The sequence below is a fragment of the Larimichthys crocea genome, chromosome XVIII, assembly GCF_000972845.2.
Source record: "Larimichthys crocea isolate SSNF chromosome XVIII, L_crocea_2.0, whole genome shotgun sequence".
NCBI classification, from domain to species: Eukaryota; Metazoa; Chordata; class Actinopteri; family Sciaenidae; genus Larimichthys; species Larimichthys crocea.
In genome coordinates this window covers 1980255-2110900 of record NC_040028.1, presented here as the reverse complement: position 1 = coordinate 2110900, position 130646 = coordinate 1980255, and the positions used below count along the sequence as shown (strand labels likewise).

At 42.5% G+C, this 130646-nt stretch overlaps 6 protein-coding genes and 2 long non-coding RNA genes across 17 annotated transcripts; 4 read left to right on the top strand and 4 right to left on the bottom strand.

Moving 5' to 3' along the window:
* Positions 1-16519: 16519 nt before the first annotated feature.
* LOC113748182 (uncharacterized) lies at positions 16520-17707 on the bottom strand. Its single transcript, XR_003464181.1, has 2 exons — positions 17621-17707; positions 16520-17132 (listed from the first exon to the last, which is right to left on the bottom strand). It is a non-coding gene; the product is annotated as an uncharacterized LOC113748182 (long non-coding RNA).
* Positions 17708-17710: 3 nt separating this feature from the next.
* On the bottom strand, positions 17711-18687 carry LOC113748181 (uncharacterized). Its single transcript, XR_003464180.1, has 3 exons — positions 18544-18687; positions 17881-18018; positions 17711-17789 (listed from the first exon to the last, which is right to left on the bottom strand). It is a non-coding gene; the product is annotated as an uncharacterized LOC113748181 (long non-coding RNA).
* A 29229-nt stretch (positions 18688-47916) lies between these two features.
* dnd1 (DND microRNA-mediated repression inhibitor 1) lies at positions 47917-56496 on the top strand. Its single transcript, XM_019254521.2, has 5 exons — positions 47917-48068; positions 50095-50200; positions 52715-53040; positions 55152-55284; positions 55695-56496. Exons 1-5 carry the CDS (start codon positions 48045-48047, stop codon positions 56276-56278), a joined length of 1173 nt encoding a protein of 390 aa, XP_019110066.1. The 5' UTR covers positions 47917-48044; the 3' UTR covers positions 56279-56496.
* Positions 56497-57561: 1065 nt separating this feature from the next.
* hars (histidyl-tRNA synthetase) lies at positions 57562-65193 on the bottom strand. Of its 2 annotated transcripts, XM_010751564.3 has the most exons (14): positions 64948-65190; positions 63330-63726; positions 63118-63207; positions 62177-62296; positions 61959-62054; positions 60846-60971; positions 60632-60739; positions 60442-60540; positions 60064-60157; positions 59536-59663; positions 59154-59426; positions 58947-59063; positions 58550-58696; positions 57562-58099 (listed from the first exon to the last, which is right to left on the bottom strand). In XM_010751564.3, the coding sequence occupies exons 2-14, from the start codon at positions 63432-63434 to the stop codon at positions 58040-58042; spliced, it is 1563 nt and encodes a 520-aa protein (XP_010749866.2). In that variant the 5' UTR covers positions 63435-63726; positions 64948-65190; the 3' UTR covers positions 57562-58039. The 2 variants fall into 2 exon arrangements, with proteins under 2 accessions (XP_010749866.2, XP_010749864.2); XM_010751562.3 differs by lacking the exon at positions 63330-63726 and having other exon boundaries at positions 64948-65193.
* Positions 65194-69027: 3834 nt separating this feature from the next.
* ugl (ureidoglycolate lyase) lies at positions 69028-77913 on the top strand. 2 transcript variants are annotated; one of them, XM_010751565.3, is made up of 15 exons: positions 69028-69132; positions 70954-71082; positions 71160-71378; positions 71465-71555; positions 71704-71780; positions 73741-73851; positions 73954-74013; positions 74224-74380; positions 74486-74684; positions 75384-75462; positions 75581-75673; positions 75879-75951; positions 76019-76086; positions 76370-76494; positions 76640-77913. In XM_010751565.3, the coding sequence occupies exons 1-15, from the start codon at positions 69127-69129 to the stop codon at positions 76803-76805; spliced, it is 1653 nt and encodes a 550-aa protein (XP_010749867.1). In that variant the 5' UTR covers positions 69028-69126; the 3' UTR covers positions 76806-77913. The 2 variants fall into 2 exon arrangements, with proteins under 2 accessions (XP_010749867.1, XP_027146775.1); XM_027290974.1 differs by lacking the exon at positions 69028-69132 and adding an exon at positions 70291-70338.
* A 981-nt stretch (positions 77914-78894) lies between these two features.
* On the bottom strand, positions 78895-92279 carry naa15a (N-alpha-acetyltransferase 15, NatA auxiliary subunit a). Of its 2 annotated transcripts, XM_010751567.3 has the most exons (20): positions 91976-92271; positions 90838-90922; positions 89089-89193; positions 88454-88611; positions 88050-88184; positions 86824-86977; positions 85808-85927; positions 85448-85543; positions 85126-85232; positions 84917-84989; positions 84654-84823; positions 84409-84561; positions 84190-84318; positions 83797-84010; positions 82324-82517; positions 82126-82234; positions 81942-82040; positions 81671-81814; positions 79741-79838; positions 78895-79601 (listed from the first exon to the last, which is right to left on the bottom strand). In XM_010751567.3, exons 1-20 carry the CDS (start codon positions 92027-92029, stop codon positions 79392-79394), a joined length of 2607 nt encoding a protein of 868 aa, XP_010749869.3. In that variant the 5' UTR covers positions 92030-92271; the 3' UTR covers positions 78895-79391. The 2 variants fall into 2 exon arrangements, 1 of the variants encoding a protein (XP_010749869.3); XR_002041591.2 differs by lacking the exons at positions 78895-79601; positions 79741-79838; positions 81671-81814; ... (5 more) ...; positions 84409-84561; positions 84654-84823 and having other exon boundaries at positions 85126-85249; positions 91976-92279.
* ndufc1 (NADH:ubiquinone oxidoreductase subunit C1) lies at positions 91469-95478 on the top strand. 2 transcript variants are annotated; one of them, XM_027290975.1, is made up of 5 exons: positions 91469-91508; positions 92713-92808; positions 94383-94486; positions 95140-95211; positions 95364-95478. In XM_027290975.1, the coding sequence occupies exons 1-4, from the start codon at positions 91484-91486 to the stop codon at positions 95197-95199; spliced, it is 285 nt and encodes a 94-aa protein (XP_027146776.1). In that variant the 5' UTR covers positions 91469-91483; the 3' UTR covers positions 95200-95211; positions 95364-95478. The 2 variants fall into 2 exon arrangements, with proteins under 2 accessions (XP_027146776.1, XP_010749870.2); XM_010751568.3 differs by lacking the exon at positions 91469-91508 and adding an exon at positions 92420-92456.
* Positions 95479-99465: 3987 nt separating this feature from the next.
* On the top strand, positions 99466-113499 carry mgarpa (mitochondria localized glutamic acid rich protein a). 6 transcript variants are annotated; one of them, XM_027290889.1, is made up of 9 exons: positions 99472-99790; positions 102247-102347; positions 102490-102595; positions 104713-104730; positions 107980-108282; positions 110517-110824; positions 110891-111385; positions 111609-111655; positions 111852-113499. In XM_027290889.1, exons 1-8 carry the CDS (start codon positions 99715-99717, stop codon positions 111642-111644), a joined length of 1443 nt encoding a protein of 480 aa, XP_027146690.1. In that variant the 5' UTR covers positions 99472-99714; the 3' UTR covers positions 111645-111655; positions 111852-113499. The 6 variants fall into 6 exon arrangements, with proteins under 6 accessions (XP_027146689.1, XP_019110069.2, XP_027146690.1 ...); XM_027290890.1 differs by having other exon boundaries at positions 99473-99790; positions 110930-111385; XM_019254524.2 differs by having other exon boundaries at positions 99471-99790; positions 110517-111385.
* The last annotated feature ends 17147 nt before the right edge of the window (positions 113500-130646 follow it).

Genomic DNA, 130646 nt, shown 5'->3' with positions numbered 1-130646 from the left:
TATAGTGGATAGTTTTGCAACTGTTGGCTGTGGTGTGGTTCATGTTCCCGACTGAAGAGAGAGATAAAGAAGAAGAGACAGAAAAGGAAATGACAGGCGAGGAGAGAAGGAAGAGACAGAAGGAGAAAAGATGTAGTGAAGAAGTGAACAGGGAGGGAAAATGTCAAATTCTCATAACGGTGGCCTTTATAACTGATTTTGATTTTGATTTTAAAGATGCAACATTCATAAGATCAGGAGGAGGGAGAGCAGATGAGACAGGAATTCATCTGGATGAACAGGCGAAGTCATGGAGCCACATCACCGTTAAGGCCAGCTTCAGACTGGTTGAGGAGGATGTCCCCGACTTTCATCATCTATGAGGGGGGGGTCTCCATGCCCTCTATGGGAAGTCATTGGCAGGAGTTGACAGTAACAATGCTTTGTAATAAAGATGGTGATTCTTCACCAGAGCACACTCAAGCATATCTGAAATCCATGTTTGAGATTTTTGAAATAAAAAAAAAAAGATGCATGTCATTTTACATGTTTGTTCTGTTTACTGCACACAAATTCATCACCGCCTAACGTGATGTCCAACCTGAGGAAGCATGATGAGGGATGTGAACATTTGTTTCCAGATGAATATCTTGTTGTCATTGTCAGTCATTTATTATCACGCTGCAGCCTCTCTCTGCTCTTTGTCTCAGGGCTGAGCTTCACCACATCACGCCACACACACTGTCAGAGCGCTGCCAGGGTGGGCCGTGTCAAATGAGACAATGGAGTGTATTCTACAACTTTCAGGATCTGCAAATTCTATGAGCGTAAAATCTGACCAAGAGTATTTATACTTTGACTCAAGTAATGGAGTTGTGTGCCTCGTCCAGGTCTGGGTATCAGTAGTGCACATGTGAGTTTATCATGCAGGAGTGCTTCTGCTCACCTGTCCCACATGGATCCTGGAACCAGAGCTGGTCAGCCTGCCACCACACACATCTCCCATCCTGCAGCCTCTAATGTTCACTACTTTTACATTTTTACATTTTTTTAGATGACTTTTGTTGCCCTGGTGTTTTCATGTTTACAGTAATGTTTTATTTAGTTTTTGTCTCACTAATCTTAGCCATGTTGTCACTGAATAAATCATATTTCATTATTTGGGATGATCATTTGTAATTGATAAAATATGATCACTGATGTTTATAGTCAGAATACAGATATCGCTCTGCTCTGTGCATATTGTGCATTATAGACATTAGGGTGCTGACTCAGGACAAGCCTAAAGTGCTGCTGAATAACCGTGATATGACCCTTTGGCTGACTCCAGTGCAGTCTAAATAAAATGATTTAAATCATTCATTAAATCCATTAAAAATATAAGATCATTTATATTTAAGTACATTTTAAACGAATGTTATGAAAAAGTGTTCACTAGAGTAAACTCCACATGTTAAGTTAAGAGTAAAATGTCTCAATTTTGAACTATTTGATGGACTTCCATAACATTTGCAGTCAAAGTGTGTAATAGACTTGTGACACTCATTCATTCATTTCAGTTCTACATGTTATAGAAAAGGCTTCATGTCAAAGCAAATAATATTTTAATATAAATAGTTAATGTGTTAGATCCAATGACAAAGGGTTATTTTGAAGCTGAAAATATGCGACACTGGCCACCGCCATGTCGGGTGTACTGCCTCTTCCGCCTCTGGAGGTTGCCGCTTGGTTACATCTAATGAATCTATAACTCTTAGACTCTTCTCTCTGGCTGATCACATGCATCATGGTTATTTATGTTGTGATGGAGCTAATATTTTTAATACATGTCTAACATCTTTCTAATGCCCTGTGTTGTTCTTCCACATAACTAAACTATAAAAGTGTATTTTTGTCTTGTGAGGGTGCCTTGGCTCTGCACTGGAGGATTTTGTGTCAGTGTCGCACAACAGATCAATGTGGTTGATGCATATTTAGTATAGCTAAGCTGAAAAAACTAAATGATGAAATGTTTTGTCCGCAGTGATGATCATACCTCAGTTTTTGTTTTTCCACATCATTTTAAATTTGCAAAATGTCCACATTCATATTTTTCTTGTTACAACTACTCCACAGGTTCACCCCTGTGACTGATCTGTATTACCTGCTGTCGTGTGATAGCAGGTTCATCTGCACAGTCTGCATTGTTTTCCAGTTATCTGATAGAACAGGTATTTTAAAGCATTCAGCTGCTGTGTGACGGCTCACACATGACTTACTTCCGCTATACGCACATAAATGCAACAACAAGTTTATTTCTACCGTCTACATTCTGTTATGTGCACACAACTACAGTGATTGTATTTGATCTATACTCAAGGACTGAAGCTGCTGTTTTGCTAACTGAAACGGTGTTACAGAACTTGGTGGGGTTCTTCATCTTTAATGTAGTTCATAGCTGCTTTGCTCTGTGTCCACAGGGGAGCTTGTGGGTGCCATCACAGGTGGCTTGTTTTGGCAGCCAGCTGACGATTAACCAGGAGGAGGCAGATGCAGGACTGCCAAGATGGCAGTCGCAATCTTTCTACTTACGTAACATTGCTAAAATCAGACGCATTGTCTCTCAAGTGGATGCAGAAAAACTAGTCCACACATTTGTTACTTCTAGGCTGGACTACTGTAACTCTTTGTTATCAGGCTGCTCTAATAAGTCTCTTAGGACTTTGCAGTTAATTCAGAATGCTGCTGCACGTGTTCTGACAGGAACCAAGATCAGAGATCACATCTCTCCCATTTTGGCTTCCTTGCATTGGCTACCTATTAAATCTAGAATAGAATTTAAAATTCTTCTCCTTACTTACAAAGCTCTTCATGGTCAGGCACCCATCATATCTAAAAGAGCTCATAGTACCTTACTACCCCTCTAGAACACTGCACTCTCAGGATGCTGGGTTCCTTGTGGTTCCTATAGTTTCCAAAAGTAGATTGGGAGCCAGAGCTTTCAGCTATCAGGCTCCTCTTCTGTGGAACAAACTACCATTCTGGGTTCAGGAGGCAGACACGGTCAACACGTGTAAATGTAAATGGACTTGTACTTGCAAATGTACTTTGTGACTTTGGGCTATACAAATAAAATTGATTTGATTTGATTTGACAGTATGTGAATCACCAGCAGATAATTAGCAGTTAGCTATTTAGCAAGTGGTTAGGTTAAAGCTGTCCATCAGGAAAACGGAAACTGTATATATATATTATATATATATATATATATATTATATATATATATATATTATTATATATATATATATTTTATACACAATATATATTGTGTATAAAATCTGATCCAGTTTCTTTAAAATCACTGAATAAAGTTGTAAAGTTGTGCTTTTGTACAGATCAGTGAGGCCCAGACATAGATGACTGTAGCAGCCCTACAGTCACTCATAGACGGATAAACAGGAAGCACTCTGCTAAGGCGGTGTAGAAGAGAGGAAGCGTTTTAATGGATGTAAAGTTTTGTTTCGTTTGAATGAGTCATCAGTTTGACTTCCTGGAGACTTAGAGTACATAAGAACATAGCTGTATTTTTCTCTGTTCCCTTGGCGTACATTTGTATTGAATGAGACAAGTGTAGGTGGTAACTCTGTCATTATCTAAAGCAGTCCAAAAACAAAACAGCGTGCTAAAAGTAGCCTAACACACATGGAGATATATAGAATTGTCAGTGGATTTGGTGCTGCTGTTGACTTTCTAGTTATGATTTAATATTCTTTGTAACAAAACATCACATTATGAAGCTGTGATAATGCTTTATTTTTCAGACCCAGACTGCTGTTGGGGACTCCTGGACTGTACGTGGCCTTGCTTACATGTCTCTGGCTGCTGCTGCTTTTTGCTTCTTGGAAGGTGTTTGTTCACCGTGGAAACTCCGTTGACCCTTTCAGATTTGGCTTCAATGCCCCGACTGCATCCTATCACTGCTGCTCGACTGAAAGAGGAGAAATAATCAGAGGAGGTCAGAGGAGGGGGTGAAGACACGCGAGCATGAAATAACCAGATATTGTTACCAAATCTCACAAACAATTTCACATGAAATTTCTCCCACTCAACCTCTTCCTATCTCTCATACTACACCTCTCATTTTCTCTCTTAGCCTTTGTCTCCAGCCATCCATCTCTTGTTTCTCTCCTCACCTCTTCCCTCCTTGCTCTCTCACTCTCTCCTTCCTCCCACCTCCTCTAAATGTCTGTCTCTCTCTCCCTTCTCCAGGTTGCGCCCTCCGCCCCTCCTCCCGTCTTCCTCTCGTTACCATTTTATAGGCTTGTTAGTTCCACTTGAAATGCCAATGACAAACAATCTAAACCCAGTGAGCCGCTACCTTGCTGCCCTCGTAGAGCCGCGCCAGTCTAAACAAACAGGTATGAGCTGAAACACTCACACAGCCGCCCCCACCCGCCCACCATAAATCTCATATAGGATTTAGACACTTAAACACACACTGGGCTGTGTAACGACAAACACAAAGTCATTTTCAACCTTTGAATTTGCAGAAGAGGCTACTGTTGTTTCGGGTGTTCTGACCTCGTCTTCAATTTTGATTGATTCTTGAAATTATTCTTGAAATATCATTTGAGTATATGTTTCTATTATATGCTGGGATTCAGTGTCGTAGTCTCTTTATGGTCAGAGGAAGTGTCCTGTGAAATTGTCTTGTAAACAAAGAAGAGTCATGTTTCAGTATTTCCCATCACTGAGCTCTAACAGATGTGTTGGATGGTAAATGGACTGTACTTACATAGCGCCTTTCCGACCACTCAACGCTTTACAGGACGTATCTCATTCACCCATTCACACACATTCATACATGACGGCACAGCCTTCAGGAGCATTTGGGGTTCAGTATCTTACCCAAGGACACTTTGACATGCGACTGGAGGCGATCGAACCGGGGATCGTACCGCCAATCTTCTGATTAGTGGACGACCCGGTCGACCCGCTCTACCTCCAAACCACAGCCCCATGCGGATGTATTTCCTTCCTCATGAATCATTTACAAAACTGACTTAGAAGTTGCATACTCTGAAATACTCTTTATCAGATTTAGTTTTTTCTTTATATATGTAAGAACTTTTCAGAATTCATGAGGATTTTTTCTTTTGTTTGAGAAAGATTCAGCAGTGGACTCCTTGAATATCAATATCAACCTTCAGTAAATTGAATTTACAATTAATTATGCCGGCACTCCGCTGAGGGTTGATGGTAAGTGGTATTAACATCAGATGGGACTGTGGGATTAACATGATTCTTCTCAATTTTTCCTCTGAGAGATCGTTACATTAAATTTCCTGCATCATAATGTAATTAATAATGCTGTTCAACTTGAAATGTATTGTTTTCATGCTGCCATGGACCATCTGGCTTACACATTAATGGAAAGGGAGATTTTCCGTGTGCATCCGAGACACAGTGCTCACTTTTGTGCACAAATGTAGGCACTAAAATAGCAAAAGAAAAAGGCTGGCAGCTACTTGGCTGGAGAGCAGGCGGTTCCCCCCCCCCCCCCCCCCCCCCCCCCCTCTCGCAAATGCTGGCTCAAGAAGCCATGCCACGCCCCCCCTGTGTTGCCTTTTGTTTCTTGCACCTATTTCGCCCGGCCCAGCTGGACTAAAACTATTTTTTTTTTTTTTTTTTTTTTTTTTTTTTTTTTTTTTTGTTTTTTTTTTTTTTTTTTTTTTTTTTTTTCTTGGTGCACATACAACAGAAAATCATTCAATTCCAAGACAAGCAGGTCTTGTTATCCAAGAGTCCTCCCCTATTTGACATTGCACTCCTATAACTTGTCCACGCTCCCCACCAGATATTTCTTTGCAAACTGTAGTCTTCCTTTCCAACCGACGATGCTCCAGTGACAACTTTATGGATTTTGTATACCTCCCCACAGAGCCCACAAAAAAACTTCCAACCTTTTTTCACTTTCCGCAGTACTCCTCACACTCATAAGGACTTTGCTGTGTAAAATCTGCAATTCAGTTCCAAAAACCATTCAATAATTGTTAGTTGTGATAAATTGTTAGAATTTACAGGGTGCCCATTAAACCCTGATTTGGTCAAACATGCGGTCAAAAGTACGCTCAACTAACAATGTTAAAAGACGGCAAAAAGGTTACACGTTGAAAAGAGGCAGGTGGAGGTTGTGTTGTGTTTTATATGTCAATGTTTATATTAGTGCTGGTGGGAAGATCTTTAGGATTCACCACATGAGCCTACATTTAGGCCTCTGCCAACTTCACTGTAGAAATAACGTAGCCTGCGAATGACCTTGTGTGCAGGCACTCACATAAAAAGGCAACATAATAGGCTATCTGCCTAAAGGTACCTACCTTGTACAATTCAAAGTGGCCACACTGTAATTATGCATCACTTTAAGCCCTTAATATAATTTGAATGGTGAGTTTAAACAATTGAGCTCACTACAGTTGTCATGATCATGAGCGCCCAAAAGCTTTTTTTGCTACCATGCTACTTTATGCTGTGACGTTGGGCAGTTTAATATGGGCACTTATGGAGCGTTGAAAATTTTCTGTAGCCAGCCTCAAGGGATACAGTTTTTCTAACTTCCACATTGATTCATTTCCAGAATACAGAGGTTGTCGCTTGGTGACACCACTCACCTGTCCAGCCAGCATTTCGTAAGAGCAGGCACCCCATATGACCCACCAGTCTACAGAGCGTCCATATGCTGCTATGCAATGATCTGTGGCGGCCGGAAGAGAAAGGTCAGAGTTTCAATTCAAAACAACTCAAAACATTTCAAAAGATAGAGATAAAATGTTGGAGAAAAACTAGAGGAATACTGGGCCCAACTGATTTTCTTTGATTTAACATTCTGATAACCAGATTTGGAAAACCTGACTGTACATTTGGTGGCCAAAAATTGGAGCAGGGATATGGAGAGTCAGTCTGATCTCAGGTCATATCAAATATGTTTGAATCTGTGACACGCAGTGCTATCTGTATCTACAATTACGTAATCTGCTTCACAAGTGAGAGAGTAGAAAGCTACTCTGTTAGAATGATGCCAATGCATTACTTCAAAATGACAGTATTCCTGCCATTTTACAGTTTTTTTTCTTTTAGGGACCCAAAATAAGCCTTATTCGCTAATGGCATTTACATTCGGATCTGCCTGGTTGACACTGGGTTTATGACAATGATTAAAGGATACTTTCTGAAAACTGAGCCCAAAAAGACAATGAATTTACCAACCCACTGATGTAGACCACAACATACATGTGATTGCTGTGACCTGTAGATCAAATATGCAGCTACAGTACACACATATCTATAAATATTGCAAGTACATTCGCATGTTCCATCATTTATCCCCCTATTCTGTTATGTTTGCCATGCACAGTAGTGCGAATATTAGCACTGACCTATCACTACATTCCAAAGATATAGCACACCATTCCCCATCACCAAGTATACCATCCTTTGTGTAATGTAATTTAGTCAGTTCAAGGAGCACACAAAAAACTCTTCTTGTATCTTCTAACCTATTGCTGTTAGCTCACATAATTTGAACATGACACAGTCTCCCCACAAAAGTCTGGTTCATACTGTAGAGGCATACACATTCATCATCTTTAATCTGATATTCACACAAACAATATCAGAAAGCCTCTTCAGTATACTCTATGGTTCTTCCCAAAATGGTTGCATATTCTTTCATGCACGCTTGCCATTGACAGATCTAATTTTTATGTGATTTTGAAAACAATTCAGTAGCTCTGATGACAAATTACTCATTGCAACATTCAAAACGTTGCTTCACATATTGTGCCTCTCCTAACTGTCCTTGTTAGTGAGAAATGTTGAAGCCTAACATGCAACTCTCGAGCCACCTGCATATGAAGTTTAACAGCAGCCTCTGGAGATCCTGTTTCCTGCATTAAAAACATACTTGCTTGCTCATTCGTTGACTTAGACAAAGCATACATCTAAATTACGGTCTGAAACCACAGCTGTGGTGAGGCAGAAATGTTGGATGACCCTCTAATTACATTCATTTTAAATCACCTGCCCCAAAAAACAACTTCTTGCTATGGTTCAGCAAAACAAAAGGGAGGGAGCTCGTTTCTAATTCCTTGACAGGAAACAAGCATTTGGGTGCGTAGACGGGAGCAGATAACAAAACACAGAAAGACTCCTGCTACATCCTTTTACAAGACACAAGCACAATTCTCATTGGAAGATGTTTCTGTGGCCGAAGCCTGAAAAACAGTTCACACTTTTCCAACACAAAAAACAAGTGAGGAGTAACAATGAAGCCCCCTCCCTATGGAATAACACTCTTCCTGGCCAAAGTGTTTGCACATTTTCTATTTCCTGCCGAGAAGGAGATGTCGGAGAGAGCAAAAAACATCCCAAAATGACGTTTTTTTAAACTTCACAGAAGCACGGGGATGAGCCTGAGTGCTGAGATCCAAAGGGGAGAGAACAGGTGCGCTACCAGTGAACATCAAAGACATAAAAAAAAAAATTCTCCTGGTGTGTGCGAGAGAGTGGTGGAGCTAACATGTGTGGGGCATGTGTGGTGTTGAGAGTGTGGGCACTGCTTTTGTATGAATGCACAGGCCATTCAGTGTTTTCATTTGTTAATTAGCATAACACACCACCACACACGCCTACACACAGCTCGTATTTACCCTACCGCTTGTTGCACTACCTACACCCATACACCACAGAGTTATTATGTGTTGCTATTACACACTGCGATTGCTTGCTTTGAGATTTGCAGCATTTCCCTCCATCAAAGATAATAAGTCAGCCTTCATGTTCGGGGATCGCTCTCTTCCTATGGATCAAAAACCAGGGACGCGTTCCTTCCGCTCTGTGCTTTATGATTGGAATCGCCTATGACCAATCAAATCACATCATACCACTGTGTTTGTGTGTAGTGTGCTTATTCAATGTTAAAGCTCTGTTAATCAATATTTTAATAATACACAGTGAGTCAGATAAGAGATGGTAAGGGATTGCTCAAAATAAAAAAACACAACCAAACAGAGAGTTCCGCCGCCACAGCTCCACATTAATATTTAGCCATCTTTCCGTCATTCATGCTTCACGCAGGCAAGTTGTTGTCAGCAAAACAAACTCTGATTAAACACCTCCTGCCTGTTCATTCACTTCATTGGCAGGGCAACATTAGCAATAAGCTAATTAAGACAAATGAACATCCCGATCCGTACAGATTTGTTTTTCTCAAGTTTTGGTTAGAGACCTAACAACTTTCATCAGGTAGACATAAACACTTCTTGAGACTAATATTACCCTCGCCCGCCCCCCCTTTATAGCAAACAAGCTATTCTTGTGGTTTTGAAGGTGCGTTTAGATGCCCAAACTACAGTTCCTTTAAATCAACTGCAACTGTTTTTTGCGGCTCCCAAAATGTTCCAACTATAGAGATGTTCGCTGTAAGCATGCACCAGATGTGTGGGGCAGTCTCTCTTTTTTCCTTACGATCACACCACGTTCTCAAAGCAGATTCCAAAGTTCCATGATTAAGCAAACGTCTTGGGCTTAATTTGAGCCATTTTCATCTCATGGCATGCAAGTGTAACAGTACTTGCACCAGGACTGATCCTGTCAAATCACTTGACAACTTTATGAAAAACTATTTGTGTGTGCAACTGAAGTGAAAGAAAAATGAACGACAGAAAACACAATGCTAAAACACTGTTAAAAAACAAACATAATAATGTCACTTCAAGTGTGAGGTGCTTGTGGGTGGTTTAAAACATTCCACGGCTCGTTTAAATCCAATATATCCCACCACAGCGCAATACTGTGTATAAAAATAATAATAAGACGACAGGCGGTTGCCAGCATTGAGAGGATTAAAGCGGAAAAGAGGTTGTTAAACAATGAGATCATTGATATTCAGATTTATAATTAAAAGTGACCTATGCAGTCCACAAAAGAGGCCTGCAAACGACCTGTAGAGAGGACAGGAAGACATTTTCAAAACTGCTGCTCACTCTACATACTGAACGGTCGTTTTTCATTGTTTGATGCTTTATCTCTGCGCAGGCATTCATCACCCTGCCCTGTTGTAATGTATGAACTGTTTGTTCTGATGGGCTAATTATAGAACTCTTGCACAGTTCAATGGCTCGGGTGCTAAAGGTTATTCACATCTAGAGCTATTAGAAACAAACTCGGAACTATACTGATTCAGTGTTGCTCAAGCATTCCATATTAATTTTTCAGTGTTGTCTGAACAATGAGGTACTTACTTCTTTCTAGAACTTTTTTTTAGTGCTTCATGTAGCTCATTGTATCTCAGTCTCACGCGCTCACCCCCCTCCCCTCCTCTCGCCTATGCCTGCGCAATGTAACTGAAAGTAATCCGAGCATGATGCGCGAGGTACTATCTTTTCTTGTTCCTTCCAGTGAACAGCCAGACCTGGGACTGAACACAATCTCTAAAACCAGCAGTGGTCAGTTTTCTTGCCGGGTTAGGCTCCTGGCATCCCAGGGCTCCCAGAGTTAGTTTGGCTAGCTACACAGCTGACAGAGCTAATGACAGTTAGTGGTTTACTTCTTAGCAATCTTTCTGTCAGGAAAATCTGTAAATCACCTCTGTATTGTAACATTATTGCCCGTACTGATACCCTTTCTGTTCTGGCTGCTGAGCCCAGTTCTGTTGCTAATGGCAGATTCAGTTAGCAGCAATTAATTAGCAGTTACCTACTTTAGCATGCAATTAGGTGAAAGCTATCTGTTCAACAGGAAACTTGAGTTGAAGCTGATCAGCTTCAGCAGCTGGAGGACATCACCAAAAATATTGTGTATAAAATCTGATCCAGTTTCTTTAAAATCACTGAATAAAGTTGTAAAGTTGTGCTTTTGTACAGTAATCAGTGAGGCCCAGACATAGATGACTGTAGCAGCCCTCACAGTCACTCATAGACTGGATCAAACAGGAAGCACTCTGCTAAGGCGGTGTCAGAAGAGAGGAAGCGTTTTAATGGATGTAAAGTTTTGTTTCGTTTGAATGAGTCATCAGTTTGACTTCATGGAGACTTAGAGTACATAAGAACATAGCTGTATTTTTCTCTGTTCCCTCTTGGCGTGACATTTGTATTGAATGAGACAGAGTGTAGGTGGTAACTCTGTCATTCATCTAAAGCAGTCCAAAAACAAAACAGCGTGCTAAAAGTAGCCTAACACACATGGAGATATATAAGAATTGTCAGTGGATTTGGTGCTGCTGTTGACTTTCTAGTTTATGATTTAATATTCTTTGTAACAAAACATCACTTATTGAAGCTGTGATAATGCTTTATTTTTCAGACTCAGACTGCTGTTGGGGGACTCCTGGACTGTACGTGGCCTTGCTTACATGTCTCTGGCTGCTGCTGCTTTTTGCTTCTTGGAAGGTGTTTGTTCACCGTGAAACTCCGTTGACCCTTTCAGATTTGGCTTCAATGCCCCGACTGCATCCTATCACTGCTGCTCGACTGAAAAGAGGAGAAATAATCAGAGAGGAGTCAGAGGAGGGGGTGAAGATCCACGCGAGCATGAAATAACCAGATATTGTTACCAAATCTCACAAACAATTTCACATGAAATTTCTCCCACTCAACCTCTTCCTATCTCTCATACCTACACCTCTCATTTTCTCTCTTAGCCTTTGTCTCCAGCCATCCATCTCTTGTTTCTCTCCTCACCTCTTCCCTCCTTGCTCTCTCACTCTCTCCTTCCTCCCACCTCCTCTAAATGTCTGTCTCTCTCTCCCTTCTCCAGGTTGCCCCTCCGCCCCCTCCTCCCGTCTTCCTCTCGTTACCATTTTATAGGCTTGTTAGTTCCACTTGAAATGCCAAATGACAAACAATCTAAACCCAGTGAGCCGCTACCTTGCTGCCCTCGTAGAGCCGCGCAGTCTAAACAAACAGGATATGAGCTGAAACACTCACACAGCCCGCCCCCACCCGCCCACCATAAATCCTCATATAGGATTTAGACACTTAAACACACACATGGGCTGTGTAACGACAAACACAAAGTCATTTTCAACCTTTGAATTTGCAGAAGAGGCTACTGTTGTTTCGGCGTGTTCTGACTCTCGTCTTCAATTTTGATTGATTCTTGAAATTATTCTTGAAATATCATTTGAGTATATGTTTCTATTAATATGCTGGGATTCAGTGTCGTAGTCTCTTTATGGTCAGAGGAAGTGTCCTGTGAAATTGTCTTGTAAACAAAGAAGAGTCATGTTTACAGTATTTCCCATCACTGAGCTCTAACAGATGTGTTGGATGGTAAATGGACTGTACTTACATAGCGCCTTTCCGACCACTCAAAGCGCTTTACAGGACGTATCTCATTCACCCATTCACACACATTCATACACTGACGGCACAGCCTTCAGGAGCAATTTGGGGTTCAGTATCTTACCCAAGGACACTTTGACATGCAGACTGGAGGCGATCGAACCGGGGATCGTACCGCCAATCTTCTGATTAGTGGACGACCCGGTCGACCCGCTCTACCTCCAAACCACAGCCCCATGCGGATGTATTTCCTTCCTCATGAATCATTTACAAAACTGACTTTAGAAGTTGCATACTCTGAAATACTCTTTATCAGATTTAGTTTTTACTTTATATATGTAAGAACTTTTCAGAATTCATGAGGATTTTTTCTTTTGTTTGAGAAAGATTCAGCAGTGGACTCCTTGAATATCAATATCAAACCTTCAGTAAATTGAATTTACAATTAATTATGCCGGCACTCCGCTGAGGGTTGATGGTAAGTGGTATTAACATCAGATGGGACTGTGGGATTAACATGATTCTTCTCAATTTTTCCTCTGAGAGATCGTTACATTAAATTTCCTGCATCATAATGTAATTAATAATGCTGTTCAACTTGAAATGTATTGTTTTCATGCTGCCATGAGAGACAACCCATCTATATACACGGATACAGTAAGGCTGTTTCTCTGCGTTACATTTAAGGACCAGTGTGTTGCATTTAGTAAAGCTGTAGATTCCCTTCACCTCACCCTCTCCTTCCCAGCATGAAGGAGGATCTATGGTCCTATGACTCAAAGGCCCTATCAAGAGCCAGTTTTTGGTTTGTCCATTCTGGACTGTATAAAACCTGGATGTCACCCACAGGTATCTGAAGAATTGTGTGAACCTTAGTGTGGTGGCTCTGGTCATCATCATCACTGCCTCCCAACTAATCCAAAAAATGGAAAAGAGTTGAAGTTTGGGTGGAGCTGAGGTGGCCTGAATGAAGCCTGGTTGCTCAAACAAGCCACTTGTGACAACGCTCAATCAAAGTAGTATTCTGCTAATTTTAAGTTATGTAAAAACTCACCCTCAGTACAGTTGTCATGAACAGGGAAATTAGCTACAGTATAGGGACCAAAACTGTTTTTTGTACCAGGCTGTAAACATGTTTATTTCTGCTGTGAAGTTGGACATTTGAACATGGGGACTTATGGAGACTGACTCACTTCTGGAGCCAGACTCAAGTGGACAAGAAGAGGAACTGCAGTTTTTGGTATTTGCACATTGGCTTTACTTCCCACCTCAGATATACTGCATTCATGGAATGTAGGCAGAATGGGAAAATTTATTTCCTCGTCATTCCAGCATGATTTCCGTTAGATTAAATTCCACACATTTTGCTGAAGTTTTTGTTAAAATGTCTGTCACTGTCAAACATCCTTATATATTGGATGTGGAATGACAACAAGGCTCCTAACATCAAGTGTTTTCCCCCCCTGAGCTGCTCATAATTTAACAGGGATGTTGGTTATCATGAGCTTTTTTATATTTCATATTTATACACTAATGGAAACATAGTTATGAATATTCTATCCCATTTCTGTCATATTCTGTAAATAGAGCCCATTGAATCTGACACACTGGAGCTTTATGGGATGCAAAACAAGAAACAACTATTTATTATTATTTCAGATAATTCAAACAGTTTCTGTGAGGATACGTGTGTATGCTGATGATTTGTTGGTTTGATGCATCGTGTCCAGCTCTCAGTCAATTATGAAATGTTAAACCATGTGACCCCCGGCTCCAACACTCCTTTATCAAACATCTGCTGTTACTGTGTTTTTTTTTTTTTTCTTGCTGTTGGCTCTGGGCCTGTTGACTGTTGAGTGACTGTTCCATACTATTATGTGCCCGTGTGTGAGTGTGTGTTGAAAGTGTGTGTTTGTTTTCTGTTGTGGAAGGGAGCGGGGGGGGGGGGGGGGGGGGTGAACAAACATGTCCTTTTGAGTCAGTGGATGCAGAGCTAATATTGACCAGAGCGCTCAGCGACATGCAGCAGGTCAAATTAAGCACAGTAGCGACGGTCGCGGGGGCACAAAGAGCCAATGACACGCCTTATCACCTGGATGAATTAGTCTCCGTCTGTCAGACTGATCACCAACATGCCGCACGGCGACAGAGAGAGGGAGACAGCAGCTGGGCAGCTGTGCTTGCATGTACATCTGGATCTGTAGCAGTATTTTTCTTTTCCACCACTTTATGTACAGATAAGAAGACCTGGAAAAGGGGATTAGCGTGTCATGTGGCAGCTAACCAAAGACATGCTACTGGGATCTTTTTCATTTCTTTCTTTTTCTGTGTCACTCACACATGAAATAAGAATAAATTCATCTTTAATTTGTCCCTAAAAACACATCAAACACCTTGGCTGTTGATTTACACACTGATTGGAAATATTTGAAACCTCTGTTAATTATAAATAAAGTGCTGATTGAGATGAATTAATTAGGTCTATTTAAAGGGGTTTGGATTTTCCCTTTTAAAGTCGAACTGAAACTAAAATGAGCATCTTTAAAGTTTCTTCGGAGTTGTTAGTTGGGCAAAATGCTGCAGTATTGACGATTTTAGCATTCCTCAGTGACAGTCCACATCTTGTACTCAGACAGCTGACACTGGCTGGATGAATAGCGAGTGTGGAGGGACAGCACATGATTTCCTGAATGATTAGAGATTCAAATATTTTTTGTCACTTTGTTTAGCAGTGAAATGTCAAACCCTTCCTCCTACATGTAGGTCCTCTGTATGAATAATCAAACAAACAAGAAAACAAAGGATGCTACTCCTCAGCAGACAGACTCCCTCCGGTTTGGAAGTGGTCCAAGGCAGGACAAGCACATGACCTGCATTGAGCCAACACCCTCCTCTGGGCCTGGATGTAGCTCAGAGGGAGATCTCCATATAAAAAAACAAAGCGAACAAACAATAAAACACATATGTGTGCCTGTGAGGGGGGCACCCACAGTACTCGAGTTGAGGGGGAATGGGGGGGGATGGCATCCCTCCTGTGGGGATAAATGGTCAAAATCATCCCTCTTCTAAAATGGTCATCCCTTCTTATGTCAGCGGTTTTCAAAGTGTGAGGCGCGCCTCCCTTGGGGGGCGCCAGAGGACTTCAGGGGAGGCGCGGCACGGGAAAAAATTAAAATATATCTTACAAAGATATGTGTCTCATCACTGTGCGATGAAAACTCGGAGAGCTAGCCCCCAAGGAGTAGCAAAAAAAATCCACAAAACGACACAGTATGTCCAGCGCGAAGAAACGCTGCTAATGTCTCCTGCTCTGTCTCTGCTTTAGTTTGAATCAGTCCCGAAGCTCCTGCCCACTGCGCAATGAGACGTTGAAATGACGTATATTTAACGTAATTTCTCGACGTCGAAATCAGGTCGCCTGAAGGTGCAGAATGAAAGTTTTTTTTACGTCTTTTTCGGACGTCATATGGACGTCCGATTCTGACGTCCTGCCGACCTCCATTGCGGACGTTCACCTGACGTACATATTCAGTCTGAATTGGACGTCGAAATCAGGTCGGATAGAGGTGCAGAATGAAAGTTTTTTTTACGTCTTTTTCGGACGTCCTGCCGACCTCCAGTTTGGACGTTCACCTGACGTACATATTCAGTCTGAATTGGACGTCGAAATCAGGTCGGATGGAGGTGCAGAATGAAAGGTTTTTTTACGTCTTTTTCGGATGTCATGTGGACGTCCGATTTTGACGTCCTGCCGACCTCCAGTTTGGACGTTTACCTGACGCACAAATTCAGTCTAAACTGCACGTCGAAATCAGGTCGCCTGAAGGTGCAGAATGAAAGGTTTTTTTACGTCTTTTTCGGACGTCATATGGAGGTCTGATTCTGACGTCCTGCCGACCTCCAGTTTGGACGTTCACCTGACGTACATATTCAGTCGAAATTGCACGTCCATAATGTTCTGTAAAACTACAGGTGTTTACCCCTCGAAAAAAAACTTGTCTTGCTTAAAAAATAACATTAAAACATTAAAGAAAATTACAGTTTGTGCCATGAAATACAAAAGGATTAACTGTAAATTTAAGTGTGCAAATTTACTTGGTAAAATTGTCAATCGATTAGAGCAGAAAAACAATAAGTTACCATTTTTGTCTAATGGTGAAAACATGGGAAACTATAAGCACACTGTACATAAAACATCCAAAAACCAAACTTTTTCATTGTAATTTTTCATTTAATGAACACTTGTGAGGCTGTACAAACTTATCACAACACTGTGTACACACCGAATACACAGAACTACATGAAATTGACATAAATGCACAGTAATAAGAACTTTCTAACAGATGTGGGCAGCACTGTATCTTTTCTGAAATAGCAAGTAAAAGCTAAAATGCTACTGACTGTTCTTGCTGTTCAGATCTTTTAACTTGTAACAGTAAAATCACCACAGGTTCATTAAGCTGTGACAGTGGTGCAGCATAAAACCAGAACCCTGCTTTTTGTTTGTGTTATCAGTGTTATCTGCTATTTATATATACACACATATAAAAAAAAGTCTCTAATATAAACAACCACCTCACCTCATTTGCAAGGCTGTACATGAAGATGGAAAAAGTGTTCACATCTTACACTGTGTACACTCATACATACTGCAACATTACAACAACATTACACCTCACATCACATGACTCACGAAGTATGGTCCACTCAAGTCCACTCATGGTCTGCAAGGTCAGCGATGAGTGTGAGGACTCCTGGGTTCACAGCAAAGACATCCTCCTTTTGCTGTGCTCAACTTTCGTTCCTCTCTCCGGATTTATTGAAAAGAAACACCTTGAAGGAAAGAAGAAAGGATAAATATTACAGGGTCTAATATGTTTTTAAATATCTTAACAGAAAGATACCACAAGATCCAGCTTCGTGGTGGACACAGAGCTGGACTCTGTGGCAGACAGGGTGACACTTTACACAGAACGTTCACCAGACAGAGGAGTGTGTTCAGTGACAGGCTTTTGTTCCTATCCTGCTGCACAAACAGACTGAAGAACTCTTCTGTCCCCGTGACCATAAAAAATATACACTATAACACTGCTCAGCGACAGCATAGAAACAATAACACAAAACATTTGCAGTTTGTATTGGCACTGTTTCAATTATGTACATTTATATTTGGCACAATTTTTATTTCAATTTCAAATGTCTTTTGTATTTATTCTATTTCTGTATCTAATAACATTAGAATCTATATGGTGAATATTTTCTTTATCTTGCTGGTCAATATAGTATGTATGTGTGTATGTATGTATGTATCTATGAATTACCTCCGGAGGAACTCCAGTGTTGATCGCAGTCCCACTGGGCAGTGTATATTGAAGCAATAGTAACTGCCAAACATGAGGCAGATGGCACAAGGGAAGGCAGTGATGTGGTCGTTGACAATCTTCTGATCAATGCTCAACATGAAGCAGTCAGCAGTGAAGCAAGAGGACCCTGAGAATAAACAACATTAACAAATATATATTACAGATCTGTGCATCTGTGTCAACCATTTAACTACATTGTAAACTTGGTTCAGACATACCACACACAATAAGGCAGGTTGTTGCTGGCACAGCCTCCATCTCAACCTCTTTTGGTCCACCTGTGACTGTGTCTTCTGCATCTGGCACACTGGATTCTTGTGTGGTAGCACTTGCAGCACTCTGAGCATCTTCATTACCTGTTTCACAAACAATTTTTATGTTTTCTCGACATGTGAGAGGTAAAGGAAGATTTTACACTCAACACACGGGTGCACCCTCTCACAGGGCAAGTTACTTGGCGCCCCTCTACTATATGCTCCTTCAAGTGAACACCCAAAGCTTTTATCCCCTCACACTGCTGTTCACAAAGTGAAACTGTGCATTTTAATCTGTCCAGAGTAACTGTTGGCATGCTATGATGATGACAATAGAAGTGCGCTTTTAATGCTGCATAACCAGTACACACCTGCTTGCAACTAGCTGCAACACACTTGAACATACACCTCAGTTCATTGCTATGCAGTTTGCAATGGAGAACAAATGCTTTAACAGATTTAACTGTTTCTGCACATACGTTACATGAATACATCTTAAACGCCACGGTTTGCATACAGCAAAAACAACGTTTTTTTCTCTCTTTTTTTCACCTTAAATCTCCTTTCAATTAACTGAGTGCAATTTAAACTATTCGCTTTCTGAAATGTTCTGCAATATTTCCATACCTGAGAAAGAGAGCAGCTCTGATGGACAAGGGTGGATGAGAAGTCTCTCTGTACAAAATCAGAGTCCGACTGGTCCTCAGATGCAGTGTGCTGATTGGCCCGTTCAAATCCGCCGCCTCCAAAGTACCGGCAGATTTCCACTGCGCATGTGCACGCACTTCTCAACTCTGTCAGGTGTACTTACAGGCAGAACACCTGAATGTGAATGACGTGACGTTTATTAAACCAAATAAATTATTATTATTAGTAGTAGTATTTTACTGTTAAAAGTAGTACACAATTTTTATTACAGCAGGGCAATGTATATTTTCTGGAGAAAACCAGTAAAAATTAATTTTTTCCTAATTAACTATTATAAAATATAATATACTCCCAAGGCATCACCTTTTGTGTCCACGTTTATTTATATCATGTGTCTTTCATCTCCTTTTTTGAAATCCATACAAAATCAAATACAAACTTTTACAAAATCAAATATGGTGATCATTAAACATATTTTAGTTAATACTAGCCCGTACACATGTTGATTAGATACACATGTGCGTTTCAGGTGTCAAAATTACATTCTATTAACAGACGTCCAGATGAGGTTCAAATGTGGACGTCATATTTAGGTCTAAAACAAGTCCAATAATGACGTCTAAATCTTGGATCTATTTTGCATGTTCTGATGACGTCTAGATGTAGTCCTTAACAGACGTCCAGATGAGGTTCAAATGTGGACGTCATATTAACGTCTAAAACAGGTCCAATAATGACGTCTAAATCTTGGATCTATTTTGTACGTCAAATTAACGTCTAGATGTAGTCTTTAACAGACGTCCAGATGAGGTTCAAATGTGGACGTCATATTTAGGTCTAAAACAGGTCCAATAATGACGTCTAAATCTTGGATCTATTTTGCATGTTCTGATGACGTCTAGATGTAGTCCTTAACAGACGTCCAGATGAGGTTCAAATGTGGACGTCATATTTACGTCTAAAACAGGTCCAATAATGACGTCTAAATCTTGGATCTATTTTGTACGTCAAATTAACGTCTAGATGTGGTCTTCAGATGACGTCCAAATTCGTAACGTCGCTACGACGTCTAAAAAAGGTCCAATATAGACGTCAAATATCTGACCTATTTTGCACGTCGTACCGACGTTTAGGTGTGGTCTCCGACGGACCGACCCAAAACTGACATGATCTGCACGTCTCTCCGACGTCCGATGTTTGGTGGGTGGTTGTTACATAAAGACAAAGAGGCTTTGACAGTGAAGTGAGACCTCTTGCTGCGATATACTACCTTTGGGTTTACTTCATTCTGGATCGTCATTGGTGGGTCAAAGGTGAATGTGGGCGGTACTAATAGATTCTCCTGCCTCTGATTGGTCGACAGGTGACAGGTGTCAATCATCCACACTCTCTAGCTGCTACCTGCTGCTTCATATTCTTTAATACGCTTGTTTCAAACATCGCGTCGTCTTAAAACTCGAAGTCTTCTTTCCTCCTCCTTAAATTGTGTTTTTTTTAAGTGAAGATGTTTTTTTTTAACAAAAATGTGTTTAAATGTATTTAAATATGTTTGAAAACACACAAAGATGTTAAAAACATACACAAAGTTGTGTTTAAAAAAATATTTGAGCACATTCACAAATAAAGATATTTAAAATGTTTTTACAAATATGTTTAAAAAAGATGTGAATGACATGATGTCCATAGTTAAGTGGTTATGGTTTCTTTCCGATAAATAGTATTGTCTTGTGCAGGCCATGCAACTGAGAATGCAAGCTATGAATCAGATGGGATTTAGGATTTGCCATGTCTAGCAGGTCACCCTAAAATTGACTAGAATGCAGGAAATTGCATCTAAGAAATACAAAATTTTCTGGGGGAGGACACCCAGACCCCCCTGCTGGAAAATAAGTTACATAAATGAAAAATTTCACCATCCCCCCTAGTTTCATTTTACAACTCGACTACTGGGCACCCATCACTGGGGCCGGGAGGGGGGGCATGTTGGGGTGGCCTGGTGTTCACCTCTGTGGTGGCCTGGTCTGGCCTCACTCCTCACTGCTATACTATGTCATTCTGATTGCTGCAATAGTTCTTATTATATTGTATTTGTATATATTTTAATGTACTGTAATGACTATTACTGTATATGATACCCATGTTATTTTATTACTTTACCATACTAACGTTAATGTCATTACATCACATGTCAAGTACCACTATATTCTATTCTCTCTCTACAAGCAATGCTTTTTACCACACACCCCAACCATCTACACACACAATGCAGACATCCCAAGTTCCAAAAAGTCATTTCCGGGAGACGGGGGGAGTCCCTCCCACAACGAAAGCTTATTGGTGTATTTTGCTGACCAAACCAATCGGCGCGCTCTCTCTCGCAACCAGTCGCCCTGAACACGAGAACACGCTGAACAGAGTTTTCGCTTGAATGCATGCACGGGTGCTTCATGTAGCTCATTGTGTCTCAGTCTCACGCGCTCACCCCCCTCCCCTCCTCTCGCCTATGCCTGCGCAATGTAACTGAAAGTAATCCAAGCATGATGCGCGAGGTACTATCTTTTCTTTATGCTCGCACTCGCATTTTTTTTAATCTCTCTCGCGTAATCCAAAATCCGGGATGTTTTACCTAGCTCGCGGGCATCAGGGAGCCACTGTTAATATCAGGGAGACTCCCGGAACTTCCGGGAGACTTGGGATGTCTGCACAATGTAATCTAATCTCTACCCACAGATTCTGTTTTCTTACATACATCAGTCTGTTTTATGTAACAGCCTCCCAGCCTGCACAGTGAAACCTCTTGAGATGATCCAGAATGTGGCGACGCGCCTGGTCTACAACCAACCCAAAAGGTCACATGTTACCCCACTGCTCATTGAGCTCCACTGGCTACCTGTTAAATTCAAAGCACTAATGCTGACTACAAAGTAGTAACTTATTTGAATGTGCTCATACAGACATATGTTACCTCCTCCAATGAACGACGCCCGGCTCTACCACCTGTTTGCTCAATGCAATCCAGATTTTCAAGTAAAGAGTGTATCAAGACCGACACAAGACCAAAACTGAGGGGTTGAGACCAAGCATATAGTGTACTTCCTTAGCTAACATGTGGTAATATTCGCCAAATGTCTTTGGGCGCCTCATAGCCTTCTCTGTGAGCACACTGCAGGAACTCTGCAGCTGTTGGCTTGTGGTCTTTGTGGTTAAACCTCGACCTGACCTCTGCCCCCTCTTTGGTTTTCTACCACACAGGTGTTGTAGTTGTTAAAGTGTAAAAGTATTTTCAGTTAATTATGAAACTGTGCTGGGACAAAGTAGACATTAATAATAATAATAATAATATGGAAACACTGGTGATATCCTCACAGCTGTGGTCTTGAAATAAAGTTAAATAAAGAGTCCTCTTTGTCCAAGACCAAGACAAGACAAAATGCAGCTGATTCCGAAACAAAACCGAGACCTTCAAAAATGAGATTTGGCGTTCATTAGCCACATGTTAGCTACCCAAGTACACTATATCCTGTCTAGTCTTAGTCTCATTTCTCAAAGTGCCAATCTCAAGTACTACAACACAGTGGTGTACAGTATGTGACAGTCATGTTGTTCATTCTTAATGTCTACATTCTTATTAAAACATAACTGGATGAAATTCCACCACAATGTAGTTTAATTCTGTCAATAAGTTCATATAAATGTCGGCGGTTTCACAGGAGAAACGGCTGTTTGGGCCGCTGTCGTGCAGTAACCTCAAAATAACCACACACACAGACACGCAGACAGACAGAGGGAGAGAGATTTGATTTTCCAGTCAATCAGCAGCAGTGTACACGCCACACGCACACTGCGAAACAAAAAGGCTCACAGGTGAAAGAATGCGAGAAAATGCTGGGCAATAAATGTCAAAAGCGTGAGTCAGTCTCATCATTTTTTTTTTTTACACTTTCCTCAAGGTAATATCTTGTTTCCAATATTCTGTAACTGCTGCTGACAGACAGTGAGTCTATGCTTATCACTGTAAGGGTGCAACTGATACCAGACAGCTGAGTTTCTGCAACTGATAAAAAAATTAGACGAAAGATTCTAGATGATTTTTTTTTTTTTTCAAAGTTTGAAATGTATGAAGATGGTTCATGTTTAACACAGAGAAAGAAATAGATTAAAACTTGAGACATAAACACAACAGACTGTTCAGGTCATGGTCTAAGCGTGCACAGATCACATCACAACTGTTTTACATTTCAGGAGCTCTTTCTGTTAGCCTGTTAGCCTGCTAGCTCAGTGAGGACATGCTAATATTTAGCCCACCTGCCTCTGATCAAAGTGGGAGGCTGGTGTTAACAATACATCTAGTGCCAAGGCCTGTATTTGTATCTGAATGTCACAACACACTAAAGTAATACTGATAAATATCAAGTATATTCACATTTGAGGGTCTAATGTGTAAATGGTGAATTATTCATGAGGGACAGCACTGAGTGTTTGCTAATAAAATGACATACTACAAGAGCTCTTCACTGAAATCACACAATAAATCACAGACAGACAGTTTTCTCTTTTTTGTTGCAGGAAGAGTCTGTTTGACATTTACTGAGCTGATGTTTCATTCAACGTAACTCACGATGAGTTCATTCAACCATGTGGATGCAACCCACAAACTGCAAGATTCATGCAAGTGCATAAACGTCATGCTACACTGCTTCATTTAGTAACAATACTGTAAGAGACAGAGGACGTGTTTTGAGTCATTTCGTCAGCCCTCATTGTGGATCCAGGAAAGCAAAATTGAGATTTTGTGGGGCAGTCGCTGGGCTCTCTTCTCTTAGTGGAGAGTGGACAGGCTGGGGTGTAAGACCATGCCCTGGACAGGCCTGAGCTGTTAACAGCACTGTAGGAAAGAACCAAAGACTTGACCTTTAACCAGCGAGGATGCTGCACATGCAGCAACCACTGACAATATAAAAAATGGACAGTGTATGTGTGACGTCACCCACAGGTTTCTGAAGAGCTGTTTTGAAGCTCAGTGTGGTGGTGCTGGCTGCCACCATGTCGGGAGTCCTGCCTCTTCTGTGTTCCGGCTAATCTGAAATGAAAAAAATCAACATCAGCGGACCTGAGGTTGGCCGAATGAAGCCTGGTTGCACAAACAAGCACCCGTCTGTCAATCAAAGTGGCCATGCTCTCAATTCTGCATAACTTTATTATAATTTGCTGTGAAGTTGGACATTTTAACATGGGGGCTTATGGACATTGGCTCATTTGACATTCTGTATTCAGCCTTAAGTGGACATTTAAGGGACTACAGCTTTTGGCATTTTCACATCGGTTTCACTTCGCAACCATGGAGGTTGCTGCTTGGCAGCAACACCAGCCAGGAGCGTGGTACAATATGGTCTTGAAGTCCAGAACCTGGGTGAAAAACAGACATTATTATATCCTACTGATGTGTCCACAGTCATAGGTGTGCTGAGTTGTGACTCTGCAGCTGCTGATTGGAGAAATGTGTCTGAGTGTGTCAAGCAGCAAATGGAGCAGCGCTGACAATAAGTGGAATCAGTATTGTGTTAAGACATATAGTATATGATAACATGACACTTAAATAGAACAAGTAAGCCTAATGCAGTGCATCCCGGCGGACCACAGAGAGACCATAGCAGCTGATACCTGCAGCAGTTTGTCATACTGTGAAAAGTTGTTGCTCCTGTGTTGTGATTTTCAACTTTCCGCGGTGTCTTATAACAACATTAAAATAAAAACTCAGTCGACATCAAAATGCACACTGTGCTGTGGGCTTAGTATGCAAACGCACAGCAAGTCCCTTGAGTGGATTTATTGAGCTTATTATGGCTGCTAATTGAACAGAGCAGTATCAGCCAGAGTGTCTTGATACAGAGAGACAAACAAATAAGTGGGGCAGGTGGTTAAATGAGGGTAAAAGATCTCTGAATTCAAAGGAGCAAAGGGAAGAGCTGCAGAAACACATGTGGTGCTGTGGGAACTGTGAGGTCTAACATGTCGTGAGCACAGAGAGAAAGGAAAGGGAAGGAGCCTAAAATGTCTCCAAATATCAGATACCATCACCCAAAAATCCTCTCAATGTGCCCATATTGATGAGTAAGATACAGTAAAACAGAGAGAATATTCACAGGACAGTGTAAGCAAAAAAAAACACAGCAGACTTTGATTTATGAATTGGCCACTTTATTCTGACATCAGTAATAAAGGGGAGAGTAAAACACTCAGGATGTGTGTTAGTGTGCACACCCGTACAACTGCTGCCGCTGTAGGCTAATTGTATTTTAAAAGATTTCACTAATTACATTACAAAGGAAACAAAAGCCAATTTACCTTTTCCTGAAACTAACTTGAGGCTCCTTAATTAGATCAGTGAAAACCAGGATTTCATTGGAATGCCTCTGTTTCATGTATTTAAAACTGAGGGTAATTATATGCAACACTTTACAGACAAGCTGTGTTTCTAAACCAGCTGGAAGAAGAAGTGTTCTCACAGGAGGTGTTAAACACAGCTGCATATTTTTGCACATTTCTTTCAAACTGCATATTTGAAAGATCTTGTGGGCAGCATCTGTAACCTCTGCTCTGTGAGCTGAATGAGCCGCTCTTCTTAGTTACCTGGTAACCTAAGTCATTTTTACATTCCACTGTGATTTTTACATTCAGGAACTGACTGTCAGGCATTTGAAATCATTTCCTCTCTATGATTACTTTCAACATGCCAAAGCAATAAAAACATCATATATAAGTGCATACATAATATTAATGTGCCTGCTTGTACCAACGATTCATTTCAACTTCCTGTACAGTGAGAAGAATCTTCCTGTCTGTCTGATCATCAATCACAGGCTTGTTATTAAAGATCTCAAAGATCAGATTTTTTTTTCTCTCTTTCTCAAAAAACGATCTGTATACTGGCGTGACCTCTGAAAAAAAGGTCCCACAAAGGTGAAACAGGACCTGTTCACATTGTACAGAATAGAAAAGGACTTTTTTAGAGCTTTTTTTAGGAGATTTTAAAGCTTCACTCATCAATATTTTATACAAACAATGGGTCAAATTATAAATGTAATGTGAAATGTGTTGCCTGTAATGTCAAACCCACTAATAATTATAACCAAGTCTGCAGTCATCCACATCTCTGTGGAGCTTCTTAGCTTCTTTCAGCTCACTGTTTTGGTTCATTGTCACCGTGTTTTCCAACAGCAGCAGGCAGCTGTTTCCAATGCAGTATTTCTGATAAACCCACTGTGATACGCAGCAAACAGACACACATAATTAGAAGCTAACTGATGAACGTAGTGGACATTAAACAGCTAAAGAGACAGATATTTGTCTCAGGAGTTGGTGGAGACCAAAAACAGAGCTAAACAGAGAGAATAGTGGACATACATTTATCAGATGACACAAACATGACTCCAAATTAATGACACTGTTGCTCCGAGCCTGCTGGATGTGTAAATAGCCCTCTGTTTGCTAACACGTTTGTCATATCAGTTTTAAAAGGTCATCAGTGTAGCCAAGTGGTAAAAAACAAAATCAATGCAGCACTAAAGATGGAGTCAAATCAAATGTACCCTTTGTCCCTGTATAAACCTCTCGGTTCAATATGACTTTGGGTGGTTCTTAAAAGCATTTTTGAGTATTTATAGCTCAAAATCTCTCTTTCCCCCTGACAGCATAAGTGCATGAGCAGCTCTGTTTCCACAGCAGAAATCATTTACTCCAACTCGGAGAATTCACCATTTAAATAGCAATGCACCAAGTTCAAGCACACTTTTTCAACAAAATGGGAGAGATCAGCGATTTATTTAATTCATGTCACAGCCAGACAACACCTATGATTAATTACTAGACTAAATCTAACCTTGCACCTTACTCTGTATCCAGATTATATGATGTTTAACTGGCAAGACAGTTGGACACGTCCTAAATGCATCTTTACTTTTCACTGTAGATTGTTAAAAAAGGGAACACAGTGGATCTTTGAGGAGTTAATCTGCAAACAGGTAGACCATTTCTAAAATAAAGTAATTAAACAGAAATCAGAAAATATGTATATGTATAACCAACAGTAATGAGGACACATGACAGTATCAATTTTCAAATACATAAATACAAAAATAAAGTTGAATAAAATCAAATAAGATGTGAGCATGGCTAGATTTTTATGAAATTCAAAATAGGATTTGGTTGTGTTACATCTATTTGTGCAGCATGCACTGTGTATGAGTGTAACGTTAATGTCATGTAGTGGTGGAGGTGAACTGGCCACTTTAAGGTACCATAAGTGAGAAAATGAGAAAACATGATAAGCTTGGCTAAATTACTGTTTTCAAGCTGCTCAGCCACATCCAGAAACACGTCCACCGGGGCACTCCCACCCAAGACCATTGTGTGTTGCCTGTGGTACTTTACCTGTGGAAATCCATTGTGTGGGAGCGGGGCGCCCCACAGTGTCAAGGAGATACCACATTATAGGGGGAATGTGTTGATCATTTAGTTTTGTTTCGCTCATATTTTGTGGTAGAGAATGGTGAGTTTGGTGACGCATTCATGTACCCTGGGAAATTGTTTTGTGTTCCAGCCTGTAGTGAAGATGGTCTAGTCCAGGTGCAGCATACAGAGGCATATAGTCAGTCAGCTGTCTGGGGAAAGCCAGGAGAAAAATTTAATTCTGATACGAGTTGATTTTTCCTCAGTTCTTATGTAGATTTTTTTTTGCTTTTCACATTTCCCCGGAAGCACTATTAATAAATGTCTACCCATAGGGACCTAAACACAACCTCTTGAGTCTGCCTCCTACTTCACAACCAGCCCTCTGGTAACGACTATCTCACACTGAACTATTATATTTTTATTGTTGTGCAAATGCTTCTTCTTCTTTGCAGCATCCAGTTTTAATGTAAAAAAAAAGAGTTTTACATGAAAAAAAGGGAAATGATAACAAAAATAACAAAAAATCAAGAAAGAAGGTGAAAAACATGCAGGGCCGGGCCTCTCAACATCAAGGTCCCTTCATTACCAAACAGCTGTAGAACTGCAGTCAGATGACTCAAGTTGATTTCAAAGTCTTTAAAGAGTTGTCGCAGCCGGGCTCTGGCTTGTGTGTATCGGAGGGGAATGAGGATTGAAAAGTGATGGAGAGTGACAGCCGACAGATTGCGGGCGCTTGCAGCTCACCCTCAGGTGAGACTGGGGAAGACAGATCACCCCTGCTGATGTTTAAGCGAGGGAGGCGGAGAGCACAGCTGTGTATGTGAAGAGGGGGGTGTGGTGGTGCGATGTGTGGCGGGGTGCAGAGAGAGAGTATGAGAGAATGAGCGTACAGTATAAGCATGTACACACACACACACATGCATACACATACACACATGCACACACACACACACAATCTTAAGTGCCTACATGGCAGATCGTGTGTGTTTCTGACAGTTTTGGCCTGTGTGCGTGTGTGTTTGCATAAGGGTGTGTGTGTGTGTGTGTGTGTGTGTGTGTGTGTGTGTGTGTGTGTATGTGTGTGTGTGTGTGTGTGTGTGTCAGACAAGGCCCCGCGGCTCAGGATCTGCTGTCGCTAAGCAGCTGACACTTCTTAGCGACAGACTGACAGATTTTCACAAACTAATTTGACTCTGAGGAAGACGACACGAGACGCTCATGAAACTTTTCACATCCTGCCAGTAGAAAATATACTGCAATGCTGACGACGATGATGGTGATGAAGATGATCATCATCACCATGATGATGATGATGATGAGCTAATCCCAAAAACGTGGCACACACACAAAGAAAGAAAGGGAGTGTGTATGAGTTGCAGAAAAATGCAGGCTAGAGAACCTTGTTGACAGAGGAGGTAACAGGGTGAGCGGCTTCGATCAGCTCTGTCTCGCCTGATCAGGACCTTCCAAAGTTTAGCAGGCTCATTTGAGCTCCATAGTGACTAACAGTACAAGCATGCGTTCACACCTAATGCAACCAGTTCAGTTCAAATGAACACCAGTCCATTTGCCTGTTTAGTTTGGTTCCTTTAGGAACTGTTTCATCTTGCATTGTGGTCTGAATAACGCTATAAACAGATATCTGACCACAGATTTTGGCATTCTGGCTTCCATTTGTAGTTTGAGTATCGACTTGTCATGTCGAACGAGCTTTGCTTGTGTTATGGCCGCTGTCCACACTTCTGAGCTAGGTGTGTGGTTCCCTGTTACCAATCGTCATTGTACGCCTCTTCATCTTCTAGCTTCCTGAAGAGCTAGAGAATTCTGATTGGACCACCACCTGGTCCAGGTCTCCAAACAGTAGGATGGAATTTGAGGGACTAAAGCCTTATTTCCACCGGGGACGTAAGTGCGGTGGAACGACTGCGCTGCGGTCACCGGAGCTAATCGCTGCCAGTCTAATCAATCAAACCATTCTCACCGGGTGTGCCGCAAAATGTCTCAGCAGTGTCCCAGCAGCGTCTCTCTGCGCTGCAGCGCTATCATTCCATAACACTTCTATTTTTGACGGAGCTGTTGCTAAACCTCGTAAATCTCAACAGAGCAGATTGCACCAGACAGGAAATCCGACACAGAATCAACGTAATACACTTCTGCCCCCTTTCAAAATAAAACACAATATGCAGTTCATGTAGCTTATCACAACTTCACATCAACGTTACATCATGACAGGTGGCACCAGGTGATCAAAGATCGATCAAAGGGTCTCAACATGAACGATGAGAGACTAATTGTTGAAGTGGAACAACACACAATAATTTATGACACAACAGATGCTTTTTATAATCTCTTCCACGTCGGAGAAGCAAAGTCAGCTATTTGTTGTTTTTTCCTTTATACACACAGTTTATTGAGGGATCTCCCGGTCTCACGTACGTTCAGGATTATCGCATGATCTCATGTGAATACAGCTGGCTCGCAAGGCAGCACCTACGCTTGGTGATAAATTGTGAATACTAATTAATGAATTAACTTGTTAAATGACTACCTGTAAACGTAGTCAGGTAGTTAAAATACTGATTACACATACACAGAATTTCTTTATTTTAAATCACTTTTCTTTTTTTAAGTTAGGAATTCCTAGCTATTTTCTTTATTTTTTTGGTTTGAGCAGCATCCACTCACACCCCCTACCTCTTTTTTTGTAGTAGTAGTAGTATTAATTTGAACTCCTTCCAATAAATAACATTATTTCACCAAATACATTTAGTTTTTATGTTGCTTCGTCTTCCCTAAGCAAGCTGGGTTTTAACAGGTTGAAAAGGGGCAAAATGCATTGGCTGAAATGCAACATAGGAGCCCAACGACCATCGCCTGACTACGATTTAGCTTTTTCTGAAATTTACCTGCATTCATGTGAAGATATCTGTTTATCAGCAGAAATGTATCTTTGTCGTCATTCTTGTGTATCGTGTTGCTAATTGAACTGCAGAAGAAGTCTTGTCTGGGTATCTGTTATCCATTTTCTGGATATCTGCTGGATGCACTGAAAGCCCAGAGGCAAGGTCTGTTGCTCCAGAGGCTAAATCTTCATCATACGAGAGCTGACGGCTTCTGAGATTGTGGTGTGAAAGCAACACGTAGCAGCAATGTGATTTTAGCATAGTATGAATTCAAATGATAAACTACTGTTAAATGTATGTGCTTATTATGGGAGGAAGGCAGTCGAAGGAGGGAAGGAAGTCGTCCTGCGTACACAGGAAGTGGGAGTTTGACATCAGCTGCTTGTGACCACCTTTCCCCTTCATTTGATGGAACATGTGATCAGTTGTAACACACAGCATGAAGGACTGACACAGCTGAAAGAAAATGAAAGGCGGTCTGACAAACACCCATCGCTGTTTATGTCGCATCACTAATTACATCAGTTCTCTAGCACTGCACCAGGATCAGTCAGTCATGTTATTGTTATGATGGTCATCTTGATTTATAACTGTTCTTTATAAACCAACCAAAGTCACCAAATATTTTGCTAGAATATAAATCTATTTAAACCTATGCACAGCTTACATTTGTATATTGTGGTATTTAGCCACTGAGACGCTCTATGTCCTGTCTCTACCTGTTGGTCATTATTCATGAGGTCCACTGCAGTCTGCACTAATAACGCTCAGGATTAATTATGTCTGTAGAATCTCATTAGGGAAGATAAAATGCACATACAGTAAGGCATGAAGTTCAACAGCATCGCTGTCAGACACTGAAATTTAATTTCCCTCCATTGGTTCCATGTAGTAGTGATGATGCAGGATGACATCACAACATGTCCGTCCTTATGACTTCATACTGACTCTGAATATATGAAGCAGACGTGAAATAAATATTATTTTTCTTCTTTGGTCCAAGCCAGGAAGAGCTGCTGTTAAAACACATAATGTGATGTGGATAAACAAACCAAAGGTGTGAAAGTGACTGGAGGAACTGGCTGCATCCCTTTTTCACTTCTTCATTCATTTCTTTGTCTTCTGTAACGTGTTAACAAATAGCTACCTGCTTACACATCCAGCAGTTACTGTGATGCTGTGGGCAGATCTGGACCCAGAAGAATGACGCAGAAGCTGTGCTCAGATGCAAGACAACTCAGTTTACTTGAACTCTTTCAGTCCAATAGGCGAACAAATAAGACAAGGAGCAGAGAGGGGAATCAGAAGTGTGGGGATGTAGGCAAAGGTTCAAACAGGCATGAAAAACAGAATGCAGAATGCTGGAAGCTAGGAAAACACGAGACAGATCAGGTGAGGAGAGAATCAACCTCGACTGGTAGCATGTCTATATACTGTATATATATTTGATTCATTTAAAATACCTGTGTATGTGTGGACAATACCTCAGCTGTGTTTATGTCCAATACTCATTTCTCCTTTTACCTCCAGTTTTGGTCTCTCCACCAACTCCTGAGACAAATATCTTTTGTCTCTTTGGCTGCTAAATGCTCCATGATGTCCACCAGCTGGTAAATAACTGTGTGCAGTGTACGGTGGGCTTATCAGAGCTCTGTCACTGCAAACAGCTGCAGCTGGAAACCACAGTGATGAGAGCTGTGAGACTCAAACAAACACAAAATGTGCCCTGAAGCCAAATCCTCAAACTAAAGGGCCAAAGGTCTTGTAATAATTCTCTGTGGGTTCATCAATACAATTCACTTATTATATTACAAACTGAGAAAATGTATATGTGTAAAAGTCAGTCTTCCCTGCAGACTCTTAGGTGAACTGTCCCCCAGAAAACAGCTTCCATCCTGGGCAGTGGGTCAGGATTTCCTTCACAAGACAATCATACAAATTCCATAAGGTTAAAGATAAACCGGTGGAGACATTTTTAGATTTACAGCGAAATCTGGGTGGATGCTTTCCTCATAGAGCAGGTCTAAAGCTCTTGTGCTCTTTGTATTGTCCAACACAGCGGCTGTTTCTATTCAATCACCAGTCCATTCTCCTTCTTCTTCACTCTGCCTTCTTCTCCTTGACATCGGGTTGCTGAAACAGGAAGCTGACCTGACTCTGTCCCCAGGGATCATGGAGACGGACGGCAGCATAAGGTTCTGCATCAACTTCAGAGTCCTGGAGGGGAGAGCGTGTGAAGGCGGTAATATCCCAATTCACACTGCCACCTCATTAGTCTACTGCCTACACACATTTCAGCACTATTATATTAATCCTTTTTTTTTCTCGAGCGACTTAGCCTGGCATATACAACAATAACAGAGCACTGTGGAATTCAATGTGGTGATTAAAGTGTTGAGAAATGACACACAACATCAACACACACATTTCTGTTTGGATAAGCCACAGGACTCACTGACCAGTGTTCATTTTAGCAGCACAGATGAATATATTTATTAAATCCTGCAGCACTGAGGTGGGGATGGAATATCTCAAACCCTGTGTAAAGAAAAGCAGAACTCTCTGCATGAGAAGTGATTTCTTGATTTTCTTTTTTGTATGTAATCATGGTGAACATTGCCTTTCAAAGATCTGTACCACTTAGAATAAACACCAACAACAAAAGAGCGCCCCGCACTAAAGATGGAGACACACTTTAAAAGAAAGATCGCTCCTTTAACAACAAGTCATAAGTAAACCGCCGTCACAGTCAAAGTCATTTATATGTCTTTGTAGAGCGGCTATAAGTTTCAGCCCTCATTGCTTTGTGAAGCGCCAAGGACGCTAAAAAGAGTCTAATCCAAAGACACACATTGGCCAGGCCGTCCGCACAACGATGCTACTCATCAACTACCCAACACTCACCCAGCTCTTGTGGGAAATTACAAGGCCAACACACAATGGGCTCATGTTTGTGTGTGTGTATGTGTGTGTTTGTGCCAATAAAAAAGTGTTGATGTGAACCTGTGACAGAGTAGCTTAGCAACGACCTGAAAAGAGCAGGAATTAAATGCCCCGCACACACACAGGGCCACGTAAATCCAACCTCTATATTAACTCCATGGGGACCCTCAGATGGTCAATAAAAATGCCCGGAGACCTTGATGCAGATCTGATTGTCCTGAAAGCGGCCCGGGCTGCTTATCTACTGCGTGGAGATAGGCTACAGTAATTCACTTAGATCCCAGATACTTCAGATAAACTCCTCTGCTGGGAACACAACAACAACAAGACAGACATGGCAGGAGGAAACACCGTATTCCCAACTCAATATCCTCCCCCACACACCTCCGCCTCTTCCTCCCTCCTTCCCTTCTTCTTCTCGTCTATCTTTCCATCTAAGTTCCTCTCCGTCGCCTTTCTAAAATACTGTCCCCTGTCTCATGGATGAACTCCCTCACTCTCTCTTCTTCCCCCTCCTCCTCGTCTTCTTTCTCATCTGCAACTTTCCAGTTCTCTTTTTTTTTCTTTTTTCTTTTTGGCACGATGAACCAAGCGGACCACATCCTGCAGCAAAGGCATTATCTAAAAAAAAATCCATAAAAGTCATCAGTGTTTTTGTTGTTTTTCATTTCTGAACCCGCTGCTTCAGCGAGCTGTACCCCCCCGATGCAGTCGAAGAGAGAGAGAAAGGGGGTCAGTTGATCAGTAAACCTTCAGAGCAATGCCAATCCACCATCCTCTCACACACACACACACACACACACACACACACACACACACACACCCTGACGCCTGGCAGTCAGCTCTTGGATCTGAGTACAGTCAGTGGCTCAGGTCTCTCACAGCTTGTTTTTCATTCTGTCCTCCAAAAAAAGAAAAAGAAACTCTAATTAACATCAGTTTGAGTATGCTGCTCAGCACACAGTTCATCCGCTGCATTTGTGAGGACTTCAGTGGTGAAGTATTCAGAGGCTTTATTAGAGAGCCTTTAATTTCATCTAATGGTTATTCAAAATTTAGTAAGTAAAAGTACAGTACAGTTCAGCTAAATTTATTTAAAGTCAAAATATTGTTGTGCATAAAATGTTTTGTGTGATTATATATAACATTATTAGAGCTTTACAGCAACATTGTGAATTCTGGGTCGGGTCTGGGTGGGGAGAAGTACGTAACGCATGTCTACAGTGACTCAACAATTCCCTCTGTGATCAAGCACTTTGTGACTGTTGCAAGGAAAAACTTTGTTGATGAGGTAGAAAACCTGAGCAGAACTCGACGAATCGCTGACAGCCATTTGCCACCACTGGTTGAGTTTATGGAGAAAATGTTTTCTGGTTTCTGTTAGCTCATTTTAGCTCTGTTTGTTAGCCATGCTAAAAGTAAAAAAGTATGTGTCATCGCCCTTTATCCAACTAAACCGCAGACACTTGAGTAAAAAGAGCACAAACAAAAACAAGTTCAGAAACCATGTGAAGACATATTTGTGGGTCTGATCCGAGCCTTTAACTTCTTCATGGATCTGAGCTCAACCTGAAACCGGCTCTAAGCCCTTGACTCTGCGTTGTGTTGTGTTGTGTTGGGTGGAGGAACGATGGATGAAATGGTTGTGTCTATGTCTGAGTTGTTGTTTATTATCTGTATCTCTCATGAAACGGCCACAGTATATTAAAAAAGTTACCTGCTGATTGCTGCTAAGCAGGTAGTTCACACTGAAAAAGATTCAGTCATTTGATACATACTGCTTTAAAGGAGCAGTGATTATGATTTAGTGACATCTAGTGGTGCAATTGCAGATTGCAACCAACTGAATAAGCGTCATCTCCCCTTCCAGCTGTGAAGGAGAAACTATAGCAGCTGCGAAACACAGGAAAAATCTATCTGTCTGTTCTGGGCTACTGTAGAAGTTGACCCGTGGTGTCTGTAGTTCAAAAAGCTTCATTGTAAAGTAGCAAAAACATAACTTTTATCACATTTATTTTCAGCTTCAGATTATACACTAATGAAAACATACTCACTCATACTTTTCACCACTGGACCACTCTGTACAGTTATTAATTAACCTCTAACCTTACAGAGCAAACATCTTTTGAGTAGATGTTGATAAAATACACTCCTCTCCTACTTTTACAGAAAAACAAACAGTCACACTTATTTGCATACAGACACAATGCTAACAATATGTACTTAGTCTCAGCTATCTGGTGGTGTGGTGATGTATTAAATACAATGTAAAAATCACAATATGCAACATTTTTGTTAGTTGTAATGTGGCCCAGGACAAGAGAAGTTATTTCCAACCCAGGTTTGTTAAGTTGTTAGAAAACAGCAGGCCGTGTGTCGTACAGCTCGCAGTGAGGCTCCAGCATGTCCAAAAGGTTGCAGACAGGCGACATGGAGGCCATGGCGACCACAGAAAGGAGGACACATGCATCCTGATTCTTTCCACAGGACTGCAGCACACTGCCTGAACATTCCACTCTTTGTGGACTCCTCTCTTGAAAATTCAGTGCAGCTCTATCAAACCAAAGAACAGACAAACAACATCTGCTCATTGTAGTTTCAAGATGGTCAACACTGACATCAGCAGCTGAAATGTGGCATGCTTATTTTAAAATGCTGGTCAATCATGTACTTTAATTACAATGTCTGCTCCTGTTGTCTGCTGCTGATGAAGTTGTTGCTGATCCTGGATCCAGCTGTCAGAAAGGTATGACAGCCACAGTAAACACACACACATTCACACACATCACACTGAACGAAGCACATACCTTGATTGTGTTGAAATACTAGCCTGTGTTTTTTTGAGGTCATGATTTTCGACTCACAGACACCCAATCAATCCACCCAAAACTCTGATAGAACATGTAAGAGAGAGAGACATTTCCATCAAATGATATCTGGAATATTTCATACAGTCATTCATACCTCCTCTATATACACACAACACGTCAGACAGAGAAGCAGTCTGGGAGAAGATGCTCCATATGGTTACATTACTTTTCAGTAAAGAAAAGGTTCTCAGGTTTGTATCTCTTGCTTATATTTCTTTGGACAGAAGAATAGAGTTCAGAGTGAGGACACTTGGAAAATGAACACCAGGTTAATGCTTTTCTGTCGTTTTTGTACAATTCTATTTGTTCTATTCTAAATGTAACCTTCTTATCGCTATCAAAGATCAAAGTAAAACAGCAAATAAAACATAGGCAGGAGGGCAGAGAGGATAATAAAGTATACAGCAGAGTCAGAGGTCAGACCTCAATAGTAAAATGTTCATTTTCCTCCCTCAGCATCTCATTCTCCTTTTCCTGCACAAAACCAAGACGAGCAAGAGTGAGAAATCAGCAGCAGTTCAGGTGGAGGCTTTTTTTTAGATGAAGATAAATTCTAAGAACTAGACTGCTAATGTTGTATACTACAGCCACAATGCAGAGTTTAGAAAGTCTGCTGATTACTGCACACATGCTCTATGTTTGGGATGGAGATGAATCCTACAATTGTAACTGTTCTTGGTACAAGCTTCCCTTAACCACCATCAGTGATCTAAATAAGCATTGTCCCAGAATGTAAACATTTTACAGTGATGTTAAATAACTTATATAGACAGATTGATATACTCTTGTGTTCTATATCGTCACCTTTAATTTTCCTGATTAATCTGATCTCATCCTTACATTAATGACTCTAACAGAAATGATATGAAATGAACAGAAGAAGTGAACTACTCACTGTGTTCCTCGTGTAAATGCTTCAAATCATTTTTATATTTGCCACACGCTAGAACCTGAATCAAAAATGAGGTACTGATGTTCTCCTTTATTCTCCTCTTGCTGTAACAACATAAACAAACAATGGTGATACAAATATCTTAGATTCTTAATTTTGTTTTAAGAATGGATATTTACTCAGCTGTTTTACATACATACATACATGTAGTCATTTAGCTGGCACTTTTATCCAAAGCGACTTACAGAGAAGGGAACAATCAAGGTACAGTGTGATACAGTAAGAAGCGTTAGTGCAACAATAAGTGCTGTGACAGTTCTTAAAGGGATAGATTTATCATGTCCAGTTGTTGGTAGTGTTGGAGAGGAGGTCCTCTCTGAAGAGCTGGAGGTCTTCAGGAGGTTTTTAAAGGTAGAGAGGGATGCCCCTGATCTGGTAGGAACTGGTAGGACGTTCCACCAACGGGGAACAACAGATGAGAAAAGTCTGGATTGCCTTAAGAGAACAGGTGGCAGAGCCATTTGCAATTTGATCTCAAACCCTGTTTGGCTCAGCAGAGCATGGATTCACTTTTTCGTCCACTGGCCAAATGGCTGCTGACTGTTCACATTTTACTAGCCACTCAATAGTTTACTATAGTGTTTTTCCTTTGGCTGGTCAGTGAAGTTTATCTATCGGTCACTTGCATATTTTACCAGCGTATGGCTGCTGGTTCGTGCTAACAGTGTGCCCTGCTATCAGAATCTGTCCTGTGTGTGCTTATAACAAGAGAAAACATGCCTAACCTTTCACTAAAAAGACTGTTGAGTAAACAGTTTCTCATTTGAATGCTGTCAACTGACCTGTCCTGAGTGTCTGGCTGTCTAGACTGCAATGCACGCTTGGTACAGAAACACAGAAAGTGGCTGAATGGACAGTACTGTCTCCCTGAAATGTTAGACAGTCTTCAATCAAACAGAGTACAGTTCAGGATTTTAGCACCTTTAGGAGTGAACTCTCTTTCTCCTTATAGCCCATGTAATCATTCAGCCTCTGAGCATCTATCTGCACCACAGTGGTGTTCAGGATGGCCAAAGCCTGAGCGATGCCCACCCTGCATTGACTGAGGCCACCTGACCGTCATTTTAAGCCACCCAGAAACACAAGTCCATCCCTTTCAGGTAGGTCTAACTGAGGGAGTTGTTGATGTATCTGTTGGATGTGTAGATGACAAACTGCCAGGCTGCCAAGAGGAGAAAAGCAGCCAGGACTGGTAACAGGAAGGACTTGGAACTGATCATGTGAGTGCAGAACATGCACATGAACAGAGTTTGGGTATTTCAGGAGGTACTTGAAGGACAAAAGCACGCGCTGCCTCAACCCCATGGTAAAGATCTCTTTCACTGCCTCATCGTCTTCATCCTGATACTTCTGGAGCTGAATATTGTACATGGCTCAGCCATGTGACAAAATACTAATAATTTGTCTTTTCAGCATCACAGTGAAGCCCTAAACACTGACACTGTAGTACATAATGTATACAATCATTGGGATGACTTTTGAATGTATGACATTCGAAGACATCACTTTGAGCTCTGGTAGCTTGTAATGTATGCATCGGAGGTGGCAAGTATACAGTGCTGATGTACATACTGTACCCAAGTACAGCCCAAGTAACTCATGTTATGCTGGGAACAGGTGTGCTGATTTAAGCTTATTGCAGAGATATATCAGTACTGCTGAGTATGACAATATATTATATTTGTAAAATATTTCAGAACTGTAAAAATATATTGTCTGTGCATATATTGGTCACAGTTTCTTAATAAGCCAATTGGAGGTGCAGGAAGTAAAGCACAGAATATAGATAATAAATAATTATTTTCTTTTTCATACTGTATATGACTTCATGAATGTAGGGTTTAACATACAACCATTAAGCATAAAACAAAACAAATGTTCAAAGCATAAACTACATATAAGATAAGAAAGACAGACTTTATTGATCCCTCACTGGGAAAATTCACTTGTCACAGTGGCTCACAATATGCAAGTTGAATAATAAAATAATAAACAATAAATATGTCCTTAAAACAGAGGTGTTGGCTTTCTGACTATACGTGAGCTCAATGAGGATGATTGGATGCAGTCAAACTTCTTGTTGTGCTGATCTATGGATGTACTCCTCCACAGTTTGTCTGGTAAGAAGAGGTATGATGGTGATAGGCTAATGAATCCAGCTCATTAAACACACTCTCACACTCATTTATTGACAGGGTGTCTACATAGTGGTGTGTATGTGTGTGGTTGTGTGGTTACTGTAGAGAGAATAAACATAAAATATGTTCTGGAGCCAGCCTCAAGTGGACGTTTGAGAAACTGCAGTTTTTTCCACATTGGCTTCACTTCACAGACACAGAGGTTGCCGCTTGTTATTTTCCCACCTCGGATATGCTGCATTCATGTTATGAAGGCAGAATGGGAAAATTCATTTCCTCGTCATTCCAGCATGTGATTTCCATTCCACACATTTTGCAGTAGCAACTTCTGTCAAACATCCCCCATATATTGGAGACGGAATAAAAGTAGTGGAACACACACGCGTGCGGACACACACACAGGCACACAGAAACCATATCACTATATTTACATGGCCATTTGTGATTTCAGCACCAGAGTATCTAATCACTCGTATCACTGACACCGATCAGAGCGGAGCTCCAAGCTGAACACAGGCGTGTCCCGTGGGGCTGTTTTGTCACAGTGCTTTCACTCTGCGGCCTCTTCAAGGCCACACCAATGTGTTCATGCTGCTCATAAAAGCATAAACTTTTACCCCCTTCTCTGTGCAGAGAAATATCTGCTGTGACTGCTAATGAAAAAAAAAAGGCCTAACTGTGAAAAATGCCGAACTATGCCGAGAGGCAACTATCGGGGTGTGAAAGCACTATTTAAAACCTGTATCTATATCTGCTTCACTTAATATAAACAGTGTTTTTATAAATGTCTCCTCAGTTTTAGAAGCTTAATGGGTCTCGATTCAAAATTATATGGATGTAAGAAAGTAAGTGACACTCACACTGCAGTTTATTTCTTATGCAGACATATAAAACAGTGCAGGAGCTCTATCAAGTCTGACAAAATGACCCAGATGACGTCATGGCGATGTCATCTGCTTGGGTTTGGACATGTCGCTTGCATTACACTATGGGGGAGCGGTTGATAGACATGGGCGGTTACCATAAAAGAGTGGAGCCCTACAAGTGAGACCCCAGACTAACCTGATGCCTGCATTACTGACCATGACTAAGGCTGAAAGTATCTGACAATGCACTTTCACATCCTCGCACTCAGAGAAGGGTGTTATGGGTAACTATAGGTCACAGGAGCAACAACGCATCATGCACACCTGTGTTAGGGATTGATCAACCTTCCTGTCATGGTTTTGGGTTTCTGTTTTAGTATTTCCTGTTTGATGTTTAAAGAGTCTTTCCTCAATTGTCTTGTGTTACTTTACTTGCTGTCTTCATCTTTTTCCCGCCTGTTTTCTGTGTCACCAACTATTGAATTAGTTCTCTTGTATTCAGTCCAGATGTTTCCCCTCTTTAACTTTTCAGGTCGTCTGCATCTGTTCTCCTGTCCTGTGTTCTTCTGTCTTAGTGCTTCTCCCCATGAGATCTTAGATCTCTGTATTTTACATTGTTGGACTGTTGATGGATTTTTCTTGGATGGTAGGATTAAGTTTGTTTTTACTTTGACTCCTGAGCTGCTTTTTGTTATTTTGTGTTAGCTGTGTCTGCCCTGTAAGTCATTAGAGTTTACTTTTGTTCCTCCTACCTTTCTCTCTGTGTTTTTGAACTCAACCATGACACTTTGTTCTGACAAGTTGGTTTGTAACAGTGAAGAAAAAACACTTAAAGGTCAACATTTGTACAAGTATGACAGAAACAGCAGAGCAAATGTTTGGAACAACTCCTGTGACACTGAACAAATCTGGAGAAGCATGTTGAGGACTTAATGCGACACTCTGGCATCCTGCCCACCATCTAAGCACATACATATACACAGATGAATGTGACAGAGAGACATTTCTGAATGAATTCCATTTTAAAAAATAAACAATCCAGACCACAATCAAAATCTGATGTTTCAGGTAGTACAATTCTACTAAAGTCCAGATATCTCAGGCCCTGCTGCTTGATCCCTTTTTTCGATTTCATTCATCCATTTTCAATAACAGTTTATTGTTATCAGGGTTGCAGGGTGCTGGTGATGTTCTCAGCTGACACTGGGAGAGGGGTGGGGTACACCCTGAAAGAGTCACCAGTTTATCACAGGACTGGCACACAGAGACAAACAACCACTCACACCTATGAGCAATGTAGAGTCACTAATTAACCTCTTTGGACTGTGGGAGGAAGCTGAACCAACACAGACATGGGCGGAACATGCAAACCCCACACAGAGGGCCGGCCGGCTGGCAGGCCTGAGGCAGAACTACCTTGCTGAGGCGACAGAGCTAGCCACTATACCACTGTGCCACCAGTTTTTTTACAACTCAATGTCCACCTACTATTGTTTCTAAAGAATTTGTACAGTCTTCATCATTAGATAGTTAGTTCAGTTGTCATCTGTTACAGTGAGTATGGAGGTTTGGTCACATGAGGGGGAACACGTTGGCCTAAATCTTGGAGCCCATCATATATTGTCTGACACAAATATAGCTTATTATTAGCTTTTTTTAGTTATCTGCATTCATATGCTAATCTCTATATGTTTATAGAGTCTTGGCCCGGATATCCATAATCGGTTTGGTCAATGGATATCCACCGGCTACACTGGGAGAAACTTTAGCCGCTGCCCCCAGAGGCTAAATCATTGTTGAGCGATAGCCGACGGCTTCCGAGATTGTAAACTCTGTGACGACAACTTGTGATCTCAGCTGTGACATCTCTATGACAACTGTGCAGACTAATGACGAGATGTGTTTGCTAAAATCTATTAACCCAAATGATCATAGTGATGAGTCATAGTGATGTCATCGGGTTTGTTGTGGGCTGCATTAGAAATTGGATCCAGTCTTTTTGGAGCTTATTTCATATGACTACAGATTTTGTTCATCTGTGTCTCTCAAATTGATGATGTACAATATTAAATTGCTGGAGATCTATATTCTAAGGCTTTTATCTGCTCAGTGGACAGTTTTTTATTGTTATTATCATTATTGTTGTAACAAATGTTCCATTTCATTTTTCAGAGATTATGAGACAAAATCAGGTTGGATTTGGCCTCCTGGAGTTCTGGCACCACAAGGCAGTGGCTGGTAATCCATCCTTGGTGTTCACAGAACTAAAGTTAGCCCATTTTGTTCTGTTCTGGCTGACCACAGTCTGCAGTAGTGTTGAAAGACCACAAAAGTGTTTTTCCATATTTTTTGCCCATAAACTATAAATGGCCTATTTACTGCCAACCATTTTCCAAACCATACCATATGTTTGTAGATTGATTTCCTACCTTCCAGGCAGCCAGTGAACTGTGCTGCATTTCAGAACATCAACAGTGAGCTAGGAGGAAATTTGGGGATCTGGAGGCTCTACCGCACGCTAAAACAGAACCATTATTCTTGATTGTTTTTGAAACTCCTCTCATATTGAGGAGGATCGTGCATAGCCCCCCACGGCTCACTTATTCCTTTGCACATATCCATCGTTTTTTTATTGTGTGCTTTTTGCTGTGATGTTTTACTTGTGCAACAATCAGACATGTGTGTCAGACCAGGACGGGAATGAGGACTCAGATGCAGAGGATATAGCAAAAAGCCACACTTTATTGAGGTCTGAATCTTCTTAGAAGAGTGATGAAAGAAATAGGCTATGAAACTCTGACTATTCCTAAGAGACCTGGCTAGTATGACGGGGCATAGCACACCTCACAAGAGGGAAAACACATAAAGGGGAGGGAACAAGATTATCTACAAACAAGGAAAACACAAGACTAATCTAGAAATGAAAACTCTCTCAAGGAGGAAAATAAAACACTATATAATAAACACAAAACGCTCCCGAAGGAGGAAAACCAAATCTAAACAAAAGGGATCAAACAAAAGGGCTCACCTAAACAGGGACTCTACTGATATCTAAAGGTCTAACAAAAAATCACTCCATAAGCGGGAGGACAAAAACTGTAACAACAGAAAACAAAAATAGAATACTAAACTTTTGAAAAGGTTAATCAACAAAAAATCACTCTTAAAGAGGAAGACGACAACAACTTACGTGACAAAACAAATTTCTTTTTTCTGGCGAACGGACTGTGACAAGAGGGCTTGGGTGATCGGACAAGACGAAACACTTAGGCACAAGACAAAGGGAGACGCAGACAATATATACACAGGGTAATGGGGAACAGGTGGAAACAATCAGGGTGGGGAAGACAATCAGACCGGTGACACACGAGGAAGGGTAAGTGACCTGAAACGAGAGGAGAGTTATCTTTTCAAAATAAAACAGGAAATGACAAGACATGACAAAAACCCAGCTTGACCTCACCGCGGTGTGACAATGTGTAATCAAAGAGGATGAGTGTTTTGTATTTTTGAAAAATGAACTGTTTTAATGCCTGACATTTGTTTTTCCTCTTTTCTTATTTCTCTCTCTGTGTCTGCTGGCTTTGATTTTACCATTCTAGTCAAATAATCGTTTCAACTATACTTCCACATCCTTACCTAACCCTAAACTTAAATCCTAATGCTAGACTTATTTCGGTTTTATCCCCTAATCCTAATCTAAATCCAAGGCCTAATCCTGAACTAAACCCTTTAAGAAGTGAGGAGTGTCCAAAATGTTTTCAAACTGGATCTCACAAGGATGGAAAAGCAAGAACACATACATACAAACTGTCGAGCACAGACGGTTGTTACTGAATAAAACATTTGAGACATGAGTAAACTGACTTTTTTACCAGCTGAAGCCGGGCTGCGAGAGCGGTGCAAGCCTTGATGTGCAGATGTGACGGGGAGTTGAATGAACAGCAGGAGACCTTCCTCTCTCAGTGCAGACACACAGATAGCACTGCCTGTCTCACTGCACGGCCACCGCAATACAGCGGTCACATAGACAGACAGACAGCCGAGCCTGTCAGGTCATGTGTGTGTATGTGTGTGTGTGTGTGTGTGTATGTGTGTGTGTGTGTGTGTGTGTGTGTGTGTGTACAGAGAACTTCAACTGCTTTGTGTACATGATGAGTAAATATTGATTCATTCAATTGAATTTAATTCAATTTTATTTATATAGCACCAAATCATAATAGAGCAGGTCTAGACTGTACTCTTTATAATATTATTTATTTCCTTCAAGAGGCAAAAACCTCAAGCAGAACCTGAAAATGGCATTTGACTGCTACAGAACACGTCAGTCTCCATAAGTCCCCATGTTCAAATGTCCAACTTCACAGCAGAAATAAACATGTTTACAGCCTGGTAACAAAAACAGTTTTGGTCTCTGTAGCTAATTTCCCCATTCATGACAACTGTACTGAGGGTGAATTTATATACAACTCACCTGTTCAAATGATATTAGGCTTAAAGTTATGCAGAATTAACAGCATGGCCACTTTAATTGACAGGTGGGTGCCATCACAGGTGGCTTGTTTGAGCAACAAGGCTTCATTCAGCCCGCCTCAGCTCCACCCCTTTGCCCATTTCTGGATTAGCTGTGAGGCAGCAGAGCAGGACTGCCAAGAAGGCTGCAGCCAGAGCCACCACACTGAGCTTCACGTGGCTCTTCAGAAAGTTGTGGGGGGACGTCATGGATACTATGTCATATTTTATATAGCCTGTGATTTTCCTATGTTGTAAGACAGATTGTTAAAAGGTTAATGCGTGCCCCTGCTGGCTGGTTAAGATGAATTATGACTGGATAAAAGAGAACCACCACAACCACGAGAGGCTTTTGATCATACAGTGATAAATGTGCACAGAAGGCTAATAGATCCAGTACTGTGTGAGATTATCTGGACACACACACACACACACACACACACACACACACACACACACGTGCACACAAACATATGATCCCCTCCAGGCTTACACCTAAATTCTTTTTACAACACATTGATACTAAAGGTTGAATGAATGTCCCAGCTTCTATCAGAGGGGCATGAATTTGCACGTGTGAGCTGCATGAGTGTGTGAAAGCCGCACACACAGAAAGAAAGAGAGAGAGAGATGGAGGGAGAGAGAGAGAGACTAAAACAAATAGCTCAGCTGAAAATCAAAGTCAGCGGTATGGCAGCATTGTTCTCTCCGTATAAGCCGCTGTATAATGCAGCATTTTGCTGTCTGAAAATAATGTTTGTGTCGCTGACAAAGCAGGAGTCCTCCATCCATGCCAGACACCTGTACTTTATCCTGAGACAGGCAGCACCAAACACATGGCAGCACAAAGAGAGACGTCCTCAACCTTCAAGGCTCTGCTGTCTGCACTCACCACATCAGTGTTTATTTCAATTTATGATACTCTGGTGACGTCCTGTGCAATGGAACAAGTTCAACAAGTCATGTTTAGACCTTATATTGGTGTCTCACAAACTTCTTTGCAAGGGGGGTGGATAGAGAGGTGCAGCAGAGGCAGTCCACATGTGGACTTTTGATTTGTCCAAAAAATGTAATGATGCAGTGTCTTAAGTGACGAGATCTATTACACATAGTTTAGAGTTTTACATTCTTTGAATTACAATTACACATTGTAAAAGATTTTTATATAATTTTATAAATTATATATTTTTAGGATTATATATGAGAAGAAACACATTTGTAGGTTTTGCACCAAGCGACAAAAGAGTATGACAGACACAACATTTTCAGTTTTTGACTGAAATGATGACTGCATAACGAATGAAAAAACAAGGCTGCTTCTATAGTTTGCCTGTTCTGGGCTACTGTAGAAACATGAAGGTTCAACATGGTGCACTTCATGCGGGCGTCTGTAGATGTAAAAGATTCATTCGAATGTTACAAAAACAGGTGATTATACCTAGTTATTCATATAATATTCAGTGTCTGCAATATTAAAGCTCCCTTTATCTTACACACCGGACCTTTAACTTCCTCGGTTAATAAGGTGAAACTTATCAACTTATCCAGGTAATTGCAACAGCAACAACAGCCATCAGATATTTAAATGAATGTAAGTAAACAGGAATATTCATAAGCTTTAATACACAGTTAGCGTTTCTGAGTGGAGTAGCCTAGAATGCGAAAGTAATGGATTACTGTGATTTCTGTTCTTGTCGTTTAAGGAGAGAAACAGACACAACAGTATGCTGTACAGTAACGTTCCTGCTTCTACTGTTAGTGAAGAGAAAAAAAGAAGTTGAAGGAAGGTGTGTCTGACAAAAATGTTGTTAGAAATATTTACTGGGTCTGAATTGTGCAAACAATATTCCTTTTTGTAGTAAAAGGCTGGTCTACTTTTTTTATTTCTATACATCTGTATATACATTTTTATTCACAATATGGTGTTCTGTTCATGAGTTATAGTGAAGGACTGAGCACAATAGTCTAAATTTATTCCTGTATTTTAGTTCAATTAATATGCAAATGTCAGTTTTACATATTACTGACACTGCAACAATCATGTATCTGTGTGGTATTTTGTTAGAGAGCCAGTTTCACAGTCAGCTGTTTGTACAAACATGTACTGGATTTAACAGATTTCCATATAATAGAATATGTACAACAGTCTGTGCTCTTTAGTGAATGCATATTTCTGTCCATTTGGGACCCTGTACAAATGTTACCATGGCAACATAACTGAGTTTGAACTATCTTTCTAAAACCTTAGCTGGCTGACCCTCTGAGCCTGCTTTGAAAAAAATGGATCATTCCTTGTATTACTTGTTTTTTAACCACATCTCACAGTTTCTGTGTGCAGACAGAGCAGCAAACAGACAAATGTGTCTGTCTGCTTTTAGTCTGAAACTATATCACAACATATCAAAACACAAATTCACAAAGACAGAATATATATAATGAAATACAACATGTCTGCAGACAAGTCAGAGATAGAATCGATATGTACAAACAAACAGATTTATAAATCAGAAAATAAAATGAGAGAACTGAAACACAAACAAACAAAACAATAAATAAAGACATAATTATTATTTCTACAGAATTCTGTTTTTATTATTTTTTAACACAGGTACAAAATGAATCCCAAAAAATAAATAATAAAATAATAATGTGTGTCTTTTACATTTCTTTTAATTAGTAGAGAGCTAGAACCTTTCCAAGCCACTTTTACTTAAAACACCAAAATGTATTCATACATGCTATTATTATTCAAGGTGGAGTTAGTCATACTGGAGAAAGATAATTGTTGAGTCACATTCCCAGATGGTCAAACACACAAAGAGGGAGTCACACAACACAATAGGTGGAGTTCTGCTGGGAACGAGCCCCAACAGTCGACTGTTTCTCCTGGAAGACCCACTCAGTGACCTCTGAGTGCTACTGGAACACTTCTCCTCTCCTCTCCTCTTCTGTCTTACATTCTGTTTATGTGCATAGCAGAAGCCATTTCACGTTATTATAAATACTCTAGAAGGTTCACTTAGAGGCATGAACCATGAGAACAATGAGGCTGACCACAGAATCAATTTCACTTTTGGATAGTGAGATTTTCTATGTGTGCCATGTACGTGCATGTCTTCTCTCAGCTGTCTGCCCACTGCAGGGGAAACAGACATGATTCAACACTGAGACCTAGTGGAATACTGCATCCATTACATTACATACAGTATACTACTGTTGTCAGTGGAATGCAAGAGGTCACATTCATTGTTCTTATTCATGACTTTATCATACAAAGCAGTTTGCATGCAGACTTGGATTAAAGGCTATGCATAAAGTTGTTTTATGATAATAAATGTAAAGTCTGAAAAACATAAGGTTGACCACATGTCTGACTCCTTTGACAGAATGGCACAGAGCCTTAATTAGCATAATTGCTAACACCTGTGTTTACCTACTGTTTCATGTCAGAATGGCTGCTGTGAAAAAAGTCGATTGTATTCATAACTGATGATAGACAGTTTTCAAAAACTAAATCAAAATCGATCCAGCGGAAACACAAGCAGACAGTTACATTCCATTTGCTTGTCAAAGTCTGGAGCCTACATTACCCACAATTAAACTCTCCTTTTTTGGGGGGGCCTTATTGTTTGTCAGATGTGTTCAAACTGTTTGAAAACACTCATTTCCTGTGAGTTTCTTTCTTCTTTTTTCAAATTTGAAGTGAGCACGAGCCATATCGTCATCCCCCACAAGTCCTGTGGATGTGGGCTGTGACGCTGTGATTGGCTGACCAATAGCAGACTCCGGGTCTCCAGGTGTGGCTTCACGCGCTGCAGAGTGCCGCGAAGGTAACAACGGTGAAGATGATGGACCCCAAGCAGAGCGAGGTAACTTTCCTCAAACTTGTATTTACAAAGTAAACCGACAGTGACGCGTTCAAATAAAAAATAAACTCGACCCGCGTCGTTTGAGCAGCTCTGACGTCGCGAGGCCAATTCAGCTTTGATTTGACCGACAGGTTAGTTTGTATCTGCCCGCGAGCTGTTTATAAACACGCGCGCGTCCTTGGCTACATTTTCTTAAGTGTCCTCGCGCCCGGACATGGTTTCCCGGGTAAATTTTGTCGTGTTTTCTCCGTTAAACGCTGTTTTTCTCGGTGTTTTCGGACTTTTTCGCTGTGCTGCAGCTCGGCCTTTCCTCGGCCTATAAACACGCGGTTGTTTTTTTTGGACACATGAACACAATCAGAAGACCAAAAAAAAAACGAAGAGAATAATTAAGAAAGAGAAGAATCAATAATTACAAAGATAAAAGAAAAAAAACCAAGTAAAAACTTGCAAATAAATATATGTTTAACTACTAAATGTTTGTCAGGGACCTCAGAGATAGTGTTGGTTTCTTCTTGGACACTGTCACTGTGTTCCTCTCCTGTCAGTCATACTCATAGAACTCAACTATTTCTATATTATGTCCATCAGTCACTGTCAGGGCAGTGGCGACATCTAAAATCAATGCACATGTCTTCAGTATTTGACAGTCAGTACTAAAAACAAGTCATGACAGTTCGACGACTGCATCATCAGCCAACATGCTGGTTTACTGGTTTGAAACATGCAGATGATGCACTGTTTAACTAGTAGTAGTAATGCACCCCTGTTTTGTAACAGTGACTTTGTTCCTAAGGTGTACACATCTTACAACAGCAGCAATTTTGTTAGCAATAAAAACAGTCAGGGTGTTGACTATGTTAAGTTATTTAACTGGAGTAAACTTAAAGGTTCAGTGCATCAGATTTAGGGGGCTCTATATACAGATGTGGTAGAAATGGAATAGAATTTTCAGAACTCTGTATAATCACCTGAAAATAAGAATCTTTATGTTTTTGTTACCTTTAGAATGAGACACCACAGGTCCTCTTCCACAGAGTCCTCCATGTTGAACCGCTGTGTTTCTACACTAACCCAGAAACGAAACACTCTCTCGGACATTTCACGTTTTTTGTGCGCGTCACAGTCGCCGTAGTTTCTCCTTATCACTCGGCGGGAGAGGATGAGGTGAAGGTGTTTCAATCACCAACAACAACTCACTTTTTGGGACTGCTTACTTATTAAAGTTATTTAAAAATAAAAACATTTTTACAATGCAAAGAAAGTTTTCCACCATGTGCACACAGAGCACAAACTACAATATAAAGCTGAAAGGAAGAAGAATGTGTGAAATAAAGACTGCTCCATTGATTTTGCTTTAAAAACAGTTTTGTGAGTACATTTGATACGAGTGCAACACTAAATCAGTGCAGGGCTCTAATAACTGCTCAAGTACCACGACTGTGGGTATTGGGACAGACGCCCAGAAACCTTTTCACCAGTTTCAGTGTGGCTGCAGCTAACAATTGATTTGCCATCAACACTATTACACTTGAGATAATGAACAGCAGCAGTCATGTTTTTCATGTTGTTTCTCCTTGTCCTGGTAGTCACGTTAGTCTCTAGTAGCCTAATGTTTCCCTGAAAATGATGCGATGCAATGGTCTGTACAATGTACAGACCTTTCTGTGGATTGTCTGTAAGTGCAAATGTGTGTGCAGTCATCAGCTTTCTAATGGCTTTGATTGCCCAGTTCACTCAAGAAGAACAGTTCAGAAAATGAAATCACTTTGCAGCCTTGACCTGGAAAAGACTATATCTAAGTACCACAATATAACTCTAACTAAAAGCCAGATTGATAGTCTAATACCCCTGTAGTACTGAGGCCCAGATGTTGTTGGCTATAATCTGATGTATGTTTAATTTTTTTAATAAATTGGCTAAAATGCAGGGACAGATACTGATCCTGTTCATAAAGGTTGATGTTCCCTGTGAGCTGGAAAGGTCCTATTATTGAGAAGATGTTCCAACGTTGTTTTCCCCTCAGGTACTCAACCTTGAGCGGGTGCAGGAGCTGGAGACCTGGCTGAAAACAACCAATACAAAGCTGACTCAAGTTAACGGCCAGAGGAAGTATGGAGGACCACCTGATGGTGAGAGAAGCTGCACAGCTCAAACACACTGTCTTTACACAACACTGCAATAAAACTAGCTCTATGGAGAAACTAAAAGATACACATGGTGTATGGAGACAGTGTCATACTCTGAAAAATACACCCACATGAGAGGAAAACTGTGTGCCACAATATGCAACCATGGGCTCAAAGAATTAGTTAACTGTTAAAAACAGTAGATGTCATCATGTCAAAGGGTTATTTTACAAATGTAACTGAGCCTCAACTTTCAGTGATTTACAGAGTTTCTAATGGACAGATATCTTTACTTGTTCCTAAGGAAGCTAACCAATAACTGGACAGTGAAGAGTGGTCCATAGCTTGTGTATGTAAACATGAGTTTTGAGCTCCCAGCCGTCAGTATTTCCTCTTTTTTTTTTTTAAGCTTCCAGCAAAACAGTTTAAAACATGGTAATAAATAGGGGAGGGAAAGCTGTATCTGGAGGAAGCTAGCATTATCATATTTATACTGTTCATGGTTGTAAAACGTGTTGCGAGGAAAGCTACTCAGTTTGCAAAGTTAAGCCTAAACAGGGTTAATTCACAGGGGACGCCTGAAACTATGTAAAGACCAAATTCCGACCGGCACGAATGCAACGCATTCTGTGTGCACCGTGTTAGCTAATCGCAGTCGTTCTAGTCAAAGTTTCAAACCCCACAGGAAGCACCATGGTCCATTTCAGAGGCGTTACAGAAGCGGGTCTCTGCTCGGCTCCACCAAGAATACACAGCTGTACTGTTTGTAATGGACGCCACAAGCAGCCCTCATCAATCAGCACAGAGCAGGTCGAGCTGTCTGCAAGTCTGACACAGAGACAGCATAGAGAATCCAAGCGGCAACCTCTGAAATGAAGCCAATGCGAAAGTGCTAAAAACTGTAATTAAATGAACATGTTTACAGCCTGGTTCAGACAACCGTTTTGGTCTCTATAGCTAATTTCCCTGTCCATGACAACTGTGACTGGTGGCTGGCAATATCACGTATTTTGGGTTTCGCCTCGGAAACCTATGGTCCAGCCGAATTTCAAAATAAAACACCCTGTGCAAACTCTCTATTGTGAAAACAGCCAAAAGAGAAAATATGTAAATATGTAATATATTTACAGATTTAGAAACATAAACCAAAAAAATGACCAAATCTGAGCAACTTAAAGTCTGGTGAGCAAACTGCTTACTCGGGACTCACACCGAACGCGGAACAGAAGCGGAACGGAAGCGGAACGGTACTTTGCCCGGTGTCAACTCACACCGGACGCGGATCAGCCGCGGAACGGCAGCGGAGCGAGCCGGCCGTATTCACGCGAGATCACGAGATCACGCGAGAATCCTGGACATACCCGAGACCCCGCGATAAACAGTGTATAAAGAAAACAACAACAACAAACAGCTGACTTTGCTTCTCCGACGTGGAGGAGATTATAAAAAGCATCTGTTGTGTCATAAATGATTGTGTGTTGTTCCACTTCAACAATTAGTCTCTCGTTGAGACCCTTTGATCGATCTTTGATCACCTGGTGCCACCGGTCATGACGTCACGTTGATGTGAAGTTGTAAAAAGCTACATGAACTGAGTATTGTGTTTTATTTTGAAAGGCGGCGGAAGTTTATTACGTTGATTCAAGGCCCGGTTTCCTGTCTGGTGCGCAGTGCTCTGTTGAAATTTACGAGGTTCAGCCGCGGCTCGCGGAAGAAATAGAAATCCTGCGGAAAGCTCGCGCCGTGGCGCGGAGAGCCGCTTCTGGGACGCTTCTGGGACGCTTCTGATCCGCGCCCGGTGTGAGTGCTCTCATTGACTAGACTGGATTCTATTTGCTACGGTGACCGCGGCGGTGCCGTTCCGCTTCCGTTCCGCGTCCGGTGTGAGTTGGCCTTTACACTTCTGTAATGCCTGCTGGGATTTGAAGTCTGGAGGATGGAGTAAAACAGTGTCAGGACCACAACGTGACACAGACGTGCCTGGTGGGGTTCAGACACAACACTGTTTAAATAAAGCAAACATAACATTTAGTTGTAAGTCTGACTGCATACAGAAACATGTTTTGAAGTCAGATTCCACAGGTGACCAAACTTCTGCTCGGTTCTGTGTCTAAAATATAAAACTTCAACTCTGTATTTTTAAGTTTATTTAACGTGTGCAAAGCCACACAGCAACTACTCAGCATGGAATGAATGATTTTTTTTTTTTTTTTGTTCTCGGCATAAAAGGATGTGACCTCGTCCCATAAATACAGACTACCTGTGTTGTTGAGTAGAGCGGTTGGTTAATTATGTTGGTTGGTTCGTTTAAAATAATGAATGTACATGACATTGTTTTCTTGTTGGTTCTCAGTGGATGACTGGAAGTAAAAATAAAAATCCACAAAGACTTGAAATGTATTACTCCTTTTTTAACAGTTTGTTTGTTCAGGTCTAAATAATAATGTCCATATGATAAATGTAGCATATAACCATGCAACATCATCCACTACCATCTCCTCTCCACTGTGCTGTTAGTGTGGATGGGGTCCATTCCAGGAAACAACTGTGAGGTCTTCATCAGCCAAATCCCACTGGACGCCTACGAGGATCTGTTGATCCCCCTGTTCAGCTTGGTGGGGCCACTCTGGGAGTTCAGGCTCATGATGAACTTCAGTGGCCAGAACCGCGGTTTCGCCTATGCCAAATACGGATCTCCAGCCATAGCTAACACCGCCATCCGCCTGCTGCATGGTCACATGCTGGAGCCTGGCTGCTACCTTGTCGTCCGCCACAGCACCGAGAAGAGACAGCTCTGTATCAAAGACCTGCCTGGCAAAACCAAGCAAGCGGACCTGCTGAAGGTACAACACTGTGTGGATTGTCTCTGTGTTTGTATATACACACTACTCACAAAAAGTTTGGGCTATTCGTCTCTTGGGTGAAATTTCAGAGTGCTCCTAAAATGCACTCTAACCTTTTCAGGTGAACTTTATTTGACCTCCTCTAAACCTTTGAATGCACATATACAATTGTTCAATGTTCCAGTACTTATTGCATAACATGCTGTTGTCTAACAAACAAGTGTGTGATCCATGAATGTTCCACTAAATGTTCTGCTTCAGTGACAGTTTGTATTGAAACAGTCCTCTTCATCATCTGTTCACATCCTGACATCATGAGACGACACCTCACAATCCATCAGCAGTACCTGGTCAGTGTGGGGCTTCAAACAGGAAGTTAGCACTGAGCTGAGTGTCACAGAGAGTCATCAGCAGGTTGGAATAAGTCCACTTGTCCACAGCATGAGACGTCTAGTCGAGCTGTGAGCCATGGTCAGGGTCACATGACAAGTCACTGAGACACATTTTTTGTTGTGGTGTACACACCACTGTTGTTCAATAAATAGTTTGAGACAAAGAAATGACCACTGCATGCTTCTAATTAAATGTCCTACATTCATCATATAATATCAGTGTAGCATGAACTTTTTACATTTTCCATCAATTTCACCCGAAAGTCAAATATCCTGAACTTTTTGTGAGCAGTGTATATTTATACTCCACTGAACTGTGGCAGAAATCAAACATGACAAGAATATTTTTTGTTGTTGAAGTTGAAAATGGTCATTATTAGTCTCCTTATATTTTGAGTAACTAACTCTGTAGTTATACAGTTTAATGATGTTCAAAAGATTGTTTGTAGTTTGTGTTTATGTGATATGTTATCAGTTAACGTGTTCGCCTTAATTCCTGCTACACAAAATCCAGAAATCAGCCTGTGTGTACAGTGTTAATCTGTTTGTCCATGAGTGTCACTGTAAATCCTGTACTGTCTGTATTTCTGTGCATTTTTTCCACCAACTGTGGAGGGAATCAAACTACCTGTTCTTATTGAAATGAACTATTCTAATCACCTTTGTTTTTCTTTGCTCACTATCTTATACGCAGTAAGAGTTAAAATATTCAGTCAAACGTTTCAGTGATTTTCCTTTATTTGTATTACTTTCTACACTGTAGATTAACACTGAAGACACATTTGGGATTATGTGGTGAATGCAAAGTGTAAATAAAGCAAAATATCTTTCATATTTTAGATTCTTTAAAATAGCCACCTTTTCTTTGATCACAGCTGTGCACTCAGAAGTTATTTAGTAGAATTTCTTACCTCCTTAATGTGTTTGAGGCGCCCAGTTGTGTTCAGAGATAGTGTTGGCATACAGTAAATAGTTCTATTCAACTACCACTGGCCTAATTCAATGGTCCATCATTACTTTAAGACATGAGAGTCAGACAGTCCAGAACATTTGAAGAACTTTGACTGTTTCATCTTGTGCAGTCAGTTCTTACCATAATATGAATTACTACAGTAGTTGAATAAAGCCAACACTACTGAGAATACCAAGTGTGCAAGAATGAATAATCTAAAGTGTAAACACATTTAGCTCATTTTGCACTGTTCAGCACATAGTTGCAAATGTATTATTTTATAGTTCTGATGTCAGTGTTCATCCACAATATAGAAAATAAGAACACAGAAAAACCACTGAATGATTGGTACTGTATGTTTTGACAAGAATTTTCATGTAGGAAAAAAATAAAGTGAATAAGGAGCACTATTATTGGAGCTATCAGGTGAACCGTTGCTAACGTTAGCTATCCTTACTGACCTAAAGAGTTGAAGTCCTGACATTACCTCCACTTCACTAATCTGTTACTCTCCATGTTGTATGACAGTTGATGAACTGTTGATATTAGAAAGAAGGATGATTCATTTGTTAATATTCCTTATTGTATTATTTTCCCAACCTATTAGCTGTAATCTGTGCTGTCCAAAAACCCGCCTATACACCTGTCCTCCTTTTGTTCCATCTGTGTGGATTAGCTTATGGTGTTTGTGAAAGGCCACTTAAAACTACTTTGTTAGCAATAGTTGCATAAAGGTTATTGTCCGTGTAACTAATGTTTGCTCCCAGGTGCTGCGGGCACTGACGCAGGGGGTGGAGCGAGTGTCTCTGAGAGCTGAGCCCGGTATAGAGGGGGTGTCTGCTGTAGTGGTCTTCTTATCCCACTACTCTGCTTCTATGGCCAAGAAGGTGCTGGTGGAAGGTAGGTAAGACAGGCTGGTCCATGGATCAGTGTAAGTATACTGCCATTTCTGATGGCAGCTGTTGATAGAATGCAGAACTGGTTTAAATTCATTTTAGCTTGCAACATATTAAACTATTTGTCACTTTTCATGTGAACGAAGGGTTGAACAGTGCCTTCAAGTGTGTCAGTTTGTGTAAGCACTTCTTTTCTAGCAACATTCCACACATCTCTATCTTGAAAATGACATCTTGGGGGTGTTTTCTTGTGATAATTGGGTAATCGTCATGTTATCTGAAACAGCAGATTGATTTCTGGTTAATGAGAAAACCACTTGAGCATCTTTAATATGAGATTGATGTGTATTCTGAAGATTAAAGCAAAGGTTGATGATGACACAGCCATTCTCTGGTCCTTACTCTTGTCTCCAGCATTCAAGAAGCAGTTTGACTTGGACATCATTGTTCAGTGGGAGTCAAGAATGAAGCCGAACCCTGACAAACCTTCAAAGAGATGCCTGTCATGTGTCCACGAGCCACCACATCACACGCTCAACTCTCCACAGCCCTGTGTCCAGCATCCTCGTGTGGCCCGCCCTCCACCCCCACCGCTACCCCTACCCCTACCCCCACCCCCACCCCCCGGTTTCTGCAGAGCAGTGGGAGGACCCACTTCCCCCAAGCACCCTCTCCCTCCAAGCTCCATGAATTCCTCTTCCTGCCAGGGGCACCTAGTGGCCACAGCATGTTCAGCGTCCCCTGTGACGCTCCTGCAAAAGATGTGCAAGGCGGCCGGGGTTGGCGAGCCCGTCTATGAGATTCACTACAGCCACACCGAGTCTGATGGTTTCCTCTATTTTACCTACCAGGTGTGTATCCCCGGGATAAGCCATGCCTTCAAAGGGGGCATTATGACCTTGCCAGGACCCACTGCAACCGCCACGCTGGAGGAAGCTTGGCAGGCTTCAGCCCAGCAGGTCGTGCAGAGGGTGTACAACAGCCAGTTCACCGACTGACTTGGGTTCAGATGATATGCATTTCACCTGCTTCTACAGCACTGTTCCAGGATCTGTTTTTGTTCATGATATAAAAAACAATGTTTGGTTTTATGTGGTTTGTTTTCTGCATGCTTTTATTAGTACTAGATTGGTTTGTGTTGTTTGTTCAGATTGTTTTTATTGTGTGTTACTGTTGGATCGCTTCCTCATTTTAATTAAATGAGATTTAAAAGGATGTGACGTGTTGTTACCTCTCTACTGAAGGCTGATCTCCAGTTTTTGTTGGGTTAGAGCTTTGTGGTCATTTTTGAAGCTGGATTCAGCCTTTTCACCCTTAAAGGAATCCACTGGATTTGATTATTTTATTAAAACCTGTTGATCTAAAACCAATAATTCTGCAAGTTTACATAAAAATACTATTTCTATTACACTACATTTCAAATACTGTACTTGCACTAGCACCAAATAACAGAAGTGTCTATACAGAGCATGTCTAGACCGTACTTTTGCACTCGGCGTCAGTGGCAAGGAAAACCTTTCTTTAAGAGGCAGAAACCTCGAGCAGAGCCTGGCTCATTGGTGGACGTCAGGCAGGACCACAGCAGACCCGACCAACCGTCGATCTTGTGAGACATTAAGTAACATGCAATAATGGATCATGAGTGTGTACAGATGGAGAGGGAGACAAGAGCTCAGTGCATCATGGGAAGTCCTCCGGCAGTCTAGTCCTATAGCAGCATAGCTAAGAGATGACCTGAGCCAGCCCTGACTATAAACTCACAAAGGAAGGTCTTAAGCTTAACACTCTTAAGTGTTTGCCTCCCGAATGCAAAATATTCGATTACACTCATTGTTGAATAGTTAATTAAGATTAGATACATAAGACATGTTTATAAAAGTGTTTTTATACTTTATTAAAACAGATTGTGACCCTGTACTGTGCTTTTACATGCAGGCTCTTCTAATGCACTTATTTGACATTGTTCTGGTCATTTTTCTCAAGGATCTGGATACTTCTTGTGTAAGACACTGGATGTGGGTAATACACTGTGACTATCACGCCAGTTTAATTGTTAAACCTGTGTTGTGCATGATAACAGGCTGTGTAGACAATAGAAAATCTGCTGTACATTACAACAAAAAGATAAATCTGTCATGATGTTCACGACCACAATCTTCAATCTCAGTCACTGTAAATTACCCATAATACAATGGGCTCTCAAAACAGAGGTGACAACCCACCTGCAGCATGCCATCCATCAAAAATCAAACACACAGCTTCATGTCGGAGTCAACACAGCGACTGTTTTGTAGCATTGAGCATAATGATGAACAGGTTTATTTCAGACACTCGACAGTACAGGCATGTTTGATACAGGCAGAAATGATCCTTTAAGAGCTGAAGTGGAACAAACCATGTGATGGTTCAGGTACAAAGTAAAAGCTTCTCATCGCTGATCCTGAACACATGAAACAACGTTCACACTGAAAGCAAGCACATATCTTTCTGACAATCCAAAAATACAAGTTACATTTCATGTAAACTGGATGGTGTTCTCTAGTGATCCCTTTAAAGAAGCACACCACGTCACACACACTTCCAGTTGGCCTCATTGTTTTTGGCTACCTGCTTAATTACAGTGTGCAACATAATACCAGTCTATGTGGCTGCTATGAGAATGAGTTTTCGGGGCGAGACAAGAAATTCTGTAGAAGAGTGTGCAGAGTGTCTTTGTGAAGATCAGATGATGTGACGGGCTGAACAGAACCAGGGAATGGCTAAGCTGCAGAGGTCCTCCTCCAGACTTCGTCTATAAGAGCTGCTCTGGAAATGTCAACCTGTGAAGAGAACACAAGCAGATAGCATAGGGTTATCTGACATCATCTGTACAGAGATGAAGATCACGGCTGGCTGGCTGGCTGATAAAATCCTCTATTGTAATAATGACAGCAGAGTTTATATTCAGAAACTACATTAACCATAAAACATGGTTGAAACATGTCATTATAACACATTTTCATTATTAAGATGATGCAGAACTGCAGAGTTATGAAAAATAGGTGACTGATGGTGAGCAGGTGGCATGACACAGCAAAAAAGGTTCTGGTTTTTGGCCCAATGTCAACTGGGATAAGCTCCAGCCCCCCATGACCCTGATAAGAACAAGTGGTTATAAATAAATGAATGGCTACCAATGGCAACCTGATGACAAGTCAACCTTTTAAAAGTTAGTCTTAGTGTTACTGAGTGTGTGTTTGTGTTTGTGTGTGTGTGTGCATCAATGGTACCTCCTCTCTGGTGGCCACGACTCGGAGTTTCACCACTCCATCCTTCAGCTCCTGTTCTCCCAGTATGGCCACCAGGGGGATCCCAGACTCCTCACAGTGCTGCAGCTGACTCAGCAGTTTGGGGTTTTTCTTGTACATCACCTCTGCCTGGACACACACACACAAACACCATTTTCAGAATTCTGATCAACAAGGATGTAAAGATACCAAACACACAGTAAAAAAAACAAAACAAAACAAAAAACACTAAATTGAACGACATTTGGGCAGGATACAAGGTCAGCATCTCTCTCTCTCTCTCTCTCTCTCACACACACACACACACACACACACACACACACACACACACACACACACACACACACACACACACACACACACACACACACACACTAACCTTAATGCCAGCATTCCAGAGCTCAGTGACGAGTTTGAGTTTTTCCTCCAGCAGGTTCTTCTGAGCAGACGCGACCATGATCTGAACCTCTGTGGTCCGGATCTTCTCTGTTGAGGCCTGAACAACACATCCCTGTTACAGTCTGGCCATGAACACACACTTATTATGAACACACGAACAGAACTAAATATGAAGATGACTGATCACCTCGGCCTTCTGTTCCATGATGGAGAAGACCCGCTCGATGCCGATGCTGACACCCACACATGGCACTTTCCTTCCTTTGGGGTCAAACATGCCCACCAGGCCGTCATATCGCCCCCCACCAGCCACGCTGCCCACACTGACGCTCTCCTCTGCCGCCGCCCCATTTTGGGCTTCAGTGGTTACGGGAGCAACGCCCGCCTGAGTCAGCACCGCCTCGTAAATGATTCCTGTGTAATAGTCCAGACCTCGGGCCAGACTGAGGTCAAACACCACCTGGAGATGACGGGGCAAGAAAAGTGAAGACGACAAGGAGGGGTAGATGTGAGGAAGGTGTGATGAAACAAGAGGTTATTCATCATGACTGACTGTGACTGTGTCTCACCTTGTCCGTGACCTGGAAGAGCTGAAGGTAAGTGAAGAGCAGCTTTATGTCAGACAGGCCAGCACAGGCCAGCTTACTCTGAGACATCTTCTGGTCCTGAAGGAGGCGCTCAGCCAGGTCCATTCCACCTGCAGCATCAACACACAGCACACACAGCTTTCATCTGGAGTCATGTTAATGCCCACATGACTTGTATAAGTCCAATATTCACTCTCCTTTATGCTGCTAAATGTTACACTATCATGTCAGATGATAGTTCTGTGTTCATCACCACGTTACATTCTAATTATTATTTTGAATAATTAAAGGATCAATATGTAACTTTACAGTGACCCCAGTGGTTATAAATTGGCACTGCAGTCCAAAATTTAAAATACTGCCAAGTTGTGTAGTGCGAGTAGCAGCAGTCTGCTGACAGGACAACCTGTTCTCGATGTTGGAGTGGGTGCAGAATGAACAGATGAATGCTTTACTATCACAGACACCTCGCATCTTGTGTGAGTCTGGGAGAAAGTCTCAAAGTCTCACCCTGCATACTGACGTATTCCCCAATCTGGTCGGCCGCCTCTTCTGACAGGCCCTTCTCATTCACCATTTCCTTCTTCACTTCCTCCCAGGGCATCTGTGATTGGACAAGAGGAAATTAACAAGGAGACGGGTCAAAGGCAGGTCTTGACGAATGATAGAGAGAAGGTGAACAGATGAGTGTGGAGGTGAACATCAGAGTCTGAAGGTTCAAAGTTTGGCTTTTAAAACAACAATCTTGAAGAACCAGCCAATTGTCTTGGAGCAGAGAAGTAGCCACCTAAAGCTTGTGTGTGGTGTTCTGTGGGACACATATGGACTTTTGAATGGAACATGATAAGCTGTGAGTAGTCAGGACAGCACAGCACTAAGCCTCCATACCTTGTCCAGTTTGTCCACTGTTGAACAGATGGTGCGGAACTTGTCATCTGGAACGCCACACACAGCAAACATCCCGTCGAGGATGCGTCTGTCGTTGACCTAGAAATGGAGGACGTGGTTACAGAGGTGACACCCGCTGATCTGCAAGAGTCTGCAAGTTTCATCTGGAACAGAAAGGCTGTGGACAAACCTTGATGCGGAAGTCTCCGAGGTCCAGCTCGCTGAGGATTTCATGGACGATCTTCAGACACTCGGCATCTGGAATCATGGCGTCATACTGCCCTGCTATGTCAAAATCCTGAAACGCACACACACAGACATTCATTTGAGCAGCAAAGGGTGACAACAGATCAAGTCAGCAGCTCCCTGTCAGGAGTGACAACTTGTATCCTAGGAGGACTCACGCATTGGTAGAACTCTCGGTAGCGTCCGCGGGTCATGGCTGGGTTATCACGGCGGTAGACCTTGGCGATGTGGTAACGCTTGATGTTGGTTATCTTGTTCATGGCCAGGTAGCGGGCAAAGGGCACCTGAAAGAGGGCGGGTTAAGGACAACACAGTGCTCTCTGCTTTGATGGAGGGTCAGATGGTTGATGAAGGTTAACAAAGCTGTGCTCAAATTGGTGACTGTTTTCACTAAAACTAAAATTTGAAAAACTAAATAAAAAGTAATCATCAATAAATAAAAACTGAACAATGATTTGACAGACAGATGACTAATTAATGTTTATTAATTAAAAAAGTATTTTAAATGATCCACGTTCATCTGTGCAGATACACTGTTGCTCCTGATTAGAAAACAGCTTCTTCCACCACACAAAATAGATCCTGTTATCAGAGGCTGGTTAATAAGAAGAATCCTCCATTTAGCAGCATTACGTCTCCATCAATGTGGTTATCTGAAGACTAAATTCATCAACATTCCTCTGAGAATGAGACAAGAAGCAGCAACATCTGGCACAGACTCTGAAAACATGCCGGCAGCACATATTTAATGTCAGGATAAGGATAAACACTAACATCACTGTCAGTCCACTATCCGTTATGATGTCATCAGAGGAACTGAATGGGTTTCAGGGTTAACTGTCAGACAGTGAAATGAGTGCAGAGCACAGGTGGCTGTGGATGTTAATGTGAGCGAGTTTAGAGTGACAACTGGATTTACTGAGTAAAGTCGGCCTGCTGTAGAGCAAGAAGTGAAGGGTGAATGACTCCTGTAACCGTACACAACAATCAGGAGAGTGAAATGTTGTGCTGAAAATGAGCCTAAATCACATGACTATACTATACTTATACTACTATAATCATACTCATAATCAGGTCAACGTGAACACTGGACACAAAGAATGTCTGCTGCACCACAGCTCAACATTTAGGGTTAAACATTCAGCATCCTCCATCAGAAAACCCTCAAACAACTGAAAACACAAGTCTCTGTGCCACGTCCTGGTGACCCTTCAGCTAATACACAGTACGTACAGTAAGATGTGAACTTGAGGGCAGCACAGCGAGGATACAGTGAGGTCGTATCGGAGGGCCAGCAGCTCTCCTCCCTGGTCTTTGAGGTCGTAGATGAGCTTGGAATCTTCTCCGTACTTCCCCGTCAGCGTTTCCTACAACACGCACAGAGAGATGACACAGCTTCATGTCTGAATGTGAAAGGATCTCTGCACATGCTCACATGCAGGGAGCGGCCTCCGTGTTAAACCGCGTTAAGGTTCCCGTGAAGTTCTACCTTCAGTTCAAAAACAGGTGTGTCGATGGTCTCCGCTCCATGACGTTTGAAGCAGCCGACGATGGTGTTGAAGACTTTCTCTCTGATGGCCATCTGCTTGGGGTTGTAGTCCCTCGTCCCCTGACAGAGACACACATTTGTTGTGTTTCAGTCGGACTGTGAAATGTATTTGAAATGTTCCAAACCAACATATGGATCAGTTATGCATCCATCAGCAGGGTTGTCGAGAATAATGTCAAAAGTGTGTTTATTGTTCTTTGGTGTCAGATACTGTTTGTGTCATTTTTTTACGTTAAGCTGGCTGAGGTTGACACGTTTCAGTTAAGCGGCAACCTCAGCAGAAATAAACATGTTTACAGCCTGGTACAAAAAACAGTTTTGGTCTCTGTAGCTAATTTCCCCGTTCATGACAACTGTACTGAGAGTGAATTTATATACAACTCACCTGTTCAAATGACATTAAGGCTTAAAGTTATGAAGGATTAAGGGCGTGGACGCTTTGATTGACAGACGATTCTTTTAATGATCAACATGTCGTGCTAGCAATAATACGGCAACATGATGTCAATATATGAATGAATGATGGTCCATGTTTTCATGATGCCTCTGCCATCATTTATACATGATGCCGTGTAAAATAAAGGCCTTTTAATGAACAAACCCTACAGTGTGACCACCAACATTGCTACCTGAGGCCGTTTGCTGTACCTCATATGTCTCTCTCTATGTCGTTGTCGTCGCCCCCCTCTGTCTTAAGCTGTTACTATCTGATAAGAGGCTAAAAAGCCATAACATATAATTTAGCTAGATTGCAACTTATGCAATTATACCTGCATTATTTTGTTTTTCTTACCAGATAGAGACTGTACTCCAAGGCCAGGTGGGAATTCTGGTCCAAATGTGTGCAAGTGTGTTTGAACACAGCAGCACTGTGGTCTTACCTTTGGCGTCTTGAGGACAAACTGATTTTTGCCATCGTTTCCTCCTAACTGAGCCTTCAGCTGCAGCAGTTTGGATACCTCTTCATCGATCTGCGACACACAGAAGAGGAGTGAAGACTTTGTGAACAGAAGTGTGATAACATAAGTGTGCTAGTCAGCACCGGCAACATAGACATCACAGATTACAGACGAGGACGGCACCAGAGGCCTACCTGATCCACAGTGATCCCAGGGAAAACATGCAGAGACCGGACGCATGTTGCAGTCCAACGGCCCACCAGACCAGAGCAAGCACGAATGCAAAACATGCCCAGCATGTTTATTCCACAGCACAGGGAAACAAATGTTAAAAAAAAAAGTCCACACAAAAGTTCAGGAGTGCATCATGGGTACAGCCATGTCCAGTAGTATTGTCCAGAGCGAGCCACAGCAGCCAATCACAAGAGTCGGTATAAAGGAGAGTCACGAAGTGAGTGGAGTGATGTCATCCAGAAGGATTGGATTCCCGACAGTGAGGTAGATGATGGTGATGATGAAGAGCGGGGGCAGGCCGAGGTCATCCGGGGTAAGGCGGGAAGAACAGGAGAAAAGTGGTAAGCAACCCTAGCACTAGGGGAGGGCGGGGCATGACCACCATCATCATCATCATCATCACAGCGTGGAAGATAGAACATGAAATGTACCAAGTCAATCAAAGCAGCGAGCCCAATGCAGCCCACACACACACACAGTCCTGCTTGGTAACTTAGGTAAGACTGGCAGTCACAAATCCATAGTTACAGGATTCAGCAGACATCATTGTGTGAAAGTGAAAGTACACTGTGACATAACAGCAAATCATTCAGACAGAAATAAATAAAGAAATAAGGGAGGACACAGAAAAAGCATAATATCTGTGGAAGTTTACTGAGTCACCAGCTGCTGAAACATCCTCTGTGTTGCATGGCAACACCTCATCCTCAGTATGATAGAGCGCTTCATGTCTGTGTACTGTGTGTTGTTTGTATGGCATGAAACGTGTGTCTGTGTTAACAGGGCAGGTTATTGCATCAGCTACGCATTTTGAACAGATAACGCTAAAGCTAACGTCTGAACGCGCCGTTACGCAGCTTTCTAAAGACGTCCTGTTATTTAATAAAATATATTATATCTGTCTTAAGTTGGTTGGCTTCTTTTCTATCTATTCCATGCCGCTGTGTTAGCTCCAGCTAGTGTGGCTAAGGGCGGTGAGCATGGCCGGTTAGCCGCTCCGTCTAACGCTGGGTTAGCTCAAAGCTAGCAGTTAGCCGCTTGAGCTAAGATAAATAAGAGTGATGTAAACACAATGAGAGCTATCTGTCTGTGCTGTCATCATGAAGCGGGTTATGTGACGGCAGGACAGACGGCAAGGAGGCCTGAGTTCACGGAGCTGTTGCCGGGGTTTTAGGACATACTCCAAACTTCGCTCAAATTATGACCAATTTAAAGTTGACTCTCATAAAAAATTATATATAAGAAGGTAAATACAAGTGACATTTAGTAAATTGTTGGTGTCTACTTGTTTATTCGGCAAAGAAATAACAGAAGAATAAGTTCTTCTTTTGGAAACAACAGCAGACAAACTTTCTAATGGACGTGTTTAACTAATCCGACTCATTAAATCAGAGCAGCAAGGCAGTTCTGACGGTCGCAGTCATTTATATAAAGTTAACTGGTGTTTGGTCTGTGGGTTTGCAGTAAGCTGTGCAGTATGATGAAGCTGTGTGTGTGTGTGTGTGTGTGTGTGTGTGTGTGTGTGTGTCCACCATGTGAACGTTAGCATGTAGCTCGGTGTCAGCTCTGCGCACTGACCTGCTCTCTGCTCGCCTTCTCTGCCTTCAGCTTGCGGACCACCTCCCCCTGCACTTTAATGGCTTCTTGGATCTGTGCTTTGTCTTCCATGGCTTTTTTTTTCATTCATGGACCTCCACCTCAGCTAACCCTCCACCTGCGACCCGGCTGTCAAGACTATGACGTAAAGCGGATACGGAAACAAGCGGCACTTCCTGTTAACATTTTCAAAATAAAACACCTGGTGAAACTGCACAATGTGATCCAAAACAACAACTCTGCTACAAACACTGCGGTCACGCCAGCCGTCTCTCGTTTTCGCGTGGTCACGTCAGCCCCTCCAATATTTTCAAGTGCGCCCTTATTGCCGACTTTATGGCAAATACTATTGAGAAAACTGGGAAAGTCAGCGCTAGCTTACTGCAGCGTGTGGACACTTCCGGTTTTCAAAATAAGACGTGGGTGTTAAAAGTATAAAACGTGTATTTATAAAATATGAAGAATGGTTTGATTAAAAGTGTGTCTCATGAAACAAGTATGATCCTGCACTGCTCCAATGCTCATATGTACATTATGAAACATATAAAAAAAAAAAAAGTCAAGTGTCAAGTGTCAAGTGTCAAGTGTCCAAATTCTATAAAAAGAGGTGTGTCTCATACAGAAGGTGTATATCGACTGTTCTACACTGATTTTGAGTCAATGGGTCACATGACCTGGAAGCTATTGAGCCTTAAAGCTCATATTTACATTATTAAAAATATTAAAAATTCATAAAAAATATGACAAGTGTTAAAATTATGTAAAAAGAGGTGTGTCTCATACAGCAGGTGTAGATCTACTGTTCTACATTGATTCTGAACCAATAGGTCACATGACTTTGAAGCTATTGAGCTTCAAAGCTCATATTTACATTATTAAAATATTAAAAATTCATAAAAAATATGACAAGTGTTACAGTTCTATAAAAAGAGGTGTGTCTCATACAGTAGGTGTAAATCTACTGTTCTACATTGATTTTGAGTCAATAGGTCACATGACCTGGAAGCTATTTAGCTTCAAACTCATATTTACATTATGAAATATATAAAAAAAATCATAAAAAATATGACAAGTGTTAAAATGATGTAAAAAGAGGTGTGTGTTCTGCATAGGCCTGAACCCCCTCAGTCAGATCATTACGAAGAGCAGGTATGGGTACCGATTCCGTAGTGGGGCAACAATCAGCCACCTGCTCTACATTGATGACATCAAGCTGTATGCCAGGAATGAGCGAGAAATAGACTCACTGATCCACACCACCAGGATCTACAGCGATGACATAGGGATGTCATTCGGATTGGACAAGTGTGGCCGGATGGTCTCAAAGAGAGGCAAGATGATCCAGACTGAGGGGATTGACCTACCAGAGGGCAACATAGGTGATATCCAAGACAGCTACAAGTACCTTGGCATCCCACAGGCTAATGGAAACCATGAAGAGCCCGCAAGGAAGTCAACCACAGCCAAATACCTCCAGAGAGTAAGGCAGGTCCTGAAAAGCCAGGATCTACCAGAGTAGACCAGACCCAAGATGCAGACTGTGTAAAGAAGCCCCCGAGACAGTCCAGCACATAGTAGCAGGGTGTAAGATGCTAGCTGGATCAGCGTACATGGAGAGGCACAACCAAGTGGCTGGGATAGTATATAGGAACATCTGCAACCAGTATGGAATAGAAGTACCTAAATCCTGAAGGTGGCTGAGAACAACAGGGCCAAGGTGCTGTGGGACTTCAGCTTCCAGACTGACAGGTCCTGGCTAACCAAGCAGACATAGTGGTGGTGGACAAAGAGCAGAAGAGGGTAGTGGTGATAGATGTGGTGATCCCAGCTAACGCCAACATCAGGAAGAAGGAACGAAGAAACTTGAGAAGTATCAAGGGTTGAAAGAGCAGCTGGAACGGATGTGGAAGGTCAAGGGTTGTGTGGTTCCCGTGGTAGTGGGGGCACTTGGGGCAGAACCCCCAAACTGGGAGAGTGGCTCCAGCAAATCCCGGGAACAACATCTAAAGCCTCAATCCAGAAGAGTGCAGTCCTAGGAACATCGAAGATACTGTGCAGAACCCTCAAACTCCCAGGCCTCTGGTAGAGGACCCGAGCTTGAGGATGACACGGATACCACCCCACCAGGGTGAGAAGGAGATTTTATATATATATGTATGAAAGCTAACAGATTTGCAGACAAACAACAGACTATTAATTTATTTAGAGGAAATAATTATCCCTATGTACAGGAAATAATTATTACTGGGATATGGTAAGTGATAAAGTGATTTGATTTTAAGAACAGCACATTACACACATTGGAAAAGTATAATGACATGACGTGTAAGACATAATCTTCTTCATAGGAATCTGAATAGAAATGATTATAGCACACCTTTTCTTTTTGTCTACAACCACAAATAACTCTCTGTGGCATACTTCAATGGCATTGCTGAGAAGATTATACTGATATTGTTTTTGTTGACTTACTTTACAGATACAGTGTGACACCTGCGAAAGGTGGTTTCATGAAGAGTGCCTAGATCTGGAGGAAGAGTCGCTGCTAAAAGCAAGGGCAGGCGAGTGGAATTGCGCCCTTTGCACCTAAAATAAATTATATGTACCTTCTTGTTTGAGTTGTTGATTGCTTGTTATTATTTTTGTTATTATTATTCTTGTTATTATTATTGTTCTTGTTGTTGTTTTGTATTGTTCATTTCTAATAATTAATAATGTCATTATTACCTTGATAGCATTGTATTTGCTCAGAATTAATGTAGAACAGTCTATTTACACCTTCTGTATGAGACACACCTCTTTTTATAGAATTGTAACACTTGTCATATTTTTTATGAATTTTTAATATATTTCATAATGTAAATATGAGCTTTGAAGCTCAATAGCTTCCAGGTCATGTGACCTATTGATTCAAAATCAATGTAGAACAGTAGATTTACACCTGCTGTATGAGACACACCTCTTTTTATAGAACCGTAACACTTGTCATATTTTTTATGAATTTTTTATATATTTCATAATCTAAATATGAGCTTTAAAGCTCAATAGCTTTGAGGTCATGTGACCTATTGACTCAAAATCAATGTAGAACAGTCTATGTACACTTTCTGTATAAGACACACCTCTTTTTTATCTCATTTTAACACGTAATATTTATTATGAATTTTTAATATATTTCATAATATAAACATGAGCTTCAAGGCTCAATAGCTTCTTAGGTCAGGTGACCTATTAACTCAAAATCAGTGTAGAACAGTCGATCTACATATGAGCATTGAAGCAGTGCAGGATCATACTTGTTTCATGAGACACACTTTTTTAAAAATCAAACCATTCTTCATATTTTATAAATACACGTTTAATAAATTTAACACCCACGTCTTATTTTGAAAACCGGAAGTGTCCACACGCTGCAGTAAGCTCGCGCTGACTTTCCCAGTCCCAGTATTTGCCATAAAGTTGGCAATAAGGGCGCACTTGAAAATATTGGAGGGGCTGACGTGACCACGCGAAAACGAGAGACGGCTGGCGTGACCGCAGTCTACAAACTGTACTTCGGCAGAGCCTATAATGTTTGAGCTTTTGATGACACTGTCAGAGAGGAATTGATTTAACTATTATACTTTTTTATTATACGTTTACTGTTGAGGTTGTAGTTTGCAGCAGTGTTAAACTGGACTGCATTATATTGAGAGGTGTTTGAATTCAGAATCAGAAATACTTTAATAATCCCAGGGTGAAATTATTTTTAGTAGTTTTAGTATTTTGTTACAATACTCCAGGTTATGTGTTAAACAAGTAATCATCAATTAAGAACAAAATATATATATATATATAGATATATATAGATATATATATATATATATATATATATAGACATTAAATAATGTGCACAAAGGCAAAAGTAATTGTCCATGTTTGTGTCATAATACAGAAGGGGGTGTATCTGACTCACTGAGGGAGGCATTATAGAGTTTAATGACCGCAGGCAGGAATAATTTCCTGTGTCGCTTTGGCCATCCAGTTAAAGTATTCTGTTATTTTTCAGAATGTGCGCGGTACACAGGACTTTAAACTCTGAACATCTTCCTGTTCAAACAGTGACCAAGTGAGTCCATAACCAAAGTCCACTTCTACTGAGTGAACAGAGCTGCTGTCAACATGTCTGTGAGTATCACCATGTTACTTTACTTTGCAGCTGAATAGACTTTATAGAATGTAAAGAATGCAACATTATCAGAGAAAGGAACAGGTGCAATGTGTGGAGGTGTAAACAACATGTTGCATGATTGTATGTTTCACACGCTTCTTTGCTTGGACAAGGCTGAGGGAAGTGATCAATATAAAATGATCAGAGGTAGCTGCTTGAACCAATGACACTCAGGACCAACCCCTCTCATTCACACACACTTTAATAGCAGCAACTTGTGCTGAAATTATCAGTTTAATAGCATTGTAACCATCGGGCGCTCCTAAAACATGTGTTTTTTATATTGTATTTTATATGTTTCACATTGTAATGTTCATTACCCACTCAAAGCAGCAACCTCCCCGCATTAAATATCAAAAATAACAAGTCAGTCTCCATAAGTCCCCATGTTAGAAATAAACCTGGTCTGGAGTAGACACTTGATTGTGGGGTGTCACAGGAAGCTAAAGCATTCATTCAGCTCCACCCAGGCTCCACGTCTTTGCCTATTTTTGGATCAGTGGGGAGGAGGTGGAGGCAGGACTGCCAAGATGCCGATGACCAGAGCCAACACACTGAGCTTCACAGCAGCTCTTCAAACCTGTGGAGACAGAGACTATGTCTATTTTTATTTATACAGTCTATGATATCATCCAAGCAGACACACACACACCAGTGGCAGTGAGCTACCATGCAGGGTGCTAGCCTGAACATCAGGACCAATTTGAGGTTCACTAACTTGCAGAGATGTATAAAGTACTGGAGTAAAGGAGTGGAGTAGAAGTACATATGCTATATCAAAAAACTGACTTGAGTAGAAGTTCTTTAAACACCATACTTAAGTGAAAGTACTAAAGTATTCAAAATGTTTTGTACTTAAGTATTGCAAGTAGAAGTATGTAAAAAATGGCTACTCAAGTACTGAAAGTAAAAGTACAAGTACAAGTACAAGTACTGTTGTTTATATTATTTCAAATATTTATTAAGGCACAACTTCTAATGTTACAGTGTTACAATGTTCATTGTAGAGTTCTATGATTTCCCATGGTCTGTGAATGCGTCTGAATGAATGCTAGAGCGAGGGGTCGGGGGAGCAGGTGAGAGAGCGCGCACCTGTTTTTTTGGTGTGGTTACGGCCGACAGTCACCGAGTCCTGGAACCAAACCGTTCAGCAATAAATGCAGGTTTGTTCAATATCGCCTTGTCATTCATCACGCGTCCGGCTGGACGCTACAATAGCAACGAGTAACGATTCAGCACATGAAAAATGTATCGGAGTAAAAGTAATAAATTCATCAAAAATATGTAGTGCAGTAAAAGTAGAAGTTGGGGGAAAAAATAATACTCCAAAAAAGTACAGGTACTGCATTTTAGTACTTAAGTACAGTACTTAAGTGGTTCCACTTCGTTACTATACATCTCTGCTAACTTGCCCAAGGACACTTCCACATGAGGAGGTGGCAATCAAACCGCCACCCCTCCTGAGTTCCCCTCAGCTCTGTAACGCATTTTAACATCTCATTGGTTTCACTTCACACATCTAAACTCTCGAGTTCACACTCGTCAGTTCTGTTTCCAGCAGCAGGCAGATGTTTTCAGTGTAAAAGCTCTAATGAAGCCACCATACGCTACCAGCTGAGCAGCAGACAGGAGATCTGACATAGTCAGACTAACTGGCGAACACAGTGGACCATCAGGAGTTAGTGGAGACCGAAAACAGAACTCAAAGATAGTTCTTCTATAGATATGAAGATTGATCATCATTTAAACTCTAATGTCCAGACCCTCTTCCTCCACAGGGTCCAGTCAGCATGGAGCTGTCTCCCCCTCCCGCCAGTCTTACAGCAGAGTATGAGACACTTTTCACCACTGACTCCCTCCTCTTCCTCCAGGATCTGATCTCCACCTTTGATGAGGAGGTGGATGAGGTAGGACAGCTGAAAAAGTTCATGGATGATTCATGGATGATTAACTCAGCATAAGGCATCTACTCTACTCTGTTAAGGTCCTGCGGTTACGAATATCCAGAAAGGTCCACTTGGACCTTTCAGGTGACCTGCCCAGCTTTCTTGAAAGTACCAAACACATCAGGAGAGACCGGTCCTGGAGGGTGCTCCCCGTACCCCCGAGGCTGCAGAGAAGACATGTGGATATTGGTGATCTGGCTCCGTGTGATACCCAGTGCTTTATTAAAGCTCTTCAGTCACCAGCACAAGGCATCCAGGTAACCCCTCTATCATTTACCTGCACAATAACTACTGTTATATTAGCTAGTCTGTTGTGTCACTGTGGACTGTTTGGTTTGGGCAGGTTGACTTTGATGACGGGAACTGCCCAACATATCACAACCAGATCAAAGGCATTCATAATGTATTGAAGGCGGTTCATAACCAGATACCCAGTAAGTGCTTTATTTTGAACTGATACTCATGTAGGTGCAGCTACATGACTGTACACAGACCAGAATATTAGTCACGTGTGAAAGTTCCAGGTGTGGAACAGAGTAAGATCATGTAGCACACATTCATCTACCATCCCTGTGTTAACAGATGTTCCACACATATCTCAGGCTCCAGTGCTGATGCTTCGTCCTCGTGCCTGGAACATGGTGGAACACAACATGATGGTAATACAGCATTTTCTCTACTTTACTTTATTCACTTTATTTATTTATTTAGTGCAGATTTGGATCCAAATCTGTAGCTGAAGTGGTTGAATGGAAACAAATGGCCTGGGGCCTCATGTACGAATACTTGCGCGGATTTCCTACTAAAACTTGGCGTAGGCCAGAACCCGGAAACTGTTGTACGCACAAAAATATTCAGATGTATCAAAGTGTGCGTTCGCATGGATCCAAGCATGTTTCTTTTGTACATCCCAATCAACGTGGAATTGAGCGCACGTGCAACTCCTCCCTGTCCACGCCCCTATTTACATATGCAAATCTATTTAAATAGGCCCCGGACCTGAGATTCACCTCTTTGTACGATCAGATAACGGGATGAACAAAGGAAAGAAAATGAATTTTACAGAGTGTAAGCTAAAGATTCTAGTGAATGAAGTGGAGATTCTGTTTGGTACCCTGTCAACAGGGATAAATATGACCAAAAAAGACGTGAGTGGGAGCGTGTGTGTGAGGCTGTAAATGCCGTGGGATCCGAGCAGTGTGGATGCCCGCTTTTACTGACAGGAATACTGAACACAGGGAGACAATCAGGGCTTGTTAGAAAGCTCTGTAGCTCTAATTTCACCAGCAGAAAATAAAAAAACCCAAAAACATGATATTTGAATGTGCACACTGTCATGGCACACTGGCACGGCTTCTGGGTAAGTAAAGAGTTTATTCGTTTAATTGTCCCGTATGTACATACGGGACAATTAAACGAATAGAAGCCACCCATCGCGCACCGAGCCAGCCTCCAGCCTGTTCCCAACCATGTTAGTCATAATGAATGAGGCATGCGTTGAACCAGGCCACCTTGCCACGATGTTAGTTAGCTGCATTCGCGCATTACGATGATTTGAACTTTGATGGAATTAAAATGTTTCCTACTTAGATAAACAGCTCCAGCTGGAATTCACCTGTTGCCAGGAACCCCAGCGTAGTCAGCACAACACCGAGCTACTCGCCGGCCCCCGTTGCGCTCTCGGGCCGGCCGCAGCTCTGCGCACAACTCCAGTAACACTGGCCTTGGTAACCCAAATCGGCTTATGAGCCAATTATCATGGTTTGCAAGTAAATCCTTGCGTTCCTTAATTCGCTCACGTTTGCAAGGTCCTCTAACATTGCTAACGCTGCCATTGTTAATGCCATTTTCTTAATCACATTGTGCATGCTTTTATATCCACCTATATAATTGCAAACACGTGGGTGTGTTAATTGTTCATAAGTGTGTCTCTGATGTGCACATCACTCTGATGACTACTTGTTTTCACATTATTAACAGTTTCCCAGCATCACCTCCAAGTGTCACCAAAGGAACAATAGCTGTAGAAACGTGCGTACAACAGCTATGAAGTTGGCGTGGGACACGCACATTTCTACGATTGTTTCACGTTTGATACATATGAACGTGAGCGTGGGAAAGGACGTACGCCACTTTTTTGTGTGTACGCATGCTTTGTACATGAGGCCCCTGCTCTGTAGGATTTGGACATTTAACTTTAGTGACTCCTAGTGGTAAAATCATAAAGGACAAAGTGTAGGAAACTGTGATTGGACGGGACAAAACATTTGACAGAATGTTCCTTTAAATAAATCTGAAATTACAAAAACAAACTGAAAGAAATTTTTGTTGTCTGTTGGAACTTTTCTAAGGATGGTGATATGAGGGAACTGTTGGGATACTCGTGATCTCATCATTTAAAAAAATACAGCACTAGCTTCTGCTTACAATATTCACATTGTTTACTGGCCCAATAATTTGTATATTATTTGAGGAAACTAATGTTCACATAAATGTGAATTGTAATTCAGTTTGTTGCTGTGGTAAGTTCTGATGTGCATTTATCATCATTGTTAATGTCTAAATTATTGTATGAATAATTAAAGATAATGAGAACATCTGTGTTTATCTGTTGGTCAGGTTGGGGGGAAGGAGGCTCCTGGTCCTCTCTTTGACTTTGGACTCCTCATGTTTCACTGTGGAAAGACTCTGTTCGAAAGCAAGAGTGGACCCTTTTTCTACCTCTCAAAAGTAACACACACACACACACACGCACACACACAGGCACCCTTACATAAGCAAACAAATTATTTGAGTCAACATGAAGCTCGACAGTGTCTCCTTGTTTTCCAGGTGGAGAGCATCACAGAAGCCAGACTGTGGAACAAGATATTTGTCTGGACACAACAGAAGGTCTGCACACGTCAGTGTTTGTGCACACACTCGCACATATTGAATCCAAGAGAGAAAAACACAAGAGAAACACAAAAGTCAGTCTTTGAACTGTCAGTAGCGCAGACACTAATTTATCTATTTATTTAGTTAGTATTGTTGATTTCTGGGTTTACCAACAATAGAGGACATGTAGCTGTATCCTATGTGTGTGTGTGTGTGTGTGTGTAGCTGGGCCTGCCTCTGGGCTGCATCAAGGCGACGGTGTTAATTGAAAACGTGTTAGCAGCATTTGAGATGGAGGAGATTCTCTACGAGCTGAGAGAGCATTCAGCAGGACTCAACTGTGGCATCTGGGACTACTCAGCCTCCTTTGTCAATAAGTTTGGTGAGCTGCTCCTGACATCTGTATGAACCACTGAGCCTATCAAATCATCCACTGTAATAGGCTCAGCTGTAATATCAGTTCTGGTCTCATGTGTTCCTCTTCCAGGACACAGACAGGCCTTCCTGCTGCCGGACCGCAGTAAATACGTCAACATGGAGAAGCGTTTTCTGCGCAGCTACATGGACCTGTTGATTCAGACGTGTCACCGGAGGGGAGCTCTGGCCACAGGAGGCATGGCCGCCCTGCTGCTGCCTCATGACCCGCTCAGTGACTCCCACAGAAGAGTGCTGGCTACTGTCACCAGGTACGAACTGTCCACACACCTGCATGTTCATGAGGCTGAACACTAGAAGCACTGCGGGGCAGAAAATCTGTGATGGGTTGACTGAGGCAGTGTTTTCTGTCATGAAATCCCTCATCTCTGTCTCAGCTCTGTTGAAAAGCTTTAACTCAATATTCAGTTGAATTTTTTCCATTTGTAAGTGAATTTTAGATTTGATTCAATTGAATTTAGGTGTTTTTATTTGTCACATAAAATCATAAATGATCATTTGATTTCAATCATAGTCAATGATGAATTGTACTGGACTGCATTGTATTCTAGACGCCTCATGTATGTAAACAGGTAGGATGAAAAATGAAAACACCTCTCAGTGCAATTTATTCTAACACTGCCTTTAACATATCATTTATTTTTACACATTTACAACATTAGCATGGCAGAGCTGCTGTATTGAAATAAAATAGGTTGTACAGGTGTACCTAATAATGTGACCACTGATATGTATATATTAAACAGTTAGCTTCACTTGGAGGTTTTTTAGCCAACATCCTCAAGTGTTCTGTTAGTCAGAATGAATAACAGCACATACTCATACTCTACATACTCTATACATATGGTATAAACATAGTATACAGTATCATCAGTGTACATTTACCCTGGAGGATTCAGTATTCTCTGCTGAGCTGACAGGTGTTATCGTCACTATTTTCTTCCTGTCAGACTGAAGTTGCTGGAGATCGAAGCAGGTGTGGACGGCTTCATGGTTTATGACCTGAATCTGATTGAGCCCATGCAGAAAGTAAGACCTGAATCATGAGCCACACGAAAATTATATTCTATAAACACAGAGCGACTGATGATGATGATGCTGATGATGATGATGTTTTGTGTTTGCGGTGACTCTTGCCCTCTTCCAGCTCTTCAAGCTTCACACTGAAGGTGATAACCAGCTTCAGCAACTTCGAAATGATGTCACTGTGACTCCCGATGACCTGCTGTCCATGCCCTCGGTTAGTCCATCAGATCTGATTGATTAACAATTCCCTCCTTTGGTGTCATGGTGGTAGAGAGCGCTCTCATAGGTGTTTGGTTGTTAGAAACAGAGGATGATGGGATGTGAAGTGCTCATGGTGTAGCGTATTACCAGCTTTGTTAAGTTCATGTCAGAGTCTCTAATAATAAATCTATTTGGATGTGTTTTGTTCTTCCTTGTAGGGAGGAGTCACTCTTTATGGTTTGAAGTATAACATTGCAGTTGGTGTCCTCTTCATTAATGCATGGCTATCAGGTATGCACATTTACATATTCTTTGGGAGACAAGATGAAGGAAAAAACTAAACTGTGCTTTGTTTCAGGTAAAGGACACTTTTTCTACAGAGGCCAGGTGGAAGATTCAGCCACAGCAGAGATCTCCAGATCTCAGGTGAGTTCAAACTAGATCAAACTTCAGAACAACACAAAGGGTTTACTTCAGACGTTCATCTACTTCTTAAATCAGAATCTGCATTGCTAAACTTAAAGAGTCACACCTAATTCTTTCAGTAGCATCCCTGTGTGCCATAGCTGCAAATAGAACCAAGAAAGCACTCTAAGTATGCCTGAGTCACGTTCTTAAGCCTTCTACAAGTACAAAATACATGTAGACTGGATGGTCAATCTGTTATTATGAAATATAAACACTAAGGGGACAAGTGTGTGTGTTTCAGGTGTGGCAGTGGATCCGTCATCAGACTCAGCTGGAGGACGACAGCAGGGTAGTGAACAGACGGCTGGTGACTGACCTCACTGCCGATGTCATGATGGAGCTCTGCACTGTCTGTGGCTCTGTCAGGTGAGCAGATCTCCTGTGTCTGTGGTGGATCACCGGCTGCACTGGAATTCAACCGCTTCTTCTACCACAGCAGATCTGCTCTGTAAATGATACGCCTTACATTAAAAGTCATATCTGTCTGTGTGTCTTCGTCTGTCTTCTTCAGGGCCAGACAGAGGTTGCACACAGCAGCAGACATTTTCCTGGAGGTAGTCCTGAGGAGAGATTTCCCAGAGTTCATCACCACCTACTTGAATCTGGACCACACCTTTCTCAGCTCGCAAAACTCTGGACAGGTGGAGGCTCCAGATGTGCAACGATCCAAACTGTGAAGGCCGAGCTGCCCATCGGTCTCTCTACATCTAACACACTGTGAGGGCATCACATTTGACTTTTAGGAATAGACCGGACTGTGAAGGCTCTGTCAGGTACTTCTCTGATGGAACAAGTATGGATGAGTTATTTTAAGTAAATAATGTTACTGTAGGTCAAAGTCAAAGCTTCAAATAAATTGCAGGTGTAACATTTTCTACCTCTGTTTTCTGTTAGATAAACATATGTGAATAATGTGTGGTTTATTGATTTGAGGTTCTGCTGGAAAAGTGATACTGTGGCCGAGTTTATCAATATCCCAAACCTGAATCACCAATCAGTCACTATTGCAGTTTTATTACAAATAGTATGTTGGCATGGCACGTGTAAGTGTACTTAATAAGAGATGAGTCCTGTTGGTTCACAGAATCACATTTGAGAGATGACCCATCAAATGATCTATCGATCAGCTATCAAACCTGTTCTTCCTTTGTCTTTGTTTTTTGTTAGGTTGCTGTCATTCATGGAGGCAATGAAAAGTTTCATGATGTACTTTTATGAAAATACCAGAGAAATGTTGAGAGATGTTAATTAAAACTATAGTATGAATCTATAAATGTTATATATACTCTCACAAACAGGTCAGGATATTCAGGAAATGCTCCTAAAATGCACTCTAACTTTTCCAGGTGAACTTCATTTGACCTCCTCTAAACCTTTGAATGCACATATACAATTGTTCAATGTTCCAGTACTTATTGCATAACATGCTGTTGTCTAACAAACAAGTGTGTGATCCATGAATGTTCCACTAAATGTTCTGCTTCAGTGACAGTTTGTATTGAAACAGTCCTCTTCATCATCTGTTCATATCCTGACATCATGAGACGACACCTCACAATCCATCAGCAGTACCTGGTCAGTGTGGGGCTTCAAACAGGAAGTTAGCACTGAGCTGAGTGTCACAGAGAGTCATCAGCAGGTTGGAATAAGTCCACTTGTCCACAGCATGAGACGTCTAGTCGAGCTGTGAGCCATGGTCAAGGTCACATGACAAGTCACTGAGACACATTTTTTGTTGTGGTGTACACACCACTGTTGTTCAATAAATAGTTTGAGACAAAGAAATGACCACTGCATGCTTCTAATTAAATGTCCTACATTCATCATATAATATCAGTGTAGCATGAACTTTTTACATTTTCCATCAATTTCACCCGAAAGTCAAATATCCTGAACTTTTTGTGAGTAGTGTATGTAGAACACTTTGGTCAACCTCAGTTGTTTTTAAACGTGATGTTTTTATATGCAATTATGCTTTCTATGAGCATTAAACTATGAAGTGATTTTCTCACAATTCTGAGCTAAGAAGTCAAATGTTTGACTCATCAACTCTCTCATCAATTCTGATGTTATCATTGATTGATCAATCTTCACTGTCAGAATGATGAGAGCATGAAGGAAGTCAAAATGGAGATCATGAAAGCTGAAACTTTTAATGTGTTAGTTGGTGTGTTGACCTTTGCCTTAAGGCTGGAAGTCTGACTCAGTTCGGTCTTGTTACATCAGAGGTTTGTCATAAATAACGAGATCATTCGGTAACTTTTCAGCAGTCTTTTACTTCTCATGTTGGAAATCAGCTTCCGTCTGTCATTGGAAGACAAAGGGAAAGAATATCATGTCATGTCTTCACGAGGCATCTCATCTCTCTGCTTCAGGTCTGAACAGAGTTTAACAGCAGCACACAGTGTTCTCTGCTCCCAGAGCTGTGGACATGTGGAGGCAGACATGCTAACTGTGGAAGATCACGTTGTGCTCTGTTTAATACTGTGAATATGATGACACGCGGCACCTGACAGACAGACGGGCTGTCCTAACGGCATCATGCATTACGTTCTCACACACTTGCTCTCAATTCAAACGCCTTGCTTCAGAGGAGCAGACGTCCTCTTCACAGACGGGTTCATACCTCACAGCCTGAAGAGGTCAGCATGATGTGTCCTTTGAGTCTTGTACAAAGTGCAGCTCCTTCAGTCCACTCCTGCACATCTGCTCAGAGACTCCCCCACTCCCCCTCCCAACATCACCAGCACTATCACAACGGTAGCGTTTGGTTTTGCAAACATTGTTTTATTAATCCATTTGTCAGTTTGTAATATATAAATTACTTTTAAAAACGTGAGAAGCAGATGCACCTTCAGGAAGGACGTGGCGTGAAAACACAGGAGCTATAGAAAACCTAGACTGTGTTTACAGAAGCCATCTTAACCAGCCAATGTTCACTTTTTTTCCCAGAATCCTCCTCTGCCTCCTCACCACACCGTATTTATCAGTTTTTTTACAGTTACAGAACAACTGTGGACAGGGCCTTTTATTGTTTAAAAAAAGTTAAATGGGCATCTCCTTGCTCCGTGTGCCGGCTCCCTTTCCTGTCTCTCCTGTGGCGCTCAGTCAATCCAGATCAGTGCAATACGGGGGCGACTCACAGCAGCCATAGCCCAGGGACTGGAGGGGGGTGGGGGGGTTGGGTGAAATGGGTGTGTTGGCAGGCTAAGGCGTCTGGCAGCGTGTTCGCTCCTCCTCCTCCTCTCCCTCCTCCTCAGAGCTCACATTTCGTTTGCCATGTCGTCGTGCTCTCCTGCCGACAGGTCGCCGTTGGCACTGATTGTGGCGCTGTTGTCTTGGTAACCGGGAGGCATGAAGGCCAGGCTGTAGGGGTAGATCTTATGGCAGGTGGCTCGGTAAGCCTCAGCAGCTTTCTGCTGGGCCTCGCCCAGCTGCCCGCCACGCAAAGCCTCCAGCACCTCGGTACAGATCTGCAACACACACACACACACACACACACACACACACACACACACACACACACACACACACACACACACACACAGTTGAATGATTGTGGACATGCTGTACACCAGAGACATCCTGTGTGTGATGTCCGTCAGCACAGACCTGGATGCTTCTTCCAGACAGCGACTCGTCCAGGGCCGTAGCGATCTCACAGGCCATCTTATCAGAGGAAGGCTCCAGGTACACTATCATCTTAGCAGCTGTGGACACAGGAGACACACACTGATGACTGAGCACCGTGTCACACACATGTCTAAATAAGTCACTTAACAAAACAGAAGCCACGCTTGTAATGTTCAGAAAACAGTCTACTGTGAGGAGCACTGAGCTCCTGTAACATGTCATCACTGCATCAGAACTCCACGTCTCCTGATCTTACTTTCATTTTCAAACATGTAGTCTTCATCCAACTGACGCTGACACTGATTAGCTCCTTCTGGAGACACTTTGTTCTATCGGTAACACGCTCCCTTTAAGAGGACAGTTGAACCTGATCGGAGTCTTTAACATGGTGTATCTGCTGATAGTTAAAGGTACCTGAACATGAAATAAAGATCCATGTGACACACTGAATAACAGCTGGAGACTACATCTGGACACAAAAGAAATAAACAAGCCAAAGCAACTCTGTTGCTATGGCGCTGTGTGTTTGGCAGCCAGTCCAAACACCACTCTTCATCCATTTCTGCAAACATGGAGTACAGCTGTTAGCGCTAGGCAGTGTTAGCATACTCTCTGTGAAAGGACTGCTGAAGTGAAGAGAAGGAGACGGGACGCAGAGCTGGGTCTAAGCTCGATTGGAAAAGACAGTGCAAAGCACATACTGTCTGTTACCATGGGGAACAGAAGATCTACAACGAGATGGAGGAGCTAACGGCGCCAAACAGGCTAACGGAGGGAGTATGGAGAGTGTAGCATCAGAGACGAGGCTGAATAAACTCAATGAGGACTCTGTGCTAACTCTGGATGGCTTTAAACTGTGAGAGAGGACGGACGGACGGCTGAAGACAGACAGACAGACAGACAGACAGACAGACAGACAGACAGACGCAGCAAAGGAAAAATCTGTGTCCTGACTGGACAGTCAGAACCGGGTTGCTGCAGGAAGGACTCAGTCTTTTAGACATGGCTACATTACATGCAAATGTAAACGTACTGAGTGTTGTGAAATGTGAATTTCTGATCGTAATAGATAAAGACATGCATAAGACCGGATCACTTGAGTATACAGTACATGCCGTTCAGAGAATTGGATAAATGGCATGGCTGACTCCATTACGCTATGTATGTAGCCCTCTCAACAAAGAGCAACTTCCGGTTGACCTTGACTTATTAGCAACAACAAACTATCATTCAACTCTTGTACTTGGTTGAGCATGAACCGGGTCTTCTTGTCCGTCCAGAAGTGTGTTGTTGAAGCCATAGTGTTGAGTGACCTTTTCCGGCAACAACACCACTATTTAATACGATATGTCCTTCCAGGTGAAAGCCCCAGCAGAAATTAGAATACAAAAATCTGATTTAGATCTGACTGCTGAGTATACATGGCGTTAAAATGCAGACTATGAACAAATTATCTAGGTGTTCTGATCTGATTCTGAGATGTCCGTTATGGTCCGAAGTAGGTCGGACTAAAGTGTTTACAAGCATTTTAAAAGATTGTACTGACTGTATCAGGCTGAGGATTTTATTATCCACCGTGTATATTGTGAGCTGCTGTAACAAGTGAATTTCTGTTTGTCAAAGTCTGTCTTATTTTATCTTAATGTCCCCTGTGAGACCCCACAGAACACTTCCTGTCTTTCACAATAGTATTACTCTCCACCACAGCACACATCAGACACTGTGTGAAAACTGAACTGTGTTCATGAAGGTAACCGCTGTGAAACGATCAGAAAAGAACTTTTTCAGATACCGACACGTCTGTGTCTCCTGACTGCTGCTCTCACTCTCAGACCGCCGTACACAAACCACAGGAAACGTCTCTGTGCGTCTGTTCTGCAGCACAGACGGTGACGAGTGTGTGACGTACCGGCCAGTCGGTGTGGGATGGAGCTGGAGTGTTGGCTCAGGTAGTTCTTGTTGAAGCTCTGAGGGTTGCTCTCCCCAAACAGCCTGGAGATCTCCTGCTTCAATACCGTCCTCACCGCCTCCGCCAGGTCTGCACTCTCACTCACTACACACACACACACACACACACACACACACACACACACACACACACACACAGGACACATGTCAATCTGTAATAAAGGTTGTCATAGTATCAGCACTTCCACCTGCTGCTCTTGGTTGATACTCACCTCCCTTGAAGAAGCGCACTAGGCACTGGTGCAGCCACGGGTTGGAAGGCTCTATGGCTACAGCCCTCTTTACTGACTGCAGCATGAGCAGGTACTTCTCTGCAGGGATGAAGAACAACAGTTGGGACTTTTGAAAAAAGTGTGTGGACTGCAGTGAGAAGCAGGCTGTCACTATCTGTCTGACCTTTCCTGAAGTAGATCTCGAAGGCCAGGAGGTGAGTCTCGATCTTGTTGCGCACCAGGTTCTTCAGAGGGATCAGGAACTTCACAGCCTCCTCCAGAGGACTCTCCGGCTGGTGAAACAAGTGAACCTTGTCAGATCATGATACATAGCAGTCAGAAACCTTTAGTCATGCTGAAAGAAGGGGAAATATGAGCCCACCTTGGCCAGTTTGTCAGGTATTAGCTCCTCCTTTGGCCCTCCTATCTCCTCATCGTCATCCTCCTTCTTCTTCTTCTGGTTCTTTAGCTGTTTCTCCTTCTCTGCGTTCTTCTTCTCCTCCTCTAGCTGCGCCTTCTTCTGGGCTCTTCTCTGCTTGTTACGCAGCTTCTTCAGCTCCTTGTCTGTCAGATTCTCTACAGAGAGAAACACATCAAGGTATTTTTAGGTTTTCTGTCAGTAACTGTAACATTTTGTAGATGGTACGGTCACCAAAAACTGAATGATCGGGAACTAAAGTCTCCTGTTCCTGTTTGCAGTTTCACTGCAGGCCCATGAAGGTGATAAACTAAAATACATTAACCAGGTCTGATGTCATCACTCTGCAACAACACAGAATTGGAGCCAGAGGCTTTAGGCTGGATTCAGACAGGATCCGGTGCTCCGATGAGAACAGAGTTTTTTTTTTTTTTTTTAAACATTCATTTCAGTGGGGGTGGTCTGTTCACGCCGCAGAGGTGTCAGCAAAAAAACGCGCCGGCATACGGAGGAGAGGTTGATGTTTATTTCATGTACCAGCTTCTGAATCGGGAGTCTGAATTTGCGCTGCAAAATAGTGACAAGTTCATTTGCTAACAGTGAGCGAGCACCGGCCTTGATAAAGCTGTTAATTGGAGAAATAAAAAATTATGTCCTGATTGTTTCACAGCATTTACATTTAACAGGTACAGACACGCACACAGCAACACACCTCAGCTCCCCTCACCACCGCGCAACCCTGCTACTAGTGTTGGGAAGTTGAAGTCTTTTGATAGACTTGTATCACTGACTCTCTGACAGTAAACTGAGCTCACTGACTCGTTCATTCACTGGTGCAGCGCTGTAGCCCTCTTGTGGCCGATGTAAACGTGACAAATGTGGCGAGAGGTCTCATTAGCTTCTTCCCTGGAGTTTTTATGCTTGGTGGCAGATGTCGGGTTCTGTTCGAGGCTTCTGTTTTTTTCCTCGCCACTGTCACCAAGTGTTTGCTCCTGTTGGAACTGTTGAGTCTCTGTAGATAATATCATAAAAAGGACGGTCTAGACCTGCTCTGTATGCAAAGTGTCATGAGATAACTTCTGTTTTGTCGTCCATGATTTGGTGCTACATAAATAAAAGGGAATTGAAGTGTCATCATGCTGTTCATTGACAGTGTGAAACAGTGATGTTTAGCCCTGCCCCGACACTTCCTACACAAGTTTTGTTCCCAGAGTTCTTTCTAATGAACTACATTTAGTCTGTAAGTCTCCTGAGCTCCTGAAGGTGCTTGGAAGTTCCAGACAAAAAGATATGTGCTATATTTACTACACAACACATCTGTGTACCAAATCTGAATAGAGACTGATGATATCTGCAGCAGCACATCAGCTTTTAACTCATGTAATGTGTGTTAAATATGTATCCGAGTTTAAGCTAAGTTCAGGCGTGTAGTCTGACCGGTGTCTGCCTGGCTCTCCTTGTTGTCGTCAGTCAGGGGTTTGTCGTGCAGGGCCAGGTAGATCTGGATGGCGGTTCGAGCGGCTTTGTAGTAGAACGGATGCTGCCGCAGGACGTCCTCCAGCTTCAGCAGGTCCACGTAGGAGCGCAAGGTCATCTTCCTCATGCAGTAGGTGTGGAAGTCAAACTGGTCGTCTGTGATCTCCACAAAATGCTGACGGAGGAGGAGGAGGAGGAATGACGTTAGAAGAATTAAGGCCATTCACCCAGACAGACAAGGAGTAAAGAGTCAAAGTCATCTGACAGGAGGACAGGCAAGAGTAAAAGCTGAGGGGTGAGGTGTGAGGGGTGGTAGTGGTGGTGGTGGAGGGGGTAATAGGTGTAGAAACTCACCCTCTCAATCTCGTGGCACTTCTTCAGGGCATCTCCAAGCTTGTTCATAGACTTGTAGGCCAAGGCACACTCTGTCTGGAACCACATGCACTGCATCTCATTTAGGTTCTCCACCGCAGACGTCCCCTCCTGCAACACACACACACACACACACACACGCGTTATCACACTGTGCGGCCAAAGACAGTCACAGTGGCACAAACCCGCTTTCTCTCTCACCCGTGTGAACTTGGAGCACATCTCCTCCGCCTCTTTGATGAGGGTGGCCTTCAGCATGTACTTGGCACACTTGGAGTTGATGAAGCGGTCGGCGGTGTCCAGGGCCTGAGCCTCGTCCATCCACCGAGCTGCTTCCTTTATGTTTCCTGCGTGCTGCAGGGAGGAACACCAGGAGAGAGTGAATACTTGTGACGCTTTATTCACAGCGACTGGCGTCGTGCGGACGTGCAGAGTCCATACTGCACCTTGTAGATCTTGGCCTTGATGAGGAAAAGCTCAATGAGCGTGGGCGTGCTGTCGATGGCCGCGTTGATGTACTCCAGAGCGACGCTCGGCTGGTCTATGAAGTCAAAGTGCTGCGCCAGGAAATACTGCACCCACAACAGGGTGGTTGGGGGCTCCTCCTTCCCGTCATCTGCACACATTTCACAGAAGTTACACAGAGTGTGTGGAGTCAAACATCTGCTTTCATGCCTGATTCTGATTTCAGAAATGAGGCAACACTCACCATTTTCACTAAACATTCGACAGCTTTTTAGACAGGATTCATAACCAACTACTAATTCTTCAATGATAGTGACCTGTGAAGGAAACAAGAGAAACGGTGCATTGACTTCAGAGTTTTAACACGGAGACACTGCAGGTGAAAACTAGTCTGAAAGAAGAATGAATGTTGTTTTGTCTGGAGTGTCTCCTTGAGTTCGGCCCCCTGCTCACCTTTTCTTTGTCGGTGTAGAGGGATTTGAGGGTGGTGAAGACGGGTGGGCAGCCTTTACTGAAGTTCATCCTCAGGTAGCTGTCCAGACATTCACGAAACTTCTCCCCTGGCCAGCACAACACACAGCAGAGGTACAGTAAAGTGAGATTTGTACTGCCGCGTGGCACAGAAGGACTTTACGAATGTATGACGCTTTTACGTGCAGGTTTTTTTAATCACAGAGCAAGAGTGGAAAAGCAAAGAAAGTTTCAACTTGGTCGAAAGCAGTGAAAAAGACTTTGATGGTGCAGAATGTTTGGCTGCCACACGGACTGTGTTTACCTGTGAGGAAATTAAGAGGCAGTCTTCTGGGAACCAGGCCTCTAGGAAACTTCACCCAGGAGTCCTCGTAAATCTTCTGACGCTCCTCTATACTACCTGGGAACACACACACACACACACACACACACACACACACACACAGTAAGGAGAAAAACTGACTGACAGTAAACACACTCACCCACTTCAAATCAGGCCACCAGAACACAATACATGCTGACATGTTCACACTAATCAGTGTGAGTTAGTCAAATGGAGTGGGTGTTACATTTAGAACACACTTGATATGATTAACTCAGATCAACTTTGAAATACATTTTCACACTGAACATGTCTTCTGCTGGGCCTGAGGTCAGTGTTCACCTGGTTTTAAGGACTTTTCCAAACCCTGGTAGTAAGCCCAGTTCTCAGGGTTCCTCTCCTGGAGTTTGCTGTAGACTTCACAAGCTTCCTCTGGCCTGTCCAGTTTCAGCAGCAGCTCTCCTACGCACATACACACAGACACAGATCAGCAATTCCACTCCAGCTTATGCAGTGAACAAGCATGCAGCGCTTGTACAGAAGGAGTCACTGGACACACGTGGAGTTGTCGTGTTTCCCTCCTGTGTTGTGGATTTCGTCACCTGTGATTGTTTTCACTGCGGCAGGTGAGCTGTGTGTGGAAGCTTGTTGACGATGAAACTGACGCACACACACACACTGGTTGGTACAGAATGACATCAACACCATCCAGGTGTGTTCACAGTTACTTTACCTGGTGTATGTTTGTAAAATAAACAGGTGACACATCTTTAACGCAACACAGATAACGTCAGTCGACCACACAGGAGGAGGAGAGCGAGGTGGGAGACTGTCTACGTGTTAATCGTTTGTCAATGGTGTCCAGGGGTTAACTTCAGTATCAAGGTATCAATTGTTTTGTCAGCCCTACACGGGTGTAACAGTGTGTGTATTTGCCCTGAACCGTTCAGTCAGCCTGGTTAGCTCATGAACACAAATGAGAGATCAACTGTGTTGGAGCAATGAGTGTCGAAATGTGTGAAGTCTGAATAAGGAGACAAAAACAGGAAGAAGAGTCTCTGCCAGTCAGCCTCTGTCTGCAGATTCACACCACAGTGTTTATCACTCTGCTCTGTCGTAGAGAAAGATGAAGTTCAGCATGTGGTCACAGTGTGTGTGAGCTCTGACACAACATGCCTTCGCTGTGAGTTTGTCAGAGTGTTGTTCTGCTCAGTGGTTCAGGAGTCAGATTACTGTGTTATTGACAACACAAGCCACTGTTGGATGTATATTTTTTTTATGGTCCTAAAATATGAAATGCTGTCCCAGCAGCAGGTGAACGTTCTCTCTCTCTCTCACTGAGCATGTTCAGTACACACCTCTTGTTTCCTCCACAGCCAGTTTATCACAGATTTGTTTCTCGTAATTGTTGAGGTGATCGAGGGCCTCCTTGTACAGGCCGGCCTCCCTCAGGACCTGGTTCTGGTACAGCAGCAGTTCACTGTACTCGTAGTCCACTTTGTCTGGAGACGTCTGGACGGACACACACGAGGAGAGAAACGGATCAGACTGTGGAAGTGGAGCATGCTGTGTGAAGCCGTGCCACTACATTATATACAACTCTGGGTTCAATTCAACAGACCAAAACATAACTGTAAATTTAACCTGTGTGTCAATTGATTACATGACATATTCTGCATTGTATATCAATCTGTGTTGAAGAGTTGACCGAGGGTCTAAGGACAGAGGGTGTCACTCCCTGTACAGACTGTAAAGCTCAGAATGGCAAATGTACTTTGTGACTTTGGACTAAACAAATAAAATTTGATTTGATTGATGGTTTGAAGCAGATCATTATTAGATTCAGGTCAGTGTTCAGACTAAATAATAACTAAACATATTATATTAAATAATAGTCATTGTGTCTTTGAAGCATGTAGAACAGTCAGCATGATTCCTGGGAGAGTCAGAGCTCAAAATAAGCCCTGAGGAAAGTAACATACAATACATACATACAACATTTACATCTCCCACTGAGCTGTCACACAGCACACACTCCTGTAAACACACTTATCTAAAAGCAGAATCCCTGTTTTTAATGACTTCAGTTGCTTGTGGGCATTGAAGTAACACTCACACATTTTCAAAAGACTGATTTCCTTCAAGAAAACAAAAGAGTCCATGTCTATATCTGTGCAGCTTATTTTTAGCCCACACCAACCCACCCACCCAATACATATCCGCCACTGTGCATGCTCCATCATCACATAAAGTGAGCTTTTATTGTACAGGCCGTGTTGGGACTGGATTTAGCTTATAAACATGATTCTCAGGCAACCTTTCTGTGATTTTGGACTTAAATCCATAACACAGTATCTTCATGTACCTCATGTTTCTACCTCAGCTCTTCCGCAAACTGGGCAGGCTGTACGTCCCTGTCTAGTCTATCACAGACCACGTAAAAATTAAAAATGCCTGATTATCAAAGAGCACAGTGAATTATATTATATTCCCTTCTCCTCCTGTAAGGTTGACTTAATCTAAACGGGACTTTATTCTTATAGGACTGGATCTTTTAAAGACATCTTCAGCTCTGCCGGTGTACCTGTTGTGTTTTGCGGAACTCCTCAACAATCTTGGCAGCCATCTCAAAGTCCTCCAACAGGTGATAGGCTACAGCATATCCGATCCATGAGGCACGCTGGGCTGGACGGAGCTGCAGCAGCTGGTACCGAGTCTCCTGGAGGGGGAGAGGACCATCACAGCACACACAGGTGTAAGCAATAATACCTCTGTTTGATTCTCCATCAGGCACACTCTCCTCTGTCTATATTCACCATCTAACCGTCTAACAACCGCACATGTTGTGCAGCAGGATGAGTAACAGTCTGAACTTGCAATCTTTTGACCCCAACCCTTCATCCAATGTCATCCAGCATCCCGCCGCCTAGACCTTTAACCTGAACGCTTCCATTTTTTAACCCCATCAGGGTCTGTGGTGACCCTCACCCTGTATCCCTCCAGGTCTCTCATCTGGATCTGCAGCAGGGAGAGATCTCGCAGGATCTGCAGGTTGTCCTTGTCCCACTTCAGAGCGTTGCGGTAACACTTGATGGCCTCGTCGTACTTTTTATCCGAGCGCTGCAGCAGGCCGTACACGTGCCAGCCTGGGAGAGCGAGCGAGTTCAGGAAGCACACGCACAGACGAAACACACACGCACAGACGAAACACACACGCACAGACGAAACACACACGCACAGACGAAACACACACACACACACACACACACACACACACACAGGAAGACTGGATGGATTTATAGACAGGTTTACAACCTAAACATAAAATGCTAATGTCAGTGGTATAATAACCATGGTAGAATTCTTTTTACCTGATTTTGACACCTAATTTCATAAACGTGACGATATTTTCATAATCATTCTAGTTTGGCTGGATACTTTCTTCTTTGGCCTAACAAACTCAGAACACATTTATTCTGATTTTACACAGACTTAAAGATAATTCTTTATTGACCTCTGGGCTTTGTTAAAGAGGATGTGTTGCTGTGTTTAACTGAATGTGAATTTCAAACTGTTGTGTGTCAGATGAATCTGGGTGCCCTGAGGAGCTGGTGGAAGGATACAGACGTGGCTCTTGAGGTCATTGCGTAGGCCTCGTCTGACCAGGTCGTAGGCCTCCTCCTTCTTGCCCAGACAGTTGAGGGTTAAACCCTTCATGGCCAGTGTCTCTAGAGCACAGAGCAGGAGAGAGAGCAGAGGAGTGAGACATGCAGGGCAATGACTGGTTAACAATGACACTGACTTATGTTTACCTTACAGAGCATTGTACATTACTTCTCAGTGTTTAATACTTTTGCTTTCCAGCTAAACAGACCAGGTGTGAGCAGTAAACTATGAGGTACTATGAGTGGACATATACACCAATTTCAAAATCCCACCACTGTTGCATCACTGGGCCAACAAAGTCTGAGCAACAATAAACTACACAGCAAATGTCACACAGGAGGCAAACCATCATACTGGTCGATCACAGATACAGTATCACAGCACACATAGGCTCATAAATAACAAGAAACTGCAGGAGAGAAATGCCAAAGATGTGTTTGAGGCCGTCTGAAACCTGAGCCTCTGCCTGGAGCTACGGTTTCATCGAGAAGCAGCAATCCAATAATTAGATCTGGAGCTGTGAAGCTTTTGGCTTTCAGCAGTAAAGTCTTAAAAGTCAATTCAAAATCTGACGGTAATTTGACCAAAACACGGCTGATATGACCTTTTCTGCTCATGTTTGTTCTAAACAGAGAGTGGCATCAGATGTTTTTTTAGCCTTTAATAGGAGAAATTACAATAATTTAACAGATGATGTGTGACCTTCTTAGGTAATGTAAACATCACATAGACTTTGGTGTCTTGTTTTTCAAACTAAAAATGTCAAATATTCAAATATTCTGGTTTCTGACTGCCGGTTTGAAATTGGGAACGAATGATTTGATGATTTCAGACTTGTTTTCACTTAGCTGGAGAAGGTTTTGGTGGGACATCCAGGGCTTAAAATGGCCTTTTCTTTATTTTAATTAATGCGACATAAATTTGGGTGTTGTCCTTAGACTGATGCCGTTGTTTTTGTGCATGTACACACAGAATTACAGAGGACCCAGGGCGGAGCCTTGGGGAAACCACAGATCAGATGGGACACAGAAGAGGAAAAGATCTGTCTGATAAGTAAGACTTGAACCAGTATAGCCAGTATCCATGATGCCCAGAGTGCAATGATCTACATTGTGGCTTTCCAAAAATCACATTTATTCATTCATGTGCTGCCGTAACAGTTCCCACTCTTCTGGATTATTTCAGCCAAACTTCGTGTTGCAGATGTCTTGTAATCTTTGGAAACTGAACAATACACTGCCCATGTTTACTGCTCAATCACACCAACAACTTTACATTGATCACTATGAATAAATTATACTCTGGCTATGTATACAACATGATGAATTACAAATATTCTTCATTAGAAAATCCTCCAAAATGGGAAGTTCTTTGTTTTAATCCAATTTCAATTGAAACTATTAAACTACCATGTTTAATTTCACTAAACAGCATTTTCTAAAGTTGTGTGGTCCCTTGATGTTGTTGGTGAGTAGTTTTATCACACATTTATCTAATCCTGAATAAAAGAAGGAACGAAGAGCCATTGTGTTTTTAAAGTAAAACCACAGAAATAAAACGAAAAAAATAAAAAGTGCACAGGAATCTGTTCATTTTACTATTAAATTCCTCACTGAAAACACAGAAGGAACAAGCTGTCAGTGAGGCATGTCGTTCCCACACCTAGTTGAGTGTGAGTGGGCTAAGTGAAGTAGCTCTCGTCTTACCTCCATGCTCAGCAAACTTTGGGTTGCCCAGGATCTGTTTGCAGAACTTCAAGCCGTTTCTGTACTGCTTGTGCTCGTAACATCTCTGCAAAAAAAGACAGAGCAAACTTTACATCAGGCGTCTGAGTCTGTCAGTCTGCCACTACTCCTCACAGAGCCTTGTAACGTGCACAAAAATGACTTTATTGCATGCTCCAGTGGCCAGCAGAAACATCTCCTCCTGCTACAAGCGAGCAGGGCATCACATGCACTGAACACTGCTTCCTCAGCGCTGAGATAAATGGAAGACACAGCACTTAAGAGATGATGGAGGGCTGTTGATGAGATGTAATCAGACAAGCGGACAGATGGATGTGCCTGGCTCAGAGCAGACACCAGGAGCTCAGAGCCCCCCCACGGTGGAAATCCTGTCAGCTCCCGCTACAATATATGGACTGACAGGAGGACAGGACACACACTGCCGCAGCACAGCAGCAGCACTGGCATTAGCAGCAGTTTATGGTTGTATATTGTCAACAGTAATACTATAAACGACAGCCACCGTGAAGAGCTGAATATTCTGAATAACACCTGACTTCAGCAGCATTGTAGGAGTTTGATATAAAGGCGCCAAAGTAGCGTGAGAAAGTTGTTCAAAAACGAGTCGATGTGTCTTGACAAGCAGCCGGCAGGTACCGGGTTAGCTGTGTGTGTGTGTGTGTGTGTGTGTGTGTGTGTGTGCGCGTGTGTGTGTGTGAATAACTATTTTATGAAAACACACACACGCGCGCGTGACAAATGTCGCCAAACTTTGTTGACAGCTCAGTTAAACAAGTTTCCAAAGCGCAGCTATTGACAAGCGCGCTAACCCCGGCAGCCACCTTAAACTTGTGAATAGCTGTCATGTGTCAGGCGGCGTTGTCATTGATACACTTTGGCTGTGTGTTGCAAGGCCAGCGCACGGCTCCACCAGACACCACATTAATGGTTGCTAGCCAACTATGTTGTTGGCTTAACGGCGCCGTTACAACAGCCGGTTAATAACGGCTCCGTGATCATCACACTGTGTTCGGTGTGCTGATATTTCGGTGAACGCACGAGCTGCTGCAACTGACGGCTACTTAGCAAACTAGCATTAGCCAGCAGGGATGCAGCCTACCAGTATTCTCTTGAACAGAGCGTTCTCCTTCGGCGGCAGAGTGATTGCGGGCATCGTGTCGGCTTCCTATGCCTCCGTCGGCTCACACATGAATAATATCCTGTTTGGAGTCACAGATCCTGGACTGTTTCAGTCTCTTCGGGCTCCTCTCTCTCTCTCTCTCTCTCTCTCTCTCTCTCTCTCTCTCTCTCACGTGTTGAAGCCGAGGCCCCCCTTCCGAGCAAAATGGCCGACGTGCTGCTTCTCCTCCGGGTCAGGCTGCTCTCTGAGTCTGCGTGTGGAGCACGGAGGTGTCAGGGCCTGAAACAAGTGCTGATCATAATAACACGGTGTTTTATTTAAGGGCACATCGATTCAAAACGATCCGGATATATTGCAAAATAATGCAGCGGTAAAATTATTCATATGCTGGATGTCCTGTACACATTAACAACAACAACAACAACAACACAAATCATTATGGATTTTAAAACTGTTGTTGGTACATGCCCTAACATATTTATTATTATTATTTATATTAGCATACATGTGGATATATGATGGAATTTGGTGCAACAAGCACTACCAAACTTTTTTTTTTTAATGTAACAGAAGTTATGCTAAACTCGATTATGGAGATACAGTCGCTTCAAAATGTTAAAATTCAGATGTGTGTTTAATTTAAAATTACAAATATAAATTCATAAAAACAAACACGTTAGAGCGACTTATCGATGATCTCGGTATCATCTACTCAGACCTTCCAGGACGTGTAATCGATCGGTGTGGCGGCAGCTCTCGAGGCGAGATGACTTTGAGTGTGTTATTGTCGCGAGCTGGACTCGTCAGCAGAGGTAAGATGTTCATATACTCGTAATGGATTCATGATATGATTTTGAAGGAGCAGTGTTTTGTCTTCACGTGTTGAACGTGACGGCCGTGTTTATTTGGAAGCCTGACCTTAGCTTAGCTTAGCTTAGCTTAGCATTGTCGCAGCTCCGCTGCAGCTGATCTCTCTTCAGTGTGTTGTTGAGTGAACTCGTGCATTTTGTGCTGTGTGCTTTGTGTTGCTTCACTTAGTGCTGTCGGGCAGGTTGTCTATATATTGCTGATATAAGCTAGCTTCAGTTTACCCTCGTAATGCCTATATGTTTCTGTTGTGTATGAATGAATGTGTGTCATTTAACGCTGCTCCGCTTACTTGAGAAATCCATGTGAAGGGTCAGGGTGACTTCATTTGAACGTGTTAATGAACTGTTGGTCTCTATAAATAATATTATAAAGAATACAGTCTAGACCTGCTCTGTATGGAAAGTGTTATGAGATAACTTTTGTTATGATTTGGCGCTATATAAATAAAACTGAATGAATGAATGAATGAATGAGGCTCATTCCTCAGCTCTGCTTGTACGTTACATCCACAGCCTTCTACCAAAACACACAGAGCATAACACAGTACTCTAACCCGCTTCTAACGCATTAAAGCACACTGTTATTAAAACTGGAATATGGCCAGCAAGTACCATAGATAGATAGATAGATAGATAGATAGATAGATAGATAGATAGATTAACAACACAGAACAGGCACACATTATATATAGGCATGAGGTAAAAAAAATGGTGATAACAGTATAAATAGAAAAAAAACTCTAGAAGAAGAGATACTTTATTAATCCCTCAGTGGGGAAATTCTTTTTTCACTCTATTTTATTTACATGCATAACCCAGAACAAAGGCTCATAGACATGCAATGTGGAGAGAGATGGTAGAGTGATGGTAGAGTGATGGGCAGCCAGCCAGAGCAGTGCCCTGCGAGCAGTTTGGGGGGTTTGGTGCCTTGCTCAAGGGCACCTCGGCAGTGCCCAGGAGGTGAACTGGCACCTCTCCAGCTACTAGTCCACCTTCCATACTTTTGGTCCATGCTGCACTTGAACCGGCCACCCTCCGGTTCCCAAGCCAAGTTCCTATGGACTGAGCTACTGCGAGAGAGAGAAGAGAGAACATATGGTCCTACCTATAAAAAAATATACATATGGACAATAACCTTTAGTCATTATACAGAGTTATGGCAGTTGGTAGGAATGACCTCCTGTAGCTTTGTAGTCTTTCTTACAGTGGAGCTGCAGGAGTCTCTGACTGAAAGTTCTCAGTTGTTTGAGCAGGAGGTCATGTAGTGGATGAGAGTTGTTGTCCATAGTACTGAGCAGTTTGTGGAGCATCCTTTTTTTTCCACAATGAGCTGCAGGAGCTCCAGAGCAGTCCCCAGCACAGAGCCAGCCTTCTTGATCAGATTGTTACTGCATAGAAGATTGCACTTATACGATGGCTTTATAAATTCTACTGTGTGTGCACGAGTTTCCCTTCATGGCTGTTTTAAGTACTGACTGCCAAAACAAATCTCATTTTCCATGTTCTATGTTTTTCAGTTGGATCCAGGTCTATGTTCACAAGCTCCAAGCCAGACACTGCCAACCCCAACTGGTTGCGAGTGGGTCTTTCTTTTGGAACATCTGCTTTCCTCTGGGGCCTGGTAAATGACCACATCATCATCACACAGAACATGTTACTCCCACATAATCCATTCTTTTAACGCAAACTGCGTTCATACACCAAGCTTACCATTTACATCATTGCCTAACCTATCCAGAAGTGTATTCATGTCTCATAGCAACATAAAAGACCTGAACCATGTAACAACCCGGCAAAGTTTGAGCACGCAGCATCTGGTCCACCATCCAACACTTACTGCCTCTCAAAGTGTCTACCACTGTTTCAACCAGGAGAGGGCAACGATGAGCTGAGCAACAAACAATTTGTATTTTCAAAAAACATATTCCAAATGTTTGATTTTCACTGACACTTGATGTGTCAGGACAAGAGACTATATGCAGAAAGAAAGAGAATTGAGATGGACTTTAAATTATTGAATATAATGGATGCATCTCTGAGACCCAAAGCCATGTTCAGAGGTCAGATCTTTGAATATTCTCACCATAAAAGGGAGTTCTGTCCCATTTTTAAAAAATGAGTTTTGTTTAATAATAAGTCCTATATTGCAGTTTGGCTTTCTCATTTTGTTGGAAAAATGAATATTTCCAGGTGTGATGGGATGTAGCTGCATAATGTTTGATATAACCAGTTGGTGCTTTTCAATGACTTGTGCCGTCTGTCTTCCACCTGCAGCTCTTCAAGCAGCACAGCACATATATGCACGAGTACAAAGTGAGGAATGGCCTGGTATAAACCACCACATTGGTATGTTTGTTGAAATCAGTGTACATGTTATTTTCTGACCTGGTACCTATATTTTTATATTGTATTATTGGTAATATGTCATCTAGTGTGCATATATAAAATATATAATTGGATGGACAAATCATGATACTGTCACTTCTCGTCCTGTACAGGAGGTCACTGGGTCCTGTCTTTAGGATGCACCTGTCTGTGTGTCTGTTTCTATTTCCACTGTTCTTGATCCCTCACTCAACTTCTGTGTAAAATAAAAATGTATCATGTGAAATATATAGGAGTCACCATCTCTTTGTTCACACTAATTCACTGCTGCTTTGATACTAGCACAAGTAGATGAGTATATTATAAATGTCTGATTTATATTCCTTTATTAGATACATAGTAAATGTTTGCTATTTCAAAATAACAGCATATAAATGTAGCTTGGATCATAATTGTTAGCCTTTGCATAAAACAAAGCAGGAGCATCCCTTCTTGTCAGTTTACAGCCTTCAAATAACACCATCAACTCCTCTTCTGGGACAAGTTGTACAAACTGTACACAGCTCACTGGCAGTTAAACCATATCCAACATTATTTTAATACATAATGAGTTTTTGTAAGCCGAGGTCAGTCAACACAAACATCTCCACACTAAAGGCCAGTTTAGTCTGCATTTCACCTAATGTAGCCCCATGCAAACAATGCACACAGAGAATGTGAGTCAGCAAGGGAGAACATGATGAAAACTGTTCTTATGATCTCACACAGCTCATATTTAAGTTAATCAACAGCTCTCTGATAGAGAGAAAATAACAATGCCATGCCATGTTTCTAAAACTGTTCTCTTCACAGTGACTGCTGTGCATTTGTAGCTCCCAAACATGAGATAAGAATTTTTTTTCAAAGTAAACACTGTTCAGAGCTACAGCTAACATCAAGGACAACAGAGTAAATATGAGATATGCACAGCAGCAACATTATTTTGTGCCTGAAAGCAGCATGTAGAAGCAGAGATATGAATAGGCATGAAAAAGAGTTTGAATAAATGAAAATGTATAAAGCATAATTTTGTCCACCTGATTTGACCTTCTGTGCTTATGCCTGAGGATGAAAGCCACCATGATGTATAGAGTGTGATCAGTGTCACATAAAAGAGAGGCGGGTGTGGGAGTGTCACAAATAAATTTCTTGTCCTGATAGCACATTACATACTACTTTTGAGTATGCTTTGGTATATAGTGTGTTTCTTATGTAGAGGAGTATTGAGGTAACAGTTAGAGAACATTATTTGGACATGGACCAATGATGGTTGATCATGGCCGGCTGGAGATTGAACTCTCTTCTTGCAGCGTGTAGTGCGACATATATCTGTTTTAACGAACTGCACGTCTGTTGAATTCCTGTCAACTCTACAGTAATGTTAAACTTCACCTCTGACCTTGGTAAACATTTAGATTGGATTATCATAAGCCTCACTTTCACTAATTCAGTAAGGCACAGTCCTGGGAAAGTGAAGCTTCACTAGTTAAAGCTGGCAGCCAGAAGCAAACATCTTCGATCCATTGTTGGATAATCCAAACAGAACATGTTTTCTTGTGGTGGCCTTTATGAAAATGAGCACTGCTGAAAGTAAACATATTTTGATGATTATGTTAAACTTTAGTTAGTGTAACTAGTTGAAAAGTTGTGTAAGTTATAGCTGGACACATAATCTAAACCACTTATCCAGCATTGAGGTCGGAGCTTTACTGCTCGCTTTTGCAAGTCGGCGTGCATCAGTCACTTTATTTCTGGCCCCTCTTCCAAACACCAAGGGTAAAACAGAGCCATAACAACTTAAGCTGTGAAAATCAGGCCAACGTTGGAGCTTGTGACGAGTTAACTAAGATATTAAGGTGACCATCAAAGTGATCAAAAACACTATGAAGAGACGGTAGATAATCAGAGTGGCCATGCAAAAAAAAAAAAGAGAGAGAGAGAGTTTTCAGAAAAAGGAGATGTGACTGCATCTTCAACCAATACTGTGCCTGGCTAGGCATAACCCTGGGGGGAGGGGCAGTCCCCCGGCAGTCTAATCCTATGGCAGTATAACTAAGGGATGACCTGAGCCAGCCCTAACTATAAGCTTTATCAAAAAGGAAAGTCTTCAGTCTATTCTTAAAAGTGTTGACCGTGTCTGCCTCCAGAACCCAGAATGGTAGTTTCTTCCACAGAAGAGGAGCTTGATAGCTGAAAGCTCTGGCTCCCAATCTACTTCTGGAGACTATAGGAACCACAAGGAACCCAGCATCCTGAGAGTGCAGTGTTCTAGAGGGGTAGTAAGGTACTATGAGCTCTTTTAGATATGATGGTGCCTTAAATTCTATTCTAGATTTAACAGGTAGCCAGTGCAAGGAAGCCAAAATGGGAGAGACTGGTTCCTGTCAGAACACGTGCAGCAGCATTCTGAATTAACTGCAAAGTCCTAAGAGATTTATTGGAGCAGCCTGATAACAAAGAGTTACAAAAGTCCAGCCTGGACTAGTTTTTCTGCATCCGCTTGAGACACTATCCGTCTGATTTTGGCGATGTTACGTAAGAGAAAGAATGCAGTCCTTTGTTTTATGTGGACATTAAAGGACAAATCCTGATCAAAAACAACTCCAAGATTCTTTACAGTGGAGCTGGAGGCCAGGGTGATCCCGTCTAAAGTAACTAAGTCTCTTGAAAGAGAATTTCTGAGGTGTTTGGGTCCAATTACAAGAACTTCAGTTTTGTCTGAATTTAACATCAGAAAATTGTAGGTCATCCAACTTTTTCTATCCTTAAGGCATGCTTGGAGTTTAGTTAACTGATTGGTTTCATCAGGTTACAACAAACTTTGGTATGCATGGAGGATTCATCATTAACACGAATTCTGAGATCAATCTAAGAAATACGCCTTAAACCAGCTTAGGGCTGTTCCTTTGATGCCAATTTGATGTTCCAGTCTCTGTAAAAGAATTTGATGGTCAATGGTGTAACTTGTAACTTTGACCAGTGCGGTCTCTGTGCGATAATGCACTCTAAATCCTGACCCTACAGCTTTCTCAAGTATCTTAGAGAAAAAGGGAAAGTTTGATATCGGCCTGTGATTGGCTAAAGCCTCTGGGTCTAGAGTGGGCTTTTTAAGAAGAGGTTTAATTACAGCTACTTTAAAGGACTGCGGTACATATCCCGATAATAAAGACAGATTAATCATATCAATGAAGAAGGGCTAACTAGAGGTAAAACATCCTTGAACAGCCTGGTTGGGATGGGGTCTAAGAGACAGGTTGACGGCTTAGATGAATAAATTATTGATGTGATTTAATTAAGGTCGATGGGAGAAAAACAGTCTAAATATATATCAGGATTAAAGAAGCTCATGAAGTCATTACTAGTTAGACCTAAAGGAACAGGTGGCTCAATAGAGCTGTACTGAGGGTGAATTTTTATACAACTCACCTGTTCAAAACTTTATTTTAATCAAAACAGTAAACAAGAAGATAATAAATTAGAAATACAAAAAAATGAAAAGAAATAAAAACAAAAATTAAATGTACAAAAATATAGATATAAACATTTCATACAAATAGCCTACACAGAATATAAGATTGAACTACCCACAAAATAAAAACTGTAAACAAGAGATAGAGGCCACAGGAGGATCGCTGGATGTTGCTGAAGTTGAGATAACTGGTGATGGCACAAGATTGGCAGAGGTTAGATTCAGATATCTCAAGCATATGTGACATGCGTGTTACAGTCCAATAAAAAAAAAGAAAAAAAGATACCAAGAATAAATTAAATAATAAAAATTCCCCCTATTCTGTACATGTATCATGTACAATGCAATTATTTCTGATATGCAAATTAGATTATATTCAATTTTATTATCATTGCAGTGAACTGCTGATTAGCAGATGCAAATGCAAAGAAGCAGTATAATATAACATATGGGAATGCTAAGTTAGTATTAACATTAATGATGTGCACTTTAACACTGATGTAAAGTTTAACACTATAAACACACTTTAGACAATATGAACTGTAACATAACAAACAACCAGCCTTACAGCTCTGATGTATGAAGGGGTGGAAAATAAACAGCATTTTGATTGATTATTACAAGCAGAGCAAACGTTAGATAACCACATGTCAATAAAAGTACTTTCATAGGAAAGTATTATTATTATTATTATTATTATTATTAGATTTGCTATTCAGTTAAATGAATGTGGGCTTATTTTTTATAACAAGATATAATAGTACCAACTAGTTTTAGTATAAGAAAAGTGAATATTCAACCTCCTTCTCGTCCAGGGTGCTAATAACTCTTCATACGCGTTATCCTCCTGCTCTGTGGCATTCATCGCCCTTCATACCACGTAACGCACAACCTATATTGCGCAACAGAGGGCAGGTCTGTCCTCCGCCTCCTCGCACGTTGCTCTGACCGGACCAGACCAGCCATTCATCCATCCAGCACTCAGAAGCTGCGGCATTCCCCATCGGAGAGCAGCGATGTTTTCCTGCAGAGCGGCCTGGCAAAGGTGTGGGCCTTTGGCACGGAGAGCAGCCTACAGGCTGCAGCGGGATGGTGAGTTGAAGTGAACACACACATGAATGTATTCCTTTTTTTTCAGCGACGCCTGTGGGTGAGTGAGACGCTTTCACTGCCGTCTGTGGAATAGTACACCGTGTTCTCATGTGCGTTTCTCTGCAGGATGACGATGGCTGTGCGTGTGGTGTGAAGGTCAACGTGGCTTTTTGACTTGAGTTTGGCTGGAGCAGGTTTCTGTGCACACTTTAGTGTCCACATTCTGATTTGTCAGTTCATATATTTGGGTGCTCCTCGTGGAGATATACTTTGAACTCTGCTTATGAGTGTTTCATAATGACAGTAAACAAACAAACAAAACAAAATGTTCTCTCCACTAACCACAGTGTTGGCCACAGCAGCAGACTGAATGTATGACCCGCTGTTAGCCATGTCCAACTTTATCAATGCTACGTTACATACGTTAGTGTGACCTTCACGGGGCTGTGTGCTGGTATAGAAACATGGTCGCCGCCGTCAGTCACGTGGTGTGCGCTCGTGAGGGTGGTCTATACGTAAAGAGCGCAGGGGCGCGAGCGAGCTTAACATCAGACAACGACAGTCACGCCGCGAGCTCCCGTCTTCATTATGCGATAACGTTACATAACGACGTGTGGAAACGTTAGAAACTGTTGTGTTGGTTCGAGGAGGCGAAAAGTTACCGAACTTGAAGGACACATTTCTCTGAAGTAACCGGACACCGTGTAGAATAAGGGTGACGGGCTGTTTCTCAGGTTAAAAGTGTTAAAAATGCTTAAAAGAAAAAATGCCAAATACGCGTGTGTGTTCAGTGAGGAATGGTGTGTAACCAGTGGACCTTGAGTTGTGTGTTCATGCGTCATGAACGTTAGCTCTGTTTGGTGTTACCTCTGAGTAACTGTTTGGCCTCTGGCTGTCACCTCTCATACACAGGAGTTCACGTTGCCTCCTGGAGTCCTCCTAAAAAGAACACCACCCCCTCTCAGTGTTGAACACTGGACATCAGCCCCTTCCCCACTTAAGCAGAGAAGGCTATCATGCTATAATCTTGTGGCTTCTTGAACTGTGTCCTCTTCCATGACCCCTCCCCCCCAAACTCATACCTTTTTAGACATATGAGCTGACCGGCTAGTCTACGCCTTGCTGTGTGGAGGAGCCTTTGTTGCTGCAGTGACTATGTAGCATTGGTACCGGTATAAATAACAGAGTGGTATGGAGTCATGTCAGAGGCTTGGACTGTGGATTAGTTCCTGACAACACGAGCAGGTTAATCTCTTCAACACTGGACACGACAACACAATCCCCCTCCACCAGAACAGCTAGTTCATAAATTGAGTGTTCCTCTCATTGAAGTTGAAACAATTCACGACCTCTTCCTCTGACTGGTCTATTGCTGTAGTGTTCTATAGGGGAGCACAATCCGTATAAACTTTGAATTATTAATGATCAAAGTATTAAAAATGGCTTTTGTCTCATTCCCATGTGTAGTATTTGGTTTCTTCATATTTTGCTTACATTTGTTTGTAACGTGTTTCTTAGTAAGTGTAGGCAGATGACTGTCTACACTGCTTTTGTTCAGCTCCATGTTGGTTGCTCGCCGTGTGACTCTATGCTGTTTGTAAAGGGTTTAAGTAAGAGCTAATGTACACAGTGCTGCTAAGAGTTGTTGACTGTGATCCAAGTTTTTCATAGTAAACAAAGCTTAGCCTTAATTGTGCAAAATGTTTCACCAGTGAAGAAATGCTGTGTCAAACTATAACAAAGCTTTAGCTTAGTCAGATCAAACCCAGTCTGGTATCTGCTGAGGCACCAGCTCATTCCACTAACCTCACTGCAGGATTTCAAGCTCTGTGCAATGCATGTTTAAAGATGTGAGAATAACCAAACTATGTCTTTTTATTTACAAACGAGACGAGTCCATCACCTTGCAGACATTGAACGTGTCCTGACAGGCATATTTTTGGCATATCTAAATCGATTGTGCTAAATCCAATCAGAGTAGGAGGCATCATGAGCCAGCAGAGCGCCTTAGGGTGCTTTCTCGCCAATCTCTCTCACACTGAGAGCGCTGAAGCTTATGGCCTGCATTATTCCCTTCCCATGGCCAGGCTGCACAATAACTTTTCACCACCGCTGTCCCAGACCTGACCTGAAAAATGATTTCAACCGTCCTGAAGTCAGTGTAACCATTCGATATTCTCTCCGGTTATATACAAACACACATGAGTAGTTTTAATTATGGTCTATGCAGGGTCGTCCATAGTGGGGACACATGGAGGCAAAGCAGACGTGAATGCATGCTTGATTCAGATTTATCATCCGTGTTCTCTCACTGTATTTCTATCAGTCATCTAGTGCACTAGTGGAGGTCAGAGAATGTGTCAAAGGCTCTGTGATGGAATGTCGTGTTTTAAGTTATTAAATCGTTGCTGACAGATAGGAGAAGGATCTAACATGTGACCTTTGACCCTTTCCAGTTGTGCAGCGGCGGCCGATGTCGTCAGTTCCTGGTGGCTCCGGGGAGAACATAGTCTACGCCTTGCTGTGTGGAGGAGCCTTTGTCGGTGCTGTGACATATGTAAGTTTTATTGTTTCTAACAGTTCAAAACATTGGATGATACAAACATACACTGAGCCAGGGCGACAGTGCTGACATTGAGCTGATCCTGTGAAATCATTTTCAAACTTTCAGGAATGTTGAATCTTTGGTCTCTCCACAGGCGGTCAAAACCGTGTCCTCTGACGCCGCCAGGTTCAATGACCGCGTTGCAGAAATCAAGGCTAGACCTAAGTCTGAGTGGCAACCCAGACCATGGCCACACAAGAGTAAGTATTCCTACATGCTACTCAGAGTTTTTACCCGCTTTACCACAAACTACTGACACTCACAGACCTGATCCTCCACCGGCTCACTGACTGTAATGAGTGAAGCTAAACATGCTTCTACATTAAACTTTGCTCACTTGTTCTTGTCGTGTTGGGACGAATCACTGTTGGTTACTGACTGAACTTAAAGTATTTGTAGCAATTAGTTTGAGTCAGTGCAGTTAGTTTTCACTGCTGTCACATGCATATTTCATAAACAAATTCAATATTTCATTTGATCTATGATCAGACCCCAAATTTAACTCGGGAGTGTCGTCAGTCGTGAGCTGTGTCTGAGTTTAAAGCTTGTTGACAGGTTGACAAATTCATGATAAAAGACACCATATGATTCAGTGCAGCAGCTTTAGGTTGTACATGTGCCACACCTGTGTGAGTGTTACAGCTCTACAAGTCTGACATTTAGTTTTTATTCATTAATACAAAAATATTTGACAATGTGCACAGGTTTAAGAAAAGTACTCATAAAAACAGCCTTGAGTCCCTGCGGAGGCAGAGATTAATAATATGATACTCATTTGTGATCTCACTCTCTGTGCCTTTTTATTTTATAAAGATGAGTGATATTCAGCCATCTCGATGTTGTTTTTAAACACTGAACACATTTGGCTCTCTAATTATTTTTGTCCCCAAAAAGAAATGAGAGCGTAACAGGCTGAATACACCTGACATGACGAGGTAAATCCATTGTCATATTCTATAATGAGCCCTCTGATAATAATGCGTCCATGTCCTGTGCTGTGTTCTGTCACCGTGTCAGCTTCACTGGGTCACTCTATGGACAGCTCCTGGTGCTGAAATGAGAGAGATGAAAAGTGAAACACTTCAGTGACCTAAACAAAGCTGCACTGTCTGATTAAAACATTAATGACGACAGTATGATTTTATTTAACACAGAAAAAAGTGTTTATGAAGAGCCTGAACTAAAGGCAGACCTAGTCATTCAGACATAGTGTATATCCCGTTCTGTCATCATGTCAGGTTAAAGATGTTACTGCACATACAGACGTGCACTAAAACAATCATAAGAATCATTTAAAACCGATGAAACATACAGAGGTGTGTCCTCAGTCTGACTCTGTCACATTCATACGTCTAATTTAAAGCCCACTATTCATCAGAACGCAGTATGCTGTTTTTCTCCACATGGAGCCCTCAGTTATGTCTGTGGCTGCTTTGCCTCACTGTGAGTTCCCTCCTAAGCAAAGGATTGTGGGACAGTCCCAGATTATCCCATGCTTAATTCAGCAGGGAGGAACGTCACTGACCCAGCACACACTGAGAGAGACACGCACACGCGCACACACACACACACACATAGCCTGCTGTCCTGGCTGTATAAACACAGGCAGGATTGTCAATTCAAATGTTTTGTCTTGCTAACCAGAACAATGTCATAAATTTGAAGTCATAAAATGTGGTGGAGTTTGCTCATGCAGTGCATCAATACTTCCTGTGTCACTGCTGTCCTGTCTCAGAATCTTTTTTACCCTAGAAACAATACAATTCTTAAACAAAATGTCAAATCATCAAAATCCTCTCAGACTCAGACATAAGATCCAAACCAGCATATGACCTGGTTCTGCTAAAAGACTCACATTAGTCAGTGTTCAGTAGCTCAGGATACCCCGTTCTAAACCCTTGTTCCGCCCTAACACAAACTTATTTCCTGTTAACACAAACATCCCGTGGTCCAGCACACAGCAGACTGTGTGTGTTTTGAATATTATCCGTTTGTCATCACTGTAGCAGCTTTTTATTAGTTCTGGCCAGCAGACTCTAAATTGCCCATGTCCTATTGTAGACAGATCACATTAGTTTACTTGATTCAGAGTGACATGTCTGAATAGAGTAAACATACCAACCGCCAGCATACTGATAACCATCAGTGCACGCTCACTAACGCGTGGAGGCCGATAGATCAAGCATGCAGCGTCAGGCACACTGCTTCAGACCGACACCGTCATCTGTAACACAAGCGAGAGAAGTGAATGTCAGCATTGTGATCAGAGCTGACTGCTGTTTGTGAAACTCACACCGCTCTTTCTGTTTGCTTGCAGGCCAGGACGATGAAGAGGGTGAGTTGATCACTGCCTGATGACTTTGTGAATGCTTCACGGACATGTTGACCTGGTTTTAAGGAAATGTTGGCATGGGCTTGACTGTGTTTTTAATCACTTCATCACAATGAAATCTCATGATCACACCAATCACTGGATGTGTTCAACACTCCTGCTTCTAACATCGGATCATGGGAAAGAAGTTAAACAAATGTTGCAGACAGAAATGAAGGTGGCTACACCTAACAGACAGTAGTCACAGTGCATATTACATATGAACGTGGAAAATATTAAATAATAAATAATATTTAAGGTTGCATGATTCCAATATCATGTCAAGTCAAAGTAACTGGTTAGTTAGATATTATTGCTATAGTTTTGAGCAGCGGCAGTAGACCAGGGTGCAAGCACCTGTCATAATGTCTGAGTCACAGAACTCCTCAGCAACAATTTAAAACCTGCTCCAAAAGCTGAGTTATTCAAACAAATGCCTCATCTTTGTATCTACAGGACTTCTAGTCTGGGAACATGTGTTTCATATTCTTCATAGTTTCTTCAACCTGACCTACAGTCTCCTCCTTTGACAGCACTCAGTCCCTCCTCCCTCTCTCCTCCATCTCTTCACTGTGTCCTTCATACCTCTCGTGTCAGCTGTAGTAGACTAGACTTGAAAACACAAACAGCTTTTCTTCCCATTTGAAGATGCTTCTGCTTCACCTTGGACAAATCGGTGACTCAGGCTTCTTCTCAGACATCCTGCTAACAGCCCATAACCATACTTCACACGCATAGCCTCTGTGGTTGAGTTCAGATTGATGATGGCATTGTTGTGACCTTTTTAAAAGGCTAAATTTCTTCTTCTTCTTCCCGTTTCTCTAACTCTTTGTGTCTTTACTCTTTTCAGTGTAATGCTAAAGCTAAGGTCCTCTGTGGCCACATGGATATTCATCCTAGAACTGGATTCTTTGGATCTGAACGGGAAAACAAACCCTCTCTGTACTCCTTTCCTCCTCTCCTCCTCTCCTGTACTGCTAAAGAAAGAGTCCTCTACTGAGCCTAAAACCTGTGGACAGTTGTGAAGGATATTGATCTGTGCTCCGTTCTTCATTCTGTTTTCTGCTAAATGTTAATGTGTAATATGTGAAGAGGATAAATGGGCTTGACAGAAGTTCTCACAAACCAACTTTAACAGACTTTTTTTTTTTTTTTTTTGAAAAACACTGGACATTTCTCAACATCACTCTGGTTTTGAATGCTGAAAGTAAGCGTTGTTTTGTGAGACATTAGCCAGTTCAACTTTCAACTTCAACTGTGGAGCAAAGCTAGCATTGCTAACACATGAGAATGCTCTGTTGTGACTGATGGATAGGTTTTCATTTAGCACCATCTTGGAATATGTATATTCATCTGCTGGACATTTATCTACAGTCTTAAAGGCCACTTAAAAAAATCCATGTGTTCATGTCTTCAGTCAAACTTTTACAGCAGTGTCGATGTGTGTATTATTATTATTATTATTATTATTATTATTATTATTATTATTATTATTATTAATTATTATAATAATGATGATGATGATGATGATAGCAGGCATGCTTCCATCACTCTCAACAGTCCACACTCAAGTGTCGGGCACCAGAGTCAAAGTTGATCTCTGTGCCAGTGTCTCACAACACGATGTGTTTTTGTCAATGGTAAATGTAGAACAAATGGAGTTGACTGAGTTAAAAATTAAAGACGCACAACCTACCTGGGCTGTCTCAGTGTCTGTCTCACTGTCAGACTCCCGTTCAGAGTTCCAGATTACTCATAGCTTGTTAATTGGATGGTAAGAACCAAGATTCAACCTCACCCCCTCTACCCTGCACCTTAACCTGCACTCCCCTCCCCTTCCCTTTCCCCTCCCTGTCCTCCCCTCCCTCCCTTCTTGTTGTGCTCCTCCCTATCTTTTAAGTTTGCATGCAGTTTGTGTAGTAAATGTGTCGCTCTGGGTCCTTTCAGATGTATTTACTGAGGCAGTGATAAGGTTTGAACTGGCATGTCTGGGATGAGTACTTACAGATCAACCTACTAGAAAATGTGATCAGCTGTTAGTAGCTCTGTTTCCATCCAAGTGTTCATCTAACGACATCAGACACTTGATGGTGTCAGATGGTGCACTACATCAATGATGAATGAGACATGGAACGTGTTGCGTTGCTTTCAGACAGCTAGCTGCTGTTTCCTGTAAAAGTCTGTGTTCTATATGTTCAATCAGAGGCAGCAGTACGTGACTCTGCTGCCACAGCTTCCAGTTAGACCACAGGCTGCTGCTGTCCACCAACTGTAATCTCACTGTGCAGTCAAGCAGAGCATGATGTAACTTGAAATGCTTTCCATAATCTGCTGTTTCACTTGTCTCATATTGCTAGTAACTAGTGTCTTATCTTGTCCCAGAACGGATAATCAGACTTTGAAGCTTATGTTTCTGTTGGTGAAGAGCTCCTGTGTCGTTTCCTCATTGAGGTTTCTGTGGTTTTCATTGTCACACAGCCGGCTTTGGCACCAAGCTGAAAAAGTTGACCCATGGTAAACTCCAGAGATTTAAGATGAGCCCAGCACAGCGGGCACACAGACACACACATTTACAGAGAAAATAATGGAGGAGGCGGCAGCGACCGCTTGCTGTTTGAAAGCACCTGATATTCATAAAATCTGAGATATTCAGAACACGTACTCCTGTCATCTATGTCTTTCAATTAACCTAGTAACGATAGATTAAGAAGGCGAAGCGTATACGACAGAACCATAGCTATGTCAAGAACCCCAGCCGATTAATGGTATAGCTTCCCCGAAACATGACTCATTGTCAGTAAGTCAGGGACTTAAATAGGACAGTCACTGACTGTGTAATACTTTGATCTCAATTGCTGACTGTGAAATTTGAGTGAGATTATTACCAGTTAAATATGTTTAGTTTTATGAAATTAGTCCATCTCACACCTTGGATGGAAACCCAGCTACTGATTAAATATGAATAATGTATTGTATTAATGTATTATAATGCTGAGTTTTAAATATTGTAGTAATGTTTTCTTGGTTTATCTGACATGCAGAGTTTTAAACTGCATGTGTAGAAAACACAGTGGATGCACTGGTAAAAATATTGTTTGGGTGGGACTACCTAGGCTACTAAGGCTGCTCACTGTAATAGACAACAGAATGTTCATCCTGTCAGTCAAAACAGTGCTCCATCTAAATAGTCCCTCTCTGGTTCTTGTGTTCCAGGTGGAGAGGAAGAGGAGGCAGCAGCTGAGGAGGCCGGTGGAGAGGCTGAAGTTGCAGAAGAAGCTGAGGTTGTTGAAGAGGAGGCTGCCAATGGCGAGGCAGAGACTGTAGTGGAGGCGGTCGCCGAAGTTGTCGCAGAGGCCGCTGAAGTCGTCGCTGAGGTGGCTGAGGTGGTTGCCGAGGCTGCACAGGAGGTGGAGACAGTAGCTGAAGAAGTGGCCCAAGTGGCCGAAGCTGTTGAGGAGGCTGCAGAAGCTGTCGCAGAGCCACCTGCGGTCGCTGCAGAGGGGCCCGAAAGCAACGGTACGACTTCTTCATCTGAGGAGGAGGCAGCTGCCTCTGAGGCCTGAGGTTCCACACATGCACTACAGGGAGACACACACAGCTATCTCTAAACCACGTTAATTAGCTGCTTGTCAGCAGGTCTTTCTCCTCCTTCACAACACTGGGAACAATAAATCTGGTAACTTTTAGTCACTGTCTAGATCCACTAGAGGTTAGCTGCTTCTCCTCAGGTTGGCTTCACCTCTCATTGATCGTCCTGTCTTCCTAAAACTGTACATTTCCTCTAGTATTTATTTGAGTGGGTATAAAGGGCAGCACCGTGTATAAATGGACGTTTAAGGATGACTTGAGATTTTTGTGGTGTGCAGCCTGGATCACTGTTTGATGTCTATATTCATTCGGTTTGCTTTGTGGCCACGATGTTTAAAAACCAGCAGGCCATCTTCTCAGCAGGTTCCTCTTGATTTCCAGCTGCACACCACGGTGAGACATTTCCACAGCGGCAGTGAGGTCTTTATGCGACGCTCATTTGCAGTTATGGGTGAAATAAATGTGATCACTCTGAAAACAAATGGGCATCATTCATTCCTACTTTGTTTTGATTTCGTACAGCTAATAGAACTAAAGAAACCGTTCCCCCCATGAAAATACCTCAAGTCTTATATCAGGTTCAACCATACACAAGTAAATGACATGGCAAGAGAACAAACACCCTTCAAATGCTGTAATATCATTGGTATCTTTTGTTATGAAGCCCCTTCTGCTATTTTGAGAGTTGGTAAAACATTGTATTTCTTTGATATAAACTGTCATACTGTGTTATCACAGAGCAGGTAGATACCTGTTTATTTTAAACTGTCGTACAGTTGTGTATATCCTACAGTAAGATGAGATGGCTCTGAGATTGTGTACAAGCTCTGTAACTGCTGCAGTGTGTTCTTTCCCTTAATTGTAATGTGAAACTGTCAGAGAAATCATCGCTCAAAGACATCATTAAGCTACAGATTCAAACCATGTGATCATATTTTTATTTTGCTTATAACTGGATACCGAGCACTGTGAACAGTTTACGGTAATTTATCGAGCCATACAATAAAGCTTTTCTCAAACCGGAAAGGTTTACTGCCGTCTTTGTCTGAATTGGTCTTTTTGTATTGGAGCTTTTGAATAAGGACATCTGGAGCTGTTCATTTCAGTTTAACAGTTACAAATCTGCACAAATATACTAATTCATCCACTGTAAATGTTATAAATAAGTTCAAAATGGGATGACAAGTTTTAAGTGAACTTGAGGACACAAGCATTGTTCTCTTCATTTACTAAGTGAGCATGTTAATCAGGCAGTCCACTGCATCTCCTTAAAACTTTCTGTGTCCACCTTTGCTGCTGTCGGAAACACACTTCAACGTCTGTATTCAGCACAACACACCACTTTTTTTCTATGTGGTGAAATACTCTCAAGAGGTATATTTGCATGATATGTCATAACTGTATTTTCCATATGTATTGTTTAAACATTCCCAAGCTCTGTACTTGACTTTGAGGATTTAAATGAGGCATGCTGGATAAATGATGTTACGCTTGTTATTTAAAATCTTGAACAGAGCTTAACTGATATCAAGACATAAATATAAAATGTCCAAGTCACTATTGACAGCAAATCTTTATCATAAAATTTAATAGATCTTTGTCGAATGTTAGTTTGCTTTGATCGTCTTTAAAGTTTGTTTTGTCAGTTCAAGGACACTCAAATTTAATGTGATAATTGCATGCAGCATTTTCTGCCATTTTTGCATGATTCATACCTATAACGATTGATCGACTATCAAAATAGGTCTTTTCGGTGATGGTCTTCAGAATCACCAAGAAATAATCATTGCAACTTGAGTTTAAAGAAGTGCATCTAAACCTTACCAGAATTGCCCATTATTAATACATGTGCTGTTTTACTTTTTTCTGTGTAGAATTTCTGTGGAAAGCCTTTTTAAATGGAAGTACTTCATTGGGTTGTGGCACTGCATTGACGCTCCAACTGACTAACACAGCTTCTTTCACTGCTAGGTGTTGACCTTGCACCTTCATGTAGTCATAATCCATGAGATTTGCTGGCACTAAATCCTCTATCCTTTTGAAGTGTTTCACAAATGCCCAACAAGTTACCTTGGTTAACCACCTCAAGTTGTGTAAGCTTAATGTTGGAATATATAACTGCAACATCAGTGATGTTTGGATTGCTGGATTTTGTGTTGCAGTGCCCCTGGCAGCTGCCTCTACTGCAGAGGTACTGAAGATGGCTGAGGTAAAGGAAGAGTTGGCACCAATTATTGAAGATATCAAAGAGGAAGAGTCCCCAGCCCCAGTAGAGGCAAAGCCTGTTGAAGAAATTGCACCAGTTAAGGGGGCCATTGCACCAGTTAAGGGGGCCATTGCACCAGCAGAAGAGGCCCCTACACCAGTGGAAGCAGTACAAGTAGTTGAAGAGGCCCCTGCACTAGCAGAGGCAGTACCAGTTGTTGAAGAGGCCCCTGCACCAGTCGTTGAGGCACCAGTTGTTGAAGAGGCCCCTGCACCAGTTGTTGAAGAGGCCCCTGCACCAGTCGTTGAGGCACCAGTTGTTGTTGAAGAGGCCCCTGCACCAGTCGTTGAGGCACCAGTTGTTGAAGAGGCCTCTGCACCAGTTGTTGAGGCACCAGTTTTTGAAGAGGCCCCTGCACCAGTTGTTGAGACACCTGTCGTTGAAGAGGCCCCTGCACCAGTTGTTGAGGCACCAGTTGTTGAGGAGGCACCTGCACCAGTTGTTGAGGAGGCGCCTGCACCAGTTGTTGAGGAGGCGCCTGCAACAGTGGTTGAAGAAGCCTCTGCACCTGAGGTTACCACAGCTCTAATTGAAGAACCAGTCACCACCACAACTGTTGAAGTTTCAGCAGCCCCTGCTGCAGAAGTAGCCAGCTCTGTGGTGGAAGAAACGGTTGCAGCCCCTGCAGAAGATCCCAAGAGAGAGTACATTGTTGTGGTTCTGGAAGGAACCCCTAAATCAGAAAAGCGACCCAAGGTGCTAGGAGTGGGGACAATGAGTGGTAGAATCATCCCAGCTCCAGACGATGATGCCCCTGCTTCTGAGGTACCAGATCTTTTTTTATTTTTAGGTTAATTTCAGATTGATTAAAGATTCCATGCATGGATGATTTCCCAGCCTTGGTTGTAGGGTGCAACAGTATTTTGAGAATTGAAAAGACCAGTTTTTATCTTCAGTTTTTATCTTATCTTTATCTTCAGTATGACAGATATAATGAAGTTTTCACCCCTTCTTGTCTTAATCAGTGATTTTAAACTCTGCTATTCAGGGTAGGCGACGTCTTCTTAGGATGCAAATGGAGTAGTTCCACCTAAGGTACTGAGCCTTTGGTTATTTCTACCATGGTAGAGTGGGCTGTGGACATGATGTACTTATGCTTAGAGTTGGACATCCCTACCCTTTGAGTCCACATTTATATACGTCAGGTTTAAATACACTCAAGGGATGGAGTAAATCATATAGACACAGTTTACAGTACTATTGATTTTTGTCTTTCTGTCCTCCATTGCAGTAAACAGCTCCTGAATGACGATTTTCTATCCTGCAGAAGAGGACGTGCCTTTCTCCTACCCATTCACTTCCTCCTTTCCCCCGACAAACACAAAGGGACTGATATGTGTAGTTCCAGTGTAAAGATGAACATGATGTAGTGTTGAGATCAATGTCTGCTTTGTGGAACCAACATATTAGTGGTACCCATATAGCCAAATTACTGTGACACTCCACTCTGACTTGCATGTCTTGAGTCCTGTCTGTAGCTGAACAGGTCTCTGGTTTCTCTAGTAGCCTCGATAATCTTGTAACCTCAGTGAATTTCAACCTGTTTACTGCTGTGGACAAAACTGAGCCATTCAGTCTGCCATTTTCCTTACAGTGTTTATTGTCTCAGTGGAATATCTTCACACTCCTCACCACATCCTATGAACCCAGTCACTGCCCAGCCACTCGCGACGTGAACCTACAGTGTTATCTCTTAGAGCAAGCTGTGCTTTGAGTCACCAGCAGTCTTTACAATACCCGACCTCAGGTTTCTTCTTGACTTCTCTCGTTGTAAAAATGACAAGCTTTGTTTTATAAATACTGGCTCGACAGCCCATGTCGAGTAGCTACCCTGCTACCTCAGCTTTCCTCTCAATGACACTACAGACCTCCTCTTGATGCTCTGTTACAGTTTCTAAGCCAATAACGCAGTTGCTAAGCCACTTACTTCAGTAAGCACATTATTTTTGATCACCAAAACTACTCATCCTGTGAAACCTAGACTTGATTTCCATTTAGTTTTCTTCCATTTAAAACAAGCCTGCTCTCTCGTCGGTTAAAACTCTAAAGCATGTTTCTCTTTTGGCCACATCCCTAACCCATGATGTCACAGCTGGTGTTTTCCAACAGCTATGGAGGGGGAAATACCTCCTGTGACATCACCAAGAGACAGGAAATGGACTTGAAAGTTTCGATGTGCGGCGCGGTGCAGCTCAGAGCAGCAGGTGTTTTCTTCTCTATGTTCAGCTTTATTTCTTTTTAGGTGTGTCACAGACAACTTCCTGATATAAATAAATCCAATCCATAATAATTGATGGTAAAAGTTGTCCGTCTGGCATCCGGATTATTCTCATCTTCTCCATAGCCATCGATAAAGGGATACTTCACCCAGACTAATGGTTTATGAACTTTCAATCATGGTTCTGAGTTGAATCGGGGAATTTCTTTTCATTTCTCTCACTCTTTTTTTGCTTTTCTTATGTTGTCCGAGCAGTCAGTGATGTGTGAATGTGTAATTTAAAGGCTTGCAGTAAGTATGAACAGTCATGATGCTGATGTGCTGGTGTGACAGGAAATGTGTGTGTTTGGGAAGTGTTGCAGTGTGTCTGAAGAGAAGTCTCCAGTGGGACATGCTTTGACAGCTCTGTCTTCTTTCTTGACTCCCTCTACTGTTGCATTTCTTACTTTGTTAGCTTGGCATACGTTATCTTAAATAGATCTGAGATGATTGAGGGAAGAATTGAACTTTGTTTTTAAAAAAATCAAATGTTTGTCCTCCTTGTGTTCACTGCTAGGATTCTTTGAGAATTTAAGTAAATGCCTTTGACTTAGACAGAAACTGTTTGTTGCACATGTTACTGTTTTTCTTGTTTTTGCTAAATAAAGAGGGATTAAACGATTTTTGTTGTGTTGTCTTTAAAAGTTAAATATAATAATAAAAATAATTAAGTTCTCAATTTCTATATGTAAAAATAGACATTTTGTTTCCACATAAATGGAATAAAAATACCAGTTTTTATTTTGTTGGTACAGTATCCATTATTTTCAAGTGTTAAGGTGAGATGATGAAGTGAGTAATATCAGTTTTGAGTTTAGCTCAGTTTAATACTGCTACCAGCACAGACCTGTAGCTTATGGTAATTGTAATTTATTTATTTCAAGACAGGAACAGCGCACAATAAAACATGAATCTTGTACAAGAGAATATGCATTGTGCCAGGTTCTAGCAGATTGCTATTTTCCACCTGTAGTCCCTGTACAGGTTGATGGAATGTTATATAGACAATTAGAAGAAATTAAGTGAAATAACAGGACAAGGCCAATAATAATAAAGAAACAATGTATAACAGGGGTAGGGAACCTTTTTGGATGAGAGAGCCATGAAAGCCACATATTTTAAAATATATTTCCGTGAGAGCCATATAATATTTTTTAACAGTGAATACAAATAAATGTGTGCATTTTTAAGCAAGACCAACAATTTAAGAGTATTATAAGTCTCTGAATTTATTCTTTTTTAATAATGTTATACTGAAGCTAACCAATAATAAATAAAATACTTCATAACATTAATGTGACTTGTTGAAGGCTGGGCGCAAAGGAGACCACCGGGCTCTCTCCGAGGGAGGGGGAGAGAGGGAGATGCCCGGCCAAGGCTCCGTCCAGCATGGACTAAAACACAGCACGGACACTTCAGAAACTATTCGGAATGAGTTAAAATGAATTTTTAAACAGACAAAGTAGTTTTCAAGACTGCATATTGCTAGCGGATCTATTTTCTGACCCAGAGTGCGTCCGTGACTGGTTCTGAATGAGGGATGTTTTAATGGTACACAGTACCAGACCGTATCGGCTTACTTTCACCACTGTCTGCGAGCCAGATGCAGTCATCAAAAGAGCCACATCTGGCTCGCGAGCCATAGGTTCCCGACCCCTGATGTATAAAATAGATAAATAGAGACATAGAAGCAGATTCAACAGGACAGGGACCCTCAAAACATACTCACACCCACACACACACACACTCAATTCAAAAATGTGTACACTCTTTTCTTGACAGTAGCCAACGCTCTGCAAGATGTGAAAAGGCATGGTGAGTTTTACATGAAATAATGTCTGTTGGCAGGGTATTCCATTGAGTCATGGCAATGCAAGAAAATGAAGACTTCTCAAATGTAGTTTTGCGTTGGGGTACACTACACTCACCCCTTGTAACAGATCTTATTCTTGTTGACTTCTCGGAGCATATTTTTTCAAGGGGGGAGCTGCAGCATTGTGAATAATTTAAAAAAGTAAGCAGACATTTGAGTGCTTCATCAGATTCTCAAAATTTAAAATTTCATATTTATTGAGTATATGACAGTGATGGTAGCACTGTGGCTTTTTATCATGGATTTTGAGGGCACTTTTATATAATGATTCAAGTGGTTTTATAACGGTTTTGTTTAACTGAAACCAGCTTGTAATGCAATATAAAAAAATGTGGTATAATCATAGCATTCAGATACATACTGGAAGCTTCAACTGTGAGTGAATTCCTTATGTATCTGAAGTTAGCTAGGTTAAATTTCAGTGTGTTTCTCAGTTTTTTAACATAGTATTTAAAGCTAAGAGTTGGGTCAAGGGTAACACCTAAGTACTTGAATTTATCCACATTATTTTGTGTTTGCTCATTTACTGAGACGTCAAGGCATTCTTTCAGTGTAAGCCTGTTGGTGAAAAACATAGTAACAGTTTTTTCCAAGTTTAGGGTTAGGCAAGAGTTGTGTAGCCAGAGATCAACCTTTTGCATTGCCTTTGTTAATGTCTTGGCAACCTCTGTAGCGCTCTTACCATGAGTGTATATGACAGTGTCACACATGGAAGGCAGGTCATTTATATAGATGCTAAAAAGTAATGGCCCCAGAATTGATCCTTGTGGTACACCCAGTGTGCAGGCTTTAAATGGAGAGAGTGTATTATTTACACGCACACACTGGTGCCAGTCACTCAGGTATGATTTGATCCAGTTTTGAGTGTGTAATGAAAGATTGTAATTACCAAGTTTGTGAAACTGTTTGTTATGATTGAGAGTATCAAAGGCCTTGCACAGGTCTAGAAATACAGCATCAACCACTCTTCCTTGGCCTAGGTTGGTTTTAATTTCCACAAGGAAGTAGCAGCAGGCCGTGTCAGTGGAGTGTTTTTCCTTGAATCCAAACTGCAGAGGGTCTAAAAGTTGGATTTAAGGTGGGCAATGAGTTGTTCTGCCACTGCCTTTTCCAAGACCTTTGAGGCTGCTGGGAGTATACTAATCGGGCGGTAGTTACAAATGTAGCCAGGGGTGGACTGGGACAAAAATTCAGCCCTGGCATTTTCTGTCCAGACCAGCCCACTACATTATCAGCAGACCCTACATACAATAGAAGTCCACAAATCTCACGGCATCTCCTGCATACTACACAGGAAAGTCCTATTCCTTGATAGCAGTTAACAAATAAAGCATGTAACTATGAACTCAAGGACTAAAACTGACAGCTATAGCAACCAATCAATCAGTCTTTATTCATAATAAATCACAACAGAAGTTATGTCATGACGAGACGGGTGGGACGAGATGAGACTAAACGGGAAGAACCCTCATGCTACCCTTTCAGTTTTTAGTCTGTGACTGTGAAAATCTTTTGGTGTAAGCCGAGCATTTGTTAAAACCTGTCTCTCTCTCTCTCTGTCTGTCTCTCTCATCATAGAAGAACTTCTAGCAGGTCAGGAAAACCTGTTTGACAGGAGATGATGGTAGCAGAGAATATAAAGAGACATTTATGAATTACCAATTGTCATTTTATCACATATAGATAGTATTTTTATTACATTATTAAGTCATCATCACAAATCAAGTATGAATTCATAGAACATTATAAGACACATGACATACTCAACTAATCAGAGACGTCTCAGTAGCCAAAAGGTGGTGAAGTGGAGGCAGGTGGTCAACCTGAGAGGGACATGGATAGTGTTGCCAGATCAGATTGACAGTTTCCAGCCCAATCACAGCTTAGAACCCGCCCAAGCCAATAAAAACCAGCCCAAACCACGAAGTTGCCAGACACCCGTGTAAACCCGTAAAATCAAAACACATGTAATAGAAAACACTCGTAAGTATCTGGAGCTTCATGCTGTATCAAATAACCACACGTAGGCTAAAAGATAGATAAATAGGTTTTTGCAAATTACAACCAACAAAAGCGCAGTAAATCAATCGCAGGCTACACAAATGAACCTATAGTGCCAAGCCCAGATTAATTATAATGCCAGCTGTTTAGCTGCATCATGTTATACCTCTAAACTGCGTAGGCCTAATAAATGTCATTGTTTACATCACAAATTACCTGTATGAGGACTACATGCAAAACAATTTAAAACAAAACGAATAAATGCACATAAAGAGCACCTCTCCCTCCCTCCCTCTTATTTTCTCCTCGCTGCTTTCCACACCTGTGGTGCTGAAATACGCACAGTGTACAGCAGCCGTACAGCAGCTGATTGAGATTCCAAATACACAAAATGAAATGAAATGAACCATGAGTTACCAAAATCAGTCACAGTGCAAATGGTAACATAAAAATCATCTTACCTTTACGCAGAACCAGCGTCTTTCCATTATCTTGAACACAGGGCCGGTTTTAGCTATGGGCAATGTGGGCGATCGCCCAGGGCGCAGTCTCCGTGAGGGTGCATGAGCGCCCGAAAAAAAAAAAAAACTCTCCGTTCCTGCTCAGGCCAAAGCGCACATCTATGAGGCTGGAGAGGAGCCGTAATCCCATCCGATTTCTGGTGTCATCTTTTAATAGTATTACCTGGGAAAATGCTCTTTCGACGTGGGCATTTGATATGGGCAGAGTGAGCAATCTGATGACACCCAGTGCTAAATCTTTGAAACACTGATTTCCTCCAGCATCTTGAAATGCCTCAACTTTCAGCCAAAAGGCGTCAATGGCCTGGTCACTTGAGAAGCCGGCTGATGCAATGTTTCTCAACTGGCTCTCCAAGACATCCACCGAACAAGAGAAAAACTCAGCGGGCAAGTCTTTCACTCCTGGCCTGTTTACTGATGACATCACCACATCCAGTTTGCGGAGCATTTCCATAGATTCAGAAAGACGCATTTGATACTGCACCAGCACTTCTTTTAGAAAGTCAAAACAGCTCACGGAAATTCTGTCCTTCCACTCCGGTGCTAACGTGCTGGCTTCCAGTTGCTGTTGGAATGAGGAGCCCAGGTCTGCATCCTGGTGTGAGAGGTAGAGGCTGGATGACTTAAGGTCAAGTTGCCTGAGACGACTGTCATTGTTCATACGCAGTATGCTGGGCTTCACAACTCTCCTCAATGTCGACATGTACAGCCTGTCAAGATCCCTAAAAACACCCAGCGTGTCTCCCGTTTCCAGCTGGAAATATTTGTTTACAGTTTTGATTTCCATCAACATGGGCCGGAGGAAGTGCATCTACAGACTGTTGGATTTGCCACTGTACATGTCATTCAAAAGCCTGGCTGCATAGCAGTGTTCGGCACTTTAAAAACCAAGCGTAAGTGCAGCTTGAGGGCATCTTCCTGCTCTAAAATTCTTTCGATGCAGTCTGACATCACCAACCAACGGGTTGAGCTGGGGGATATGAATTTCAGAGGACAGCCACCGTCATTGATGGTCTTGTAGACACTGTTATAGTCACTCTGGCGTTTTGCTGAGTGTGTGAACCAGTTGTAGGTTTCTCTTATCATATATTCCACATTGCTTGGAAGAAGTTGCATTGCCTTATGAGCCACTATATCCAGTGAGTGGCAAACGCAGCGAATAAGCTGCAAACTAGGCTGCTTCTGTTTGAGCAGTGTGAAAATGGAGTGATGTTTTCCGACCATAACACTTGCACCATCTGTAGCAATCCCCACCATATGTTTGATGTCCAGGCCACATTCACTCAGGAAAGAAACGATCGCATCTGATATGCCCTGAGCATCAGCACTGAGAAGATCAACAAGCCCCAGGTAAGTACTGACAAACTTGTTGTGTTTCTGTGATCGGTACTTCACACATATGCAGAGGAGTTTGTTAACTGATATATCAGTAGTTTCGTCCAGATAGAGGGAATATGGAGACTCACCAACATCTTCCTTTAACTCCTCTCTGAAATGTGGTGCCAGAACAGATGTGATGACAGCTGTACACTTTGTCCTGTACATCTTGAACGCTCCCATCTCCTCTTGGAGTATATCTGACAGATCCTGAATGGCATTGATGGACGTGTGGCAGGCAACATTGGTTGCAATCCTAAGTTCACGACGTTTCTGGTCGTCTTTGACTGTGCCCGCACCTCCACCAGATCCCACCACTAGTACAGCAAAAGATTTCACACTTGGTACACAGCGGGACTTGTGTTTTTTTGTGGCGCCATGTTCTTTCAAATCATTAAGTTGGGCTCTTATTTCTGTGTTACAATATTTGCAACAGGCTTTAGAGTCATCTCTTGGGACAGGTGTGATCCAAGTTTTTAGGTCAGGGTCGGTTTCCCATTCCTTCCTGTAGGATTTTTTATATTTTCCCCACTTCGGCATGATGCTAACGGCTAGGTCACCCGCTTCAAATTCAGCGCCGCTACTTTTTTTTTTTTTGTTTGTTTGTTTTTTAGCGCCACTACTTGTGTGACTTTGCTGTCGCTGAACTGACGTCACGTCGTCACCTTAAATTCAAGCTGCCACTCATTGAATACAACTCATGTAATTTATTTATTTATTTATTTATTGATTTCACAATATTTAAAAAGCTGCCTAATGTGGACATAAGCAGCCCAATTTTTGTTCATCCGCCCAATGTATTTTTTTCCGGAAAACCGCCCAATCTGGCAACACTGGACATGGATACATTATTAATTCTGAAAAATAAAGAAAATGTTTTCCTCTGTCCTGCATCTAGAGTTGAAAACTTTTTGGATGGAGAAGAATTGATAATTTTGTGTAAATAAGTACACCATTAAGGATCAACACATAAGCACAATACAACTTCTAAAAGAATCAATAAAATGACAAATAATGAATTAGTCCATCCATAATGTGTGATGTACCAAATACAACCTACCCAGTTACCTTCTTCTTCATCTTCCTTTTCTTCGCACCCTCTTCACACGGCGAGCTGGAAAAAAGCTGTTGTAGAAACTTTGAGTGTAAAACGTTGCACTGTCATGATTGTTTGCTGTGGGCTGGCAGAGACGGGTAACGTGGCGGTGTTAGTACGTGTATTTTTTTTTCACTCTCGTTTCTCTCCTGCTGTCCTTTCCATGACAGCTACCTTTTTGGAAGCAAAAACATCTTGCATCGAGAGGTTTTCACAGTGGCCGTCGGCTCTTGCTCTCTCCTCTCCTCCCCTCTTCTTGCTTTGTACCTCACCTGTCGTTCTTTTCGCACCGCGTTCGCTCTGTCCTTCCCCCCTCTCCTCCCCTCCTCGGAGTTCGAGCGAGGTTCGTGGGGAAAGCCGGGTCTCTATCCCGGTTGAGACAGCGACAGCGAAACGCATCGGTGCAGAAGACCACCCCGTTCGTGTTCCTCGTCCTGTTCCTCGTCCTCCTCTTGTTTCCTTCCCTGTGTTCGCTTTGCCCTTTCCCCCCTCATCGGATCCGAGCGAGGTCGCGGGGCATGCCGGGTCTCTCCTCTCTCCTCTCTTCTCCTCCTCTTCCTCATCCTCCTCGGTCGTCCGTGCCACATTTTGCTTCGCTCCTTCTGATTCATCCTTAGAGTCCAGCGCAAAAAAAAATTTAAATTAAAAATGAATAAAAATAAAATGGGCCTCGTTCCCCCGACATGGTCCCTTTGTCCTCTCGTCCTTCTCTTCCTCTCTCTCTTCTTTCTTTGTACTCACTCCCGCTGCAGTTGAGTCGCTGTACTCCTCTCAGCCTCCTCATCCTCGGATTCCAGCGCAAAAAAAAAAGAGAAGAAAAATAAAAATGGCCTCGTTCCCCCGACGTGGTCCCTTTGTCCTCTCGTCCTTCTCTTCCTCTCTCCTCTTCTTTCTTCGTACTCTTGCTGCCGTTGCTGTCGCTGTACATCCTCTCACACTCCTCATCCTCGAAGTCTGTTCTCCCCTGTTCAGAGTCCTGTTCCTCATCCTCCTCGTCATCCGTTTCGACAGCGAAGCGTATCGGTGCCAAAGGTTCTTTTGAGCCATCCGTAAAGTCCAGTGCAAAAAAAAAAAAAAGAAAAATGGCCGCAGTCCCCTGACACGCTGAGAGAGTTCCGTCAGACGACTCACTGTCAGTTGGACAATTCATGCCTGCTCAGTGAGTCAGAAGAGGAAGGGAGAGGTCACGGAGGAGAAGAAGAAGAAGAAGAAGAAAAAGTAGGAAGAATAGGTAGAAGAAGGATGAGGGAAGGATGAGGGGAAGGAGAGGAGTGATGCCTCATCGGGTCGTAGAGGCCCGCCCCTCACGGGGAGGAACGGGAGCATGCGGAGGTAATGAGAGGGACAGTGGAAGGAGGAGAGAAGAGAAGAAGAGAAGGGACGAGGGAGGACAAGAGAGAGGAAACGACGCCTCGTCGGGTCGCAGAGGCCTGCTGCTCACGGGGAGGAACGGGGGCGAGATGAAGAAGAAGGACGAGGGGAAGGACAAGGGGAAGGAGAGGAGCGACGCCTCGTCGGGTCGCAGAGTCCCGCCGCTCATGGGGAGGAACGGGGGCAAGAAGGAGAAGAAGAAGAAGGACGAGGGGAGGAGAGCGCGACGCCTCGTCGGTCGTAGAGGCCGATGCTGACGGTAGGAAGAGGGCGTGTATGTGAGGGAAAACAGGACGGGAGGAACATAGAGAGAAGAAGCAGCGACGTTGCGTCAGGTTAAAGAGACCGGATGTTCACGGGGAGGAACGGGGGCGTGTGGAGGTGATAAGAGAGATGGTGAGGAGAAGAAGAACAACAACAAGTGGAAGGAAAGGACGAATGTTGCGTTGGGTCACAGAGGCCTGATGCTGATGGGGAAGAACGCGGCTGTGTGAAGGTAATAATAGAGACAGTGAGGAGAAGAAGGAGAAGAAGAAGGGCTGACGTTGCGTCGGGTCAAAGACACCCGATGCTGACGGGGAGAGGACAGCAGCAGAGGCAGCAGCAGCGGTTTGCCTGGAGACCACATGAACGTCTCTGGGAGCGTAAAAATAAAAGACACGATCCTCTGCTCTGCAAGTGCCTAGTAGCCATGGAAGTACCGCTTTCTTGACCACTTGACAACTTAAACTATCATCCGCATGCTCCGGACAGTGCCGGCTCACGGCCCCGAGTTGACAGGACACCAAATGCACACCAAATGCACACGCCGGGATAGAGCACAGTGCGCCAGTGCATTCTCCACGCCAGCGACGTGGCTGGAATTTTCACACATATGGCAAAGAGAAATTGTCATTTCCGGAATGTTGGCAAGTTCAGCATGTTGCCAGTTCTAGAATGTTAGGAGGAGTCCCAGAAGTTGTCAGGTTATGGAGTGTGGGCAAATGCTAGAAGTGTTGAGAGTTCCGGAATGTTGGCATTATGTTATGTTCCGGAATGTTGCCAAGTGCTAGAATGTTGGTAAGTTCTAGAATGTCGTCAAGTTCTAGAATGGTTTGATGTTCCGGAATGTTGTCAAGTTCTAAAATGTTTGGACATTCTGGAATCTTGTAATTTTCCACAATATTGGCATATTGTAGAATACTGTCATTTTCCAGAATATTGGTAAGTTCTAGGATGTTTGGAACTTATGGAATGTTGTCAAGTTCTAGAATGTTTGGACATTCTGGAATCTTGTAATTTTTCACAATATTGGCATATTGTAGAATATTGCCATTTTTTCTGGAATATTGGTAAGGTCTAGAATGTTTGAATGTTCCGGAATGTTGTCATGTTATGGAATGTTGGCAAATTCTAGAATGTTTGAGAGTTCCAGAATGTTGGCATTATGTTATGTTCCGGAATGTTGCCAAGTGCTAGAATGTTGGTGAGTTCTAGAATGTTGTCAAGTTCTAGAATGGCTGGATGTTCCAGAATGTTGTTCAAGTTCTAAAATGTTTGGACATTCTGGAATCTTGTAATTTTCCACAATATTGGCATATTGTAGTATATTGCAATTTTTTTGGAATGTTGGTAAGTTCTAGAATGTTTGGAAGTTCCAGAATGTTGTCATGTTCTTGAATGTTTGGAAGTTCCGGAATGTTGGCAAGTTCTAAAATGTTTGGACATTCTGGAATCTTGTAATTTTCCACAATATTGGCATATTGTAGAATGTTGCCATTTTCTTGGAATATTGGTGAGTTCCAGAATGTTTGGAAGTTCCAGAATGTTGTCATGTTCTTGAATGTTTGGAAGTTCCGGAATGTTGGCAAGTTCTAAAATGTTTGGAAGTTCCAGAATGTTCGAAAGTTCTAAAATGTTTGGACCTTCTGTAATGTTGTCATTTTCCACAACATTGACATAATGTACAATATTGTCATGTTATGGAATGTTGGCATTATGTTATTTTCCGGAATGTTGGCAAGTGTTAGAATGTTGGTGAGCTCTAGAATGGTTGTCAAGTTCTAGAATGGTTGGATGTTCTGGAATGTTGTTTAAGTTCTAAAAAGTTTGGACATTCTGGAATCTTGTAATTTTCCACAATATTCGCATATTGTAGAATATCAGGGGTGGACTGGCCATCTGGCATACCGGGCATCGTCCTGGTGGGCCGTTGAACCAATGTGGGCCGGTCCGGTCTGCTATGTTTTTTTGTTTTTGTTCCCTCCAATTGGGCTGGCCAATTGGCTACAGAGGGCTAGTAGTGTGTAGCCAGCATCGACACATATTATTGGTCTATGTTTGTCACTGTCAATCAATCATGGGCTGACAGGCTCAGAGAGCCCTGACAGTGCTGTCAATCACAACACAAACCAGGGTGGGCGGGACCTCATGGCATGGGCCGGAGTCGCGGGACGGGCTGCCCCTGAGTTTAAAATGGATAAGCGCAAGAAACGTGCGGGTGGGCTAATAGCCAATTACTGATAAATTTAAAAGGACATAAGAAACCATCCAACAAAAGAGTCTTGGAAATGTGTTGGGAAAAGGGGAAAGAGCAAAAATCAAGCTTTGGGTGGGTCAGTGAGGGAATAGTAGAGCAGCTAAAAATAAAGGAAATAGAAGTCAGCCCAACAGTTTTGTGGACAACAATACCCAATGGACATTACATGAAGCAAGTGTAGATCTAAAAAATGGGACATTAAAGAAGAAAATAAAACAGTGGACTTGGTACAAGAATTTATAACTATACAGATGAAAAGTATGGGGAATATATGTACTTATATACAGATGGATCAAAAGAACCAATAACAGGAGCAACAGGTGCAGCAGTAGTGGTTCCTAGTCATAATAACAAAGTAAAAAAAGAAAAAGAATTGTATAGTGTATAAGATCATTTAAGTGTATATGCAGTGGAACTTTGTGCAATAGTATTGGCAATAGAATGGGTGGAGGACAGGGCGGATAGGAAGATAATCATATGTAGCGATTCAGTCTCATCACTCTTAAGCATTAACAGAGCAGCAAAATCACATCGGGAAATATTATATGAAATAATGTTGAGAACATCCAGAGTAGCACAGCAGGGGAGGGAAATAACATTCATGTGGGTACCAGCCTATTTAGGAATATAAGGAAATGAAAAAGCAGATCAGATGGCAAAGGAGGCAGCAAAGAAAGAAGAGGTGGAAATGAAAGTAAAATGAAGGGAAAAGTTTAATATGGAAAGAAATAATTAATAAATGGAAACAATATTGGAAAATCCAGGAAAAGGGGAGACATTTATATAAACTACAAGATGAAGTAGGTGAGGTGGGGTGTTGTGGAGGTATCAGAGTGGAACAGGTGACAATGAGCAGACTAAGAATAGGGCACAGTAGATTGAATAGCACACTCAACATAGAGGGAAACATCCAACTGGTCTATGTAGCTGTGGAGAGAGAGAGACAGTGGAGCATGTGATGGTTGAATGTCATGGATATGAAAGGGAGAGGAAGAGATGACGGCAGGGTTGCGGAGGACAGGAGCAGTGGAGAAAAGTTTCAAAAGTATAATGAATGTGGAATGTAGAGAAGGGCGGAAAATCTACTGGGTATCTTGTTTTAACTGGGTTTAAGATTTAAAAGGAAAATTAGTAGTGAAGTAGTCCAGAACGGCAGTATATGCCTGGATGCCGACTGCCGTAAAACACCAAAGAAGAAGAAGAACGCGCGGGTGGCGCTGAAAAACTGCGGTTAAAAAAGCTAAAGTCTCTGGAAGTGGAAGCTGCTAAATGTTCAAAACTGACAGACCTATTTGGTGCCGGGGTCACCACCCCAGCAGGTGCTTCTGCGCCGAGAGAGACGAGTGGAGGCGTACATGTCAGTAACGTTAGCCTGGGGCTGGATAGGCTACATTTGGAGACGTGTCCAAAACAAAGTAGAAAACGTTTTTACATTGAATGTGATGTGACCTCATTAACTGCAGATTTTTAACAACATATTAGCCCAGAGTTGAAGGGCTGTGACAAAATCAACCACTGTAGTTATGGTTGATTTTGTTTAAATATGCCCAATTGTGATATTACGGATTATTATTAAGATGATTTAGCTAAGCTAGTTTACAGCTGCTAACGTCAGCAGTCTCTTGTTTCCATAGCAACAGAAAACATTGACATGGACTAATGAGCTGTAAATAAAGAAGCAGAATCAAACATGCCCTTATCTTTCTCAGTTCCAACAGAAAAATTTGGCATGCTGCCAGGGGTACCAACAAACTTGAAGGGTTCGGGGACTTTTCCGTCCCCTTCCGGAACTTCTGGTTGGTTGAAATAAGCCGCCTGTGCGGTTTATCGCAATCTCACCAACCACCTATCTGTCAAATCCGTTCTCAGTTCCAACAGAAAAACCTCAAAAAACTTTGGCATGCTGCCCGGTAACAAACTAGAGGGTTCTGGGAACTTTTCCGTCGTTTTCCGGAACATTTGCTGTTGGTTTGAATTTATCCGCACGGCGGTTATTCTCTCAATACCCAAACCAACCCAACCCCCTCTGTCAAAATCCTTTCCGCAGTTCCACCACAAAAAACTCTCAAAAAACAAACGAACCCTCAAATAAACTCAAAAACGTGGCATGGCTGCCAGTGACAACAACTAGAGGGTTCTGGGACTTTTCCGGGAACATATTCTGGAACGGTTGATCCCGCCTTGTGGTTTATAAATTCATTTATGATATTGCAAACAACCATCCCCCCCTCCTGGATAATCCTGTCTCCTCAGGTCCAACAGAAAACTTGGCATGGATGCTGCCAGGTAACAGACTAAGAAGGTTCTGGACTTCCTCTTTCTGGAACATTCCGGTCCTGACGGTTGATCAGCCTGTGGTGGTTTTATTGGCACCACCCGAAAACCGAGACGCAACCCCTACACAAGAGCTGAGAACGAGGCTTGCCTTTAAAAAAATCTTTCTCTGTTCCAAAAGAAAATAATGCATGCTGTAGGTACCAGGCAAGCAGGTGTCTGGGACGGTTCTTCTTTCTGGAACATTCTGTGGGTTGTGTGTGTGTGTGTGTGTGTTTGTGTGTGTTGGTTGTGGGTGTGTGTGTGTGGGTGGGGTGGGTTTTCATCCTATTGGCCCGCCAAAAGAAAGACAGACAAAAAAAAAACTTATTATTATTGTAAATTAGAAAAAAAAAGAAAAAAGTTTTTTATTTGATTATCGTTCTGTCATCACCACCACCTCTGAACGGAACCAGTTGCTCATCCCCGTGAAAGGGAATGCCCAGGGTTGTAGAGGATCGGGAGCGCCGCTCGACCCACACCGGGTCCCAGACCTTTCTTACGGGCGGCCGGGGGGAGGAGGGGGTTTTGTCCCGTGTGCGTCTCTCAGCTCTAGTTTCGCGGTCCATCGAACGCACCAGCTTCGAGTAAACGTGGAAAGACTGTTGAGCGACATTGTGGCACGGAAATGGCAACGTCCTCCGCTCTCCTCCGTCCCAAAGGCTGGGCGGTGCCTCACCGTCCGGGACCTGTACCGCCGGCTAGGATGAGCAGCCCTCGTAGGGGAGGCGGTCGATCCTCACCCTCTCTGTCCAGCGTATCTTCTTCCATATTTTCCTAAGACCCTCCGCGAAAGCTCCTCCACAAGGATGTTTGTTATCTTCGGCGTGAGGAAGAGGCGGAATGTCTGATAGCATTATCGCCGAACATTGGAATGGACCCATAGGCTGTGGCCACCGGGCGGGCTCAGGGCTGTTGTTGTTGCGCTGGCTGAGCTGGCTGCTGCTGCTCTGCTGCTTGCGGCTGTGCTGCTGCTGCTGTTGCTGCGAGGTATCGTTTGGTATGGTGTAGAGGACCAAGTTATTTTCTCTCTCATTTTCTCCCCTTTCTTTGACAGAACGTCTCTGGGCAAAAAGAAGTCTTTGTCTCCTTCCCTTCCTTCTTTCTTCCTCTTCCTCTCCTCCTCCCTGTTCTTCTTCCTCACTCCTACCTGTCTTCTTCTTTCTCTTCTCTTTCTTCTTCTTCTTCTTCTCCTTCTTCCACTTCTTTTTCTCCTGTGCTGTTCTGCTTCTCCTAAGTCTTTGGGCTCTTCCTCCTCCTCTCCCTGTTCTTCTTCTTCTCCTTCTTCCACTTCACATCCACGCCTCCTCCCTTCACTTGTCTGTTCGCTTTTCGGCTTCCCTCTTCTCCTCTTCTTCTTCTTTCTTTTCTGCTTCTTCTGTCTTTCTTCTTCTTCAGTCTTCTTCGTTTTCTCTTCTTTCGTCTTCTTCTTCTTCTTCCTTCCTTTCTTCTTTCCCTCTTCTCTTCGTTTCTTCTTCTTTGCTTCTTCTTCTTTCTGTCTTTGTCTTCTCGTCTTTCTCTTCGCTTCTTCGTCGAGGAGCGATGTTACATTTTCCTGCTGCTCTATTTGGGTTGTATTCCTTCTTCCCCTTCGTGCCTCCTCCCTTTCTTCTCCTCCTCCTTTCTTCTTCCTTCTGCCTTCTATCTCCTTCTCCTCTTCTCCCTCCTACTTCTCCTTCTCCTACTCTCACCTCCTTCCTTGGCGCCTCCCTCCCCTCCCTCCTTCCTCCTTCCTCTTCGCCTCCGCCTCCTACCTCCTCTCTCCCTCCCCTCCTCCTGCCTCCGCCTTCTCCTTCCTCCCTTCCTCCGCCTATCCTCCTCCTCCTCTCCTCCTCTCCTCCTTCCCATCCTTCTCCTCCTTCCTCCTCAGTCCGTTCCCTCCTTCCTCCCCTCCCTCTCCTCCTCCTCCTCCTATCCCTTCCTCTCCTCCTCTCCCCTCCTCCCCTCCTGCCTCCTTCTCCTCCCCCTCCTCTTCACTACTTCCTCCGCCTCTTCCTCTCCTTCTCCTCCTTCCTCTCCTATTTCTCCTCCGCCTCCCCTCCTTCTCCGCCTCCTTCTCCTCCTCCTCTCCTCATCCGTTCTCCTCCTCCCTTTCTCCTCCTGTCCTTCCTCCTCTCCCCTCTCCTCCTTCCTTCTCCTCCTTCTCCTCCTTTCTCCCCTCCTTCGCTCCTTTCTTCCTCCTTCCTTTCTCCGTCTCCTCCTCCCCCTGTCTCTCCTCCTCCCCCGCTCCTTCTCCTCCTTCTCTCCAGCCATCCTCTCCTCCCTCTCCTGAAAAAGAAGCTCCTCCTGCTTCTCTCTTCCTCCTTCCTCCTCCCCCCTCCCCTTTCTCCTCCTCCTCCCTCCTCCCTTCTCCTCCTCCTCCTCTGCCTCCTCCGATCCTCGCTCCCCTCCTCCTTCCTCCCTGCCTTCTCCTCCCCCCTCTCCCCTCCTCCTCCTCCTTCCCTTGCCCTTCTCCTCCCTCCTTCCCTCCTCCTCCTCTCCTTCCTCCTCCTTCTCCGCCTCCGCTCCTCCCCTCTCCTTCCTCCTCTCCTCCCTCCCTCCCTCCTCCCTCCGCCTCTCCTTTCCTCCTTCCTCCTCCCTCCTCCCCTCCTCCCCTCCCTCCCTCCCTCCTCCCCTGTCCCCTGTCCTCCCCTCTTCCTCCTTCCTCTCTCCTCCCCTCCCCTCCTCTCCTTCCTCCTCCTCCTCCTTCCTTCTCTACGCCTCCTCCTCCTCCCTCCTCCTCCTCCTCCGTCTCTGATCTCCTCCCTCCCTTCCTTCCTCCTCCCTCCTCCTCCTTCCCTCCGCTCTTCTTCTCTCCTCTTCCTACCTTCCTTCCTCCGCCTCCGCCTCCTCGTCCTCCTCGCTCCCTCCTCCTCCTTCCTCCTCCTCCCTCCTCCCTCCTCCCCTCCTCCGCCTCCCTCCTCCTCCTCCTCCTCGTCTTCCCTTCTCACTGTTCTTCCCCTCCCTCCTCCTCCTCCGTCTCTTCCTTCCGTCCTTTTTCTTCTCCTCTCCTCCTCTCCTGTCTCCTCTCCGCCCTTCCTTCCTTTCCTCCCTCTTCCGTCTTCTTCTACCTCACGCTCCGTCTTTCCTTCTTCTTTCTTATGTCTTCTTTTCTCCTCCCCCGTCTTTCTTCTTCTTTCTTCTCCTCCTCCCAGTCCTCCTCCTCCTACATCCCTCCTCCTCCCCGTCATCCTCAGCCTGCCTCCTTCCGTCTTTCTACTTTCTTCTTCTTCTTTCTTCTTCTCTTTCTTCTTCCGGCTTGCCTTCTTCTGCTTCTTCTCTTCTCCTTCTCTTCTTCTTCTTTCTTCTTCTTCTCTTCTTCTTCTCTGTCTTCTTCTCTTCTTCGCTTCTTCTTCTTTCTTCTTTCTTTCTCTTCTTCTTTCTGATACATCCTCCCCTGTTTCGAGTGAGGCCTTCGTCTGACCAAGCTCTCTCCTAGGGTCTTTTTGGCACGAAAAGCCTCGTGTTCTCCTCCTGGTCTCCTTCATCCTGCTCTCTCTTCTTCTCCCCCTCTACTCCCGGGTCCGCCCTCCCCCTGCCTGCCGTCTAGCTCCTCATCTTCCTATCCTCCTCGCCTCTTGCTCACTCGGCGGTGAGAAATGCTCTCCTCTCGCGCTCGATTTCTCGCCTCTTCCTTCTGTCGCCACCCCCTCGTGCCCCGCCCCTCCCCCTCGTCCCCTCGCTCACCCGTCCCGCCGTGCCGATGTACTCTCCTCTCTCACTAGATTCCTCTCCTCTTCCTTCCTCGCCGGGCCCATTGTCCTCACGTCCCCCTCGCTCTGTCCGTAGGCAGTTCGCGCTGCTGACCGCTTTCGTGTTCTCCTGTTCCTCCATCCTCCTCTCGGTCTTTGCGGCCTTTCGCTTTGGGTCCTTTCCACCTCCCTCCACCGCTCCCTCCTCCTCCCCATCCTCCTCCTCCTCATCCTCCGTCCTCCTCCCCTCCTCCGTCCTCCGTCGGGGTCGCAGCGAGGTTTACGAGCACCGTGTCTTTCCTCTGGGCCTTTTTTGGACAAGCCGAAACGCTCGTGGTCTCCTCCTGTTCCTTTCCTCCATCCTGCTCTCAATTCTGGCCCGTATGCCCTGATCGCCCTTCTCTGCTGCCGCGGCAGCTGGCCTCTCTTCCTATCCTCTGCGTCTTGCTGCCGCACAGTTGAAACTCTCCTCCATCTCGCTCTCGTTCCTTGCTCTTCCTTCTTTCGGCCACCCCCCTCGTCCTCCTGTCCTAGCCTTCCCTAGCGCTCCCTCGCTCTGGCTCCTCGAGCCGTCCGCTCTAGAGCTCCTCCTCTCCTCTCTCCTCCTCTCTCGCTCTCCCCCTCCTCGGTCTCGCCCCGCCGCTGCGGCTGTTTTTTTGGCGTTTTTGCAGGGATTCCCCTTTTTGCATTCTTCTTTCTTCTTCTTTCTTTCTTTCTTTCTACGTCTTTTCTTCTTTCATCTCTTCTTCTTCTTTCTTTTCGGAAGTAAGGAGGATGAGATGCTGATGAGCGAGGTTGACAGATATTATTATTATTATTATTATTATTATTATTTATTATTATTATTATTATTATCATCAAATAAATTACTCAGATAACCAACGCAGTTAACCTTCTCTTCATCTTTCACTTTTCGCCCCTTCTTCAACACGGCGGAGCCTGGAAAAAGAGCTTTGTTAGGCACCTTTGGAGTGGTAAAGAATTTGCACAGGTCATGATTGTTTTGCTGTGGGCTTGCTGTGCGGTGA

Bases quoted from the DNA above. Each gene is read 5' to 3' on its own strand.
- dnd1 (XM_019254521.2), top strand. From the start codon at position 48,045: ATGATGGACCCCAAGCAGAGCGAG. The intron at 50,201-52,714 runs GTGAGAGAAGCT...CTGTGCTGTTAG, and splicing joins GTATGGAGGACCACCTGATG to TGTGGATGGGGTCCATTCCA. The intron at 53,041-55,151 runs GTACAACACTGT...GTTTGCTCCCAG, and splicing joins AGCAAGCGGACCTGCTGAAG to GTGCTGCGGGCACTGACGCA.
- hars (XM_010751562.3), bottom strand. From the start codon at position 65,052: ATGAAAAAAAAAGCCATGGAAGACAAAGCACAGATCCAAGAAGCCATT. The intron at 63,208-64,947 runs GTCAGTGCGCAG...TGTGTGTCGCAG, and splicing joins AGAAGGCGAGCAGAGAGCAG to ATCGATGAAGAGGTATCCAA. The intron at 60,972-61,958 runs GTATCCTCGCTG...GCCCTCTTTCAG, and splicing joins CCCTCCGATACGACCTCACT to GTGCCCTTTGCCCGCTACCT.
- ugl (XM_010751565.3), top strand. The intron at 71,083-71,159 runs GTAGGACAGCTG...TACTCTGTTAAG, and splicing joins TTGATGAGGAGGTGGATGAG to GTCCTGCGGTTACGAATATC. The intron at 71,379-71,464 runs GTAACCCCTCTA...TGGTTTGGGCAG, and splicing joins CACCAGCACAAGGCATCCAG to GTTGACTTTGATGACGGGAA.
- ndufc1 (XM_027290975.1), top strand. From the start codon at position 91,484: ATGTGTCTTGACAAGCAGCCGGCAG. The intron at 91,509-92,712 runs GTACCGGGTTAG...TCATCTACTCAG, and splicing joins TCTTGACAAGCAGCCGGCAG to ACCTTCCAGGACGTGTAATC. The intron at 94,487-95,139 runs GTAAATGACCAC...TTCCACCTGCAG, and splicing joins CTGCTTTCCTCTGGGGCCTG to CTCTTCAAGCAGCACAGCAC.
- naa15a (XM_010751567.3), bottom strand. From the start codon at position 92,029: ATGCCCGCAATCACTCTGCCGCCGAAGGAGAACGCTCTGTTCAAGAGA. The intron at 88,612-89,088 runs GTATCCTTCCAC...TCGCTCTCCCAG, and splicing joins TGACCTCAAGAGCCACGTCT to GCTGGCACGTGTACGGCCTG. The intron at 79,839-81,670 runs GTACGTCACACA...CTGTGTCCACAG, and splicing joins CATCCCACACCGACTGGCCG to CTGCTAAGATGATAGTGTAC.
- mgarpa (XM_019254524.2), top strand. From the start codon at position 99,715: ATGTTTTCCTGCAGAGCGGCCTGGCAAAGGTGTGGGCCTTTGGCACGG. The intron at 102,348-102,489 runs GTAAGTTTTATT...GTCTCTCCACAG, and splicing joins TTGTCGGTGCTGTGACATAT to GCGGTCAAAACCGTGTCCTC. The intron at 108,283-110,516 runs GTACGACTTCTT...TTTGTGTTGCAG, and splicing joins AGAGGGGCCCGAAAGCAACG to TGCCCCTGGCAGCTGCCTCT.